Source organism: Pholcus phalangioides, unplaced genomic scaffold (genome assembly GCF_987345545.1).
Source record: "Pholcus phalangioides strain wild (caught in Gottingen) unplaced genomic scaffold, Ppha-v1.0 ptg000007l_1, whole genome shotgun sequence".
Classification (NCBI taxonomy): Eukaryota; Metazoa; Arthropoda; class Arachnida; order Araneae; family Pholcidae; genus Pholcus; species Pholcus phalangioides.
The window spans coordinates 30,401,822-30,512,939 of NW_028301600.1; the positions used below are offsets into that span (position 1 = coordinate 30,401,822).

General features: G+C 36.0%; 1 protein-coding gene across 1 annotated transcript; it reads right to left on the reverse strand.

Moving 5' to 3' along the window:
• Positions 1–5,252: 5,252 nt before the first annotated feature.
• On the reverse strand, positions 5,253–102,722 carry LOC149085160 (carbohydrate sulfotransferase 1-like). Its single transcript, XM_089233012.1, has 3 exons — positions 102,598–102,722; positions 8,728–8,876; positions 5,253–8,433 (listed from the first exon to the last, which is right to left on the reverse strand). The coding sequence occupies exons 1-3, from the start codon at positions 102,603–102,605 to the stop codon at positions 7,430–7,432; spliced, it is 1,161 nt and encodes a 386-aa protein (XP_089089138.1). The 5' UTR covers positions 102,606–102,722; the 3' UTR covers positions 5,253–7,429.
• Positions 102,723–111,118: the final 8,396 nt, after the last annotated feature.

Below are 111,118 nucleotides of genomic sequence, written 5' to 3' on the forward strand. Positions count from 1 at the left end.
CACATCGGACCATAACTTTTAGGGGGATATAAGCGATTTCAGAGAGAACATACAGTATTATAATGATGATCGAATACACACTATAAAAGTTCCGATCTATCTTTAAAAAAATAAAAATAACTCACACATTCTTTTGATCTGTAAATAAGTGCAATCCCTTCTGAAGACTTCCGAAGAAAAGAAATTACGACACAGCCCCCCACACCACCATTCCCTTCAGAAAATCCTGAGTACGCCTATGGATGTGTAGAATGGTATGCACAGCTGGTGCGAAAATGCCAAGGTCTTCCTCTATCAAACGCCTGTACATCAGTATACTTCATACGTCGGTGATGATATTTTTCAGTGACTTATGAAATGGGTCTACCTAGGCAGTCATCCCCAATTAATAAGTTTCCTCTCAAAAATTCTGAGAATGATGCCAATCTCAAATTTATAGCTAATGAGGAAAATAATTTTTAGGACATGAAAAATTTCTGCCATACAATGATATGCGTGCGCTCAATTCGCTTAAAAGGTTTAGAGCTCAAAACAGCACAATACTTCACTCATTCACCATGACATTCTTTTGTTTTAAAAATTTTACAGATAAAGAATGACTGCTAACAGCTGCAAACCACCTGGTTTTGATGATTCCGAGAACTTGAAGTTTCCATCAAAAAAAAAATTACCTTTTTTGGTCTAGTCAGGACCGTCTTAAGAGCATCATGGGCCTCCGGGCCAAGCGGTTTTTTCGAGGCCCTACTGGTAAACTCTAGAAAATGTCAACCAGATCTAACTTTTGTGAGGCCCCCGGGCCGGGCCCGGGTGGGCCCATGCGTTAAGACGGCACTGGGTGTAGTTGGGTTTCATTTCGTGTTGCAAATCTTTCTTAATGCCTTAACAAAAGAGATATTTTATAAAATTGGGAAACTTCATATTCTCTTGATGCAATATTTTCTATGGAATTTAATATTCAAAATCACTTAGATGTACACTATTCTAAACGATAAAAATATAACAAGCGACAAAATAAAAATCACTCAAAAATTGTGAAAAAAATTCTTTAATTCTGTTTCATTATTTTATTATACAGGCTGTTCATACACCCATATTAAAAAAAGATTTTCACTAAGATTCTTTAAGACAGATATTTGAGCATGAAAAAGGAATACTTTGTTTTCAGTATGCAATGCCAAGATTCAATCGATCACAGCAAAGCGAATTCCACAGATGCCGATTTTTAGTTTAAAGTTAATTAAGAAAATTGATTAAGAATTTTTCTTGAAGTTCTATGCGTTCTTATAGACTTTTTACGGTATTTCTAACGGTTATGATATGGGTTTTTGCCTCTTATTTCGGTGTTACTCCTGAGAAAATGTATTGATGGAATTTACATATAAGAGAATCTTCACTTGAATCAAAATACTAATTAGATGAAAAAATCCCGAATATACTTGGTTATCTTTGTTAGCAGTATCCAAGAGAGATTACACAAGGATGATTCTAAATTCATGAGATGAACTTTAAGAGGTGATATAACACTCCTAAACAAGCATTTTTGATCATAGAATGTGCGGTTGAATCGCAATAGCAAAATCGGTTGGGGGGGTTTTAGAGTGAACAACAGCATTTCACAAAAAGCAAATATCAGATTATTTTTACGATGGATTTGCTGCAATAAATGCAATCAACCATTCGGGGGTGCAGGCTATTTTAATGTGGTACACCTTCTCATGGTGCAATCTGGGTAACGCAAGTTCCACCACAAGTCATTATACCGTTTCATCATTGTTTGGTGTATCATGATTTTGATGGTCCTTGCAGCAATAAGAAACAAACTCTAAATACACCTTCGAATTGTTGATAGCATATATCACAGTAAATCCGTCGTAAAAATATGATATTTTTTTTTGGTGAAGTGTTCTTGTGAACTCTCTTAAAACACCCTCTACCGCCTTTGCTATTGCGATTCGACTGCACATTTTATGATTGAAAAAGTTTTTTTTTCGGTGTCTTATATCACCTCTTAAAAATCATCTCCTATGAATTTAAAATCACCCCGTATCTATCCTGTATATATCCAGTTCTTCTTTATCATGCACCACTCATCAGGGACGAATCTAGAGCTCCCTGTTGGGAGGGGTGATTTTTTTTTAAACACTGTGAATATGGTGACCATACGCCCCACATTGTTCCGTATATTCCGGGACATGCATAATTTTTTCTCTATTTCGACTTTTTTTGAAAAAAATACCCGGGTTTTTTCTATTTTTTGGTCAAAGTTTTCTTGAATTTGTTATTTAAATCAAGAACATTGATACAAATAATTTTCAACGGATTCATTGGATTCAATATTATCATATTCGCATTTCTTTTGGGGGGTGATCACCCCGATCGCCGCCCCCCCCCCATAGATCCGCTCCTGCCGTCATTATGTTTGTGATCGAAGAGGAACGTTCGTACAACGTGTTACGGTCTTTGGAATGAAATTCTGCGGTTTATAAGAAAATCGTCTGGGAAAAGTATTTTGAAAGCCTCAGAGAGAGACATCATTCTGATGCAAATTACAGTTTTGCGAACTGATGTGTTTTTACGCTTCTCGGCACTGCATACTTTGGAACATTGTTGGCAAAATAAAAAGAAAAAAAAATATTTTATGCAAAATATGGGTATGAAATCATAAGAAATTGTATGAACATGAGGGGAAGGGAAATATATAAATTATAACTGTAGGAAAATATATAAGACTGTCGCATCAGTTGACATAGAAAAAAAACACACATTTAAGTAATCACAATTACCTTGGCTCATAACAAAGAGCCGCATCGTTGCATGACTTCGCATTCACACAATATCACAATCGAAGAAAATGAAACGAAAGCACTTGGGTACAAAATTATATGTCTTACGAAAAGACAATCTATACGACATGTGGAGAATATACAGAGTGTGCGTATTGCATCAACCAATTGAATTGGAAACTGTCAGGATGCACGTTTGCATGCGCGGTATACTTATAACCATTGAGAGCTTGAAGTTGGGGGATTAGTTGGTGTGCCATTTTATAAAATTGGTATATATTGCCAATGAGAAACGTGTCTCGTTTCTGTGTCGGGCCCATCATCCCCCAAAAGGAATATAATTCCTCACATGCATATAGCATAATATACAAGGTGGTAGTGACTTGTTCTGCCAAACTAAAGGGGGTGATAGACCAGCCCAAGAGTGTGGAACATAAAATATCCTACCAACCTTGTCCTATCTCGAACTGTTCTCGAGTTACGGTGGATAATCTATTATGGAAAAAACGCGTCAAGTCTGAAAAAAATCCAAATTTTTGAAGTTTCTGAGAGACATACAAGAAAGAGTAGATCAATAATATTAAAAAGTTATCAACGAATATAAGGCAAATACACGAAAAATACAAAATTCCTAATGCATTTCGATGCACAATGGGTGTCGTCTTCAGAGGAAAAAATATTAAACCACCAATTCACTTGGGTTGCATACCAATCTTAAATCGCAATTGCTCAGAAGTACGTCATGGTCAGAAACCCATTGACAATCATTGCGTGTCAAAAGTCATTAGGAATTTTGTATTTTTCGTGTATTTGCCTTATTCGTTGATAACTCCTTAACTTACACGCAAACTAAGCACATATTTGGAAAGAACAGAAAAGTCCTATAAGGTGACACCAATTAATCGAAATATCTGTATTTCGATAGCGATCTACAAGCGCTGAAAGATTGGTGAAATTCAAAATCGAATCGTCGCCAAAATTTTTAATTGCCAATTCCGCTAACATCCTTCTAGCTACAATCCGTCGAATTTACAAAAAATTGTCCACTGCACTAGCTTTCGAATGAACTTACGATAAACCATATCGGTTTACTGGTTCAGAAAAAACGTAGCCTTTTGTTTGCAGTACATCATTCAAATCAGCGCTTGTCGAAGTAGACATTTGGCGACATTTTCACTTCGCCATTCTTTTAGCACTTGTAGATCGCCATTAAATCCAGATATCCTGATAAAGGTGGTGTCATCTTATAGGACTTTTTCTGCAGAATCAAATTTTCGCCAAAATCTGTAACCGCCAAATCCGAATTTTCGTCGAATATCTACTTCGACAAACGCTGATTTGATTGATGTACTGCAAACAAAAGGCTAAATTTCTCCTGAACCAGTAAACCGATATGGTTTATTGTAAGCTAATTCGAAAGCTAATGCAATGGACAAGTTTTTTGGTAAATTCGATGGATTGTAGCTAGAAGGGTGTTAGCGGAATTGGCGACTAAAAATTTTGGCGACAATTCGATTTTGAATTTCGCTAATCTTTTAGCGCTTGTAACTATTAAAACCGGTTGTTGCTATTAAAACCAGATATTATGATGAAGATGGTGTAGCCTTTATAGGATTTTTTTTGGGTGTTCCTTCTAACTATGCTTAGTTTGCGTGTAGATCTTTTATTAGAAACTTCACAAATTCGGGTTTTTCAGACTTGACTCTTTTTTTTTTTCATGATCGATTATCCACAAAAATTAGAAAACAGTTCGAGATAAGGCACGCTTGCTAGGATGCTTCATGTTTCACTTGGTCTCGTCTATCACCCCCTTTCCTTTGGCAGATTAGGTCACCCCGTTTTTCAAGCAATTGCATCTGCAGCGGTCTGTGGTCCATGTCATACTTATTGCTTAACTTCCAGCTGTCGATGGATGTACGTATATAACACGCACGCGCTTACTGATTGGATTGTGAATTCGAATTGATAGAAACATTACAATACTCACCACTCTGTATATCATGCAACAAATACAGGGTGATCAGCGAATAAGCCCTTATTTCAAAATTAAATATCTCTACAACAAAGATCAATAGAATTATGCGGTAAACGGTACGTTTATTAGCAAAACTGTAAGAATGTTGTACAGAAATTTCGAAAATTTAGGTTTTTTTTAATTTTTTAAAATATAAAAAAAAACAAAAAAAACTGGAGATTTTGGGGTTCCGAAAATCCTCATTTGTGTGAAGAGAAATCACTGCATTCGCCTAAAGTTACTGCATGGGCTGCGGTATGCGCCATGTGTGCTGACAAACTGTTCCAAAATTGTAACGTAAAGTTCAGTAGTGATCGTTTCTCGCACGAAGAAGGGGCCGATAATGCCTCTGGCGCATACCGCAGCCCATGCAGTAACTTTAGGCGAATGCAGTGGTTTCTCTTCACACAAATGAGGATTTTCGGAACCCCAAAATCTCCAGTTTTGTATTGTTTTTTTTAATTTTAAAAAATTAAAAAAAAAAACTAAATTTTCGAAATTTCTGTACAACATTCTTACAGTTTTGCTAATAAACGTACCGTTTACCGCATAATTCTATTGATCTTTGTTGTAGAGATATTTAATTTTGAAATAAGGGCTTATTCGCTGATCACCCTGTAGATACAGATTATGCACTGACTAAATAATGAATAATTAATCAAATCTAATCAAGTTCTTAATTTTTAGCATTTAAATACGAAAAAAAAAATATCTCTTCACTAAAATGACTAAATAAAAATTCAAACACTAACGTTGAAAAATAATTTTTTGGTAGAAAAAAAAGCTTTTTATATATTCTTCTCCACACCACATGCCACTGAAAAAGATAAGAATTTTCGGACACATACGCTTGCATACTTGATTGAAGTATTGCTTGTAAATTACTGCTGATGCAGATCTCAGGTGAGCAAAATGCACTTCGTTTACACCAGGGAGTGAAATATTTGGTTGAAAGGATCTAAAAAAAATTCAAATTTCATGTATCTCTCAATATGCTTTTGGTAAAATCCTACAGGTTTTTTTTAAACTAGTTTACTGCGCGTGTATATAAAGACTACCTAGAAGTAAATTTTGCAATATGTTACAATTTAAATTTGCAATATATATAGTCTAAAAGCTAAGGTTAAATTCTCAGTAATACAGCTTCAACGTCCATTTTAGGTCATAGTAATTACTAAGGGAATTCAATAAAATAGAGAGGCTGTTACACGCATGTACTATGTAGGGTAGTATTTTCGTTAGTGCGCTTATGGGAACGGCAATTGCCGTGTGATCTAAAAACATTCAGATATTGATATCTTGTGATTTATAAAGTAAAATTCGTTGCATGCGATCAGTAAACATTTATGTTCCATGAAATGAAAAAAAAAAGAGATTTAAAAGTGAGGAACGTATTATGAACATCCAAAAAAACTTATTTCGACAAATGATCTACATTTTATGGTAAAGTGTTTGCTCCTGTGCAAGCTAATATAGGCACTATGAGGTAGGACACGGAAACGGGCTCAGCTTTTCTCCATCACATTAATGCAGACAAGTAACATGAGATCACAAAACGATGCAGATTCCACATTCTTCCTTTCAAATCAGAGAATATGCGTGTGTGGAATCATTCGCTATCGATTTCAACAAATTCTGCTAAAATGCATAAATGAGTCAAAAGATAGATGATGAAAGTAGAAGGTTCTCATTTCCACTTAAATTTGTAGTAAATATTGGAACTGGTTTGACATTTGACTTCTAATAGCACCGGAAAGTCAATTTTAAAACGAAATGTATGAAAAAAGGATATTAAAATAGGAACACACAAAAATTATTCAGAATTATTATCGACAAAAAAAGGTATAGATGTCGATATTTTATGGGAACGTTCAACGAATTCGAGGAATAAGAACATATTATGGAGTGTGTTAATTTTTCTTAAATGGAATGAATAATGACTACATCAATATTTAATTGTCTCTAATATATATAACTCTCAATTATCAACGAAATATACACTAAAAATGATGACTATACCACACATCTTTACTCAGAAGTTAATGCCCACGAGTGAGAAAGAAAGCACCGAACATCATCATCGTCTCTGCTTCGAATAAAAATCGTTCATGAAAAAACAAGAGATTAACACAACTTTCAAATGAAGCAAACATATTATTCTGCTTTCTGTCTTGAACTCTTTGCGAATATTTGTTTGAGGAAGACAATGATACACACTGCACTGCTTTTTGTTTTTTTTTTAAGTTTAGCAATGCAATCTTAAAGCACTGACACACCTTCAATTTCGAAGGGTTGTAGAAAGCGGTACTTCACAGCGGAGTAGACATTTCGTTGGCTACTGAAGAAGTGCGCAGAAACATAGATCTCAAATACAGTTATGTGGTCCCTAAATTTTATTGAATGAAAAGCGGCTTTGTATATTTATTCTAATCCCCCATACAATTTTCTAAAGCTGTCCTTGATATTTACATGACTCTAGTGACTAATGAATTACCAGACGCAAAATTCAAGACAAAAATGTTTGCTTTCTCTCCACCTTTTCAAAACATATTAATTTGAGCATACCATTCATTATTATTGCCAGAAAAACAAACAGCAGTTGAAGAAGCTTCAAAATGTGTGGGCAAACACATCACATCGTTTCGCATGATTCTGGGGTGTCTTTTAAAACATCTTCCAGTTGTAAGCTAGTACTATTAATCACCCTTTTGTAACCTAACCTTGCTAGAACTGGATGGCAGTGCCGTTGAACATGTAAAACGTCTTTTAAATCCATGTGGCGACACCAATCAAGGGCTGCCTGCGTTGAATTTCGGACAGTTCTATAGGCAGGTTGGAGAAATGAGTTTGCATTTGTTGATGCAGTTCCTTGCGTGTGAGTCTCGAGGAACTGGGCAACTTCTTCTGGAATTAACCCTAAGCCTAGAAAATCGAAAAGTTTCTGTGTTATCTGTGGAGGATCGAGAGCTAGATCCTCATATCTCACAAGGATGTATTTCTCAGGGTGCCGCATGCGCAGTAAACAGGCGTTCTTCAAATCTTCGTCCACTAATCTACAGAATGAATCTGCGGATGAACAGGCTTTATACTTGCTACACCACATAGCAATATCTTTTTGCTGACGTGAGTGCATTGTCCCTCTGGGATCTCGCACTAAATGCACTATTTTCAAGTTGAGATCCTTATACTCTTCGAGAAGTTTAGCAGCTTCGGCTACAGTCATCCGAATCGTCTTGATAATTTGCACTGGGAAATTGCGGCAAGACGTCGCTAAGAAACACACATTGTAGCACAGAAGTCGATTGTGATCTTTATGAACACACGAATCCCAATATCGTTTGTTTCTTCGGAGAGTTAGAAAATTGCTGTGGAACCATGCCCACTCTGGGAAAGAACCCCAGTCACGGTAATCACAGGTTAAAAGATCGTGGATGAGTTTTCTGGCGGCAGGGAATTGATTCTTCGCTACCACGCTTCCGAAATAATGCAAGGGTTCGAAATGATAAAAAGCAGCGTGGTAGCTTTGCAATAAGTCACCAAGAAAGGATGAGCCACTTCTTGGGTATGATAACAGCAAAATATGTAGCTTCGTTTTTTTTCCAGTATCTACCCAAGATGTGAGATCGGACGGGCAAGCTGAAAAAGACAACAAAAGAATAATGTCGTTTATTAACAAAATTTAAGGAATTACGATAAAAATAATCGATTTCTAAAAGTGCTTGCAATATTATTTATTCAAAGGAATTCTCCCGTAAAATAAATCACATCATCAAGAACAGAGACTCCGATACGGCCGATGAAAGAAGCGAAATAAACTAATACGATTAACTGATCAAATTAAGGTTCAGGTAAAAAGATAGGATCGTGATAACGCGTTATGTGTTCAACTTTTTTTTCTCTTATATATTCTCTCTCGATATATTTACTTACACACAGGATTTGGAAACCTTTGTTGTCGACCGACATTAGTTGAGACATAACTAAGTGCGAAGACGGTGCAAAATCCAATTATTGCTGCTAGAAGCCTTGGAATAAGTCTTGACTGGCGATTGGCTTTATTCCTGAAAGCTTCATGCCACCTGGAAAAGAAAACACATACAAGTTATTTGGAGTTGGAGCCAATAAAAATATCTATTTCTGAATACAGAGAAATTCCTCGGGGTGATGGAAAAATGTACTGTCATGCAAATTATTTTGCTTGATTTATTAAATATCAATTCATTACAACTACATTTGATTTAAACGATATTCTCAAAAATTTGGTGAAATGATCGCAAATAAATGGAAAAGATTTAACAAAAAATAATGAGTTCTGTTGGATATATTGTTTCTTTGACAATACATATACGTTGGAATTTCTTTTCTCCGTTTGCTGACGTGAATCCCAATTACTGTCATGTAGCGATGATAGACAGGGAGGAACTGTCATATAATGATCCGGAGCGTTCCAAACTTTGAGCTTGCAGCATTCACAAGATATGCAAGTAACAATGAGAATTTTCTGAAACAAGAGAACAGTTTTTTCAAGGTTTCCGTAGTTTATGCCTTTGTTAGCTGCTATATTGTATGTTTGAGTTGTTTTTTTCCTTTCTTTTTATGGCCTCAAGACTATCAAAGTCATAAAAAATGCTGAATAAAGAAAGAGAAACTGTCATTGTGTTTACATGAACAAATAAAATTCTGAGCCAATGGATTTTTTTAAATAATTTCCCAAAAATTTGAAGAACCCTCGTGAGTTTACTGACTCGGTAACGCTCGAAAATTAACATAAATCTACATTTACACTTAATTTTAAGAATCTACTGAAATTTAATTCTTCCGATGACCAAGAACTTCAGCATTCAACTCTAAAGTCCCATTTTAAAGTCAGAAAAGAAGTCAGCAGTTTTCATGTGATTTCCTGTATTTATATCAATGATATGCAATACAAATTTGTATGACCTTTAAGAACAGAAAAATATTTTTGGAATCACATCAGGAATTCTCTACATATAGAGAAACGATGACACTCTCCGCTGTTCATACGAAGTACGAAAGCCTGGATAACGTCGTAAGAGCTATTAGCTGAACTAGGCTGTCCATGCACAGTCCCGTTCAGCATTCATACATATGCTCTAAGGAATGCAAATGTCTGGTCCTCTGTAGTTTAATGATTACAACACTCGTCCGGACAGTGAGAGATTGGTGGTTCGATTCCCCACAGAGGAATGCGAATTTTCTTTCCGAACTACATCTCGATCTCCGCTTGGTTATCCAGGCTTTCGTAATTCTCTAAATGTTGGAAAAACTTTTTCTTCAGCCAAACATGACCAGGAGAAGGACTCTTGCTGGTTTTGCGTTAACTGTTACAATCTGGCTAATCAGAAAAATAGATTGGTAGTCAGAAAAAGCTGTTGGGTGACATTGGCATACTCATTATTTAGCGCGTTAGAAAATGGACGGTCGCTATTTGACAAAGCTAACGTTAAAAAAAGCTTGATTTCTCCTACTCCTCGATACGGGATTCAGTGATATTGAAATTAGTTTCCTAGAAAAAACGTGACTACGCGATATATGAGAATTTCAACCAAAACGACGGAACAACCGAATAAAAAAATTGTTCTGTCCCGTAAAATACATGACATATGTTAACGCTATGGCCACTGTGATAAGTTGTTTCCTTGACACATCTCGTCCTGGATTTACGCTTGTAGGCAGGGCCGCAACTAGGGGGGAGGGGGAAGCAAGCGGGTATCGTGCCCCGTTCGCTGGAGCAGAGGGGGCCCAAACTTTATTCCCAAACCTCTGCAACCTCATGGCAAGGGGGCGCCAAAATGCGCACTTGCCTCGGTGACCAAGCATCCAGTTGCGGCCCTGCTTGTTGGGACCCTTTCACCCATACCGACGAATCTGTACGATTTTCCGTCGATTTTGTGACATGAGGTTGGTGAATAGACACTGGTTATTTGGTGACATTGGTGAAAGACTGATAGGCTGTCGTTGAATGGTGAAATCGATCTTTTATTTGCTTTCCAAATGCAACTTTCCTTCACGAATTGGCGCAACGACGATATATAAGCAGCGGGAACCCTTATCAGTTTCGTTAGAAGAACAAGTGAAATTGAAAGTTTTACTGCTTTTTTTTTTGTTTTCTCACTTTCATGTACCAAGAAGAAATTTTCCCGTTTGACAGGAATCAGTGATTGCGTTGCGTATTTTCAGTTCAAGTTGCAGATAATTCGTGATTTAGATTACCTAAAGCGCTGCAGAGAGGATGACATCCTGTCGTAAAAGAACTCAAGGCAGAGTTACGAACAATGACTTTTTTTCATCATAAAAACACACACTCCGGCTCATCTAGAATCATATAAGCTTCTATACGCGACAGAATAATTCGTCTGGTTTCGATTAAGTCTTCAATACTATACATCTCTTTGTATTATCATAGACGCACGAAATTAGCGTGTAAGGATACTGTTGTGAAATCTCTGATGAAGTGTCTGTTAACTCGTTACGCGTTCTGTGTGTTTTCTTTTCTTTTCTCTCAACAATGCATTTTAGTCATGTGGTCCTTTTCTCAGGAAGTGTCCATAAGAAATGGAAGTGAAAAAGAAGGAAAAGAATCGGCACAAAAACATAGCGAGAAAGAGAGAGAAAAAGACGCGTCAAGGACTAATGCCACGTAGGCATCCCTTTTCTCTAATGATGTAGTCAGTGGGCTCCGGTCGATTACGCTATTAATAAACCTCTTGCAGCTCACACATAGTAGAAAAAAAAAATGTAGTTATCCAATAAATGCAACTCCACCTCGACAAGAGTTTTTATTCTATACCCTCGGCTGCTCATTTCTAAAAACGGCATCTACAAAAGGCAGATAATTAGTAAAATGCTTCGTGGTTAAAGGCATGTCTAGCTTTTATTTTATTTTTTTTATTGGCTAAAGCCAAGTAAAGGATTCGGTTGAACGTGTCGACTAACACTAGAGTGTGTTATAAAGGTGGGGAAATAGAGAACGGGATTTGGCATGAGATGGGACGCATGTATCATTCACTGGGCTCTCGTGGGGATCATGTCAACGGAGCGCAACTCTTGTTTCGCTTCGGGAAAATCGTACTTCATTGAATTATTGAGAATAAAAATATATACTGAGAGAGAGAGAAAAAACTGAGCAATCATGTAAAAGGGAGAAGAAGCTTATCCGTCCCATCAACCACGTGTATCCGGCTGTATGATAATGTACATACAAAAGAAATCAAATTTTTACATGCATATGCTGAACATCTACTATCTATCAAACATAGGGTGACCACATGATCCGGGGGAATTCCCGTATTTCACATAATTTAGCCCCTCCCAACTTTTTTTTAAATGTTTTTTCCCCCCGAATTTTAAATTAAACGAAGCCAAATTGGAATTTTTATTCTCTATTGAAAAAACGAATTATATATAAATTTATCTTTCCAACTCATTAATTATATTACGATTATTATGGCTCTATATGTATCATCCCATATATTTATCATGTTAAATGTTTTATTTCGTAAGATTTATTTTAAGCCACTGCAATTTGCAGTAGTGCTTTATTTTACGCGATTTTGGTGATTTTTCGTAAATGTCAGCAATAATTGGTAACTTTGCTTACTTTTGGAGATGATTGGGGACTTCCCGTATTTTTCTGGTGGAAATACGGCCAGCTTGATCGAATAGCAATTTACGATTTTGTATTACGAAGAATTAATTCTTCGATCATTCCATCACGATTGAAGTACCTAATGCTTTCATGGGGAAAACACAGTCAAACTCGGTTACAACGATATCGTAGTTTCCGCGAAATTTCATCGTTATAACCGAGGTCGACGTTTTTGCAACCTTCTTTGAGAAATATAGCCAGATGCAATCAAATACTGTGTATATATATGAAGTTATTTCATTATGATTGGGGGGGGGGGGGTAAGTGACCATGTTTGATTGAGAAAAATAAGGAGAAATTGAGATCATTGATACGGGAAATATCGCCAATTCTTACCAGAAATGTCACCAGTTAACGGCGAAATTACGAAATATTGATTATAAATGAACCTTATTGGTAAATATGGTGTCCGATGAAATGCATATCAAGGGGGAAAAAATGAAACGTAGTGAATATGTGAGATGGATATTTATAGCCGTATCCATTGTTACACACAATTTAGAAATTTTGCAAATTACCTTTATTTCTGATTCTAGTACAGATTATGAATAAATGTAGTATCCCGAACTTTTTGTTCCATCGCTCCCTCCTTAAATTTTTTTTATCTCATCGCTCCCCCCAAACTAAATCTAACCCATAGGAATCTATACTAAACTCATAGCTTCTACCGCCCCCGGACCATTCCGTCATCCCCACGAAGCAATATTGCCTACTTTGGGAACACTTTCTTTCAAACCGAGCACACAAATCCGGTCTATCGCCACGGGTAGTTTATTACTGATTGAGTTGTGTCGGAAACTCAAGCGTGTAGGTAATAGTCTGAGTGCGCATCTAGTGTTGTGTTTCAATTTTCAGTGCTGCCATCTATATTTCAAATTGCGAGTGAAGTGTAGTGATTGAATATTTGTTTCGTTCTAGGCCTGATGCAGTCTGTGGAGAGACTTCAACGGGGAGATCCACTTGCATTCGCGCCCCGAAGTTGGGAACCACAGAAAACCAACTTCAACCGACAACCAACTATGTCGTAAATGGGGTTCGAACTTGGGTCTCCTGTACGTTCCGCTGAAAAAAATGAGACATTAATCTATTTGGAAACAAAAATTGGGGTAGACTGCGTCATAGACACAGCGACAAGTTCTGACGTAAATACGTTCTTTAATGACATAATTGAATTGGTATCATCAGATTTGTCTTTGGAATAGCTAACAGACGATACCAATGTCGTCTATATGCGTTGCGAACCTCTTTCGAGATATAACGTAAAACAATTTCGTTACGAACACGGGCCGCAAGCCTAGTGCCCAGACCGGAAGAAGTATTATAGGCGGAGTGATATCATTGGACTTGTCTTAAAAATCCCTATCAGACGACACCACTGGTTTTTATTTGCGTTGTGATCTTCTCGTGCTATACCGTAAAACAATTTCGTCATGAAAGCGGGCCGCAAGCCTGGTGCCCAGATCGGAAGATGTATCAAGCCTAGAGTAGTGTCATTGGATTTGTCTTAACGAGATCTCTACCCGCAGACATACAAAACACTAGTATATACTGAATACTTCTCGAGATATGAGCGTTTAAATTATTATGAAACTTTTTGAGAATGCATCCAGCATCATCAGATGATTTAAAAGACCTATTCACGGCAAAAACCAAAAAGCTGGCAAGGGAGAAATATGGGACAGTGCCGTGTATGTGTACGACTGATGTCAATGAGCAAGTCATCAAAGATTACAATCTTTTTTTCAACGTTAGGTATCAATAAAACGAAAGACAAGCATTGCCTCGATGTGATTCCTCCAATTCGAGGAATTTCTAGGGAAAAACACAATAAAAACGGGAAAAAACGACGAAAAATACGTCGTTACATCCGAAGTCCTTGCGTTTTCCTCGACGTTATAAACAAGGTTAATCAGAATCCTCCTATATAGGAATCAGCCCTGACAATTACTGACGTTATAACCGAGGTGCCGTTACAATTGAGATCGTCGTACCGAACGTACGTCAATAATACGTTCTTCATTCTTATGAAGATGATACCAAAATGACTTTTCTTTCTTTTCAAACGTTATCCAGATGCTTTCACTGGAACAGGTATCGTGGGGCCTATGCCGTTGGATGTTGGAACTGGAACAGCCCATGGCGATCGATCCCGGATCATCATCATCATCATCATCATCTCATCAGCAGCACATGCACACACACATAACTCCTGTTCGTTTCACCCCCCAATCCTTTCGTTCTTTACTACTCGTGATAGGGTCCATCCATTGGTAGCCAGAAAGCAACCGGGACAAATACAAGTGGAGTTTTGGCCGCTTTTGCTCCGCCTGGGAAAAAAAACACAGAATCTATAGGAAGCTCTTCTATCATTCATTCATCCTAGCGAAAGTGAAACAGAGAGAGAGAGAAAGAGTTTTCTTTATGATAAGAGAAGATTCTTCTCTCTCTCATGTGCCGAGAGCCATTGTTTGTGTATCGAAGGATAAAAGGTGAAGAGCGGAAGAAATAAAAAGGATACTGGCAAAAAAATAAAATAAAAGACATTTCTTATAAGAGAGAGAGAGGACGACGTAATTGTCCTCCTCGCGAACGGACGAAACTATCTTTTTTCCCTATTTCTACAAAAAAATATATAAAAGTGGATCAGTGTATATTCCATTGAAAGGGGAACTTTCTCATTTATTCTTGAGACTTGACTCGGAAGAAATTTCCTTTTTCTAGTGTCGAATAAAAAGCACACACACACACACAAGTGAACGTTGAAGAAAGTTTCACCTTGATGAGCTTTTCCTTTTTTTGTACAGTCTAACTCGGTTATAACGATGGATAGAGATATTGTGTCAATAAAATCGAGATCGAGATTTTTTTTTTAACATAAACGCTGGTTCTTCGTTGGTCCAAAACGATAAAACGTACTTTGATTACTGTAGAAAAAAAATTCGAAACTATTTTTTGCATTCCCCGGGGGTAGTAGATTCTAACATGATCGACACGTTTAAAAAGAAATACGATAAACATGTTGGGGTAAATCGAGAAGCTATCCGTACTTGGAATTAAAAAACCATAAGCATTCTTTATGGGCATTGTATAATATTTCATCGTGTATATATATTGTTTGTGATTGTGTTTTTAATTGGGTTGCTGTATTTTTGAAATATATGACATCCATATTTGTTTATGGGCATCCTTTTCTCAGCCACCTTGTTGGGCATTTTGCCTGTTGCGACCTTGTATTTTGCATTTTTTTTGCTAAGTAGCGGTACCAAGAAAAGCAACTGAGTGCATTGGGTAGTTCACGAATGGACGACTAGGCAGTAACAGCTGGAACAACATGGAGCCCGGGACGATTTTCACCAATTTTTCCCGTGAAAGTAGGGGGGGGGGCGCAAAAGATCCCAGCCTAGGGGCCCTGCTCTAGCATGCGGGGGCCATGAGTAACAGTGGTGGTTTTAAATGCTGTGGTTTTTTATTTTCATCTCTCAAAAACTTTCAACTGTTGGGGGTTGCAATCCAGCTTTGTCAAGTTAAGTAGGTACTCAATTAGAAACACAATTTAATGCTTTTAACTGTGGTATGATTAAAATTTCGTTTAATCTTTCATTTTTTATGAAAACATTAATTGAAAATTTAAGCTCTGGGGTAAAAAACTTCAAAAATGCACCCTACTTTGCCCAATGTTTTGATGGGCCAAAGTAGGCCATATTTCTGCAACCCTTGGTAATTTATATGCGAGTACATGTAAAAACATAATTATGCATTGAATAATTATGTTTATTTTCTAAGTATTTAAGTATTTATTTCCTGACTGAAAAAATGGCGTATACATACAAGTGTTGGCCTGGAAGTTGAAGTTATGCAGACTACAGCAATGACCACCCTCAAAACTATAAGGATGCAATTAGATCTGTTGAAATAAACCAAAGGCACAAAGCTGCAGATAACTTTAAAAAATACCTCGAAGCACCATTAAAAACAAACTTAAAAATGTATTTTCTAGCAAACCAGGTCATCCCAAGGTTTTTAGTGCCGAGGAAGAACTGACATTTGCTAGTTACGTTGACAAAATGTGTGACTATGCACTATGGGTTCCTAATAATCATGTTTTCTTAACTTTCCTCCGTTTTTCGAGATCGAATATCTTAGTGAAGATTGCGCTTAGAAACTTGGAATTTTTTATTGGCATCAGGAGAGACAGGGCAACAACTTTCTAATTGGGTTTTCGGGCACACGGGGAAATGTATGAGTTATTTTTTTCATTTTAATAACTATACAATTTCTTGAAACATGAATGAAATCTGAGTATTACACGTTATTTGGAAAATGTTTCTAATTGGAAGTATGCCTTTAGGATCAATGGGAAAGTAAAATGTCATACCTCCGGTTTGCTAAGCACCCCGTATATCGTCCCCCGCATGTCAATCACGAATGTTCTAATTTCTCTTTTTTTTTATCAGCTAGTTGGATACTTTATTTTGCTATGTAAAGTTGTGTCTGAAACGCGAATGTGCATTCCTATTGAAATACATGTTACAAAACATTTTAGGAAAATAACTTCCATAGAGTAACATGGGTAGAGAGCAAACATTCAAAAGTCATTTCCCACGTTCTTTTTTTCCAATGGACATTGCACATTCGTGCTTTTGGCACGAGGAAGACAATATATTTGAGAATGAAATTTGATTTTTCATACGTTTCTTGAGTTCTATAAGACATATTCACAAAAATATATATACGTACATGGTCATTTTCAGACGATTTCATCCTAAAGCCTGATCCACACCCGTAGCTCTATAAGCCGTTCAAATGCCAGCTTTTACGCGGCTTGTAATTTAGTAGTGCTTTGGAAACAGCTGTATATAAATAACGCAGAAATAAATAAATTTTGCACCGTCCTCAGGCGAGGTCTTCCTATACAGAGTTGTAGACCAGACTTCTTAAATCTGGATTGATTATAGAAACAAAAAGTGCTTTTTGGCTCTTAATTACAGTACTAGATTCTTATAAGCGGGATTTTAATTGGATTTCAGGAGTCCGTTTAAGCAAAAGCTTCAAGAGAAAATGAACAAACGTGTTAAGAATCTGAATTCCTTGAGAGATAATTGTAGATAAAAAAACGGATATGAATCCGCGTCTTTCTAGGAACACTGCCAATGTTTCTATGCAAAATGGATGGAATCTGTCGACGATTATGCGATAAATCCTGCATTTGTTATCATAGATATTATCATTAGGAAAGGCAGACAAATATTCCATCTTGTACTCAAATTCACACAATTTCTTGGAAATGCAGAAAAAAGTCTCGTAAATCCTAGTTGTAACAACTTAGTCTATAAAAGTGAGTTTGGTTAAAATTTTTGACATTGTTCTTCAGCGATGAATACGGAAAAAACAATACTTCATAAATATTTATTAATGATAAAGCCATTTCAACACTTACACGAAAATTGGCAGAAAGCCTAAACCAACAAAGTGAAGTAACACTTAATATTAATGACTCCAGTTGAAGAAGTTTGAGTCGAGCCTCACGCATAATGTCACCTTATTTTTGCAGCACCATGTGTGTGCTTGCTCCCCCATAAATTAATTCTGAAGCAAAAATCATGTACGGTGGAAATTTAATCCTGAATAAATCATCCTACGAGACTTGAATATACAGGATGGTTATAAATAAGCTGACGCTATTCAGACGCATGTAGCACCCATTCTGATAGAGGTATTTTGATGAAACTTGGTAATATAAACATATATATGAACCATGGAGGAAAAAGAATGAGATTCAATAAAAAAATAATTTCATATTTGACCACCAGGTGAAAAAGTGGTGCTTTTTTTATCGCAGCTATCCTTTTCCCATCGTCCAAATAACGTTTCTACCAAGTTTCAGGGAAGTACGTCCACCACAACGAGCGCTACATAGGTCGGAGTAGCTCCAATTCAATAAAAAGAAAATTGAACTTTTTTTTATTGAATCTTTCTTTTCCCCCATGATCCATATATTCAAAACCATGTTAACCGAGAACATAATTAATTAATAATTTAGATAATAATAATTAATTCGAATTTCCAATCAACTGCAGTAATCCGTCGAAAAGTTTTTGATGGTCTGTGCGACTTTGCTTTAATGCCAACGATATGGTGGGAAAATTGCGTGACTAATTTCACATTCCAGCAACGACGCCCATAAAACCAGGGCCATCTCAATAAATGGATTCATCCACTCATGACCCTGGGGGCCTCATGTCCATAGGAGCCTACATAACGAAATCTGGCACCATGTTTATGGTAAGAAAGTATGATGATATGTAAGCTGTTACCTCCAGCTTTCTACGGGGCCAGATGAAATCACTTTGCCCGGGGGCCCATGACTGCCCTGCATAGAACCCCCCCCCCTCCCATAAACCAAGACGGAAGTTCACTGAACCCTAACGTTCGGGTCCAGAGAGGGAACTTACGGAACAAATTTTTGCTCACTGTAAATTTACTCAAAAAAATCAATTACATAAATATAAAGAGTTTCTGTCCTTGATGAGGAGGGGAGGGGCTTTGAATATTACAGAGGACCATGAGGCGAAAATGCAGTCCAATGGGAGCCATGGACGAAAAAAAGTTTAAGAAATACTGCACTACAGTGGTCAGAGCCTGCAGGTAAAGGGTTGAAGAGGATTTGGTTGAGGCGAAAAATTCATGATATCCAAGCACTGCGTTATCAATTTGAATGAGTGTGCGCCGATATGTTATTCTTATTGAGACAAATTCAATGGTATTCATTAAAAATCGAAAAATGCTCAAAATGCAATCCTCACAAAGGATCAAAAAAATGCCCTAGTCGAGTCCAAACATTTTATTTTAGTTGCGTAATTATTTTAAATAGCTTGTGCCATTTTTGGTACAAATGCGATCCAGTTTCAAGAACGTTTCGCTTTTAAAAGACTTGAATCTGTTCACTTGATCGATGTGATTTCAGTAAATTCCAAATTCCCATAAGAAAAAAAGTTTTCTTCCAAAATTACGCCATTTTCTTATTCAAAATCTCATTTCACAATGTATAATCATGCGCAAACATTTAAATGATCGGATAATCTGCGTTAAAAGTACTAATTTTTTATTTACATTTAAACTAATATAAGACTTTTTTTCTTTTATTCCACTATATATAAACGTTGTGGAAACGTACAAGAACGAACAATGCCAAAAAAAAAAGAAGGATAACTGTAATAATGATAACGAGGGTCACTGAGGTCTAAAATTTCAAAAGCACTGCGTTATGCTTTGGTTACTGCAACAGGATGCTTGAGAGACCAACCATAACGGTGCTATTTTTTGGTAATTTGATCTTCCATTTTTGGTAGCACATAACTAATCCAACCATCAATTTTGATGAAATGAAGTAAAAAACAAAATGAAACGAGAGACAATACTCTCACTGAATAAAGGTGATCTTTTGCTATTTCGACCAAAATGATCGACAAAAAGTTACACGTAGAAATGAGAGAGAAAAAAAAGCACAGTACTATATTAATAAACTTAGAAGCAAAAAAATTAATAAAATGAAAGTATTATGTTAAACTCTATCAAATTTTTCTCTTTCCTTCGGAAAAACGTGGTTTCATATAGATTATAAGAAAATATACATTTTAAAATTTATCAAATTACGTTGATCGACATGCATTAGTTCCGCTGGTCCTGTGTATATTTGAATATACCTGGCAAAGAAATGGTAAAAAAATCCATTATACCTATTTCTTTTCTCATTTTCTTTTGAGATTTTCGAAAGTACATTTCTTTAGGCTCATTTCGATGCAAAACTCAGCTATGTGTGAAAGCAGTACTTTTTTTTATCTAAAAATAGATGATTCCTTGTTGGTGTCATTTTTTGAGAGCTGTTGAAATTTTACGTGTCCAGAGATTTATGAAATCGCACCAAATTGGCGTCAAATAAAATTCAAGGTAATTGGGTATTTTGCCTCCCTTGTATTTGTATTGTAATGTATATTAGTAATAACTATTTAGCTTTGCTAAGCAGGATTTTATCTGTTTATTAATAACATTAAAATCAAGGCAAACTGTGTTTATTTCACCCTTAACCATTTTAGCTAATGCTAAAAAAAATCTAACTCTAAAAAAAACTCTAATACTAAAAAATTCATTCCAGTTAATTAAATAGCTGTGCTGATAAATTCTTTCAATTAAAGATATGCTAACAGCACACATTTACATCCATCTTTTCTAAAAAAAATCGATTTGGTTTTTATGGGGACTGGTAGAGGTATCAAATAAATCTACTTCAGCGCCTCACGACACAGTGCGTGAAATTAGGAAGGCAGTCATGTGTCTCCAGTGGTGTAGATGGTAGCCTGCTTGCCCGGTATGCAAGAGGGCCTGGGTTCGAGTCCCAGCGGAGGCGTGATGACTTTTCTTTTCGAGCTCGCCTCGGCATAATATCCGGAAAATGACTGTTTCCTTCTATGATTCCGATTTAAAAAATGTTCAAAATGTGTTCAAAAATCACCCTGTACCAATTTTGAGAGTAGAACTACGGTGTGTCGCAAAATAAAGAATATATAAATATGTATACGGTCTCCTTGTTCTCTAACTTCCAATCAGAAAGTTGTTGCCCTGTCTTTCCTGATCCCAAAAAAAAAAAAAATCCAATGTTTTTAACTGCAATATTCACTGAGATATTTGAATTCAAAAAATAGGGGAAAAGTTGGAAAAGAACAATATTGTTACGATCTATAGACGATTGATGGTGCGATTTGTTCGATGGTTCTCAGAAATATCGAAATCTGTTGGTACCGGTTTTGGTTTAGCGGAAATAGGTGCGATTGGCGAAGAACTGGTGGAGGGTTAGACAGAAGCTTCTAGAAGGTTACGCCCATCCAGATAATGGCGCCACAAACCTGGTACTATGAAATAGAAATTTGTGGAATATTCTTTTTCTCGAAGCTTCGACCCGACCTATAAATAGATTTGAGATTATAGGGATTTTTGATGAAAAGTCAGTTATGATTGAACTTTACGAGAAAGTTGTTAGCTCTCTCTCTGATTAGCTTGTAAATACGTGTAAATTTCTGTTCTATAAATAAACCTGTGTTTATCCGTCGAACCGCTTCTCGTTTTGCAATCTTGAAGTCTTGTGAAAAATTATCCGGAACAATATAAATGTGGGAGGGAAGCATTGTGTGTTACTTTTTTTTGCTGTTCTTTCCCAAATTTTCTCAGAGATTTGTGAATTCAAATATCTCGGTGAATATAGCTGGTGAAAACATGGGTTTTTTTGTTGGGCTCAGAAAAGACAGGGCGTGACTTTCTAATTGGAAGTTAGAGGATAGAGAGACAGTGAAAATATTTAGATTTTTTTAATATTTTGCGACATACCGTATATTTCCACTGTGAAAACTGGTACAGGGTGATTTTTGAACATATTTTGAGCATTTTTTAAATCGGAATCATACCTCTACGACGAACGGTTCATGAGATAAAGGCCGCATTAGCACTTACAGGACACCCTGTATATGACAAACACAATGGTTGGAAAAAACCCATTATACTAGTGTTTCTCAATTTTTTTGGTATTTTACAAAGTACATCTCGTGTTATTTCAGTACAAAATACGGCTTATATAAGTACGGGGTGATTATAAAAAAACTATCCCGACATATGGGCCCCTAACTATCATACCATTCACAGAAACTGAATGAAATTTTGACATAAGGTATTTTGATGCATGCGCTCAAGAATGATATGAAACACAACAGTGCCACTCTAACAGTTACGGTTACAGTGAGAAAATTTCGAAAATATCAAATGGCAACACCAAGTTTTTTGTATTGGAATGCGATCTCCATACTGAAAAACACTAAATAGCGTTGGAATGGCACCTGTAGCACGAAAATCCCCGGAGCTAGGCAAGGAAAAAGTAAAAAGGTCTTTGCCGTGCACCAGAGCATTAATGTTCGTTTCATTCGTCACACCGTTTCTTCGGCTGAGATCCCAGCCTGATTAGTCCTCCACAAGGTCATGTTGAAAATTTGTGAAACACAATAAAAAGCTTTATTTTATGCTGCTTCTCTGTCCTTATTGGTTGTCCTCACTTTTAGCCTATCTACCGCCGGTGATTTTCATGCTACAGTTGCCGTTCGAACGCTATTTAGGGTTTTTCACAATGGAGATCACATTCCAATACAAAAAACTTGGTGTTGCCATTTGATATTTTCGAAATTTTCTCACTGTAACCGTAACTGTTAGAGTGACACTGTTGTTTTCCATATCATTCTTGAGCGCATACATCAAAATACCTTATGCCAAAATTTCATTCAGTTTCTGTGAATGGTATGATAGTTAGGGGCCCATATGTCGGGATAGTTTTTTTATAATCACCCTGTACAATACTTTTTATCTAATTTATCTAAGAAGAGTTGATTACTAGTCGTTGTCATTTTTCAGAGCCGCTGAAATTTTACGTTTTTAGAGATTTATAAAATCGCGCCAAATTGAGGGAATCGGAAATAAAATTCAAGGAAACAACTACTCAACTTTGCTGAGCAAGAGTTCCATTTCATAATTTTGCATTTATGAAAACTGAAATTCTTCACCATCTGTGATAGATAATAGTAAAATGAAGGCAAGCAGTATATTTCGCCCTTATTTAGCCATTTTAGTTAATTGAAAAACTCACTCTTATTAATTAAATTCCTGTGTTGATGCATTGTTTCAATTGACCATATGCAAACAGAGCACTAATGAACATTTATGTTTGCGAGAAAAAAAATTAATACGTTTTCATGGAAGGTGAACCATAATAGGGTCTTCAGCCTTCCATTCCAGACATTGCGTTCCAAATTATAACATTCCATGGAGTAGAATTTCTGCACCATGTGCAGCGTGAAAACGCTGATTGGTTAAAAACTTGAAATTCAGGTTCTTTGATCAAAGTTTTCACGCTGCACGCGCTGTAGAAACCTGCTTCTAGCAAAACCTGGCTTTAGTTTCCCTTTTGAGTAAAGTTTCCCCCCCCCCATGCATTAAAAACAAATGTGCTGCCATCTATTGGTGAAAAATATAATAATAAAGAAAATATAGATAATAAAGAAAATTGAGAGCATTGCACTATATTTAAAAAAAAATTCAAATTATTTCTTTGATAAAATCTCAAAATTTTCTACAACACTAAGAAATTTCCCACATTGGACAATTTTTCGCCTGACCACCAGTGTAATACCGGTCTAAGGCTGGTATTACACTGACCTTGACAAATGCAACCAATGAGCACATCGGTTACACTCGAGCGAATGCAACCGATAATCTCATTGGTTGCGTTTGTCAAGTCTTGTATAAAAGGACTTTCATAAAACTTTTATTGTGTGGCCCAACGAAATTTCCCTTTTCATAAAATTTTCCCCATACATTCAAAACACAATGCCATCTACTGATGAAAACATTTACCGAAGAATTTAAATAATGAGAAATAAAGTGAAACCTTTCTTTTGCGTACACCAACGGGACAAAAAATTTCGTCCCAAAACAGGGGTGACCGTTAATCAGGGGGTTGAAATGCATTCTTTTATTATACAAAGGGAAATTATTATTTGTCGTAAGAGATTGGTGTCCTTTAAGAGGAGTTATACTGTATACATATTATTTTTGCATTTCTCATTTGATTCAACTCTTAAAATTTTCCATAAACCCTAAATATGTTTCCCCTATTTTTTGGACTTTTTACGTGCCCGCGTCGGACATGTAGTATAAAAAAATACATGCCCGAGCGGAATTTTTAAGCAATAGATTTTTCCAGCCCTGTTTTCTATGTGAAGAACCTACTTTCTCAAGATGGGTCGGCGGGTCACGGCAAAAAGCTCCGAGGGCCATATTTGGCTCACGAGCTCATGAGTTGAAGACCCCCTACCATAGAGGGTTAGGGTAACGCCCGTTTACATGCTTTGAATATATATACATGTAAATTCTAGCACATGGCGGTATTCGGACCGTAGATAAACTCATGCTAAAGTCATGGACTTTTCACACGAGATCAAGAACATGTGGCACGCGAACCGAGTAACCAGACTCTCTTTGTCTCCCCTGCATATATATATATATATATATATATATATATATATATAGCAGCCATTACACATAACCACAGAAATGATACTCGAAATCCCCCTAGAATCGATCGTAACATTGAAGTTACAACCCGCAACTGCTGCATTCAGATTCAGGAGACAAGCCGCCATAATTCAGCATATGTAATGAAGTGAGAAACTCCCGAGTCACGTCACAGACTGTGCAACCAAAAACAGACCATTCAAATAATAAAATATACACGAACCCAGAAATAAAAAAAAAAATTAAGTACCTCGCTACAAGTATATTTACGAAAATTGCATAGTTGAAGGAAAAAAAAAAAATTGAAATATAAATTTCTTGGGGCTATTTGAAATGGATCAAAAACATACACGACACGAAATGTGAATACGATCCCGGAAGAAGTAAATACCACCGTAATGTAATTTATCAGCTTAACAATAACCACTTGATTCGGAAGTTTCCCGAGACGCTTCCTGGATAGGATAAATAGTTATTAAAAGATGGATAATTTGACACTAATATACAGCTTGTACTGTAAATCCTAATGTGGCCTTTATCTCATCGATCGTTCGTTGTAGAGGAATTTTTCTGAGCAGCGTTATCCGAAAATATAATTATGGAGAGTAATTTTTTCCAAAATTTTAAGGGGTATTTTTGTAAAAAGAGGGGTATTTATTTTTATCAGTGAGAAATCTAAGTGCAATATTCACTGAGATATTGGAATTCGAAAAAAAAAGCAGGAAATTCGGGAAAAAACATTCGTTAAATGCGGGTTGAACGGTTTTTCCGCATTTAGAGCTGATTTCTCCCAAATCTCCTCGGTTTTTCGAATTCGAATATCTCAGTGAATATTGCACTTAGAAATTTGGAATTTTTTTTTTGTTGGCCTCAGAAGAGACAGGGCAACAAAATTTACATTCGGTTTTTGAGCACACACGGGGACTGTATAAACACCTGAGATCTTTATTTTTTCATGTATATGGCCTCTCAAACAAATTTTGAGATTTTAAGTAACTGCACATGATTTGAAAACTTTTTGGAATTAAAATGTTTCGAAAGTTAACGGTTACAGAGATATCCGCTGTGCAAACAATTCAGCCTGTATAACTCGTAACTTCAACTGTTGTTGAAAGCATCTACAGCTGCGCTAAACGTGAAACGAAATGACAAAGTTACTTAACGTAAGAGATCCTTGGACATTCACGATGTTTGCTGAAGAATTTTTCTTGTTATCACGATGATTCAAGACAAGGGGATTATTCATGATCATAAGAGTGTTATAAATATTTTAGGATTATATTCGTCATATTTTACAATAATAAGATTTGAACGAAAATAAATACGTAATTATTTTATGTCAAATTTTATTCTCTACATGGAATGCATTAATATTTCATTATTTTGATATCCGAGATATAGAAATCGAATAAAGAATCTTCTATTCTTAATGCCTTTGATGCAGATGTATGGAAATAAATAACCTGCTGTTTAAACATGTTATGTCATGCAATGGCGTAAACACATTTCAGTCTCGTGGGCAACGCATTTAAAACGTGACGTTCCTCATGATGTGTAACGAATTTCAGGAAAAGCAATGATGTTTTTCTACACATGATTAGCCATTTTTGAACAATAATCGTCAAGGACGGGTGATTTTATTAATGAATAAACAATATATATGTTAAACCGTGACCACACTTGTGTCAAGGCTGGCCCAATGCGCCCCACGGGCAAGTAGTGGGTTTGCCCCACCATTGGCAATAGCCGTCAAATATTAATTAGAGGTTGGAAGGTATTGAAAGGCTGGTCGAGCACCTTTCAGCTTCCAACCCAAGTCAAAGGAGCATCCTTCTTTACCCATCTTCCAATCCGTCTGGCCACACATTCGACGGAGAACGCCAACAGTCACAACACGAAGAGTGTTATAGAAAAAACGGTTCTGTTGTTCTTGGCCGATATTCGCCAAGAAATATTGGGTCAAGCTGTGCTAATATGTAACCGGCCTATGCTGCTTTTTTGCATCAGGGAAAGGCAAATATTGGAAGCAAAATGAGCTCATGAAGAATTTCTAACGAATCGGTGCATGCCGGAATGTGTGTTCTGAGTGCATGTGTGGTAAAACGCATTTATGTTGTCTGAATTGCGACTTAACGCTTGTTGAGTTCGGGATTGCTTTAAAAATGTGTGGCGCAACAAGTCTCTGCAGCGGCTCCGGATGGTGTTTGCGCACCCATGTTTCTATGTGATTTTAGATTGTTATCGTATGCCTGAATCACCCTGTATACACGTTCAGTTAAAAAAGTTCAGAAGTAATTTTCCCTCTAACACACCAGCGTAGCCAGCTAGCGTTTATAAGTGTAGAAGTGTAGTTAGCATACATGATTATCGGTCGAATCGGGAAAATCACTGTTTTGTGACGCAGTAATACTTAAGATGATTATAAAAGATTTTCAAAAAAATCAATGGTGAATATTTGTTGAAAATTTAATTGATCTTCTATACCTGTAGCATAGCGTTGCTTGGGAAAGAAATAGAGGGGAGGGGGAAAGAATATATAGATTGAGGAAAAAAACGTGGTGGGAGACATTTCTCTCTCCAGTTTGTGCAAAATATACTAGCAAATCTTCTTGCGATGATATCCTAATACCGTTTTGGGGAAGTGGAAACGCGAGAGATAACGTAGGAGATAACATAAAAAAAACACACACATGGTTACGATTCGGACTTGTGATTTATAAATGTGCTATGGCGTTAATAGCTATCGCAATTATTCTATGTGTAGGGTACGTCCATTTCTGAAAAAGAGTGAAGCTCTCCTGTTATTTTAAAGTCAAACACGTGCATAATACCTTTGTATTTTCCTCAGTCATTGGAACCCCTTATTTTATGGCTTTACTTAAGGGCTTCCTTTTCCTTGCAGAATGATTGCGTAATGAATGCCCTTCAATACTTTTTGCCTTCTTTTCTCTGCATGTGATTTCTTTTTTTTGCTCATGAAATCCCTTTCCCCTTTTTTCGGGAAATACGATTTTCCTTTCCGAGATTCCCGAAGGCCTCAAAATGTCGGGAATTTGGAAACCCCTACTATTAACCATCATGCCCCAAAGGTCTTACCCCAAAGGTCATGCCAACTTGCCCCACATCTGTCGCAAGTTGACATAGTTCTGAACAAAATTGTTCAGAACAATGCCAACGAAATGAGCATACAATACAATTTAAGTTTTATTTTGATCATTAATTTGTAGCCAAGCAGTACCGCTATCCGCAGCATCAGTCACATATTACAGAAAAAAATAGAAAAATCACAAAAACAAAAAACTATGCCAACCCAGCGCTGGTCTCCCCAAATCAATTTGTTTCCCATCCCTTCGTTATATATTACGTTAGCAAATTCCATCATTTTCTGGTTCAGAACAGGACTTTTTTTGATAATATAGGCATTCATTATAATCTCTATAATTTAAGTCTCAATACTTTTATGACCCCCTTCGGTTATAGCAATAAAACTTGCATGCTAAAAATCGGAGGTAACGAATCTCAAAAATCCATTGGTATCCATCAGTATTTATGCTTCATTTTAGGAATGTTCCCCAGAAATTCTTTCTATACAGCATCATCTCAAAGATTCGTACCGGAATTCATTCGTTTCTCGATCAATGCCTCAGATTAAGACTCGGCTCAACTATTCTCTTTCTCCTCAGGGCTCACACGCAAACTAACCAATATTTTTCAGGACTTTTCCCACTCTCTGGATAGGGAAGAAACGATGCAGATGCCATTTTTCGTACGCCTCTCAACATCCCATCCAATCATAATTTATTGCTCAAGCGATGAAAATCTAATTATTAGACTATTAAAATAAGAACGAAAATAAGAATACATACATAAATTTTAATCTCTTCAAAGTATTAACTTGTAAAATTTAATTGAGAATGATGATAATTTGTGTAATCCTATTTCTTCATTTTTAAAAGATTTTCTTTTCTTCTACAGAGTTTATGTCTGAAATAGAAAATTGAATCCTACGTCGTTAGTTTCATAGACAAAAATAATTAATTATATTTTCTATGCATTTCCAAATAAAAGGCTTTTACTTTTGGTGAAAAAATAATCATGAATATTGGCTTCGAAGTTATTAAAGAGTTTTGATTCCGCTAATGAGCTTGTTTATTGTGAAATTGCAAGAGAATATTGTTTGCTTCCAACATTTTATTTCTACGTTATTTATGTGTTTCTCTACTCATTTAATTTATCCCCGAGAGGAATTAAATACTTTAAATATGCAGTGATACCTCGCTACAACAATACTCGATTTAACGATAAGTCTCTCTGCAGCGATATTTTTTCAAATGGTGTTTGGAATATTATTGGCATATATAGTCTAATGTAAAACTCTTTTTGGTATAAATATATTCTTTACTACAATAAATTCCTCTATAACGATTTCAATAATCAATTTGAATTTTTTTTTGCTAATAAATACTTATAAATACATTTTATAGTGGTACTAACAACGCCAATTCGGAAGAAATGCCAACTACAGCATAATTTTGGCGGCACGACTGATGATAATGTTACCTCTCGATATAACGATACAACGATCTACAACGATTTTTTTCTTGATCCGGAGAGTGTCGCTATATCGAGGTTTCACTGCATAAGAAACCTCACGTTGCATTCCGAGTACCAGTTTGTAAGTCGAATGGTTCGCAACTCGAAAGAGAGTGATTTTTGATATAGCCCGTAATATTTGTAATATTACTGATAAATTTCTTAATGCTCAAAAAGGACACGGCAGTTCCATAAAGTAAATTTAAACTATTATTGGAAAGATCAAACTGAAATTCACCAAGAACACCTAAATAAACTGAAGATCCAAAAAAACTGGTGCAGGCATGCGTATGCAAATAAAGAGATATGGAACCAATCAGAGTACGGCGCTGCGGTCGGCAACGCCTATATAACATAACAAGTGTCTGGCATAGTTGTTAGATCGGTTACTGCTGCTACAATGGCAGGTTATCGAGATTTAAGTGAGTTTGAACGTGGTGTTATAGTCGGCGCACGAGAGATGGGACATAGCATCTCCGAGGTAGCGATGAAATTTGGATTTTCACGTACGGCCATTTCACGAGTGTATCGGGAATCCGGTAAAAAATTAAATCTACGACATTGCTGCGGCCGGAAAAAGATCATGCAAGAACGGGACCAACGACGACTGACGGTAATCATTAAACGTGACAGACGTGCAACCCTTCCGCAAATTGCTGCAGATTTCAATGCTGGGCCATCAACAAGTGTCAGCGTGCGAATCATTCAACGAAACATCATCGATATGGGCTTTCGGAGCCGAAGGCCCACTCGTGTACCCTTGATGACTGCACGACACAAAGCTTTACGCCTCGCCTGGGCCCGACAACACCGACATTGGACTGTTGAGGACTGGAAACACGCTCCTGGTCTGACGAGTCTCGGTTCCAATTGCTTCGAGCTGATGGACGTGTACGGGTATGGAGACAACCTCATGGGCCCTACATGTCAACAGGGGACTGTTCAAGCTGGTGATGGTATGGGACCCCTGATACGTCTAGATACGACTCTGACAGGTGACAGGTACGTAAGCATCTTGTCTGATCACCTGCACCCATTCATGTCCATTGTGCATTCCGACGGACTTGGACAATTTCAGCAGGACAATGCGACACCCCACACGTCCAGAATTGCTACAAAGTGGCTCCAGGAACACTCTTCTGACTTTAGACATTTCCGCTGGCCACCGAAATCCCCAGACATGAACATTATTCAACATATCTGGGAAGCCTTGCAACGTGCTGTTCGGAAGAGATCTCCACCCCCTCTTACTCCTACGGATTTATGGACTGACCTGCAGGATCCATGGTGTCAATTACCTCCAGCACTACTTCAGACATTAGTTGAGTCCATGCCACGTCGTGTTGCGGCAATTCTGCGGGCTCGCGGGGGGCCCTACACGATTTTAGGCAGGTTCACCAGTTTTTTTGGCTCTTCAGTGTATTTCTGTTCGAAACTAAAAAATTCGGAAGTCAGTACGAGTTGTTGTTGTTTCAGGGAAAAATTACGCATAATAGTGTATTTACTTTAGAAGTGATAAGGATTTTTTTTTTCTCGAGAAAAAGCAGTAATAAAGTAAAAACAAAATACGTGCTTGGGATTAGATACTAAAATATTAGGAAACAAAAAAAATTTTGGTATAGCCTTTTTAAAACCTTTCGTCATAAACCTTGAATTACATGAGATTAGATATCATCGTTATATGCTCTCATATGTTAAGCTCTAAACACAGGAAAAAACAAATCTTGCCAACTTCCTGCCAAGTGCAAATGATTTAAAAGGCATTTCACTAAAATGTAAAAGGAGACAGAATAGCGTTAGAAATCTAGGACTAAATTTAGTGATTATTAAGATTGGGAACCCTTGTGATTGTTCGAGGACAAGGGCGTAGCGAGGGGGGGGGACTTGGGGTTCTGGTCCCCCCCCCCCCCGCCGAATTGTGAGAAAATGACCGAAAAAAGGGAAAAAGATGTCCAAATCTATTGTTTTATCACTTTGGTCCCCCCCCCCCCGAACGAAATTTCTGGCTACGCCCCTGCTTGGGGATACTATGCAACAGGGTTGCACAACCCTTTCAGTCCGAGTGCCAGATATGTGGTATTTTTGGGCAGAAACTTGCACAGTGAAACCTCGACACAACGATACTCAATATAATGATAAATCCCTCTACACACAACCATATTTTTTCGAATCTTGTTTGTTTGGAATTGCAAAGTTATAAATTGTTTCTACGTTGGAATTGAAAAAAAGTTTAATGTTAAACTCTTCTCGATACAACGACATCCTGTCTACGATAAATACCTCTATAACGACATTTTTGGGCATATTTTGAAACCGTTACAATGATATTCTTTATATTTCCTTTAAAATAATCTTCAATATATTTTTAACTTCTTCGTCGATGTCTGTTCTTTCTAGGGAGTTTAATAACATCGGTATTCGTGCACTATCTACCGTCCGAAAGAGTTAATGAAGTTGCCGCGAAGCTACTTTCTGTGTTGTACGCAAATTTGTTATGCGGGGAAACAACTTCACAGGGTGTAGCAACCAACTGAATTTTATTCATCAAATAACTAATGAATTAGAATGTTTTGCTGCGAACAAATGCTTAAAATGCATTTTATATTAGGGGTAGTAAAAACGCCAATTCAGAAGAGATTCCAACAGCATACATTTGGTGGGGACCTGATAAAAATGCTACCTCTCAATACAACGGTAACCCCCCCCCCTCTCTACAACGATATTTTTTCTTGATCCGCAGAGAATCGTTATATCGAGATTTCACCGTATATATAAAGCGTCCATATAACCCGTTTTTACGGGACATTTCCGTAATTTTGGTCATTCCAATCTTTTTATAAAATGTCCTGTTTTTTCCCTTATTCTCAGTAAGGCTGAGTTGAATTTTTTTGAAATCAAATATTAAAACTATTTTCATGACGTATTCATCAATCACGATAATTATGACTCTATGATAATTAACTATAATCAAATAAATGTATTCATCTGAAACATATACGTTTTTTTTAGTGAATTAGGCTACATGGCAGTACTTTGCAGTTCTCATAATTTCCCGCGATTGGCGATTTTCAAGCAGCAATTTTTTTCGGCTATAAATGACAGCTTTACTTGCTTTTAACAATTTTTTCAGCTTTAACTAGCAACTTTTTGCCTAGGTAACTTTTTTGACGATATTCCTTTTTGTGAAAGAAATATGGTCAACCCGTGTTGTGTGTATTGATACTTTTCTACCGGAACAACTTTCTCTGGCCGGATCTAACCCCTTGGAGAGCAACATTTCGCCAGTGGGCCAAAGTTGTTCCTCCGACTTCTTTCCCTCATTTATGCTGTTTCTGCCCAACTTTTCTCCGATTTTTTTATTTTAATAACTCAGCAAATATTGCACTAAAAAACATGGAACACTTTGTTGGTCTCAGGAGAGGCAGGGCAACAACTTTTTAATCGGAATTCAGAGGACATGAGGACCGTATAAAAATTTAGATTTTTTTATTATACGACATACTGTATTTTCCCTCTCAAAACTGATACGGAGTGGTTTATGAACAAGTTTTGAGCATTTTTTAAATCCCAACCGTACCTCTAAGCAGTGCAGCAGATCCACATACACGGTTTACAACGGTGAACTGATTGTGGATTAGGAGCGCAAGTTCTTATAACCGTCTCATTTGCATACTACCGAAGTTGCTCGTACCAGCGCCACCTATCGGCTATTTTTGAGGGTTTTTTTTCCTGTTTTAAAAAAATTCCCGTGACCTAGCGATGCTAACCCTGCAAACCGTTTTTTATTTCGGTTATTTTTCCAGTTTTTATTCATTTTTAAAGTTGCTCTACGGACTTTTTGCTCACCCTCTACTGCATCTAGTGGTAGTGAAAGATAATTTTTATGAATATTCTCAACTAACTTTTGAGGATACTTAAAAGAAACATTGATTGCTCAAATATTTCTTTTTCCAAAAAAAGTTTTCAGTTAATTAGTTGAATACTTTATATTTTCTTTTATAACTACAGTCAAACTCAGTTGTAACGAAACCTCGTCTATAACGTCAATAATTGGTGGTCCGGACTGATTCCCATAGAGAATAATATTAATGAACCTTGGCTATAACGTCGATGAAAAGCAATCACTTTTGATACAACAACAAATTTTTTCTCTTTCGTTTCCGTTTCAATGACAGTTACCCTAAGATAGCGCTGATCACATCCAGGGAATGCTCGTCTATTATTCTATTTATACCTAACGTCGAAAAAAAATGATTTATTGCATTTAAATGTTTGACGTTTCGATTTGTTCATTGACATCACCACTATACCAAACATTTCCGTATTTTGCCCTTCCCAACTTTGTCCTTAAAAAATGTCCCGTTTTTTCAACGAAATTCACTTTTATTTCTAATCTTTACTGGAATCATGAGTGAAGGAAGTTTGCATGATTTATAAGCATCACCGGAGATACCTACCCGTCCAAAGTGGAGCCGACTGAGCTAATGTATATGCGTATGTATGAATTGGCATCAACTTCATGTCCCCCCCCAGAAATCATCATCCTGCTTTCCCCCCCCCCACAGACTTTCGAGTCTACCCCGCCTATGTTTATAAGCTGTGTGATAATGAATATGACGATAAATATTCATCTCACACATATTTGCCGATCTCCCATTTTCTTCCAGTAGCATTGTTTTTCTTGCCAAAAGTTAATTATAAACAATATTTTGTAATTACGTCGCTATTTGGCTATATGTTTGGGGAGAATCGGTGACGTCGGGTATTAATATTATCTCGATTTCCCATATTTTTATCGATCGAATTGGTAGGCCTAATCATAAAGGAATAAAAATTTATGTAAAGTATTTGAGTACTTCTGATTATGTTTTTCGCCAATAAAGGGTCTGGAAAGACATCAACCTCGATTGTAACGGCACCTCGGTTATAACGACAAAATGTTGGAATCTGATGTCGTTATAACCGAGTTTGACTTTATTTATATTATTCAAATCTCTCGCATCGCTGCATGGCCGCTGTGGTGGTCGAGTGGTTATAGCGATTGACTCGCGATGCGAGGATCCGGGTTCGAACCCCACAGTGGTGGTCGGCTGAAGTTGGTTTTCTGTGGTTCCCAACTTCAAGGCGCAAATGCGAGCCGATCTCCCCGTTAAAAAGTCTCGCCACAGAGAGCAACAGTCCTACAACGGTAAATCATTCAATCATAACACTTCACTCATAGTTAGAAAAACTGGTGGCAGATGGCAGCACTACACATAACAAGCATTACAGAGAAACAAAAACTTCACGTCAGGTTTCACTACACGTACACGCACATTCCCGCATGTACCGATTCGTTGGGGGTTCCGCGGGGGGGGGGTGCATGTGTGGTGTAGAAGTAGTAGGTAGGGCCTCCAAAAATAACTCGGGGATCCATGATGTTCTTAAGTCAGCCACCTCGCTGGGCAATTTGCCTGTTGTGGCGTTGTATTTGTATATATTGCTTCCCACTATCTAAACTTTTCGAATGTCTCGAAACCATCAGAACCAACACGTAATAGCGAGAAATAATTTTATTGCATGTAATGAAAATCACTCTTGGAACAATACGTATATAACGAAAGTAATCAAATGCATTTTCCTGGAAATACGTAAATTTGGTATATTGCTTAAAGCGAAGGTTATCTACGTGATCTTGTTGACATGCGTTCAAGGAGTCGACAACGAGATTTGTGGTTATACTAAAATCACGTTCTCATTCATAAAAAAAAACACTTATTTTTACTGTTACGTCGTTTTATCATGCGATAAAGCAAAATTGTTTTTTTTTATTATGAATAATGGAAAAATATCAAAGACATTATTTAATATATCCTCACATAATCGTGCCATTCGATACAAAAGTCTGAGGAAAAAATGGAATTCTTTTCGAATATATAAATGCATCAGTAATTCAGAATCTAAGATAGTCCCACTTTTGAACGTGATATTTTTCTTCAAGGAGAGAGAAAAAATAAAGTATCTTCTCGATGTAAGAATCTCATAAGTTTAATGTACCGAAGAAAAGCATCTACGTATATATATATCCTAGCGAAGAAATTGAAAAGTAACTTGGAATTCACATGAATTCTTGAAAAAACGAAGAAGAAAAGATGGAGCCACGAAAGCTTTCATGTTAGTAACGTGTCTCTGTTATATATGGGATTAAGATTTTTATTTCTTTTTCTTTTATTTCAGGCAGACGTCCAGATGTAGTAGAGATAGATATACTAAAAATAAATAAAATAATAAAGATAAAATAATAATCCGGCTAAGAGAAGTGCGATCGATGGACAAGTGGATTGCTGGATTGGAAGAATTTTTCCGATGCCGCAATGATCATATGATTCAATAAGCAGACTCTTGCGTTGATGCTATAACAGAAACAAAAAAAACATTCACCGCGATACCATTAGTAAATAGAATCCCGTCTCTTCGTCCCTCGAATCAAGAACTTTTTACAATTGAACTGCCAGTGTACCTGAAAAAATAATACTCGTATTTGATATGTCTAGAAACAACGGACCAATTGGAGATGTCAAGAAGGGCAAGGATGAAATTCCGACAGCTGTATTGAATAGCTTTTATATGTTCTTCAAGCGTGTTGATTTGACGTTAATGCGTCTTTTAATTGGCAAGTATTGAAATATCCAGAGGAGAAAATTTTTGAGGGGTTATATCAAGCAAATGAAATACCCAGAATGCTATCACATGCCAAAAAAAATTGTCAATATTTAAAAAATATGAGATGTTGCACTTCAAACAACGCACTGTATTTACATGATTTACATAGATTTAAATAGTATAAAAATGTCATTTATTATTTTTCAACTTACTTTTCTATCATTGTTGAAGAATGAACAGCAATATGTCTCCTCTACACATGGTATTTCGCTCCATAATGCAAAAGTTGAATATATTTGCTTGGCTTGTCAAGAAATAGGAGACACGTTTACCTTTGAGCCATTGAGCTGATAATTATAGAAACTTCATGAACAGCTCACGAGTAAAAATCGAATGTTGAGGCGTTGCTTCAGAAAGTATTCATAATATATCAGTGTTTTTGATGTCTGCAGGTAGATCTGTTTGAGAAAAATCTAATGATACCTTTACGGTTTCAATACCTCTTTCGGTCTGCGCACCAGGCTTGCGGACCACATACGCAACGAAACTGTTTTTCAATATATCTCGGGAAGTTCACAACGCAAATAGACGACAATGATATCGTTTGATAGATATTCCAAAGACAAATCCGATGATATCCATGATATTCATTTCATTAAGTCAGTACCCACCACTGTGTCGGGTGGTCAACCCATCCATCCAAGACACTACTTAGATAACAGGTACAGCTAAACTAGACGGACTAAAATAGAGTACTATACGGACGACTCCAAGGTGGAGGGCTCAACAGGAGCGGCCTATATATGGACAGCACAACAGACCGTTCTCAAGACTTAGAAGTGCAAGCTGCGAGCAGAGAACGCTGTCTTCCAAGCGGAGTTACTAGCGTTGTATCATGCCCTTAAGGATGCAGCCACACTAAAAACTCCGACACATGTCAGGTCGGACAGTCTCTCAAGTCTGATGGTGATAAAGAACCCCTTGACTAAACACAGAACGGTCAGAAAGGCCAGAGAATTGTTCCACAGGCACCAGCACATTTGAGTGTCTTGGATCAAAGTGCATGCAGGCCTGAGGGGCAATGAAAAGGCCGACAGATGTGATAAGGAGGCGACAAGAGATAGAACGACTATAGACAAAGTACTTCTCTCCCACTCTGCAGCCAAAGCGACCCAATGGAGAGATATGATGCAAGAGTGGCAGTAATCATGGGACACCACCGACAAACCAGGGAGGTCAACACACGAGATACTACCACGGGTCAAATACAAGATGAATGAATAAAGAAGGGAGAGTGTCATGTTCGTTACAGGGCATGGCCCTTTTGCCGCCAACTTGCGAATGTTTAAGGTGGTACCGACAAACAGATGCGGATGCAGCCAGATAAGCACTGAAATGCACCATGCAACAGCCAGCTCCGTCTTAAGAGCATCATGGGCTTCCGGGCCAATTGATTTTTCTGAGGATCCCGTGAGGGATACTTACATGCTTACTCTCGAAAATTTCAACTACATCTTATTTTTGGGAGGCCCTCTTCTCTTGAGAAACCCGGGTCGTGCTCGGGTAGGCACATGCATCATGACGGCACCGGGCAACAGCCTGCCTGCACACGGCACACCTACATTTCAACGCACCAGAAGAGAGGTTGGCCACAGCCTGGACAAAGAATATTCTGGACAGACCTGAGCTAACGAGAAAAATGGCAGATCTTGTTGCATTCCTGGGGAACAACCCAGAAAAAGCCAGGTATATGGGTCCAGAGAGACTGGAAGTCGAGCAGACGCAACAAAAACCGTCACCACTAATGCGCTCGACGAGGCTATCCACCAGGCGCCGATTTACTGAGATATCTACCGCCGACATCTGCCGCCAGACCATCGAACCCGCAGCTGGAAACTCACGAGAATAGAAAATCTAGAAAATGGGAAAAGATGCAGAGGCCCACTAACTGCACCACAGGGAAAAGAAACACGGTGCCCACCAGTTAGCCCGATAAAATAGTTGACAAACCCACCCCCCCCCCCCCGACATAACAGCAAAAGATGCCGAGCCCATGATCCGCTTATACCACACGGCAAAAAGGGAAAAGAAAGTACACTAGCTGCGCAAACGCCCGAGTGGCGTGGTGGTAAGATGCTCATCTACTACCGTGACGATTGCCGTCTGGTCTACGGTTCGAACCCGGGGAAGAATATAGAAAGAAATATTCTCCCTAAAACGAGCTTGAGGTGACCACCGATAGAAGATGACACCTTCATTTCCAACCCAACTCGTCAAGGCAATAAATTGCGTATAGCGATATGGCAGGAGTTGGTGTGTGGCGAAGTACTAGCTTCAAAAGAAAAGAAGCCAAGAGCCCACAGCTAGCCCTTCATTATTATTTATTATCATTAGTTTCCCATTATTATTTTCTTTCTTTTTTTTCTTCTTCTTCCCTCGCTTACCCGGCTGGACAGCCAACTCCAGTGTTTCCGGCACAACCACGCCCTCCGGGGTGCAGAGCTTATATGGCTGGTGCGACAGAGCCTAGTCGTGCTCGGTTTATTTAGTTAGTGAACGAGTGTCGCAGTGGTAAGATGCTGTCTTCCCCTATGAAGGTTATCGTCAAGGTCCACGTGTTCAAGTCCGGGCGTAGAACGTCAGGAACAAGTTCTTTACATACTGAACCTGTGGCGACCACCGGTAGACGGCACCTTTATTTCCCACACAACTCCACTGGTTGGAAATTGCCGTGTGACGATATATGACCGGAGTTGGTGTGCGGTAAAGTAGGTTTATTAATTTTTGTTCAATACCTACCATGCGATTCAAGGCACAAAAAATGTATTGACGTCAAAACTGGCGGCCGTGTCTATGACAGAGGATACCCCCAATTTCTTCTTCTTTTTAAAAAATAATTTTCGATTACACAAAGTATGAGAGAGAAAAAACCGTTCTAGTGAATTTATTCAAACTAACGAAAATATGTAGTGCATTGTGTGGAAGAAATTGAGCTTAGGGGTCATTCAAGTATTACGTTAGCATCGATGGAGGGAGGGGGTTTCCGATTTGGTGACTTTTGATGACAGGGGGGGGGGGGTTGGATAACGCTTACGTCATCAACCACCCTTTATGAAAATATGAAATATTCTTAATGGCATCTTACTCGGTGCGCCAAAAACGAGAAAAATCTTTCGCTAGTTTCTGGGCACCCGAACTAACATTCACCCTATTGATAAATCCCTTACAGAGCCACTTCAGCGATCTCTAAAGGTTTCATGGATCCTTCAAATGCTCAGGAAATGTGTCCGGGCCGCTTAAGTGTTCTGGAACTGTGCAACGCATCACTTAAATAATCTACGAATGTTCTGCGGGTTACTTGATGTAGAACCGCACTGGGGGACCGCTTAAGTGCTCTAAAATTGGGCTACATGTCACTCAAGGGATCTCTGAATGTGCCACGGATCGTTTAAGTGTTCTGGAACTGTGTCGCGGGTTACTTAAAAGATTTTTGAATGTGGTACGGGCCACTTAAATGCTCTGGAATTGTGCCACGGGTCATTTGAGATGTAAATGTGCCGCTTAGTTCATTTTTACAAAATTGGGTTTGAGTGGGCAAGCCACATCAAATAACCTTCAGGGCCACATTTGGTGTGCGGGTCAAGGGTTTACCATATATGGCTTAAAGGGTGGGTCGCAATGAATTTCTTAAAGAGAAATTTTGAGTTCTTACCTTTCAAATAGCATTGAAATTAACAGAAATCGATTAGAACATATAAAGGTATTTTCTTTCGGAATTTTAATTTTTTTTAATGTTTTTTACATTAAAAAAATATTTTTTTTGTCTGTGGGGAGGTGCACGAGTCCCCTATGCCCCCTCCCACGTACGTTTCTGATCCCACCAATATGCGTTAGGAGGTGGGGGGGGCAGTGCTAACGGAGGGGGTCCAAACTGGCTAAATATTTGCTGACGTAATACTTCAACGGCCCCTTAGCAATCTATATGAGGCAGCCAGAATGTACTTATGTTTGTTAGAAGAAGTCTCCACAGGCTTCTAACTTCTAAAGGAGAAGAGAAATACTTAGGTGGATTTGTGTGCTGCAATGCCAAATTTCACAGAAGAATGTTTATGATATGCATGCGCGGTTAAGTAGTGGTACATAGTAGGGGAGACATACCTTGGCCCATTATTTTTCAAACTTTTTCTTCCTAGATCTCGATTTTATCATAAAATTTCGCTAAATTCATTTTTAGTATGTATATACTGTATGAAACATCATGTAAATTTCAAATTACCTTTCTTTTTTCCTGGAATCATAAAATATGGATTTTTGGAAAGACAAAAATTTTTCAAGGTACAACAAGGGGTCTTGTACCTTGAAGCATACACTGTTGTACCTTGAAATAGGGTAAAATTACAAAGACAAAAAATACAAATATTGCTGGAAAAATAATGAGTATTTTTTTAATATAAATCATATATTGAGATAAAAAATATCAAAATAATGGCACAAATATGATTATTAATATAAATGTTACCGCTAAAAAAAGCTCAAAAGCAGTTAATGTGTACATCACCTAGCTAATCTGTAGAATAACTGATTTCTGCACTTTAGCGGTAACATATATACGTAAAAGTAACAACAATGGAGGTGGGAACATATTTATTTTGATGAAATGCATAATTATTCTGCATTGTACTTGTAGAAAGGAAAATAAAATGTTTTCGAATCTTTGTCAGCTCTTTTGATGTTAGGTGATTGCATTAGATATCTAGAGATACAGCATCCGTGATATAAACATTTGCTATATCTAGCACTGATGAACAATAAAATATTTTGAGGAAACTGATACTTTCCGGATATTATGCTGAAGTGAACTTGGAAAGAAAAGTCACCGCGTCTCCGCCGGCACTCGAAACCAGGCCCTCTTGTATACCGGGAAAGCATGCTACCATCTACACCACTGGAGACATGCAACCCTGCCTTCTTTATTTACATAGAGTAAGCCGTCTTATCTCAATAAAATATTTTCTCACCCGTCCGCCTAAGGAAATTCATTTGGTAAAAGTTTTTGTTAGACGCATCCCTCACAGTAAACTTTATGTTTTTTCCAACAAATTTGACTGGAGGGAATAACCGAAGGTGAATGGAAGAGAAGAAATGGGTATAGCTGAATTTTTTATAGGAAAGAAGTATAGAACTATAAAATTTAAAATATATAAATTGTATTTAATGGCAAAAAAATAAAATATTAAAAATTAGTGTAAATTGAGCATTTCGATGTAAACTAGGAAAATTTCCAGTTTTATACTGTTCCGAGGTGCACCATGTTCCACCATTTGCGAAAAATATTAACAACTTTAATCGAAGTACTTGGTGGGATTGATCACTTAGCATGGTTCATCAGGTGGTGTGGCATAGATTATAATTACTAAGTATAATTCACCAAACCTGTACAATGTTGAGAAGAAACGCGGCAAAAAAAGCGCATAATTTTGTTACTAAAATGTGCCAATTGTAAAATCTCTATCAAGGTCACAGACAAAGAGCTGAACACACATTCAGTTGTAAGGTTACATATTTTTAATCTCTTGCACTCCAAAAACATTGGCTAAAAAATGCAATACCATTAAAACTATTTCGAATGTCTCAAGGTTTACGTATCTGGGCTTTTCAATGGTAAAATAAGAGGTTTTTGCGGAGACGAGATATCTCGTCAATGCCGCTTAAAGGGTAAATAAATTAATTCGAACGTTTTTCATCGTATCAATCCTTATATATGTATTCCTGAATTTATCACGCACGAAGACTTCTAAAAGTGGCGCTACGCCTATCTACTTAACCATCTCCAAAGAGTTTTATTTACTTAAGTGGTTTGAAATATCGAAGAAATTCATTCTTACAGACGTAAAATTAGTACTTACATGGTAAAATATGGACGTGTACGAGCTGTTGAAGTATACCAATCCCCATGAGTACAGAAACGTCAGTAAATATAAGCAATCGTTAAAAAAAAAAGCTTAACCGAGGCCTTTGCTTTTACCCATACTCTGTTCAATCGTTAATGAAAAAATATGATAAAAAAAGGAAATGTCCCAAGGACAAATCACGAGTGCGTTGAAAAGAGCTTTCGTAATGCATTTTTGATTCAATGTTCCCCTTCACGAAACAAAACTAACCGCCCTATCGTTTAACGTGTTTCATAAATATAATGGTCGTTTAAATAAGAAAAACCCCGGTTTAAACAGTCATTACAGAACAGCTGTCTAATCACAGTTAGTGAAATTACCTAGCTTTTGTATAAGACTGCGCTAGCGTGATTGTTACACGTACAAGCGACGCGATAATTGCTTATAAGCAGTTGTTCTCGCTTAGACAACACATTTCCTCAAAGCAACGTCGACGACGGTGCAAAAGAGATTCCATCTAGAATCCATCCATGTTAGCCAAAGACACTTGAAATTCGAATTTAATTAGCAAACTTTACTAGAAGTATTTCATCAGAAACTCGAGTGTGTTTGCTCAAATCTGCGAAAAGGTTTACTTATTCGTATTGGCAACACTGTCAAGAACCCTTCGAAGACGTACCGGGTACTATATTTATTAGAATAAAAACACGCGTTATCTTCATCTCATAACTCAATTTCTTACGGATTTAGATGTTCATTTTTTTAGTATATACTGTGTGTTAATAATACACTCTCTATTATACAGCGTGCCAAGAGGAAGTTTCTTAGCCCAGGCATTTTTTTCTCAATCGTTGGTCGTAGATAAGACCTTCCAATTGTAAAAATGTTTCAAATAGAGTGAATATTCATATTATAACACTTTAATGTAAACAAATCAATTTTTGAAAATATTACAAAATTTAACTCTTATTGGTTCTCCTAGTCCCTATATTCATAACCGGAAAAAATTCGTCTTTTCTGAAATATGTTTAAAAAAATTTTTTTTCAACAAAAATTCAAATTTCAACAATTCGACAAGAATTGTTATTGACCCAGATAATAAACTTTAAAGTTTGAGAGGTGATTCGGGGGTCGTTCCCAAATTGAACAGCAAAATGGGTGAATTTGTACTTGACCAAATAATGAGACATCGGTTTCTAAAAGGTTTATGTTGCTGATACATAGAGTGAGCATGACTGATATTCCACTGTTTTGAAGAAGAAAAAATATTATAATACAATTTGATAAATTACTTGCGTGAAAACACATAATTAATTAATTTTATTCGTTAATTTTCACTGACTAAATATGTGACAAAATTATTAGACCATGCAACAGAAAATCACAAATGAGTAACACTTAAAGGGGAAAAAAAAAATTAACCTCTAATAATTCCAATTTACATTTTTTACAACCACCCCCTCAATGACAGCTAAAAGGATGGCTTCCCAGCACCAAAAAATTGGAAAAAATATCAAACTTTGAATACAAATATTTCGCTCAATTTTCCGTACGGTGATGAAACTTAACTCTGTTTGCTATATTACTACAAACAGACAAACCATTTATAACATTATATAAACAGTTGCTTCATTTGAAACATTTTTGCAATCAGAATTTTTTGTCTATGACCATTGATTGATAAGAAAAAAGGGTAAGAACTTCCTACACAAGCTGTATAGTGTATTTTGATTGATACTGTATAATAACACTAGAGAAATTTCAGTCATATTTACAAAGAATAAAAATTGAGAAATATTCTATGAAAACGATACATTTTTATTTCCCTATACATTACCAAGATAAATTATTCTCAGAAGAATAATGGAATCTATAGAAATTCTCTTATAACTAAAGGAATCATGAACATTAAAAGGTGGGTATTTTTTCTATGTATTTTCTCTCGTCTCGACGGATATCTTGGAAGAAGTTTCAGGGTTTTCTTCATCGAGACAAATGAATAGAGATTACTTTCAGAGTTTTTATAGAAAAGAAAATAATAAAAGTAATACAAAACATTCTCCTTTTTCTATACTGATCACTTTCCCCTTTTAGATTTTTACAATGGAAGATTCAGTCTATAAGTTCAAGTAGACTCTGTGTCGCTAGTGACTTCGCAGCTGGGATTGACAGATGCTTTATTATGCTTAAGATCGATGACTGGTAGTTGTTGTTGTTGCCAAAAGTATCAAATGCGAGACCGAAATAAAAAAGGGAATAAAAAATATAAACATTTTAAAAAATCTTGTTATAAATTTCTCAACAAAATGATCGGGTAATTCATCTCCAGAACATTGTACGGTGCATGAAAAACAATGTTATTATATACGACTGGTACGAAATTCACTGTTTGTTTCCTGTCACGAAAGCTCAATTACCGACTTAGTATTATGTACTCATTGATTTATCGGTGAAAATTCTGTTGTTTATAAAATTATAAATACATTGTATTTCGTGATTTAATGACAAAAATATTCCTGGGACTTTATCTCAAATTGTATATCCGGGACTTCTTCTAGAAAGTTGTTTCTCTACCAAATTTGGATACACCGTTCAGGTGATTCAGGGGTACTCATGGCATGGTTCGTAAGCCAAATGTGGCCCTCGGAATTTTTTGCCGTGGCCTGCCAGCTATTTCGTAGTATTTGATATTGAAAGACGATAAAATTTAAAAATATTGTTAAAGCACGCTGCTTACTGAGAAATGTATTGTTGTATTTAGAACTGTGTGAGATTGTTTCCTGATTCACTGGTAAAAAAATGTGCATTTAATTCATTAAAAATGGTCGTCAAAAACAAATTCGGGTGACCGTAGCTTAAACACTTTTTGAAACAATTTATTTCGGGAGTGAAAATTCGGCATCCGAAAGGTAAATCAGAGAATTCCTGAAAAACGCCTCAATGAAAGAGAATTATCTTTATAACTATATTTTTTTTCAAAATATTTCTGAAATGATTTCGGAATCCTCGAAAGAAACAATTTCAGCATTTTTGAAAGGAATGTTTCAACTTTTAGAAACAATTACATAATACAGTAAATGTTAATTAGAATAATGCTGTCAAGAATAAAAAGTATTCAATTGGCACCCCCCTGTTTAGCTTGGAGAAAGTTGGCCCATCCGTTAAGAGGCCACTGTACATTCCATCAAGTCCAATCTGGATATCACCTTACAACTCTAAATATTACATCATGAGTCCATGACCGCGGATTTCGTGGAAAAATTTAACTTGGCCCGCAATGTGTGTGAAAGGTTGAAGACCCCTGGGTTAAGTACTTGCATAACTCACGGGGGTCATTTTTTTTAAACTAGGATTAGCTAGCTCGATGGTGGCCCAAAATTTTATGTCATTCAAATGGCTCACCAAATGTCCACGCCCTGAATGAGATTAACCCTTTCAGACCTTGCATACACAAATGTGCTAGCTGCTTTTTTCCCCTGTAGAATTTTTTTTTAACCTCAGGGAGTCAAGTCCTGACTTAAAGAATTGTATAAGTTTTGCTTTAGAAATATAATGATTATGAACTTGGGGGGCATTCATCAGAGGGCAGCACTCAGTTGAACTTTCAGGGTTTTCTTGTTTGAATTATTTGTGAATTATTTGTTTACAAAAAATATTGAAAATTTGAAGAAGATTTGTTGAGACATTTTTGTTTTTAACCACTTCACGTACAAGGTTTCGGAAAGAAATTTAGATTATTTCTATTTGATGAACCGGCGATAAATCTGTTAACCTGGTGCTAACCTAACAGCATGTTGTTAGAAAAAGAAAAAAAATATATTTTTTTAATTAAGAAGTATAATAGATAAAGTGGATAAAAGGGAGTTTTTTAGAGTCCTCTTTTCGCCCTCACCCTACGTTTTCTCTTTCGCTCTTACATGTATATAGTAGGAAGATACATCATATGTGTGGGAAAAAATTATTAACAGGAGTATAGAAAGAAAGGAGGAAAAGGAAGAGAAACTTCCGTAGGGATAGGGTGCAACTATAAAGCTTCGCGATGGTGAAGAGAGAGGAAAGAAAACTCAGAGAACTTGTTTGAATTTATTTCCCTGGTGTTCGGATGTAATATTACTCCCGTGATCGTAAAAAGGTTAATGTATTTTTGAGTATCCAAAATGCAAAAACATCTTGAAAATTCAAAAAAATAATGAGTATTCAGATCTGAAAGGGTTAAAACTAGGGCTGGGAATCGATTAAAATTTTTAACTGTTTAATCAAAATAATTTAATCGATTAATCGACCGGTTAATCGAATATTTTTTGCAATCATATAATACTAAGATGGTATAAAAATATACAGGGTGGGCAAAAAGTCCGTAGAAACTTTAAAAATTAATAAAACCCGGAAAAATAACCGAAATAAAAAACGGTTTGCACGGCCCAGCATCGCTAGGTCACGGGAATTTTTTTAAGACAGGAAAAAAATATCTTTAAAAAAAGCCGATAGGTGGCGCTGTTGCGAGCGACTTCAGTGGAAATATGCAAATGAGACGGTTATAAGAACTTGCGCTCCTAATCCACAATTAGTTCACCGTTGTAAACCATGTATGTGGATTTTCTGCACTCTACTGCTGCTGGATTTGTGACTCGCCTGCAATGTGTTATCCCTTGTGGTGGTGGTCATGTGGAACACATACTGCTGTAATAAACGATTTGGAGGCATTCTGTTCGTTATTTGCGTATCTTTTCTTTAACTTGTGTATGTCAGCACCACCTATTGGCTGTTTTTTGAGGGGTTTTTTTCCTGTCTTAAAAAAATTCCCGTGACCTAGTGATGCTAACCCTGCAAAACGTTTTTTATTTCGGTTATTTTTCCGGGGTTTTTATGAATTTTTAAAGTTTCTACGGACTTTTTGCCCACCCTATATTTTAGCGATATCACTCACCTATTCTGTACATGTAAAAAAATATAGGAATAGGTTAAGAGAAATTAAGGCAATTTAATATGCTGAACATAATTGCCAAAACCTCTGTAATTTCTTCATTTGGATCTTTTTTTTTTTCTAAAGAAATCGGCTATTTTTGGTTATTATTCACTGATTTCCAAACTACTTTCCATTATACTATTGCTTGCTTTCCTAGAAACTCCTCTCGAATGGTTCTAGTGAAGAGATGAGCTGATGCTTCCAAGAATACGGAAAATGTACCGTTCATAGTGGAAACGATAAATTTTGATTTTGTCTTCTAAATGCCCATCAAACTCAATTTGAAAAACTGAAATCATCAAGTTCCATTGAATCTAATTTCATCAAAATATTGATTTAAATATTTTAAATATGGTTACTTATCCAATACATGATTTATGACATCTAATCGGTTTTTTCAAAAAATCAAGTTAACTCACAAACTTTTAATAAAATTTTAATCGGATCGAGTCGATTAGCTCAACTAAAAGTTTTAACTGCAATTAACAATTGATCGATTAACCGACCCGATTAATCGATTAACCGACCCGATTAATCGATTAATCGGACCAGCCCTAGTTAAAACCCAGACACGCTTATCTGAACATTTGAGTATTAACCACCCAGATAACTGTGCTTCCGCATTCTGTTATGTAAACTATATATTTGCCATTTAACTGAGCATGGATGTTGGCAAAATTATAAGCTCTCACTTCATAAATCATGAATAGACGATTACGGACGCACATATTTGACCACCGTTGAATATGTTGTCTTTAGTAGCCAACGACGAAACGTTCACGACGAGAGAAGATTATATCGATACCAATCATATTTTGAAAGATTGTTCCTCTAAACATGTCTACGGCAAGGCCCCTTCATCAAAGAGAAAGTTGTTAGTACAGGATGCACAAACCATGAGTCAACAAATTTCGTAATAAATATCGTTTACGCAGTGCGAACATCATCGTTAATTCGGAGGGAGCGGGTTTTCTGCTTTATAATGAACCAAATTAGGGCCACCGATAATTTCATTTCTACTAATCTTTTCTACAGACTTCCTCCTACGAGATTACTTCCTGGTAGTGGTTAGAGGTTGCCAGTTTGTTTACATTATTTTCTGTGTGTTTTTGCTTCATTATCCATTCAACTCAACTATGAAATTGCACATCAAGTAAAAAAATGAAGAAAATAAACCGAAAAATACATACCTCGACACCATTTTCATTAAACAGTGTGTCTTTCAAGTCTTAAAAATTTGTGTATACATCGCACAGTATAATTAAAACAGGGTGATTCAGGGAAACATCGCCAAACTGAAAGAGCAATTTATTCATACAATAACAATCAAAAATCACATTGGAACATAGCTGTACAAACACCATCTGAGGCCGCTACAGGTCTATGTTGCTCCACAGACTTTTAAAGCAATCCTAAACTCAGCAAGCATGAAGTCGCAATGCCGACAACATAAATGCGTTTTACCACACATACACACATTCCGGTATGTGCTGATTCGTTAAAAATTCCACAGGAGAATATGTACGAGGTGCATGTACGGTTAAGTAATAGTAGCAAGTATGCAGTCCATGCGGAATTTATAACGAATCGGTCCATGCCAGAATGTGTGTTCTGAGTGTATGTGCGGTAAAACGTATTTATAGTGTCGGAATTGCGACTTCATGCTTGCTAAGTTCGGGATTGCTTTAAAAGTGTGTGACGCAGTAAGTCCCTGAAGCGGCTCCGGGTGGCGTTTGCGCACCTATGTGATTTTGGATTGTTACCGTATACCTGAATTGCCCTTTCAGTTTGTCGATGCTTTTCTAAATCACCCTGTACATAAGTACCCTGGAGGTTACGCGATAGGTGGGACCAACACTAAGCACGTAAGTCAAATTCTCGCAAGTCGGGGTGCAATTTTGTATACAAATACATTAAATAGTGGTTAATTGGAACAAATATTTCTGAAAACAAGTCTTCAAAAAAATCGCAATCACAAAATGTAGATTTAATTAAAAAATTCTCATTAATATTTTTAAATTGCTCAAAAAATATGAACAAAGTCAAACGTAGTGCAATATTTGGTGACACTTTGGTCCATCGAAAGAAAGGAGCTTCTTGTGTGTTAACGCAGGATAATTTTGTTATTAGTTTTTGTTTCTTTGTATAAAGTGAAGCGCCGAAATTGGTGTGATCACTAGTAGATGGTGCCTTCAATTCCAACCCAACTCGTTAACTGCAGCAAATTACACTATAGCGATATGGCCGAAGTTGGTGCTTGGTGACGCAGCTGTAATCCCGTAATGCTTGCGAAATCTGCTGAATTCAAGAACCAGGCATTTTTTACAGAAAATCGGGATAGCGTAAGTCGAAGTATGACTGTATTTTGAATTATTCAATCATGCGATAAAGTTTTATTGCTTTTACCAAATTGCTTTGCTATAAATATAAGTAGTCATTTTTATATATTTTATTTTTTTAATAAAATTTTGTTTTTGATTTTGGTCAATTTACAAACATCTAGAATTTATTTATATACACTGCTGGCCACCGTAAATGCAACACCCTGAAGGAAGCATGCAAATAATATGAAATTTACAACATGCATTAGCGGAGGTGAGATATGCAAATGATTAGAATTTCAGCGCAGACGCACATCACGCGCGCCTGTGGCGCCACTTCAAAGCGCTATTTAAGGCTTGGAGATTTCGACGATTTGAAGTACGGCAATTGTGTTTTTCTTGTGGTTTTTTTCAAAAAAAGATCAATTATGCCTCGTAGAAAACAGCGATCATCTTTTGATCAAGTATCCGAGTTCGACAGAGGAAGGATAGTGGCCTACCGAGATCGTGGATTATCTTTCAGGGAAATCGGTAGTCGTGTTGGACGAAACCAAACAACTGTAATGCGGATATGTGATCGTTGGATGCAGGAGGGTACGACGGACCGACGTGTCCGATCGCATCCACCTCAGTGCACCACTTCACGTGATGACAGGCGTATTGTGCGTATGGCAGTGACGGATCGCTCAGCCACATCACGAACCATAGCACAGCACATTCAGTTTGTACCGCATCATCCAGTGTCTGCGCGTACCATTCGACGCCGTTTACAGCAGAGTGGTCTGTCCGCAAGACGTCCATTGCTTCGTCTACCCTTGACGCAGAACCACAGACGTCTCCGCCGCCAATGGTGCGATGAAAGAAGGATGTGGACGGCACAATGGAATGAAATTGTCTTTACTGACGAGTCACGCTTCTGTCTGCAACACCACGATGGTCGGATTCGAATCTGGAGACACCGTGGAGAGAGGATGCTGAACAGCTGCGTTATGCACCGCCACACTGGTCCTGCACCGGGTATTATGGTATGGGGCGGTATTGGATATCACTCTCGCACTCCTCTAGTACGCATTGCCGGTACTTTAAAAAGCCAGCGCTACATCTCCGAGGTGTTGAAGCCAGTTGTCCTTCCTTACCTTCAGGGCTTGCCCACAGCCATAATTCAACAGGATAATGCGCGACCACACGTGGCACGCATTGTCCAAAGGTTCTTCGTCAATCGCCGGATTGAATTGCTTCCCTGGCCAGCTCGCTCTCCGGATCTTTCGCCGATAGAAAACATGTGGTCCATGGTTGCTCAACGATTGACCCAGATTACATCCCCAGCTGCCACACCAGATCAACTTTGGCAACGCTTGGAAACTGCTTGGTCTGCTGTACCCCAAGAACACATCCAAAGTCTCTTTGAATCAATGCCGAGGCGTGTGGCAGCGGTGATCTCAAACAATGGCGGCTACTCTGGCTACTGATTTTGGCAGGAACCACACTTCACAGAAGTCTATAAATTTAATCATTTGATGCTTGGTCAACATGTTATCTACAAAATAAATATTGTTGCGATATCTCTTGTCTTTCTTGGTGTTGCAATTTGGGTGGCCAGCAGTGTATTTTGAATATTAGATTATAATTAACATTATGGTTGATAATAGGATATTAAACATATACAGTCTGTTTCAAATTGTCTGTCCATTGACTATCTTTTCAACCGTTGACTTTAGAAGTATACTTCCAATTTGCGATATATATATATATATATATTCAAAAATCACTTAAAATGAGGGAAAGAACGACATTAAACTAACGGAAAAGCTCATTATGCTGTTCTTTTCCACCTCTTCCGCGATTTTTTGAATCCAAATATCTCAGCTAATGTTGCACTTATAAAACGTGAAATTGTTTTTGTCGCCCTCAGGAGTGACAGGGCAACAACTTTCTAATTGGGTTTTTAGGACTGGGTGTCTAAATAAAAAAGTTAATTTTCTTATATTTTTATGTATATACGACTCTTCAAATAAATTACGACATTTTAAGAAACCGCATGTCATTTAAGAACTCTTTTGTAATTGCAAGTCTGCTTCTAAAGTCAACGGTTGGAGAGATAGTCCTATGAACCAACAATTTGAAACATGTTGCATAATTAAAGATATCAAAAATCCAGTTTATAAAAATATCAAAGTAAATTGATTTGACATTTAAAAAATTCACTTACCGTGGATACAATTTATTTCGCTAATATTTCTTATATATTCGTCCTTACCTTTAGCGGAGTTTGAGAGTTAGCAATATTTTATGACGTAAACAGAGAGTATGTACAACCGTATACTAAAATGTACCAAATAACTTCGTGACCAATGTTTTTTTTTGGTGATTATTTAAACCAACATGAATATCTTACATATTTTTCTTTGAGAGATCCGGAAAAAGGCAGTCGATTCCTTTGCATCAAGAAAATATGTTTAAAATTTACTGGAATACCTTTTAAATATAGTCAGGGGATTTCACTAAAAGTGTCCGAACGAAATGAAAATTCTAAGTTTGGTTTTGAAATTTAGAAAGATGTGAAAAATTATCCGTATTGCGATAGTTGAACCTCCCAAAAAATATTATCATGCGAAATATAAAAGTTGAAATTTCTATACGGCCCCATTTAAAAAATGCAAACTGGTAAAATTTTTTTACCTTTTTCACTTTATAACGAAAGAAATTTACCCAGTAACAATGAAAATTCGCTGAAATATCAGTGATTGAAATTTATGTGATTTTTGCTATTTTAAGTCCTGAAATATTTTAGATCGTTATTTTAGTATGTAAAAAGACACAAAATTAAGGATTTCAATCACTAATATCTCAGTGAAAAATTATTCAGTTATTACGGGGTAAATTTCTTTCGATATAATAGAAAAACGCTCAAACTTTACTCATTAACATCCTTCATGAGGAGCTAAATAATAATTTTTGGGAGGTTCAGCCATCAGGGCAATATTCTCCTCTTTTTTTTTTTGCTAATATTTTCTCATATTTTACTTGAACGTGAAATTCAACCGTAAAGTTTCATACCTTTCGGACACTTTAGATGAGACCATGAACCACTGCATAGGTATAGAAAACTGTACTAAAATTCTAATCACTACTTTGAATAGATTATCATATGACAAGAAATTAGAGTTTGATGGTATATTAAATAGAATCCGCTATTACATGATTCATTAAATGGTATTCTAATCCAGCGTTTCTCAATCCATGGTCGTGGACCAGAGATGATCCGCGCGAAGATAGTTCAGGTGATCCGAAGGCAGACTGGATAATTTAATGAAAGAGTTAGACCTACACATTCAGGGTGACCATATTTCATCTAAAAATACGCAAAATTTTGATTCTGAATAAGGGAAATGGCTGACTATCACCAAAAAAAAAAAAAATGAAATTTTCGACCAAATTTGCAATTATTGCTAAAATCACTGAACGATGTGAGAATAAGGGTCTTTTTGAAATCACAGTAAACGAACATGTAGCGCATGGAAAAAAAGTGTATTTTTATGTTTCTAGGGTGTTAATTTGAACAAAACTACACGATTATTTAAACAAAAATATAGGGAACCGGGATCTTAGATACAGCAAAATACATTAAATTGGGATCTTAAATACAGCAAAATACATTAAATTGGGATCTTAAATACAGCAAAATACATTAAATTGATATCTTAAAGGCAATAAAATACGCGATATTGTAAATTGTCACCAGAATCGTTGCAATAAATCGACAAAATCACCGACTACTGCATAAAATTGCTGAAAAATCGACAGTGGTCTAAAAGTAAAAAGTTGTTAAAATCGAATTAAACTGAACGTTTAACATGACAGATAAGAGAGATGAATATTTATATTTATTGCCGTATCATGTGACATAAATTACTATATCATGTGACACGATTTACAATTTATGAAAATTATCCACATTCACAAATTTAATGAAGGTTACAAATTCAACTTAAAGCTTCGTTGAATAAAGTGGTACTACGGTCACAAATACAGGAATGTCTCGTAAATTACGGGTAATATGGCCACATCAATAGCACTTTTAGCTGGTGGTCCGTCGGATTATTTCAGCCATTTTACTGGTCTTTGTGTTCAGACAGGTTGAGAAACACTATTCTCTAATCTATTCGTTATGCATTTGTCAAAGAGAGTAACAACAAGAATAATAAAAAAAAAATGAGTTCAATGTCGCAGCGTCAAAACAAAGACGTAGACGACAAATTATCGTCTGGGTCCGTAGAAAGTTTAGAAAAAGCTGTTCCGTGTACTTACTTTTCAGCCCAGTAGTAAGCTGCCCTCTGTTACAAGCAATACCCTGTCGCTTCGACAACAAATACTCATTCACATACAACAAAAAAGTAATTTTCCAGAGGAGCACCGACGTGAACAAAAAAATAAGCTGTAGCCAAATAATAATAATACAACCTAATACTGTATTTATATGGCAGGCATGAAAATAACTAAATGTGAAGATGAAAAGAAAAATCATCATATATTTTATTTCCTTTTCCGGGAGATAGAACCGATTATAGCAGCACCAATCAAATAAATACGACAAAAAATAACCCACGGTATTGGTTGCTGCCAAAACGTGAAAATCAATATTTTCTAATTTTTTTTAATAAAAATTAAATGAAACCTTGGCCTATGGAAGAATTAACCCTGTATGGTCCCGTGTATATATAAATATACACCCAGTGGGCAAAAAATTAGGAACACCCTGCTACTCACCACTAATATCGCGTGGAACCTCCTCTAGCTTTGATGACAGCAGATATTCTTCTAGGCATGGACTCTACAAGTTGCTAAAACCGTCAAGGAGGAATATTAGACCATGTTAACGAAATGGCAGCTCTTAATTCTTTCAGATTTCGGAGCTTTCAAACTCGTTCCACAAATGCTCAATTGGGTTGAAATTGGTTGACTTAGGTGGCCATTGAAGCAATTGAAGCTCTGAATCATGTTCCTCAAACCAATCTGAGATAATTCCAGCTCCGTGGGAGGGTGCATTGTCCTGCTGGATATAACCATCATCACTAGGAAACATTATGTCCATAAACGGGTACGTGGTCAACAACGATGTGGAGGTAGGCGGTGGCATTGACGGATGTTACCAATAGAAATAAGGGACCAAGAATATACCAGGAAAATGCTCCTCAGACCGTTATTCCACCGCCACCCGCTTGAACAGTTGTCATGTGGCATGCCGGATCCATGCCTTTGTGCTACTTGCGCCAGTCACGAATCCTGCCATCAATATCATGGAGAGGAAATCTTGACTCGTCAGACCAGACAATGTTCTTCCATTCATCAAGTGTCCAATTTCGGCATTCTCTAGCCCGTTTTTTTCGGTTTTGCAGCGCAATCAAAGGGGACTCTTGTTAGTCTTTAAGTTTGAGTGGAGGGCGTTCCTAATTTTTTGGCCACTGATTATACCACTTACTTTTCTCAACTTTTTTGTTATTTTAGTGAGTACATCTTTTAATGTCATTTCAATACAAAATACGGCTGTGTAAGTACAATACTTTCATAAAAAAAAGTATTGTACTTACACAGCCGTATTTTGTGTTCTTGCCGGTGCCATTTTTCGAGAGCTGCTGAAATTTTACGCGTTCAAAGATTTATGAAATCGCACCAAATTGACGTTATTGAAAAAAAAATTTTGAGGTAAAAACTAACCAGCTTTGCTAAGCACGATTTTATCTGTTTATAAATACTGTAATATTAAAATCAGGGCAAACTGCTTATTTTACTCTTAATCATTTTATCTAATTATATAGAAAATCCACTCCAGTTAATTAAATTGATGTGCTTATGTATTGCTTCAATTGAAAATATGCTAACAACACCCATTTGCATTCGCATTTTCTAAAAAAAAATTTCAATACGTTTTCATGGGGGTGAAACCATACAGGGTTAAGGATACAACCATATTAGTCATAAAATTCTGAAATATTTCTCCATTTTCTTCCAGTTTAATTACTGTAGACGACAAATTATCGTCTGGATCCGTAGAAAGTTTAGAAAAAGCTATTCCCTGTACTTACCTTTCAGTCCGGTAGTAAGCAGTCCTCTGTTACAAGCTTACCCTGTCGCTTCGACAACAAATACTCATTCACACATCCAACAAAAAAATAATTCATTTAATTTCTCTGATCTATATAAACTGGAGATTGTTATTTAAATGTAATATATTTCATATACAACACTTTTATTTAAATTGATAATTTTTAATTCTGAATTTTTACCTAAATTAAGTCTCGTAATTGCCTGTGAAAAATGTAACGTTTCGGTTGTAATGATTCTACAGAAAGGTGAAATATGACATGTTTATTTACAGTTGCTTTATTTGATGTTGCATTCCTTAAAACACGGATAAAACTTGAGATATCGATAACAGCGATTGTGAAATAATGATTAGAAATAGATGATACTTTGAATAATGTGTCTAGACTTTTTTGACTAAGAATAATGTCAAGCAAAAAATACGTATTCTTTTTACGTAAACAGAAATGATTTTACGGATTTTTACACTTCTATAATATTTATATAGATATATTTTGATAATACATTTATTTAAAAATATTTTGATAATATATTTATTTAAAAATATTTGATAAAATATTTATCATTATTAATCATCATCTATTAATTTAACACACCTCAAAATAATACGCATGTCTGCGATGAAAAAGCTCTCTTAAAAATAATTAGTGTTTTTTATAATTTTTTGGATGCTAATTACTGGAAAAATAATTAAAAAATTCCATTACGTATAGTTTTTGAGATAAAGTGAAAATTAAATTTCAATGGTAAAATGCATAAGCAGCATACAAACCACATTGAAACTGTGCATTATAAACAAATATAGTAAATCATTTCCAAAAATATTCTAGTGACTTTTATGTGGTGATTTTTGAGCACTGATTCCGAATCTGTCATTGGTTTTGTCAGAAGTGGGCTCTACTTTTTGAGATAAAGTGAAAATCAAATTTCAATGGCAATACATAAGAAGCATACGAATCATATTGAAACTGCGTTATGATTAAATACAGTAAATCTTTGGCAAAGATAATTCAATGATTTTAGGCCTATCATTATAATGACAGAGCCTATAATATAAATGTGAAGTATGAGGTGATAAAATGAAAATAAAAATTCCAAAATATTTCGATTTGAGTAATTTTCCCCAAAATATGAAATCGTTTTGTGGGGGAAAAAAAACGTTATGTGATATAAAAAAAAAATGGATTGTGCATTTTTGGAATCATCATTAAAAATAATATAAAAATCAGTAATCAAAACTAAAAAAAAGCTTTCAAATAGTATTTTTTTTGTAAACCAATGATACTTATAAGTCAATCGTCATCATACAGTTTCCCTCGTCCTGTTCTAGTTTAATTTATTTCTCACAATCTCGAAACATGTTAATTTTTTTTTCAATTTCGTAAAAGCTCAATTCCATAATTTGGAAAAATTTATACAGTATATGAGATGTGTTTTATGTTGCACATCATATGTTGTAACCCTTTTCACCTTCAAATGCTCTATTGTTTGATAACTTCCATTTTTAATTCAACGCGTTTCTACTTTCCTAAACGTTACTGCATGTGGATAACGGTGATGACCCGGGCTATTATAACATTATTATTATAGTATTTTGTTCCTGATATTTTAAAATCTTTCAACGTTTATAATAACAGAAAGCACTTACGGACTTAAAAACGAAAGAACTGCTTTGAAAAAAAGGGAAAAAAAACTTTTTGAGAGGTACACGTCAAAAATACAAAATAATTGAATTTGTCTTGAATTATAGAGGGTGAAAACATGAACCCGTTTAACCTCAAATAACTCCTAAACCCCGTTGGCTATAGAAACATACTTTCAATTAGAAGAAGTATTTCAATAACGTATCCATCTTAGATGTGTCATTTATTCCAGTACGGGCCACATATGATACAAAATTTGACTTTTTTTTATACGGTCCCCCTGTCCTCTAACTTTCAGTTAGAAAATTATTACCCTGGCTCTCTTCTGGGAACTACAAAAAAAATTCCATATTTCTAAGTTGCTGAGATATTTGAATCGGAAAATCGCCGAAAATGAGTGAAAGAACAGCATACGAAGAATAGAATGAACTTATGCGGTTCCTTCACTCATTTTTAGTGATTTTGGAATTCAAATATCTCAGCAAATATTCTAGAAAGCGTTTTTTTTTTTTAATTTTTTTATTATAACTCAAATTGGAATTTTGTTATCCATGTCAAAATTATTCAGAAGTCGTATCTTGACTAGTTCTATAATTGCGTGTTAAAACTATTTTAGAAAAAGTACGTGGTTTTCTCAAATTGCAGTTCTTAAGTTCATCCGTAAGATTAAAAAAAAAAAAAAACTAACTGCACCAAAAATTCTGAAATTTCACAGAAATGTTTATTCAGCATGTGTTAGTAAAATGAATATCGAACTTGGATATCTGACCATTCATTAGAATTTTATAAAGTTTTAAAGTTTGAAAAAATATATAAATTTCAAAAATCTAAATTCAACATTTTTTAAAAATACTTCCTATTAATTAATTGCTAAATCCGAGATCCATTTTACTAACACATGTTGAGAATAAACATTTCTGCAAAATTTCATAATTTTTGGGGCAGCAATTTTTTTAATCTTACGGATGAGCTCAAAAACGGCAATCTGCGAAAATCGCGTTCAAAGTGTTTTCTTGTACTGTATATATTTACAATGAATGAATATATGTTTACACTATAATTCACATTAATTCTTCTTTTATTATGAAAGAACAAATTAACCGATTGACACGAAATTTTTAGTATTTCGTTTGCAATTGAATGAAATAGTTTTTGAAGTCAATTTTTGAAAGTTCGACTTCAAGGGTCGTGAAATATGGTCACCCCTTCCATATGGTCGCGTATCTGAAATGTTATGTATAGGAATATAATTTTAAGACATCTATTCGGTTTTTTAAACAAATCTAATTAATTCACAAATTTTAATCGAATTCACATTTGATTAGCTCAACTAAAATTTTTAACAATTTATCGATTAACCGATTAATCGATTAAATGAACCAGCCCTACTCACAAGTAATTTTAAAAGAATTTTTTTTATGTTAATACGGACTTGTGAATTTAATACATTAGCTTTTCTTATATCGCCCCCCTTATGCCAGAAACACGAATGTGTAAATTTTTGAAAATTAGGAATTAACGTTTGAATGTTTACCCATGATACTCTATAGATGTCATTTTCCTAACATGTTTTGTAACACGTGTTTCACACACAATCGGGGACACACATGCGCTCAGAATTTTTGGGGCAGCTGTTGCTTTTTAATCTTAAGGATGGGCTCAAAAACTGTAAGGAGAAAAACTGTTGAGAAAATCGCGTTCAAAATGTTTTTTCTTGTATACGTTTACACTATAATTCATTAACTTCTTTCTTTTATTATGAAAGAAAAAATTATGCGATTGACACGAAATTTTTTGTATTTTATTTGCAATTGAACGAAATATTTTTTGATGTCATTTTTGGAAATTCGACTTCAAGGGTTGCGACACCCCCTCAAATTTTCACCCTGTATAGAATAGTAATTTTCTGGTTATATAACAAAGGATGACAACGTGGGTCTTTGCACTGTTGATTCCGAATCAAACGGCAACACAAAAGAGCAAATCTTTGACCGTATTGCGTACAAAATAACAAAAAAGGAAGGTACATTTTCGTAATCCGGAAAAGCGATAAACGGGGACAGGTTTTCCTCCCGGAAAAAAAGCAATAAAAGACAAGAAGTACAAGACCAGAAAGCTAATTATCGTGGACGCTCTCATTGTTATAATTGGTCGACTCGTCCTCGATTTCCCGATGTCACATACCTTTTCTCACTTTCACTTCTCTCGCCGCGGTTATTTCTCCCATTCACACATAACCATTTATTTTTGTAACGGAATTAATTACTGTAACGTTTTTTATGTTTCCTGGTTCTCTCATTTTGCGTGGGTTAACACACAATAGAAATAATTATTTCGCTATACCTTAAGTTAGATTTTAACATCCACGGAAACGAATATCATCAATCGCTTTAAAATGTCAACATTTAATGAATAATTCGAACAAATTTAAGAAATAAACAAAAAAATAGTCACACTCGCTAGATACGTTTCTTTAGTTACTGGAACCGTAGGATGAGTTAATTAACTTAATTAGCATGAAAAGTATGGTAAATAATTAGATTTGAAGAGCTTAACATTTATATTGCGATTTTCATTTCTTAGCCTTGCCCTAGATTATTTGGTTTCTAACATCAGCCACCTCGTCGGGCATTTTGCCTGTTGTGGCGTTGTATTTGTATTTGTATTTTTCTGTGGATACATTCACGATTTTTAAAAAGGTAACGAATTAAAATTATTCGCGCAGCTGGAAAAACAGTCAAAAAAAGGGACCAAAAATGTTAATAATACGGGTCGTATGGTTATATTTTTTTTATGAAACACATTTCAAATTCATTTTTTGAATATTGGAATTTGAAGGAGTTAAGCTAAGGGTGCTCGACCTTTAGAAGAGTACGGACCACTTCATTGGTTTGAAAACGTGTAGCGGGCCACTTAATTAATCGATCTGGAACAGCGCCGCAGGTCACTTATGTGATCTATAAATGTGTCGTGGTCCACGTCACGGGCCACATCAGATGACTCCAAGGGCTACATTTGGCCGGTGGAACATGGATTGAGCATGTATAAGTTAAGCCGTTCATTTAGCGTTGGATGGTCATATTTGGAACGGACAGTCCGTGTTCTAAAAGTCCTGTCTATGTTTGTACCGGAATTTCATAGAATAAGCGGAATGTATGAAATTTTTGAAATATCACAGCAATTTTTCAATTTCGTATCAGAAGAGCAGCTTTAATTTAGTAAATTAAATTATGTATGCCAATCATCCTACTAATTATGCCGATACCTTTATTATTCAACGTCCCATTTCATGCCAAAGCAAAACAAAGAAAAATCATACTGATATTATTTATATATAGGTTGGTCACATACTTCTTATTTTTAGTCGCGAATCAGCAACTTTGGCTTGGTGGAATTTGGTTTTATTCGCGATAAATAAGAAGTAATTTAACCCCTTCGCACTGGCAAGAAATTCGGATGCTGTCTATTTGACGAAATCGGCAATACATATACCTTGTCCTAACCTAACCACACGTTAGAAAAAGGGAAGAAAAAAAACAAATGAAAGAGTAATACAGTCTAATAGATAAGATGATAAGACTTTTAGGGGTACACACAAAGCTAGATTTCTTTTCACCCTCGCCCTACCTGTTCTCTTTCACTTTTATAAGAAAGATACATCATACGTGAGGAAAAAAATCACTATCAGGGGCCCTACCATCCTTCTATGCTTATAAAAAGATATCCGAGAGAAACTAACGTCTAGCGCTCGCGATTACTATAGGTGTCCATTTTGAGAGCGCATGCGCATTAGAGACAAATAGATATTCTTGAGTAGATGGTAGGACAACAGCTTACAACCAAAAGGTTCATGGTTCGAATCCCACCCGAAACTCTATTCCCTCCCCCCCTCTTACTTTACTTCTTCGGATGATTCTTTGGGTTTTGCTCCAAATACACGGAGGGAAAACGATTCTTGTTCAAGAATTAGAGGGAACCACTGACTGATATTCGGATTACGGTATTTTACATACACCCTGTATATGTACTGTATATTTTACACTCGCGATGGCATTGCGTTTGTTAAAAATTCTTTTTTTTTATTTATTTTTGAGAAAAACAATTACAATACGATCACAAAACCTCAGATACTTTCACTTTACTATGCGAAAAGTAATAAAACGAGTGTGGGGCGCCTGGCTGATACGCCATCCCCGCAGCAAGCGTCTCGTGACCCCACACACCTCCGGGAATGTCGGGACGTTTAATAACAGCTTTGAGTGCAAGTGAAAAAATAAAAAATAAATATAATCATTCAAAACATTGAAGACGTAAGGTAAAACAATAGCGTTACGGGCGGGATTCGAACCATGAACCCCCCCCCCTTTCGGTCGCTTTTGATTCTGCTGCTGCGTCGTACCACCTGCTCAACAATTGCTGTTGACCGTTTGTAATCAAATATATCAACTCTCGAACATTTATTTGTCTAATGTACATGCGCTCTTAGAATGGCCACCTATAGTAATTGCGAACGCTAGACGTTTCTCTCAGATTATTTTTTAGAAGGATGGGGAGATGGTTAGGCCCTAGGATATACAAAAAAACCAAAAAGAAAAAAAAATTGTAAGGTTGCAACAAAGTTCGGGAAGATCAGGAGAGAGAAAAGAAAACAGTGTGAACTTGTTTGAATTCATTCACAGGCGTTTGGACGCAATATTACGTCCTTGATCGTAAAGTGGTTAACGCGAATCGGAGATAAGTGCAGCTGATTATGCTACTTTCGACTTTATGTAATATGGTCAGCCATTGGTGTCTATAATTTTTGGATTTAAAATTTAGTAACTTCAGTAATATATACAGGGTGCATAGCAAACAGCACGCAAGGCATTTTATTGGGGAACCGTTCATTCTAGAGGCATACTTCCAGTTAGAAAAAGTATCCAAATAAAATGTAGAACTCAAGTACGTCATTCATGTTACAAGGGGTAGTATAGTTATTAAAATATAAACATTAATTTTTTATACGGATACCCTGTGCTCAAAAACCCAATTAGAAAGTTGTTACTCTGTTTCTCCTGATGCTAACGAAAAAAAATCAATATTCACTGAGATATCTGCATTTAAAACAACACAGAAAAAAAGCAGCATAAATGAGGGTAAAAAGTGTTTTCGGTTAGTTTTTGCCCCCCTTTTCAATATTTTTACGATTTCAAATATGTCTGTGAGTATTGCACTTAGAAATGTGAAATTTTTTCGTTGGCATCAGGAGAACAACTTTTTAATTGGGTTTTTGAGCACAGGGTGTCTGTATAAGAAGCTAATTTTTCTACTTCAGTAACTATACAACTCCTGCAACATGAATGACGTATCTGACACGTTATTTCTAAGATCAGCGGTTCGCCAGTAAAATGTGGTGCATACTGTTTGCTATGCACCCTGTATATGCACTGTATATTTTTCAAATTTTTATCCAGGATGTTTCGTGTTCAATGATATATAGGGTGAAAAAAAGACGCTTTTTCAGCTGGAAACTTCAACAAAAGTGAGGGAAAATATTGGAATCATTGAATGAAAGATTCATATGATTACGTTTTCAGCAGTCTCAATCGATGTCGTTCGTGATTACTAGCAGAAAAGATTCTTTTCACAGACACCATAAAAGATATATAAATATACATGCGTGTATTTATTGTGTATTCTGTATATATGATTCGCATTTGAACTACACAAAAGAGTTCTCGTGAAGTATTGAGATATCCTTTCGTCGTTTTTTGCGCAAAGTGGTCTGGACAGATAGTTCTCGAATATAGATAAAGAGCATGATGCCAAGTTCTCACATGTATTCAAAAGCGACGAAAATTACTGGGTTGGTTTAACCCAACGGGGAAAAAAAAAGTGGATCTACTATTCAAACGAGTTGCCACACTTCATCTTATCGACTCAACAAAACCCATTAAAAAGATTGGAAGACGCTGATGGGTTTTTCTTTGTAATGTTTCTCATTTTTATGACGTCGATAAAGGGTGAAAAAAATTCTGGGGGGCAGCACGTCATTTTTTAAGTGAGGTAAAAAAGCTTATGTTTAAGTATGACTAGATTATCGGCAATGCAAATGTACAAGGAAACAAACACCGACCTCTTCAGCACATTATGAATGAAAATAAAGCAAACGAACCCATAAAAAAAATATGCTAAATATTACTTGACACGAAAAAATGTATTGAATGCTTGATCGTGCATCTATATAAGTATATAAGTTTGGGGGAAATAAAACAAATATTAAAGGGTTATGGTATTCTACAAGGTAATTACTTTCAAACAAAACTCAATATCTCTCGTTTTCCATTACCTTGTTTGTGCTCTTGAAGAATCAATTTTGAATGTTTGATGAGATCCGAAATTTTGCTATTTGTTTGAAATGGTGACCAAGCTTTGGATGAGTATCGAATTTTATCTCTAACTAGCTGTTACCCGCGGCTTCGCTCACATGGATTTGCTAATCTTAAAATTGCTCGGCGTTGATTCCTCCAAATAACATTTGAAGCCCTCGTGACCCCCCTCGGGGGTTGAATTTCAAGAAATCCCATCTTAGTGAGTCTTCATATTATAAAATACGTATAATACTGATCAAATTTCATATTTATAGCTTCACCGTTTTAGGCTCAGCGATAATTGCCCCATATAACCTTTGTGAGGTTATTTTAGTTGCCACGGCGACCTTTCGCCTAAGAATTGCCCAGCCCTAAACTAAACTATTCGCCGCAGATGAACCATAAATTGAGAAAGGGAGCCGCGGGTGACACCACTGGTTTAACTCACATATATATATCTGTTAAATTATTGAGAACAATTATTTATTTTTATTTGTGCCCTGTTGTAAAATTAAAACAGAATTTGCATTGGCATATAGGCGAAAGAGGTATAAATGTAATGAGTGAGATTGCTTCTTCGCAATCAGAAAAATCTGAAACATTCTCTCGAATAATTTTGATATTATTAATGCTTATTAACTGTTCCGAAAAATGAATGATGAAAAACAAAAACACGTCAATTCTGTGGTAAAAATGTCTCATGAGAATTCAAGAAGCCGACTGGCTTTGTCGAATAGTAAATTATCCCTTTCAAGTAAGATATCAAGCTCGTTCTTCCGAGAAATATCCATTTCCAGATGAGAAGTTATATACATATATATTTCACTCTGATGCAGACTTAAGTATTGAATTACTGCATTCTCTCTCTCTCGCTATATAACATGATGTCACGATCGCACGTGTATAACGAGTTATTATTAGAAATTTTCGAGTCTTCATGATGAAGTTGTATTTCTCAACAATGATCAATGTAAGACAGATGGACGTTCTCAAAGTTCCAGCTGTTTTGGGTCGATATTGTCTGTCTATTTTTATTTTCTATTTTTATAATAAAAGGGTTTTTAGACTTGTTCCTTACGTCCGTGTTTTCTCTGACGAGTTAGATCGGTTTTCCTAAAAAAAAAAAAAAAATCTAACATGAAACGAAGAAGATAACATCGAAAGGGGAAACTGATGTGTTTTTTTGTCCAACCGATGGCCTCGGCGATTGCAATGACTAGCTGCTACAGAAGACTGGGGTCCTCTCTTAATACGATTGTCGTAATGGTAGGGCATCGGGGATATTCGTTTGATCACGGAAACTTACGTGCGAATAAAAAAATAGTAGTCCGTGTAGTTACTTTCATTACAAAAAAGAATGCTGGATGTTGGTCAGTTTTCTCCTCCCATGTAATGGCCATTACGTGACCCTGATATTGCGGTTACGCAGTCACATAAGGAAAGGATTGGTAACGGGAGAAAAAAAAGTAGATAAGAGAACCCCCCCAGTGACTGCAAGAAATATGTTATGCAAACACAGACGCAAGATTAAGTAGACGAAAAAAATTTTAAAATATGACAAACCCTTATTACAGTGTTTTTATACTTTGTTTTCTTGGAACTTAGCCATAAATACCGAAGGGCATGTCGCAATCTCTGAACGCACGAATTTTAAATCGAATGAGTATACAGTACTCGTAGATACAATATGGAAACGTTGTGTTTCTCTATATACTGTACATATTCTAGTAACTAAAGTTACAATATATCGATAAAATCTCACGATGTAAAAGAACCTGCATTTTCAATGGATTTAAGAAACAATATTTTTGTTCTTGGAGGGGCAAATCAAACCAGTTTTGCTCAGACTATTTGATAAAATATAAAATTAGAATGAGGAAAAATTATTTCTAATCCACCATAACGCAAAATATAAATTTCAAAAATTTCCGTTAAAAATTTATATTTTTTTTTTTGTTTATTACGACATGAAAATTTTGGAACCTCAAATAGAATTTTTCTTAAAATGAGTCCAATTTCGATTATCTGTAATCATGCGTCAAGCATGATAGCACAGATATAGATTATAACTTATTAATAACATGTACGACTTATACAGGCTGTCCCAAATTGTTTGCACAGTGGGTATCACTGCAACCGTTGACTTTCAAAAAACATAATTTCAATTACAAAAAATTTTAAAATGACGTGCAATTACTTAAAAATCTCAAAATTTGTTTGAACGAAAAAACGTGACCTCTTTTCAACAAAGAATGATAATATAGCCAACATGAAGAAAAATAATACTTGCAAAATAGAACCTAGGACCGCATTTACTGTAGTAACTGAAAAATGCAAAGTTATATATGCCCACGTTAGACTTAACCCTCCAACAGAAATCACCAAACTCCCTCAAAATGCCATATTTTTAATGAAGTAGACCACCTTCTCAGCAGGTTTTTCAGCAGGTGCAAATAAAGGGGTAGAGGGAAATGTTCCATTGAGAAATCAACTTTTTAAAGTACCTGGATTTGTCAATGCTTAAATAACAAACTTTTAAGGAGGCGAGATATTTCGTCAATGCCGCTTAAAGACGCAACTAATTTATGAGTTGCACGATTTGATTCGAATCAGACAAAGAATCAAAATTGCATCCTGGGACGACGTTGTGCTGCTTACAGTTTCAAATGAAAGACTGTCGAACCCTTTCATAGATGTCTGGAGATTTTCCATCTCTTCATCCTTGAGACTACGGGTTAAGTAATTTAGTAGTTAAGTAAATTTCCAGTCGTCAAGTGCTTTAGAATGTATGCCAACGTTAAGGCCCGTTTATACGAGTTTAGTTGGTAAGTATTACAGTAATTTGGTGGTTAGGTACAGGGCCGGTTCTGGACATTTTTCAAGTATAAACGAATGATATTTTTTGGTGATAAAAAATCCCCCCCTCCCCTTCGATTGGTGGCCTAAAGAATCGGCCCCTTTCAGTTGGTGCCTTCTGCGGCCGCGTAGTTCGCAGGATTCAAGATCCAGCCCTGGTTACTCTCTCTCTCTCTCTCTCATCCATAGACCGGATTCTATTCTACTTAGAGTGTTTGGTTCTCTCTATATATATACAAATACAACGCCACAACAGGACAGGCAAACTGCCCAACGAGGCGGCTGACTTAAGAACATCATGGATCCCCGAGCCCCTACCTACTACTGCTACACCACACATGCACCCCCCCCCCCGCGGAACCCCCCAACGAATCGGTAAATGCGGGAATGTGCGTGTACGTGTAGTGCAACCTGACGTATAGTTTGTTTCTGTGTAATGCTTGTTATGTGTAGTGCTGTCATCTGCCCCCAGTTTTACTAACTATGAGTGAAGTGTTATGGTTGAATGATTTACCGTTGTAGGACTGTTGCTCTCTGTGGCGAGACTTTTTAACGGGGAGATCGGCTCGCATTTGCGCCTTGAAGTTGGGAACCACAGAAAACCAACTTCAGCCGACCACCACTGTGGGGTTCGAACCCGGATCCTCGCATCACGAGTCCGGCACTATAACCACTCGACCACCACAGCGGCCACAATATATAAATTAAGGGCCAGTTGACTAGGAACCGTAAAGCACAATTCAATTTTTTCTAGTAAAATTGCTTTTCGTTTTTAGCTAAGGACTAAAAAAATTTAAAGACTATATTATCGTCAACGACGAAGGGGTGGCACACCCTCATTAATTTTGTGTTATTAATCTCGCCTACAGAAACAGTGTTTCTCGTACCAAGATGTTTCAGAAGAACCACGATATTCTTTTTATTTTCTGTGCTTCATAGACGAACACCATTGGATTAAGTTCCGTTTAGCATGAGAGAGAACATTCAATTCAGACAATTTTTTGATACTATAAGTTGAAACGTAGGTTTCATTGCACAATTATTGTTCGTGTTGATGTGTACATCAGTCTTATTTTGGTTGAAAATGTTCACGTTAGCTCTGTATGCCATATCGGTACCATCATTCCTACATTTAATCAGCGTAAAACTGTCTCTATTACGAAAAGAATCGCCTCGGACTAATCTAATTACTCCATGCCAACAATACAGAAATAAACGACGGAGTTTCTATTCCCAACCAAAAAGCATAAAACCGATGCTCCTAATCTCTAGACGATCATAATTAACATCATGGTACCGTTCTTCAGATGATTTCACGAAATATATATCTATTAAAACCTAGGTCTGTCGAAATTGTACACACACAGTGCATGAGATCGTAAGATCTTTTATTGCAGTAAAATCGATTATTTCTTTTATTGAGTTGAACGATAAGTTTGAAATAAAAAATATTGAAAGTTGTTATGGCCTAAATCGAGTAAAAAATCTCAAGAGTATCGTTAAAAGGAAATTCGGGACTTACAAAAAAAAAGGGTAAAAAAAATCACCCTGTGCAATTTAGCTCAAGCTTTAGCAGGAAACAGTAAAGACGTCTGGTGCATCGATTCATCGATCGAAGTTCCTAAATGTTTGATAGCATTTTTAATCGCTACATTCCGACGTCTGGAAACTCTTCTGGTACGACGTGTTTCGAACAAAAAACAACAGATTTTATATCTTTTTTTATTGATTTTTAGCAGGATTAAAAATTTAAAGATCAGAAATGTTTCTTCAAATATGTCGCAAGATTTCATCGATTCCATGTCTTTTATCTCGACCCGTTTATGACATGAGTTTATTTCCCAGCGAAAATACCTTGGTAAAAAACTTTAACATGATTATATCTTTGTTTTACACGACATAACGTTTTATTTTTATAGGATTACTAGACGTCTGTATTTAATCCATGTCCGTACCCGGTCCGTATCCCGGCCGAGCCCACCTACGCACTTTTTTGACATCACTATTGTTTGGCACGGAACAATTCTAGGTTGTGGTGTCGCAGGAAATTCTTCTCTAATAAGGGGTGTGAATAAAAAGAATAACTTGCCACACCCGGGGGTTGTGAATTGTAACTCTATTGACACGTTTAAAGAGAAACACGATAAACATATCGGCATAAATTGAGAAGCTATCCGTACTTAGAAAGACAACCACGATTTTTTTTATGGGCAGTTATTACATTAAAATATAATACACTGTCCATAATTATTGGTTTTTTATTGCTCTTATTGGGTTGCTGTATTTTTGGTATAGTTTATGGGCATATAGTTATATAAAGTTTTTATGGACATCTTTTTTTAGCCACCTCATTTCACACTGCCTGTTGTGGCCTTTGTACTTGTATATTTATACCGTACTTCCGTAAAATAAGCGAAATGTCAGTAATTTTCGAAGCATCACATACATCAATCGATTTCAAATAAAAAAGTACAGTCAACCCTCGGTTTACCAAAAACAAAAATTGATTCGGTTTACGAACTTATCTTGACTTACGAACATGCAAGCCGGAAAAAATTAGACTGAATCCTAAGGAACAATAGAGAAATTTAGATTTCTGTAGCCACATATGGTGGTTTTTTCCCCAAGTTCCTTTCCCCAAATACGACTCCTCTTATGCAGCTTATGGATTGAAATGTCTCATTTCAAACTTTAAAAATTTGAGTAAGTTTGCATTAAAAAAATTTTTCAGAGATGTTTTGCAGCGATCTCTGATAAAGAATTAATACTCACTGACTTGTGGAAACATCATTTTAGTGGCCTATATTGCTCATAGTGCTTATTGATAAAGCTTAGCAGCAAGTGACTTACAGAACCATGAATTTGGTTTGGAAGGCATTGTGACCAGATTGCTTTGATTAGAAATTTCGAGGGCTTTGACATTGAGATTAATAGATGAAATCAATCACACTAAACATGGGTTCGGTTCGGTTCTGCTCTGGTACAGGATATAAACCCGTTATCTGTTAAGGTTGAAATTGATCAGTATCGGTATGATAATTTCATTTTGTTTTACGTCAGGCATTTGAGCGTAAAGCAATGTTGTAAAAATTCACACTAGAAATTTTTCGGGTGCCAGGAACGAATTTATCCATTTTACATTGATTCCTATAGGAAAAATATTTCGGTTTGCGAACACTGTGGTTTACGAACGAATTAAGTTCGTAAACCGAGGGCTGAATGTACTTCAAAATAACATGTAAATTGTAGCATTGTATGACACAAAACGAAGTAAGGATATTCTGTGTGGCATTCACAATACCTAGATTAGCCATTAGTCTCATTTTAGGTCAAGAATTAATGACTTTTTTACCTGCTTTGCGTAATCTGCTTTTATAATTATGTTCAGACCACATGAGTATGTTCAGATCTGCAACCTTAAACACTCCACTCGGGATATCAGACTACTCTGTTACCAAACTTATATCTCCCTCGTTCTTTCTTACGCCGCTGAAATCTGGGACCCCCTCACCTCCAGTAATATAGACGAACTCAAATCAATCCAAAATGAATCCACCCGATTTGCTCACGACTGCTGGTCATCTTTCGTTTTCGTGTCCGAACTCAAAAACGAACTTCATCTCCGCCCTCTCTCTACTCTTCGTCTCATTTCTCGCTGTGCCACCTGCAAAGATTGATCCGGCTTACGTTCTTGATAGTCTTTCGTGCCACTTAATGATAATTAGCTGGATGTCCCGCTTTTAGCATTGAAGGAATGTGGTGAGTTGTTTGTGGACAAGATAATGCCATCTTATACAATATAATGTTGCAAAACTAATTTAGAGAGAGATTATGCGGTATTTAGATATATCAAATTTGAATTAAGGTATTCGACTACATTTAGAACAAAATATCGATTTTCATTTTTTATGAAAGCCCCCATTTCTTGTGATTAAAACACAGGCCTTGTTTTGCTTATATGACGCTTAGAACCGGAGTTAGGCCCACTTTAGTGTTGCGATGTGTATCAAATATATAATTTGTGAATAAAAAACTTAAACGTTGTTTTATGAAGAATGCTATTTTCGACATTTTACTCAAGTTTGAAACATGATTTCCGAAAATCTATTGATTGCATCATTACCAAAAATTTAATATGATATTTTTGATATTCTGTCATATATTGTCAAGGTCATGAATCAAAATATGAAGTTTATTATGTGTATTCGTCTAATTACAGTGATACATGATATATAAAATGATATTTCACAGCATTCACACATACATTAACAGGGTCAGTCCAAAGGTAACATAGGTAGTCTAAAATTTACTATTGTTTTCACCATTTCGGGACACTTTCTATCAAATAATGTTATTAAAGTTCAGTTTTATACCATTTTATAAAAAAAGTGCTCTCGACTGTAGTCGGATACCTTAAAAATTGATAAAATATATCCCGTCGGCGATCCATGTGCTGTTATTCACTTACCCCGGCATAAGCTACTCTCGTTAGAAATTCCCTTGGAATAAGAACGAGGCTCTTGCTAGGTTCACTGTTCGCTGTTAAACGCATCCCAAAAATTTTCTCCAGACCCACGTTCATTTCTCTATGCATCTTACCTGATTTACAATGGAGCAATTTTCTTCTAATTTAGTGCTTACTATATTTGTAAATTTGGCTGACAAATGTGCTGTGAGAAATAGTAGACCAAAAAAAGAACAAAGCTTTTTGGACACTGGAGCTTCATGACTTGATTAATGAAACGTCTCACGATACCGCGTTCAAAACATGATTACCAAGCATGTTAAAAAACAGACATTGTGTGACGGAATTTGAAATGAAGCCAAAACTTCTGGGGCACGAACAATGACAGTGCAATTTATTTACCATGTTCTTGCGAGTATGAGGGAAAAAAATTAAAAAAAAAAGAACATCCACCACACTTTTAAAACCTAAAAGGATTGAAAATTGCACAAACGATGATTTTTAGACTCGCTATAAGAATGAATATCATTATTATTATTTTTTACCTGAAAAAAAACTCATTTTATGTCTCAAATAAAAATCTGTAATCCAATGGTGAATAACATCGTTATAAGAACTGGGTAAATTTATCAATTTATCATGCAGTATATACCTACATTACCACAGATAATTTTTTATGGTAAAAGCGGTTCTTTGTCCTGATAGATCCAAGGTGTTAGAAGATTGAATTGAAGCTTTTCAAAAGAATTTTTTGTCTAAGCGAATAAAATTAAAGTTGTTACAGGAAAAAATTAATAAAAAGCGAATAAAATTAAAGTTGTTGCAGATTGTTACAATCTTCATTAAAATATGGAATAACAACTAGGGGATGCGATTATAAAACCAACCTACTTCCTATCATAACCTCTCAAAATAGATTTCTTAAACTTTTAAATCATTCGGTTTTGATTTCTGGTGCTACCGTCAAACACGTCTTGGGTTTACTACACTTGGTTGTCTACAAATCGATATTGACACTTTATAAAAATAAGAATTTATGCTCTCCTAAAAAATTCATTTCTCTGAGGAGACCTGGTGAAATATTTGAAATCCCTTTACATAGAAAAGAGATATTTAAAAAACACTTTGTCTATTTAGATCCCAAAATTTACAATTCCTTGCAATTCGAATTAACACAAATATAGCTTCATATTCTAAATTTAAAAAGGAATTATTTAGTTGCATTGCTGCTATCACTAACATTGAAGACTATTTTTAAATTTATATCACGGGACTATGCGAATACGGTACTTGAATTAAAATTGCCTCTTTATATTATGACTATTATTAACTAGTGCATTATATATGACTGTGAAAATTGCTTCGACTATGATCATTGATTTCATTGATTGGTTGTCAGTACGGGTATAATTATCCCTTGATAACTCATATATATATATATATCGATACACTTACATATGTTTAGATATATCGCATTATACATTATATTGTATTATGTTTTTTCGAATTTGAATGTGAATTTGAATGAATTTGATTGAATAAAGGTAATTTAATAATTTAAAAAGAAATTTAAAAAAAAACGGAAATAAGGACGTGTTGTGTTTTTTAGATTGAGAAAAGTGACATATTAAAAGGAATGTTTGATATGCTAGAACTGGAAGTCGAATTTTGGTGAACGCATTTAGTGACTTGAATAAATCAAAGTCGAATGTGTGCAAAATAATGCAAATCGATAGATACTTCGTGAATATTTAAATAAAACCGTATGAAAATCTATCACCACAACGGTTTCGATACTGAAAGTTGAATTTACATCCAAAACTACATCAGAGAGTTCTAGACAAAGATAAATGCATTCAGTTCAGTTGATTATTACCTTCAGTGTCTCGTTGAATATTAAATTCAAAATTATGATTTTTTTTTCTTTTGTTAACGATTTAGCAGAGCAGTATTTACATTTCACTAATTGTAAGTTTTTGCACACAGGGTTAGCATAATATATATATAAAGCAAGTTTTTATATTTTTTTATGTATGCAATCCCTCAAAAAATTTATAACATTTTAAGTAACCGCACGTCATTTGAAAACACTTTGTAGTTTGAAGTATTTTTCTAAAGTCAACTGTGTTGCAAAGAAAGTACGCTGGACAAGCAATTTTGGACAGACATATGGGCATCTTGTTAGAGGGCGTCACTTTCTTTCTTCCTTTCAAAGCGAGTACAACTCCGGTCTATCGCCATGGGCAATTAAAAATTTACACTAGGGCTCGTCCGGGAGGGCGTCACTGCTGAAACTTATCGATTGAAACAACTCTGTGACTCACATCGGGTAAATACGGACATGCCGTTTGCAACACTAGATTGACTTAAACGAGTGTCATCAGGTCGTTTTGGTCTGAACCAGTTGAGATCAAGCACAAAAATTCTTGCAGTATAATTTTTTAAACCAAAGTGACATGCGTACTTCTAGTTGCGCATTACATCATAGCATGAAAAAATGCATTAGAAAGATTCTTGGCTTGGCCATTAAAGTAATTTAATTTAGTAATAAGTTACGTTTATAGGATACCGAGGATTCTATTTCGATTTTAATTATTATACAGAAGGTAGTTTTCTCCATTCGAAGTAAAGACTCGGCTATACGAACTCCACGTTTGCTTAGCGAAGAAATGGAGAAACCTTTCTAATAAAGCTATTGATTTACGCCAATGAAACATGATCTCACAGGAATCGTAAGGAAAGTAAATGAGAAAGCAATTACCAGGAGAGGACGCAATACGATCCTAAAGTGCAATATAATCGGAGTTTGTACTTAGGGCTTCGTCGTACCAGGAAAAATGCATATACCCATTTTCTAGAAACCAATACGTAAGAAAAATTAACCGAATTATCCTTTATATTGAGAATGATTATATTAAGTGCATTCTATCTAAGGTTTCGAGAGATTATTGATGAGTAAGTTCTTTAGATCAACGTTGCAGGTTATCAAATAAGTGTTTCTGATTTTTTCCAATTGATATAAATTTTGCTCATAGTACCACTTCTTATACAAATTATTATTTTCATGAGATATTCATTTCTAAGAATTAAGTTAAGGGATTTTTTAAATGAATAAAATATTCCAAATACTAATTATTTTTCCGTCACTTTCAGTATGGGAAACATATACCATGTACATTCCTAAATCCAATACCATCAATTAATCATATTTGAATTTCGAGAATCTTATAGTTATCATTTGAAAATATATTGGGATAATCCTTTACGTGTCAACCATTCAATTGATAGTAATGAAGCGATTCACACTCCGAAAACTACGATGTTTCATTCACTATCAGTGAAACGGACAAATTGGATCGAAATATCTTCTGGCTTCTGCGGTATTACGAAAGGAAAATTCATTAGGCGTCATCAGCACACGGTACGCGACAAACAGCATCGGTAATTTCCTGACCCGGGAAAATACGTGACATTTTCTAATTAGCCACGGCTGTTGCAAGTTTACCTATATGTAGTTCGAGGGGTAATTTGAATTTTATATCGCATGTACTAGAGTGTAGAAATGGCACACAACACTCTCGTACCATATTCCAGCGAGAACTACACACGTGATAAGAAATCAAAGGCTTACTTGATTGCGCTCTGGGAGATATTTCGTAGGGCACATAGGGAATTCATGAATGCATTAGAGAGAAAGAGCTATATATATATATATATATATATACATTAATGTGTGTGTGTATATATATATATATATTTTAGTTACATTAGTATTATGAAATGGGCTTTTCTACTCTGTATGCAAACACTATTTGTTCAGCCCATTAATTCGGACATTTAACTATTTAAGTGCGTCTACTATACTGCTGTTAGCTGTTGGACTCATTGCGAGCTCTAAAATGTTCGTTATACCTCCATCCGCATATATGATCAATAGAAATATATGTAGACTAAAGATTGCGTATAATCAAGCCATCCTATAAATCATACGTTTCCAACTAGGGTTTCACGAGAGTTTTTCTAGGCTTCCGCAGTCTCGAAGTCTGAATTTTCTCATTGATTTTGCAATAAAACGCCTATTATTGGAAAAATATTCATATTTCTTTGAATTTCATGGAAGTCTAGTAACCATCAAAATTGTTGTGTGAACTACCACGTTCACGTTGGGAATAACAGCTTGGCTTGAGAAAGAATTCCATCAAATGGACCTTTACTCCAAAAACATCAAAAAAGAACTCCCCCCTTGGGGGTTGCCATACAACAAACTCGAAACTCTTAGAGATAAACAGCTTTGAGACTTTAAATAGATTTTAAATACGTAATAGACCAGAGGTGCAAACGGGGAGCCCTAATTTCGCCCCCTCACGAGGGAACAAAAATTGAAAATATTAAAAGAAAATATCTTTATATATATATATATATATATATATATATATATATATATATATATATATATATATATATATATATATATATATATATATATATATATATATATGTACATTTTTAAGCGATTTCTTACAATATCAAATGCTATTTTTAAAAGTTAGTGAATCAAAATTCCTCTCGAAGAGATTACCTATGATCTCAATTTTTCCAATCCACCAGTCCTCCCTACCTGAAAGTAGGTTCTGCGTACGCCCTTGAGGCGAACGAATTTCAATCATGAAATTATATAGCACCTTGTAAAATAGTTGATTATGTACATGTGCACTGAGTATATTGGTTTGCATCAAGTTGTATGGCAGTGACACTTATTTGAACATGGCAGTGTCCGAAGAACTTACTCAGCATGTAATGTTTTACGAGTTCCTTCACGGATATTCAGTGACTGTAATGGCACAAAGTTCAATATGGTGTATCGGCATGGGACACTTGATGTACGCAGATGTCAAAGATGGTTCGTAAAATTTCGCTATGCGAGACTCCTTAATATTAAGCCATCCTATAAGTGATGTTTCTTTGCATGATCCGAGAAAGGATTTCATCTGTCGGACGAATTGAAAACTTTCTCCGAGGTCGAGATTCTAGTCTAGGCCCGTAACTAGGCTGCGGCAACCGGGGCACTGCTTCAGGGCCCTGAGCCGAAAATGAAGCCCCACAAAAATGTACACTTATTTTGCATAATAATAATCCTTTCAAGAGGGGGGGGGGGCCTCGAAAGGCGCGCTACAGCTCTGTTCTAGTCCATTGTGTATCCGTATATGGAATGATATTGGTCTGTAGCAAGATGTGTGGCAGTAACGTTCTTGAACATGGTAGTTTATTTAGAGCATGTGCGGCTTACTGTGCTTCAGTTACCGTAGCGGCGCAAGACATCAATGTCCCGTATCGGCATGAGAACGAGACTTATTTATTCATTTATTTATTCGATGCTGCTTGACCGAGGCCTATACAAGAGAATGCAGCGGTGAAATTTGACAGAGGTGACGGTGTATGTTACAAAGAAAATTGAAAACTACTGTACAATCAGTAATGTTTGTTGGGGAGTTGTTCCAATCGGTAATTGGTCTAGGAAAGAAACTAAATTTGAAACAGTCTGTTGATGCAAAGATGGGTTTCGATTTTTGGGAATAGTTAGTGAAGGTTGGGCTAGAGAGTATGGGAAGTGTTGATATGAAAAAAAGCCATGGAGGATTTTGAAAAAGGGAGTTAATCGAGAAATATGTCTATGAGTGGAAAGCGGTTGGATATTGAATTGGCGCTCAAGTCCAGTAATGGAGCAACGAGGAAGAGACCAGTGCTTTAAAATGAAGCGGGTGGATTCTAACTTGTCTATATTGGAGAGCATATGGGGGTCCCAGATTTCACAAGCATAGTACTGGAAGGATATATGTTCGAAGAAAGAGATGTCGGAGGTGACAGGTGGAGTTTTTAAGGTCTCAGCGAAGAAAAAAGAGGTTTGGGAGGCACTTATGAAAGATGTAATCGACATGAAGGTTCCAACAGAGGTCAACAGAAATTACTACACCAGATATTTATAATAATAAACCTCTGTGGTTATGGAATTATTGATAGAGTAAGAAACTTCAAAAGGAAGTATTTTGGGAGTAATTTTCTCATAAAAACTGTTTTTGAGGACTTCGGGGGCGATTGCCAGGACGAACACCATTCGGATATAATGTTGAAGAGAGTCTTGGTCAGATTCATTGTGTACTATTTGGTAAATGAAAATCGTCTGCAAAGACTCTTATATGCATTGGAGGAGATAGACTTGAGAGTCCGGGGGGGGGGGGCACGGTCATTATTGCTAGTGGGGGGTCACAATGATGATGATGATGTCAATTCATATATACATTAGATCAGTCGACTCCACCTTTGACGCTGTGCCCACGCCCTCCCCCGTATCTCCGCCCATGCTTATATGGCAATTGATGGAATTGGGTAGATCGTTTATACGAATTGAAAATAATATTGGCAAGAGGACTGAACACTGGGGCAGAAGCAGAAGAACACTGGCCTTTGAAGCAGACAAACTGATAGCGGTAAGTGAGGGAGGCTTTCACCCATTTAAGCAGTTGAACACATAGTTACCACATGGGCACCTGATGTATATAAATGTCAAAGACAGTTATCAAAATTTCGGTCTAAAAGCACTCAGTGATAAACCAATACAAGGTAATTCATCAAGCTTTACAACAATTTTCTGAGAATAATTGGAAGCTGGATAGTTTAACTTACTGTGGCTTATCAGTAAAACAGTGTATCGTAATGAAATTTTGCAAACTATCTTTGAGATCTACGTACAATGATGATACGTACGTTTGTGGGGATTATTATAATTTTTGTAAAAAGCATGTTTTGGCCCGATGAGCCAATTTTGCCTGTATAATCGAGCGAGTAGTTTCTTCTTGTTACAGCCACGAGGCTGAGTCGTCCCCAGTCAGTTCGCTCTGGATTTTCGACATGTATAGTTAGTTCTCAATTTTCTCTGTGTATGTTTCTTTTCCTTAATAATTGTGATGTCGTGATTAATTACGGATTAAAATGTTTAATACGTTCGCGAGTCGTTCATCTCTTTTTTCCACATCATCGGCAATATTGCCACATTGGTGACCCGAAATCCTGTAACATCGCTGCCTTCACGATAACTCAACATCGCATGGACGACGATATTCATCCTGACTATGGTGCTGCCTGATTATCACCGATGCTGATTCTTCACGCCTACACATTCACCGGATGAACGACGCTTCGCTGGGGGATTTCAACGCTCAAGTTTGCCGTTTCTAAGGGGTGAGTTGCTTGTTTCTTATTTTGTTGGCCGCCGCTAAATTTATTTTTCGTCATGCCAACCGAAACTTCAACCACAGCGATTACGCCTCAATCTCAACTCGCTAGAGTCGCATTTCGTGCACCCCCTCTTTGGAAAAATAACGCCGAACTATGGTTCATTCAGGTTGAATCCCAATTTCAAGTTACTGGTATAACTAATGACCAAACTAAATTCCACAACGTTGTCGCCGTGCTCGATAATGATGTACTGCTTTCTGTTAGCGATATAGTACGCAACCCCCCCAGCGAAGGTGCCTACGACGCAATTAAAAACCGTATAATCGCCCAGTACGCAGAATCTGAAAATGCGCGATTACGTTCGCTTCTCCAAGACTTACAATTGGGTGATAAGAAACCTTCTCAGCTGTTACGACAGATGAAAGATTTAGCACAAGACCATGTCTCTGACGATGTGTTGAGATCATTGTTTTTACAACGACTCCCAGTAAACATGCAGCAAATATTATCGGTCAGCAAAGATCAACTGACAGAGTTGGCCTTGGTTGCAGACAAAATCGCCGAAGTTACCGACATTTCACCGGTTATCGCGGCTACCTCTACAGACACGATCATTCAAACTTTTGAAAAAAAATTAGAAGCTCTCAGCGAGCAAATTGAGCTTTTGTCGCGGGGGCGTTCCCCGACAAGACATTTTCAGAGCCGAAATCGTTCGAATTCGAGAACTAGAAATTGTTCTAAAAATCGTGTTTCCTCCGAAAATCATTGTTGGTATCACAGACGTTTCGCCGAGAAAGCTCGCAAATGCATCAGCCCCTGTAATTTTTCGGGAAACGAGCGAGCTCATCAGAACTAGCGGCATCTGATGTTAGCCGACTTAACTGCCGCTTATTCATTCCAGATCGCAACACTGGGTTGCGTTTTCTGATCGATTCAGGCGCGGCATGTTCCGTCTTTCCCGTGAATCACATACGTGATCGCAAACCAGTTGTTGACGAAAACTTCATTTTATACGCTGCCAATGGAACCGCTATTAAAACATATGGCAATAAACATTTAGTGCTCGACTTGGGTTTACGCAGAGACTTTCCTTGGTCATTTGTCATCGCCAATGTCTCCGGCCCTATCTTGGGAGCTGATTTTATGCAGCGATTCGAGTTGTTGGTTGATATCAAGAACCGTCGACTCATTGATCAATTGACATCTCTTAACGCACGAGGTAATGTTTTGCCCGGTCAGCCTCCTGGTTTGAAGACCATTTTTGGTACTTCCCAGTACCATCAGCTACTGTCCGAATTCCCAAACATTACGCCCTCAATCAAGTTCCTATTGATCATTCAACAACACACTGTATTCTCACTGATGGTCAACCTGTAGCTTCAAAAGCCAGACGTCTTAGCCCAGATAAGTTAGACGCGGTACGACAGGAATTTCAGATGCTCTTGGCTCAGGGTATAGTTCGTCCGTCCTCAAGTCCTTGGGCGAGTCCCATTCACCTCGTTCCGAAGAAAGATGGATCCTGGCGTGTCTGTGGAGACTTTCGTAGGCTCAACGCCGTTACAATCCCGGACCGATACCCACTGCCACACATCCAAGATTTTGGCATGGAGTTGAATGGTAAAAATTTTTTCTCCAAATTAGATCTCGTGAGAGCTTACAACCAAATTCCAGTTAACGAGAAAGATATACAAAAAACAGCTGTCATAACTCCGATAGGACTTTTTGAATACACTCGCATGACTTTCGGTTTGCGAAATGCAGGCCAGACGTTCCAGCGATTCATTGACGAAGTCGTTCGTGGTCTCAATTGCTATGTATACCTCGACGACATTTTAGTGGCTAGTGAAGACGAAACCACGCATCTGCAGGACTTACGCAAAATTTTTGAACGTCTCAATAAATATCGCGTTGTCCTCAATGTCAAGAAATGTGTATTTGGCCAAACCGAATTGCCCTTCCTTGGGTACCTCATATCTTCGAGGGGTATATCGCCATTACCCGAAAAGGTCAGTGCTATCGCCGAGTACCCGAAGCCTACCACGGTGTATGATTTGAGACGCTTCTTAGCTCTCATAAATTTTTACCATAGGTTCCTGGACAAAGCAGCCGAAAAACAGGCTGCACTCCATGACCTGGTGAAAAGTAAAAAGAAGAAAGACAAAACCCTTATTGCTTGGACCCCTGCAACTGAGAAAACTTTCCAGACTTGCAAGGACATGATCGCTAATGCTGCCATGTTGGCTTATCCTAAACAAGACGCTGAATTGATTCTCATGACCGACGCCTCAGACACAAGTCTCGGAGCCGTTCTGAATCAAAAACATTTAACTACAGTTGAGCCCATTGCTTTCTTTTCCCGCAAGCTCACTGCAACGGAAAAGAACTACAGTGTCTACGATCGCGAGTTACTGGGAATTTATTCTGCTATTCGGCACTTCCGTCATTTCTTGGAGGGTAGGCAGTTCACCATTCTTTGTGACCATAAGCCTCTCACCTATGCCTTCTGCCAGAAGACAGACAAGTGTTCTCCCAGGCAGCTACGACAACTCGAATTCATATCTCAGTTTTCTACCAACATACAGCATGTTCCAGGCGGGCAAAATCCTATCGCCGATGCTTTTTCACGTATGGCAGGCATAGAACTGCCAGTCAATATTGACTATCAACTCATGGCACAGGAACAGCAACGCGATGAAAGTTTGCATTCCTGTAAGCTTGACAATTCCGGATTGGACTTGAAACCATTTTCTGTTTCTTCCGATGGTCCCGATCTTCAATGTGACGTCTCAACAGGTGCTATTCGACCTCTTGTACCTGAAAGCTTACGAAAAGCAGTTTTTGACTCTATGCACTCGCTGTCACATCCAAGTGGACGTGCTACAGCAAAGCTGGTAAAAAGCAGATTCATATGGCCATCTCTGGAAAAAGACTGCATGCATTTTGCTAAATGTTGCATTACCTGCCAAAAGAGCAAGGTCAGCAGACATGTCAAGTCACCGCTTGGACAGTTCGCATTACCCAAATCTCGGTTTAGGAACGTCCATATTGACATCGTTGGCCCTCTACCACCCTCGCAAGGCTATACCTACTGTCTCACATGCGTTGACAGATTTACTCGGTGGCCCGAAGTGTTTCCTATGGTTAATCAAACTGCTGAATCTGTTTCTGAAGTTTTCTTTGCAGGATGGATTTCAAGGTTTGGTGTCCCAGAGGTTGTTACGACTGACCGTGGTGCACAATTCGAATCTGCGCTGTTCCATTCTTTCACTCGTCTACTGGGTACAGAGAGAACAAGAACCACGGCATACCATCCAGCTGCTAACGGGATGGTCGAGAGATTCCATAGACAGCTAAAAGCTTCCATCATGTGTCTCCAGTCCAACAGCTGGACGAAAGCATTGCCATCCGTCTTGCTGGGGATCCGTTGCAGCCTCAAGGAAGATGTTGGCGCTAGTCCCGCAGAACTTGTCTATGGTGAGACGCTGCGTTTGCCAGGTGAGTATTTTCATTCTTGCAGGATCTCCCCACGAGCTGACCAATTCTTGGTTCATCTCCGAGAGCGCATGCAGAACCTGAAACCTGTTCCGGCGAGTCATCATGGTCAGCACGACATCTTCGTCCATAAGACTTTGCCGACAGCTACCCACGTCTTCGTCCGAGTGGATGGAGTTCGACGACCGCTTCAGGCACCATACAACGGACCCTACAAGATTCTCGCACGAACTGACAAGTTCTACACCTTGGACGTCAATGGCAAGTCTCAAACGGTGTCGATAGACCGTCTCAAGCCGTCCTTCTTCCTCAATACTCCACAAGAACTTACAAGAGAAGCAAACTGTTCCGAATCGAACAAGACAAAAACTGATCCTCCACGAACTGTCACAACTCGTTCTGGACGAACTGTAAGGTTTCGAATTCCTCCAGTCTGACCGACTTACGGTCTCAGGGGGGGAGTACTGTGGGGATTATTATAATTTTTGTAAAAAGCATGTTTTGGCCCGATGAGCCAATTTTGCCTGTATAATCGAGCGAGTAGTTTCTTCTTGTTACAGCCACGAGGCTGAGTCGTCCCCAGTCAGTTCGCTCTGGATTTTCGACATGTATAGTTAGTTCTCAATTTTCTCTGTGTATGTTTCTTTTCCTTAATAATTGTGATGTCGTGATTAATTACGGATTAAAATGTTTAATACGTTCGCGAGTCGTTCATCTCTTTTTTCCACATCATCGGCAATATTGCCACACGTTGATGTCTTGCACCGCTACGGTCATTGAAGCGCTGCATGCCGCATAAGTTCTCAAGAAACTACCATACTCAAAAACATTGCTGTCGCACATCTTGCTGCAGACGGATATCATTCCATGTATACAATGGACTAGAATCTTGACCTTGAAGAAAGCTTTAAATTCGTCCGTTAGAAGGAATCCTTTCTCGGATCCTCCAAAACACAGTTTGTATAGGATGACTCGATATTAAGGCGTCTCGCACAGGACGAAGTCACTTCGTTTTATAATTTCTAGTTGTAAATGTACTTTACATCCCAAATATATATAGATATCAAAATTTGTGTCACCTGCTTTCTTTGTCAGAACATAAAGAATGAAATTACGAATAACGTTCGACATACGAAAGTATAATTTTTGTTGTATAAAAGAATGAGAGGGACGCATCTCTCTTTTTCATTTCAATTCAGTTTGAGCTTCATTTTCATAATGCAGTACCTCAAATTAAAATCGTCACGGTGGGTAATAAGGGAATAGAAAAAGGAAAAATGACTTAGACTTGGCTGTTTTCCAGAGATCTCTGGCAAAAGCAATTCGTGACAACATCAGGCGATTTCTTCTCTAGTTCTTCTTCATTCTTCTTTTCTCAACCAATTGCATTCAAAGTACGTGGTACGTTTATACATAAGGCATTTCACTTTATTTCCTCATATATAATTTTTTTCTCTCTCTCTCTCTCTCTCTCTCACTCCTTTTGATCGTCTCTCAACAAAAGATGTCTGACTTTTGGGTGCGCGACCTCATCATTTATAATATGCGCGTTTTTAATTTTTCTTAACGTATTATTTACGAATAAAGCGACAAAGAACCGTTTATACAAGAAAAAAATGACTATCAACTGGGAGGTTTCCGTAATTGATAGATTGCGTGTATAAAACGTGATATGTCAAAACCTAATGGAAAAACAAAAACTAGTGTCGTATGAGTTCATTTCTATAGAAAAAGCGTGAAGTGATGTCACTTACAGTAAATAGAAAAGTCACTAAAATCTTTGTTCATTGCTTATACATATAAGTGTCTTTATCCATGTCAATTATCTATTCATTATTCATGATAATCCTACAGTGTTACATAATTTTATTCCATTATCGGCGCCTGATATCCACTTGATAGGATCTCTAAATCATCTGGTGATAAAAAAAGTTGAATATGAAACACAATCCTGTGTTTTTATTTGATACTATTCAATTTACCATCAAAATTACTTCTTATTTCTAAAATTTTAAAATTAATTCGTGTGATAACGCTTTCTCACATGCAATATGCTATCATTTCACAACTTAAGAAAACTCATTCATCTTTCCGTAATGAACGAAAGATTTAATATAGGAAAACTAAACCGTAAAATCGAACGAACAAAATCTGCATTTAACAATAAATAAACTTTCGTGTTGCGTAGGGGTTTTCCTTTCTACCGAGTTTTAAAATTATATTTTTCAATTTGACTGTTGGCTTAGCACTTCATCAACTAAAGCAACGCCTTGTACTAGTATCATGTTTTGTTTATCTAACAGGCTTCTGTGATATAGGTTTTCTCTTTCTAATCAAATATTAATTTCGTCGCTTTACCTGCTCGTCTCTTTCCCTCTCTCTCTCTCCGAGTTGTGAAACCTTGAACAAAAAAGTAAGATATTTAAATTAATTTTCTCAACAACGTTTCTCCCAGTTTAATATTTTCCGGAGAAACTAAAAGAATTTTTGTTCAAAAAGGAGATTTAAAAAAAAAAAAAAAACATTAGAGAATTATTTAATAGGATGAATTTTTTTAGTCTTGGTGAATGACACTTCCATTCATTTTTTAAAAATATTACATTATTACCATAAATCTATGAAACAAGAAAAAAATATAGTTCAGTCAAATACTAATGACCTCTAAATGACGTTACCGTAACAGAAAACACAAGGAAAAAAAACTAAACGCTCCGAAAAATGATTAGAAATCCCAGAGAGGCCGCCATCAATAGATTCTTACGATGTCATGGTAATTGGAGATCTTGTCGACAGTGGCTGCCGTTTTAGTTAATGAGTTTTATTTATTTTTTTAGTTGTTTTCTTTTATCTTTCGAGCTCTCTCGTACCAACGTTTCCGGTGAAAATGTCGCCCGAAAATACCGCTACCGCAAAAGAGTTTCTATCTACAAACTAAAAATTGTTTTGTCTGGTTCCTTAATTACGGCAACATTTCTATAAGAGAACTAACCTTTCCTATCGCAAATAAAGGCACCTTAACGTTTTGTTTGCATTCACTTTGCATCGAAATCGGATCAGAATGTCTATAGAAATAACGAAGGTCCTCTTTCTATTAACTAAACAGTTTCCTCTGTTGTTTTTCTTTCTTCATTTTTAATTTGATCCTCCATTCTATTACAACGAACTTAATCTAATTTAAACACCACAAAAAGTTTCATGATATTGAAAGTTGAGTGGAATGAAATTCAGTTTGCAGAATGAATATGCATATCAATTTCCACAAATCAAGTGACTTTTATTTTTCTGCTCCTAGAATTTGAATGTTTCTGTTTAATTGGCTGATATGTGTCGAAGCATTGAACGCATTGAAAGCATTTAGTAATGCAGTCTAATGGTCTTTATACTCAGTGGTAATGCTCTATATGAACAACATGTGTTGAGAACAGACTAGCAAATCTGGCAACAAGTGCTTTTAAGTGTATAACTGCAAAATTTATCCTCAACCTCAAACTTTGCTCATGTTGTTCCTCTGCATCAGTCATTAATAGACTTTGCACAAAATGTTTGTGACAGTCTCGCACTATATAAAAAATTGGCAGAAGAATTATGAGGTGTGAACCAAAATTATGAAACTGTTCGAGTGAAAAAACAATAAAGAGTAAAGACCCAGAAATACTATAATGTTCAAATATACAAATACAAATACAACGCCACAACAGACAAAATGCCCAACGAGGTGGCTGATAAAAAGATGCCCATAAAAATATGGATGTCAATATGTTTTCATGTGTCACTAATATTTTATGCGATTCTTCAATTTCCTATCTTTCTGACCATAAAATGAATTTTGAAACAGAACAGTACAACAGTAACAAGAAAGTTTGAACGTTTATTCAACATAGGAATTCTTAAATCTACAAAAAGATTCTTCATGTTTGCAAAAATGTTCTGTATTTTAAACACTTTTATACAGAAATAATCTCAAAAAGTTTTATCCTTCGTTCAGGTTGATGACACAATTTTCTGACTGTTAAATAAGGCTAAAAGAGTTGAGAAGAGACATTTCCAAATGTTGAGACATAGCGTTAAGAATTTTTTTAACATCGCCTCCACATTGAACTTTTCTGGAGGCACACACATTCTCACCTCCACATTCTACTTCTCCTTATTAAAAAGGATAAAATCATCAGTCCACACAAATCTTGTACAAGAAAAATGTTATATATTATTTAGCTTTATTGTGCATTGAAGCTGAGACAACTCAAAAATTTTCTTTATATATTATAAATGTTTCCGGTAATATGGGTGCGAAAAAAAAATATTTTTGGGTATTTAATGAAGAATATATATTAAATATCTCTCTTCATTCAGAATTTATTGTACACTTTTGTATTGTCTTCACAAAGAGCATGCATTTTCTGACGTACATGCATCTTTGACCACAGTAGAGTGGGGGGAGAGGCTATACCTACATTGCCCAGGATCCAATCAAGTGAAAGTTGGGCCCATTTTGGTGCCCTGATGCAGAAATGTAATTCAAAGATTGTTCAGACATAATGGATTCGTGGACTATGGATAGTGTAAAGAGAGAAAAATAGTATTCGGTAACTGAAATAATTACACAGTACAATGAACCTTTACTAGGATGGTTAGGAAAAACATGCCGAAAAATCGCGTTTTCCTTTTCTCGCGAAAATGATGAAACCTCAAGATCTGCATTTGCATTTCTCATTCGAGAGATCTTATCTATGTATTTATAAAATATTCATCTTATCACCAATAATAATCAATGCTTACACCGGAAGCTATCTACAGGATTGGCATGAAAATTGTCAGATCTCTGATAAAGCGTTTCTTTTGACACGTAGCAAAAACTAAACTGAAAACACATTTCGTATATGAATTGAATCCTAATAGGAGTTGCACTTGCAACAGAACATGATGCGAACATGTCGTTGATCATTCGTTGACTGCGTAGATGACGGGTCTTGATACATTACTTTTATATATCAGTTTTCACAAAAAGAACTGCATCGTAATTTGATTATTTCCATCTCGGGACTTTCCACGGTGTAGGACAACTTTGATGGATTATGTGTAACATCAATTCGAGATTTTGTTTCTCAGACTTCCTACACACTATTCAAATTATGTGTGAAAAAAAAATTTACATTATGTCTTTTTGTGAGCGTTTTGTAAATTTTGATTCCTTCTAGCATCTCGAATGAAAAATACAAGATACGAGGGTAACTTGCTTATTAGATCCATTTAAATGCACTAATAAACCGTGACTTGTAATTTACAGCCGATTTGGATCGGCTTGACAAAAAACATCATTCTAGCCAGGATTCGAATACTATTCCCCTGCTAATCACTTGGCTGTTAGACAGAGATGATTTACAAGACTTACATACAAGTTTCAATAATGCTTGCTTGTGTGTGTGGTAAGACTTCGATTAAAACGTAATAATTAACGTGCATTACTATTTAACAGTCTCGCGTAAAATGGCTCTTACTTTGAACAAAATGATATCATTTTTCAGGTTTGAGTAACCTGGTAGATCAGGGATTTTCAACCCATGGCCCGAAGGCCAAAGTGGCCCTCCGAAGTTTTTGCAGTGGCCCGCCGACCATTTTGAGAAAATAGCTACTTAACATAAAAAAAACCAATTAAATTACAAAAAAATCATCAGTGCTGGTCACTGAAATCTGTACCGCTGTAATTTAGAACTATGAGATACTTTGCAATTCAATACTAATGCTGTGTATTTGATACATTAGAAGGGCCGTCGATCGTAACGAATTCGGAAACTCGGAGCAAAAACTTTTTGAGACATGATTTCGTATGCAGTATTTCGAGAGGCAAAATTCGACAGTTATACACAATTACAGAATTTACAGAAATGCTGAAAAACACTTCAATGAAAGAAATAATTTTTGAATTATTGAGGAAAAAAACCATTCCATAATTTATGAAAATTTATAATTAATGATGAAATAGTTACAGAATTACTGAAGAAATAATAACTACTAATAGAAATAATTTCAGAATTATTGAGAGTAATTTCAGATGTTAGAAGTAATAATTCATAAAAAAATTAAGAATTGGTGAAAGAAGTAATTTCATAATTGAAGAGATAAGTTTTTCCTTCCTTAAAAAATTAACATCTCAAATGATAAATATCTTCACAACATCCAGTCTTCCGTATATCTTGTAATTTCATAATTAATGAAAAATTAAGATTCATGAAAAAATAATTTCAGAATTATCGGGAAAAATTCCAAAATTAATAAAAAATTGAAATCGGTGAAAAAATTAAAAAAATTCTAGTTAAATGAGAGAAATTTTTAAAGTAAGTTTTTTTTAAAGTACAGATTTTTTAAAGTATTCAATAATTTGGGGAACCCTGTTTATATATATTAACGGGGAATGCCATGATATGGCATGGTGGCTCACGGGTTTAATGGGAAATTTTTATTTGGTCCGCAATACCTGAAATGTTGAAGACCCCTGTAGCAGATGAATGGGTGATGTCTCTCTTCTTATTGTCAAAAACTGCAGATATCATACATTAAGCCGGTTAATAGCGTGAGAGCAGCAATTCTAGAAGCTAGCAACAATATGAAACTCTTGTCACAATTGGATTTATCGTAAATAAATTATATTTCAGAAAAGAATTATTTGAAGTAATGTTTTATCACACAAAGGGGATTCATAATGAACTACTATACAGTTTCCATATATGCTGCATAACAGTGATAAGACACAGACTACAACTGCGATCCATTAGGTAGATGTACTCATCAAGTTTGTGTACCGTTACTGAGGGAAAAGTCATAGGTAATAGGGCATGTGTCACGTGACTAGTCAGACTGAATAGCTGCATCTGTAGTAGAGGGAATATTTGCGTTCTTGAATTCAGCAAAACAGAATGCATAACTGTTGTGCAACTATGTTTTCAATCCAGTTGAAGATTTAAGTTGCCAGTGAAGTCCTGCAACTGTGTCATCAACCGGAAACTTATAAAATATCCAGAAAAAAATCGTCCTATAACAGTTTCTCAAGCTATGTGAGGGAGTCTTGCAAAACCGTCACTGGAGGCTCTTTTCTGGATATGTGGTGTCTCTGGTTGATGACACAGTTGCAGGACGTCATTGGCAACTTACAAAGAAAGGGAAATCGCAGTTGCGGTCGGTTTCTTGAATTGTTACTGTTTTACAGCCTCTGGAAACTGTATAATTCTATATGAATCACCTTGTACTCCTATATACCTATATACAAGTATACTTACTGTATACAAGTTGTATATATTTGCACATCAAATAATAAATTATATTAAAATTATTTGACTTAATATTTTTCATTATTATTTATTTGAAAAAAGCGTTATTTGAAGCCGCTATCTGACATCTTAGAAGTTAACAACCCTAGTACGATTACATAACAACACTATATAGCAAGTACATTGCAGCGAGGTATCTTTGAGACCACCGACGAATAACTCCATATCGTGGATAAAATTTCACATATTCATCTGTATCAAATAGAAATACTTTCGTTTATATAAACACAGACTTTTCTCACTGAAGTTCAGCAAAACTAATTTAATGCTTTTGCGTTTCTCAAATGATAAGTTCAAAAAGGGAAGTTTGGTAATGAGTAATAGTTTCACCGCGGGTGGTTCCTCGAAAATTCTCATCAGTTTTCATACTCACGGCTGTTTGTTCAGAGCCCAAACTTTCTTACATCATATCTTCACAAACATCCATTTCTTGACGTTGCCGAGAGCGCATTTTCCAAATGACGTTTGTTTAACTGGACTTGAAATCAAAATATTTTCCACATTCAAAACGAAACATTAAGAGGCTTTTAGTTACTATTTTCAGACAGAAAGTAAACCAGGTGCTTGTGTGCGTTTTTATTTTTTTCAAAAAAGAAATCAAAAAGGGTTACTTTTCTTCAAAACTCCTTAATCAGACTGTTTTTCATTTTTTATAATATACAGTTATTATTTGTAGTATGTTATTTACTTGATATTTTTCAAGAAATGGTTCTATTCTTTTAGTCTTTCATGGAAATGAGAATGCCGTCTTATTTTTGGAAATTGATTTCGAATAAAAATGTTCTATTTTTTTTTATGGTTTCCGATTTTATGACTATCTTCTACCTGATATTCGATTTCTTACGTGTGAAATTGGCGCATGCGTGTTGTTTGTCTCATTTTTCTGTATCTAAGTAATCAAAATCTAAAACTTTAATATCTACTTATTCTTTTCTTTCTGTCTTTTTCCTTTCAAATTTGTATGTACTATTGATCTTATATATGCTGAATTATGTTAAACTTTCTCTCTTCCGAAATTTCTGGTCGAATCTAATCATTTTCTTATAACTTCAAAATCCATTTCTTTGAATATCGTAGATGAACAAATCGATCTATTTGAGGCGTCCAACTACATTTCTATGGTAACAATCGAGCTATAAAAAAAAAGAGAGCTTTCTGATTTCCAATCATTTATTCAACTAGTTTCGTAAGAGAATAAAATAATGATTTTAAAGGAAAAATAAGTCTTAATTTATGTCTTGAAAATTCGATGCACGCAACGTGTGTGAAATGCAATTTCATGCTGACAAGGCACTTATATATAAATTTTATAATCCTCATCATGCTAATATTTCCGTGAATTATCGGGTTGAAGTGAACTTCTAATTACTTGAGCTATAGAATATGAGCCTTTACCATGAGTGATGGTCTTTTTTTCCCGGTAATTAGAAATGACGCTTCATGAATATAGCTATTACGCTTAAATATTTTCATGAGAAAAGCGTGGTCAAACTTAAAAGTATTGGAAATATTGGAAAGAGACTCTTCTTATTCTTTATGAAACTGATTCTATGGAATGACCCATAGTTCGTGCAAGAGAACCATTCAGTACGTAACAATCTTCAAGGTACAGAAGTACGAGCAATTAATTAGCATATAAATTAGGTTGTTATTGATCATCTGTAAACTATAATTCCAGAGTCAAATTAATATTTCATATATTACATGCATATAGAGTGCGGTGAACGTTCCATTTCAAATTGATATCAAGCAAGTTTGTAGCTCACGCAAGCTCTTGGCATAACTTAATTACGAGATTATTAAACCGATTCCAAGGTATATATTGGTTGCGTGAGCCAATAAAAATGCATTGATTCATATTTATACGGCAAAACAAATCCATATTTAAAGAGGTATAAATCTAAGGGATAACGCGAGATTAGAGTCGCAAAATGCGATTACTGTTGTAATCATAGTAATATAAGAAATTAAAATCATCCTAAGCCGCAGGGTGAATTAAATTTTCATACAAGATGATTTTTTGTTCCATTGTCACAGAATGTCAATTTGAATCGAAGTTTTAGTTGGATAATTGAATATTAATACTTCAACGTTTATTTGATCAGTACATTATTATTTTTGTAATATTTGTATTCCATAAAGTCAATACCATTTGTTTTATTATCGTCAACTGAATCAATAAGTAAGTAAACTCCGTTTACGCTACCGTTATTTTATTGCTTCGCTACAAATAATTCTTATAAGTTAGTCAAGGTTAGAGCATTCAGATAGACATACAGTAACAATCAATGGAAAAATACGATGCGCCTCGCATTTACGGTTGTTAATCAAAGGACTGGACATTATACACAGATTGAAATGATCAATAGACGTAAATAATTTTCACGTGATGCTATGCCAAATGCTGTTTAATTTTCATTTTTAATTAAATCCAACAGCTATATACATTACAATTTGTACCTGCCGTATTGGCACAAATCCCAATAATCCAGACGTTACCACATTGCATAGAAAAAAAATTTATATTTTACCCGTAAAACAGAGAGAGAAAGAGCGAAAGTTTTTCGGTCTATTCGGTCTATAGCATGACTAGCAGCGACGATGCATGAAATTGGCGTGACTTCATTTTACTAGATAGTATTTCACATGGTTTACCTTGAAATTTGTTTCTACGCCACTGCGCGCATTGTTGCGATTCCCTTTATTTATTTAATTTTTTTTACTTTATCGTGTAGTCAACAAAGTAGTGACAATGGAGAAAAAATCATTACATTATCGAATTGTGTTGAGCTAACGGTCTATGTTCAGTCAATAAGTTCTTTGATTTACTTCGTCCCCGTTGTTTAAAACTAGTCTAAACTGATGTTTGGGGAAAATATTCTATTAATATATATATGTATATTTAATTTTACTTTAAAGTCGAATAGCAAATGCGTTCTCGACAATGATTTCAAATGTGGAAGGCTGTGGGCGTCTCTCGGATTAGGGTTATCTTAACCTCTATGAAACATAAGAATACCAAATTACTGGAGGTATGACGCGGTAGTTAATTTCACTATCTTGCTCAGTTTTTTATGCATCTCAAGATTTGAGTGTTAACCTACGTAGTTGCGATAGAGAATTATAGTAGGGATGCTTTGATGAGCGTCGATTACTTAAATGACTTCAACACAGGGAGAAGTTACATAGCTAAGAGCAGTTACATAGCTTCTGAAATAGTATAGGGTCATCGAGATGGAATTTTTCTAACTCAGAGGATCGTAGAGACTGTTTTACTGGTCCAAATGACAAAAAATGCTGACACAAATACTTCAGGTATTAATTAATTTAATAAAAAAAAGTTACAAAAAAATTCGTCGATAGCTGGAGCTAACGTTCATAAACCCATTCTACATATGCTTGATATGTTCCTCTCAGACATATAATGCTATATGTATGTGTGTTTTTGCAGGTCTATACCGTATCACGTCACATCTGGAAGACAGCATTTGTCGGCATTTTTTAGGGATTGATACAAAATTGCTTCGTTCAATTGTGTAAAATACGGTTTTTTGAATGTGAAACGTAGATGTCAACCAAGAGGGGCATATTCATCATTCGTGGAAGGATTTGTTGAGCAGCGGGTGCCACCTATAAGAGAATTTATGTATTAATTATTATATATGTATTTAATTAATGGTGAGTGCATTATCTGAGGTATCCGAATTGTGTGTGATTTGGTCAAGTAGAACGCCCTCTCATTCCTCTGAGATGAAATTCAATTTTCATATAACACCGTATATAATAACGCTTTTAATAAAAATTAGGCTCATAATTTTCCATAAAACCAACCAATGTCCCCCCTATGAGCTGCGCACGGTAAAAACGTTTCCGTGCTCGCAAAATTAGCATATACACCATTGTTGTATGTGGGTTGATGCCACACCGAGACTGAAAAATCAGATCAACGAACGAAAAATAAAAATTAAAGGGACGCAGTGTGTGGAATCAATCCATGTTAGAAACTTTGATGCAGCTTTTACTTAACGGTTTTTTTGGCATCTGAAATAGAAAAAATAGCTACTGAGCACAGATGACATTCGATTTGTAACTTTAAGAAAACTGTGGGGTTCTAAGAATAGAAAAATATTATAATCTTCAAAAATACGAAAAACTTTGAAGAATTCCCCCCCCCCCCCCAGTGTTGTTAATCAACACCAGTTAGAATACTCAGATTTCGTATTAACTAATACTAGGTTCGGAATCGAGAGACAGATCAGTCACAGCTCCATGTGCAATGGTCGAGCACGTATAACATATTATCCGATATTAAGATATATATATATATCTTAATATCGGATAATATGTTATACGTGCTCGTATTATATATATATGTATATATATATATATATATATATATAAGTAAGTATCATCAAGCATTTTCAGTCCTTTGCTGGATGTAGGTTTCCATCTCCACTAAATTTTTGTCATTTTTCTCTGCCTGATGCTTTTTTCATGCATTTAATACAAGCAAGCTTTCGGATCTCATCCCGAAGTTCTGATTGGTAAAAAACCAGAAGTTCAAGTTTTTTAACCAATCCGTAACGGTGTAGATTCGCAGAATTGAAAGCCATCATGCACTATGTTTGTACTTTCATGTCGCTTTTTTAGACCGATTATTTAGCTGATATCTTCCTCGTTGGTTAGTGCTGGTTCAAGGAGGCCAATCCTCGTCCGTTCAACATGTGCAAGACACGGTCACTTACGGACTGCACCATGAGAATTTGCGGATTAGATCAGGGTATGAACATAGCGTACGCTGGTTTCTGATTCTGCCGGTCGGTGCCATAACGGAATGGTTAAAAACCTGAATTTTGAATTTTTCAACCAATCCGTAAGGGCACCGACTCGCAGAATCGGAAATCAGCGTGCACTATGCTGGTATCCTTAAGGTCTTTGTACTTTCATGTCGCTTTTTTAGACCGATTATTTAGCTGATATCTTCCTCGTTGGTTAGTGCTGGTTCAAGGAGGCCAATCCTCGTCCGTTCAACATGTGCAAGACACGGTCACTTACGGACTGCACCATGAGAATTTGCGGATTAGATCAGGGTATGAACATAGCGTACGCTGGTTTCTGATTCTGCCGGTCGGTGCCATAACGGAATGGTTAAAAACCTGAATTTTGAATTTTTCAACCAATCCGTAAGGGCACCGACTCGCAGAATCGGAAATCAGCGTGCACTATGCTGGTATCCTTAAGGTCAAATCCGCGCATTCTCATGGTACAGTCTGTAATTCACCGTGTCTTGCACATGTTGAACGGACGAGGATTGGCCTCCTTCAACCAGCACTAGCCAACGAGGAAGATATCAGCCGAAAAAACGCTCTAAAAAAGTTCTATATTCACTATGTTCTTTTCCTTAATCTCCATTCCGAGCCGATTCATTCAAGTCTTCAAAACAAGGCAATTAAACAAGGCTACACAGTAATTAATAATGTACCAGACTATCGTATTTACTCGAATCTAACACGCACTTTATTCTACGACAGTGAAAATTCATATTTTTATTATTATTGTCACCCATTCTTTTATCTCAATCCTATAAACATGTACGATTTTTTTTGGAGGTAGAAACGTGTACGTCATATATATGTATATGTGTTACTGCACTAATTATATCTAGTGATACAACATGTGATTTCATAACAGAGTATGTCGTAGAACAGGGGTGCTCAATCTTTTGGAGAATGTAGGTCACTTGATTTGTTTGAAAACTTGTCTCGAGGACCACTCCAATTATTCAGTGACCGGTCATGGGCCACTTGAATGGTTTGGTAATCTTACGTAGGTTATGTGGTTTGATATGAACGGCTGTGAGCTGCAGTCAAAGAAAAAATGTTTAATTGAATTTTTTTTTTTTTTTTTTTGCATCTTGTACTTGTATAGTGAAAATTTTAAAAATAAAACCAGAGTAAATTTTTTGCGTGGGACCTATCTGCGCTGGATCTTAATGCAATTATTACCATAGGCCCGTTGGCATGCATAGTGGAAGCCATAATGAAAGAACCCATTGCTTGATAGCCACTATTTTATCACCACACGAAAAAATATATGCACCAAACAATTCTTAGGGTGAACAAGCATTCATTTCATTTTCACAAAATTAGGTTTGTGATTGCAGGCCGCATGAAAGGACTCCAAGGGTTAAATTTTTCACGCGAACCGTGGATTGAGCATGTATTATGGAGTATGACAGTTTCTTGGCACACACGCATTTTGGGTGTGAGGTTAGCGTACTAGACTCTAACTTAAGTCTGAACTCGAATTGGAATATAAATATTTTCGTATATATAACCGCTGGAAGACATCTTTAATTGGGCGCTAGTAAGTCCAACGTCTTGCAGGCATCACTCCGATCCTTCGGGCAAACTGATTTTATTGAAGTCCCCCACCTGATTAGAAATACCTGCTACAGCCAATTTACAGGCTTAATTTCGGAAATCTTAGCCAGATCTCATTTTCATGAGGGCTCCCCCCAGGCCATTTCCAGGTGCACCAATGCTTTCCAACCACTGTTTCCTACACTTGTTTTCCCCGTGGACTCCTTTGGACCATATTTTCTTCTCGAGACAGACTCTCTTATCCAGGCCTCCCTCCCCACCCACGCTTTCTACTTATTGAATTGAATTTAGTCAACACTGATACTGACGTGTACCTGTTTGATCTTTGGAGCCGTTCTGTTTCAGACTATTCTGGAGAGCCTCGGAAACATGTTGACTAGGGCAAGGGAGCCGCGGGAGACAAACGTTTGAGAACCGCTGACTTAAGTAATCTCTGGAAACGTGCCACGGACCACTGAAGTGCGCTGGAAGTGTGCCATGGGTCACTCAAGTGATCTATAAATATGTCATGGATCACGTAAGAGATCCGTAAATGTGTCGTGGATCCCTCTTAAGTGATATGGAGCTGTACCGCGGGTCACGTACCAGATGTGTTCATGTGCCATTTAGTTCATTTTTACAAAATGAGGTTATGCCATAGATGACTCCGAGAGCCACATAGGGCCATGGATTGAGCATGAAAAATATAGAATATGCCAGGACCACAATAGGGCCGTATGATTCCAGGTTCTTAGAGAGAGAGAGAACCACTAGTTTAGACAAACCTGAGTAGTTCCTCTACTCTATAACCATCCCATTATAATCATTTATATAACAGAATTTACTCAACGATTTTTTTTTGTCGTATAACACGATGAGAATTCGCGTGAAAGAATTTGAATTCTTGCGAAGAACATTTTCCTCACAAGAATTCAAATCACAAACCACAAACAGAAAAAAAAAAAAAGACATCATATATGAATGCTAATTTTTTTTCCTTCAGCATTATATGATGTTTCGACAATGGAAGTAACCATGCGGAGAATGAAATTTCGACGTCAATTCACGCTATTATAAAACGATGAAAATATAAAATACAATATGCTATAGATATGCGCGTCGTCGAATCTTCTTTGGCACCAGCAAGCAAATGAACTTTGCGGTAGAATAAATAAAGGAAATTCTCGAAAAATTTAAATATATATATATATATATATATATATATGCTTTCACTTTTATTTTTATATTCAAAAGCTTCCAAAAAAAAAAACAACTAGGGAATTTATTTGGACTCGGTGTCGTACATTTCTGGAAAAAAAAAATAAGAAAAAATGTTTGCTTTAAAAGAATTCCCTAACGGTGACTACTAAAGCAAAAGTCTGCTGAAGCTTTCTATGGAACACATTTTCTTGTTAGATATTCTTACTCTTTCCTTTTTATGCTTCAAGTGTAGAACGATTTTTCTTATGTTTTGTGGGGAATTCTATTGATTTTTCACCGCACGTGCTTTGCTTTAGTCTGGATGAAGACTGCGAGAGCATCTTTTTTTTCATTTCGAAGGGGCCGTTCTCTCTCTCTCTCTCTTTTTCTCTGTTAAATTTTCCTTGTTGTGTATTAGAAAACATCCACACGCTCAAACTAACGAAAAATAATTAAGTTTTTTATTTAAGGGTACCCTACTACGTTAAAAACATCATTTTAGAAGAAAATGTGGATTTTTAATTAATATATTATTTATGAAAGCACTGTTTCTTGAGTCCAACACAGGCCTTGTTTTGTTTATGTGACGTTTAGAATCGAAGTCACGCCCACTTTAGAGTTGTGTTTTACATTAAGTAATCTGTGAATAAAAATTTTAAATGTGTTTTACGAAGATTGCTATTTTTGACATTTTACTTGAGTTCGAAACATGATTTCTAAAAGTCTACCGATTGTATCATCACAAAATTTTGATATGATATTTTCCCATATATTGTTAAGATTATGAAATAAAAACACTGTGGTCTATCATATTTATTTGTCTAATTAAAATGTTTTATACACGATATGTGTAAAATGAAATTTCAAAAAGTTCATACACATCAAAAAATTTAGTAATAACTTATGAGAATAATATACAATTCTTTAAGTTTCGATTCATACCCTGCATCATTACTAGCTGAATGTACTGTAAAAATAATGAAATATTTTATTTACAGAGTTTTTTTTTTGCAATCGTGTTTCGAATATTATATGAGTTCCGCTTAAAATTTGACATAAAAATGATTTTTCATTGAAAATAACATAGGTAGTCTAAAATTTATTATTTTTTACACCATTTTGAGGCACTTTCTATAAAAAAATGTTTTCTAAGTTCACTCCAGCACCGTTTTATAGAGAAATTCTAAAAAAGGTAGTCGGATATCTTAATGTTTCAAAATTCCGGAAATGTTGAGACGAACACTAAAAATTATATATAGAAGGCATTGTTTAAGTGGTCTCATATCTTTTAACATGATCATAAAGCCTCAAAAACTATGTTCTGGTTGAAATATTATTAAAAATACCATTTAACCATTGATTTATTCCAAACTTGGTACATATATTTTCAATTGTATGCGCTATATGTTATACCAGCACAATGTTTTATGTATCTGTGTAATACTTATATTTTTCAAAATTTTCGATCATGAAAAAATGTATTGTTAACACCTTGCGCTCCTGATAAAATAGCATGAATGTGTAATCGAATAAAATTTTATTCAAATTGAAGAAAACTGTTCAGTTTATCGAATAAGGTAAAATGTAGAAATTTCATTGACTCAACAATCTTATTTAAAATTAAATTTTTTAACAAACCAAATATTTATGGATGGAACTAAATTTTTTTGCATCATTTGATGAGCTAGCTATAGTTTACTTCATTTTGAACCTTCAATTACATTGATGTCATACTATTTTATATTTTGCGCAAAGTGTAAATGCATTTTTATACAAATACAAAAAGTGCAGAAAAAAGTTGCCCATAAAAAATACTGATGTCAATTATATCAAAATACAGCAACCCAAAATAATGGCAATTGGCAGGGAAAAAAACGAATAATCATGGTAAAATATAATACACTGCCCATAAAAAATTGTATAGTTATCTTATTCCAAGTATTGATAGCTTCTCTCAATTTATCCTAATATCCTTGTTAAAGTTTGAAAATTTGAAGGAAAAAAAATGAGTATTTCGCAGATATGTAAAACGTAGTGTGGGTATAGCATTGTAACATCTTATCGTCCCCTCATGCCAGAAGCATGAATGTGCAAATTTCCAAAACGTGGGAAATGGCGTTTGAATGTTTACTCTGCCCATGTTACTTTATGCGTGTCATTTCCCTAAAAGGCTTTGTAACGCATTTCAGTAGCGGTTAAAGTTAAACATTCGCGTTCCTGACATAATTTAGATAGCAAAATAAGGGATCCAACCAGCTGATAAACCCAAAAAAAGTGAAAATTTGCAGATTTATGCTTCTGGCATGAGGGGGACGACATACAATTGAAAATATTTTTCCCAAATTTGAAATTAAACAATGGTTGACTAATATTTAATGACATTTCTACTAGAGCATAGTTTTAAAGCTATTCGACCACGTTAAAGGGTATGAGAACTCTTAACAGAATCTTGGAATTTCTCGATTAGTGAATATTTTACATATTTTACGAAATTTACCATAAAATCAAGTGGTTTTGTCTTTGAAGTTCGCGCTTTAGGATTCTTTTCTCCCATTCCTTGATATATGATTTGGAAATATTAAAATTAGCTTTCCCTCCAAAAAAACATGATAGCACATTTACCAAAACGACGAGATAGCTGGATATTATGGGGAAACAGTTGTTTTGTCAAGTAAAATACGGAACGAATGCCAAGTGGTGGATAGAAAATATGACCACGGGGCTTGGCATGAATAGAATACCATAATATGAAAGTGTCTTAACCCTTTCCACGTCATAGCAGAAATCACTAAACCCCCCTGTAAGATGTCATCTCATTTTTTAATGAGGTAGTTTTTTTTTCCGATTTTCAGCAGTTGCAAAGTAAGGGGCATCGAGAAAAGTGTTTCATTGAAAAATTAACTCCACAAAATATCGGGGCTTGTTAGTGTTAAAATAAGAAGCTTTTAAGGAGGTGGAGATTAGCCGTTGAGAGGGTTAATATGATATTGGCTGACCACGTAGGATTATATGAGACCAGAAGAGGGGGGGGGGGGAAAGGCATTATTTGTGTCGTGCAATCTATGATATACTGCTACAAGGAATTTCACTCTTCAATATCAATGAAGAATGGCATTTCTCAAATGTAGGAATCCAAAAGTACCTTTCTCAAGTCCTGAATAGTTGCGGGTTCTGTTCTGCGGGCAGCTTTATCTGTTTGAAAAAGATTTGGATGGATATTATGCTGATATTCTGTAGCATTTCGTAAACTCGATTTTTTTTTTCCAACCTTGAATTTGCAGGCTTTCGTTTTCAAGCATTCGGGGTGCATTTATTTATCGTGAGACAAAAATTAAAAATACATACAGGGTGTCCACTCTCTTCGTTGTATAATAGCTATTTCCTGAACCATTGGTTTTAAAGGCAACTTTCAATTAGAAAAAATGTTTCAAATGATGTCGCACACCATTTCAAATGCCGTTCAAATGAAAAAATTATGAATAAAAAAGTTGCAAAATTTAAATTTTTATACGGTTCCTTCCCTCATCCTCTAACTTATAATTAGAAAGTTGTTGCCCTGTCTCTCAAACAGTTCAGGGTAACAAAAAATCCATGTTTCTAAGTGCAATATTCGCTGAGATATTTAAATTCAAAATCAGGGAAAAAGGGAGAAAGAGCAGCGTAAACTAAGAACAACGCTCCTTTCCCTCATTTATGCTCTTCTTTCCCAACTTTTATCCGCTATTTGAATTCAAATATCTTGGTGAATACTGCAGTTAGACACTTGGAAAAACGTTGTTGGCCTAAGGAGAGGCAGGGCGACAAAATTTTATAATTAAAAGTTAGAAGACGGGGGGACCGTATAAAATGTAAAATTTTATAAATTTTTTATTGATAATTTTTTTTTTTCATTTGAACGGCGTTTAAGATGATGGGTGACATTATTTGAAACATTTTTTCTAATTGAAATTGGCTCTAAAACCAACGGTTCAGGAAATAGCCATTAGACAACGATAAGAGTGCACATCCTGCATATTTTATGTATTAGCACACATGATACTGCTGCTAAATGCTAAAACACTTGTCTTTTTGGGAAAATTGCAATCAAACTTTGCAGTTAGTCATTCCTACATGCCGTATTAAATTAAAACAATTACGTTACTTTACTTCGATACCGACGGTTTCATAAAATGGTGAATGAACTTTCGTAAGTATAATTACGTAAGGATTGTTCGTTTAATTAACATTATTTTTTTCTAGACTGTGGTACTACCGTTGAACTTTGGGTATGAAATTGTTATCAGAGTCTGCAAAAATGACAGATCCCATAAAAACTTTGGTATTTCATTTCGTAAATTATTCAAAGCGTTCATCTTTAACAACTTTTCTAGCTTATACTGTAGCTTCTCAAGAATCCGCATACTGTTTCTTGCATATAGTATTCTGATCGACTAAACAATTCTTATTTGATTATCACTTAATAATCATCTCAATAATATTCTAGCGACTATGCTTGAATTTGAGGAATGCGCTTTTTTTTTTTACAGAAAATCGCTTATTACTAACTCCGAGTTCACGTAAGTTGGTGTATTACAGTATTAAGAGCTAGACCCAACATGACCAATGCGTTATTTGATTATGTACATTCCGTTATTTCAATCTGTCAGTTATCGTGATCATTTCCTACGTGACTTTCGATTGCTCGGGGCATGGAACAACCGGGCAATTTGACATAACAGTAATCACCGTTCATATAATCAATTTGTATCTACGTCCTCTTCCCCCCACCCCCACCTTTAACTCACGTGATTCGAATATGTTCGTTTTCCAATACTCAGTAATTTACTGTATTTCGATATAATAGAAAGATAACACGAAAGTGTGGCTTTTAGATATTATTTCGGTACGTTCTGAACATGCCTCAAAATCAATTTTCAGGGATTAATCGAAAGTTTTTAATCACAAGTCATCGCGGAATAAACTCGAGATGGAGAAAGCATTTTTTTTTTTTGAATTACGAAACTATTTCGTGTTGCCTACGTCTCTTCAAGGTATCTTATCTAAGAAGTCATCTCCTACTCCATCACGCTCAAATTTACGAGCAATTGGTAGCAAATCAGTGTGTGTGAACTGAAAATGGGTTTATGTGATTGTTATCTCGCAGCGGGAACAGATGCAAACTTTATCTGGATCTAGAAGACAAAAAAAAATGTTAACCTTGGGAATTTGAATGAAGACTCTCTGGGCAAAGTGTAAGTTTGTTTGATGGAGACGGAGATTTGCATTTGCCCGTTACCTTTTATATTTCCGTTTCTACGCTTTCGAAAAAAAAAATTCATCGTCTATTTTGTTAAAACAAGTGGCAACACTGTCATTCAAAGTTGTCCACACTGAAGGAACGCGTGACGCGTCTCTTTATTTATTTGTTTTTATTTTATGTGTATGCGCTTGTGCCTCATTCTCTCTCCATGTATAATTCTTCTCCTCTCACTCTCTTTGCTATTTTCAGATACCACTGAATGAACTGTTGTTTGATGTCGACACGTTCTAGTATGAACCTGAACTATAGCTTAACGGAAGCCAGCTGGAAAATAAAAATTTCAAAAACAAAATAATAGTAATAATATAAAGGACAACTGTATTGTCTCAACTGGTGAATCGGGCTTCCGAGACAAATGTAATCCTTCTCTACGTCTTAAGAAAACTTATTTTTTTCCCGTCTCGTATACGTAGTAGAAACTAAACACACAAAATAACACTGGTAAAATGAAATATCCATTGGCAAACTCACTAACGTCAGAGTATCTGATTATTCTGTAATGAATATGACGACATTACATGCTACATTACCTAGAGGGTGATTAGCACAGATTTTTTGTGCATAGCGATGCTTTGTTCTTGTCCCCTTCTAGAAATGTGATAATGTGATAACACCGGACTAAATTTAGCAACGATATAACGTGATTTCAAACCATTATCAAAGTGAGAAAAATATATAGAGAAGTTTATTTAAAAACGTGTAAATTTCCTCTAGCACTGTATGTATTTTTATAAATATCATTTTGAATATTAACTTTAAACTTTTTTCTAACAAATTGTGCTATTCTAAAACATGAAAAAAAGTGTTTTATTCGCGACGAATAAAAACACTTTTACTTTAAAATAAAATAATAATGAATAAAACAGTTTATTCATTTTCATGAATAAACACTTCACCTGCTACATAAAGCGTTAGTATAAAGAAAAGTTTAAAATGCAACGGTAAAAAAAAATTCAATTTTTGTTGTAATGCCAATAAATCTTGCATATTTTCCATACAACGGAAATCGAAACTAATCTCTCCGTTGATACAGCTCTTGGTTGAATATCGAATATGTAGTAGTGTTCACTTCTTAATTTCTAAAATTAATTGAAATTTGTATTTTAAAAAAAAATTAAATTTTTTTATATCATAGAGTGTTTGATGGATAAAAATCTCTTCTAGTCCGGCCTCGCATAGTGTATCTATAATTTTTATTGGATCGGGAATAGAGGTATTTTTCGTGATGGATGGAGGAATAGAGCATGAGGATGAGAGAGAATTGAAAGATGAAAATATTTGTGACTTACCCGGCCATGCTTTCTAGTGTCGTGTAGGACGCCGGCAGTGGTCAGTCAGTGACTGACTGTGTTCGTGTGGATCGGTGTGCGCCGAACAAGCAGCGCGCTCGCTCTTTCCTCCCAATTCCTAGAGTGTTTTTGCTTTGAACGCGGTGGCGCTTTCTGCCACCCATCACCTGCCGCAATCCCCACTTTATTTTCTTCTAACCTCAATTCCGTCTATACACCGATTGCATAACGCATCTCCAACTTGGCGATCAATGCTCGTCTTGGCGAGTAATGCTCATCCATCCCAACTAAAGATCATTCTGTTTGCATTCTTAAAAACCTCTAAAACTACATTTCGATGGTTTCTTCATTGCTACTGCGACTCTTGTCGTCTTATCTCTTTTTCTTCTTGTTCTTGGCATTGTCCCACATTTTACAGTTAGAACTAGTTAAGGCAACTTTTTCGAAAGAAAGTAAAAAGAAAAACTTATCTTTTCTTATTTTTTCTTGACTGAGGAAGAAGCCTTTATCGTAGACGTAACGACAGCTTTGAACGCGTTCTAAACAGTCGGCTTTAATAGGATTGCTTTCAATTTATAGCTTTCGAAGGACGGAGACATTGTTAGCTTGCTAGTAACTGGAAAAATTTGTTTGCGGTCGGTTCACCGCCAATTTTCACGTTTATAAGGAATTTATGATTATATTTGCACTTTCTTAGAAAGAGTCGCTTTAGAAAATATCATAAACTTTAGTTTTGATTTTATACGTATGGCTATTTCAGTGTTGTATTTAATAAATGCAAACTATAAAATACAATATAAAAATACAAAAGATATTACAATTATTTAAGAAAATAATTCGATCTCTAACTGTGGCAATTACTCAATTCCGTTATTCGATCTTTACCGGCAACTAAACATACGCCCGTTGCTGTATTTATACTTTTGTAAAGCGATTCTCCTACTTACTAAAAAACAACTTACTCTCTTTCCCCTAATTTATCAAGGACACATCAAATAGATACAATAACATTCTAAATATTCCCTTATATTAAAACAGTGGAGAAACACCATTTTACATATCCTTATTCTGAAATTTTATAACAAACTACCACATGATATTATTTGTTCTCCTTCCATACCGATATTGAAAGAACGATTGAAAAATTATCTTTTCTCAGTAGCTAACATCAATTATCATTTCCAAAAAAACAAAAACAGAGCTCTATCATGGTCCTAAATTCAATTTTATAAATGCTGACAATAAAAGTACACTTCCTACTGTTTGCCCCCAACTGTCCATGTCACTAGCCAATTCTCGCATCATAAATTCTAGTATTTCGTATACTTCACTCATTTATGTATATGTGAGTATGTATTTAAAATGCTATTTAGTTGTGTGCTATCAACATTGTGCATCTGATTGGAAATTTGCTCATTGCATAGATGCAGAATTAAGTTCGATGTATTTTTTTCCATTCATAGTTTTTTTTGGTTCTACCCAAGGAATTGTATAGCAATTATTCACTGAATACTTCGAGTTCATCAGTATAAAATCCCCGGCGATCTCTTGATGAATTTTTTTTCCCGTTATCGTGTAACATTTCACTATGATTAATAAACTTTTTAAAAAAAAATTTTTTAATAAAAATAGAAAATATCTGCAATTGGCAGGAAAAAAAACAATCGAGTTTTTACTATTCAAATATGCTTCTGAATTTTCAGTTTCCAATAAAGGTTAAAAATTGATAATACCAAAAACTCTCAAAAATATGCAGGTATTGGATATTTCCGATTTACTCGCAGCGAAAATTGGTTCGACAAGTCCTATGACTAAAATTTTTTGACTGTACAATAGGTGTAATTAAGAATTGAGAAAAAAGATATTTCTATCAGTGGACATATACAATATGGGATTATATAAATACCATCATACATGATTGTACCGTTTAAAATCTGGATAAGATGAAGCATCTGTATATATTTATAATAACACAATTGCATAGCTTTTTATTTGAATTATTTCTCTCTATCTGGACCTTGTTGCATCACGAAAGATCTTCAAAGTATTAATGCCCGTGTTTTTTTTGAAGACATCAATGTCATTTTCCGATTCTTTCTACCACAAGAATTGTCAACCATTTTCATGAATGTCTTCGCCAGAAATTATTCACTTAATCATCGCTTCAGTACTATCATTCAATGCATTTGGCGTCTTTTGCTTCCAAGCAAAGTTCAGCTGAGTTCGAAATGTGGACAAAAGCATTAACATGTTTGATTATTCAGTCTGCTGAAGTTATAAAAGAAGCAACCGGAAATAAATTGTCTACCAATATATAAACTTGATGAATCGTGTATTTCAGTCTATTCATGTATCTATGAAACTAATGGAATGTCACTTACAGCCGGTGGTTCAAGTAATCACAGAACCAACTCCGATTTAGCGTTTTGAAAAAAAAAATACATATTTCTTTCTTGAAAAAAATTATTTGAATTACTTTTGTGTACGAAAAAGTTTTTAATCTAGTTAATAGCTGTACCTCAGAACCATACTATCGTATGTCCATTTTACAGTATGAAGTGAAAACAATAATTTTTCTCATTACGTGCATTGCGATATACTATAGTCTGACTTTGGCTACTTCATTTAAAAAATTTTAGATAAATTTACGATACTATGTCCCTAAACTGCAAAATGAGAACTACAAGAATACAGTAATATCTCAAAATTGACAAAAATGGACTTACAATAGTATTATTCTGAGGCATAGATATATTATAGTGAATTGATCTATAAGCAAAATCACTTTCCTGTGACTATATTTAGTATTCTTCACTGTGTAAATAGTTAAAAAATTACTAACAAACTATTTTAAATATCTTTTGATAGTATCGGAAAATAAACTAAAAGTTTTGAACTTTTTCTAATATTTTTTATTATTAATTAAAAATCATTCAGGCTATGTCAGCTTCTGGGCTGTTGTTGCATCGTTTTATCGGCATAAAGATTAAAGCTTATCGGTTTCTGACAAATCGGTTTCAAAGTGCCGCTATTCCTCTGAGAAAAATAAATGTGAAACTTTTGTCAATATTAACAAGCAAGAAAGCACCCTTCTATGTAATAAAGTAAAAATAAATTATTGAAATAAGGGTTTTACAAAAAAAAACGAATATTTTCCTGAAAATTAGGAGGAAATAATATCTCGATACCGTAGTTGTGGCATAATACAGTATATAGAGATTGGTATTAATGGAGTTCTACCTTGTGTGTGGAAGCTTTGTCAAATTATTTATGAGAACATAAATATATTTGGACTGATCGAGAATATTTTCTTCTATCGACTATAGTCCAATAATCACGAAACAATCTTCTGAGGATCAAAAAAAAAAATGTATTCGAAACTTTAACTTGCGCCGTTTAACACATTTCTTTGCACTATAAGCTGTGTACTGCCGTGAAAACAATCCTCATATTCATAGCGTTACTTATGCGATGATTACAATCGATATCAACCGATATTATCGATGGAAATATTGGAAAATTCTAAAAATGCATATGTTACGGTAAATTTAATAAATTGGTTATTATACATAATAGCCAGTTATTATGTATACTTACCAATCGTCTTGGTAAGTTCGATGAATTTATCACTTTTATTGGCGAATATGCATAATACCCAAGCGTCGTTGGTAAACTTGATTAATACTAAAAACATTATTACTTTTACCAGCGATTATGCATAATCGCAAGTGCCGTTGGTAAATTTGATAAACACTTGAAATTTATCGCTTTTGTCTGTGATTATGCATAATACCCTATTGTAATTAGTGAATTTGATAAATATGAACAAAATTCCAAAGGAGTCTAGTATGTGTATGTACGTACCCCGATATAATGATAGCATATCTTATGATCGTACCCCGATATAATAATAATGTATGAATTATCATATATAGTATATCATATTGTACGATTCATCATGTTTACCAATGACGCGATGATTGGGTATTATGTATAATCGCTGATACAAGTGACAATTTTGTCAGTACTTATTAAATTTACCAACGACACTTGGATACTATGCATAATCGCCGGTAAAAGTGATAAACTTAGGGACATTTATCAAACTTACCGAAATGCTTGGTGATTATACATAATAATGGGTTAATATGTATGATAACTGGATTTATCACATTTACCGTTACATATATATGTATTGTACGAACTATTGTTTCGTAATCCGTAAATTTTGTTCCTTGCCACGTACAAATTTACCTTGTACAAATTGTATTCAAAGATTGAAATCATCCATTCGTGCGTCGAACTTGCCATAACGGTGCTCTTCTTTTGGTGATGGGTAAAGGCAGTGCTCGCGATTAGAAAAAGGTTGAAGACCTCTGGTCTAGAACAAGGGTGCTCAACCTTTAGGAGAATGCGAGCCAATTTTTTGATTCGGAAACATGTCGTGGGCCACTTAAGTAATCTGCTAATGTGCCACGGATTACTTAAGTGCGCTGGAATCGTGCCACGGATCACTTAAGTGCTCTAGAATTGTGCCACGGATCACTTAAATGCTCTGGAATTGTGCCACGGGTCACATAAATGATCTGAGAATGTGCCGTGTGTAACTTAAGCCATGTGGAAATGTGCCGTGGGCCACTTGTGCGACCCAGAACTCTGCCACGGGGAACTTGATTGTTGTGAAACTGCACCGTGGGCAGCTTAAGTGCTCTGGAACTATGCCACACGTCACTTAAGTGATCTGTAAATATTTCGGCAATATATGGTCTAGAAATTAAGAAAAGAGAAGAGGGCAGAAATTGGAGAGAAACAGCAAGAAATCATAAGTACAGAAAAAGAAAAGGGGACAGAATTTCAGAAAGGGCTAGAAGAGAAACTTAGAAAGGGAAAGGAACTTAGCTAAAATTCAGAAAAAGGTAAGAACGGGGGACAGGAAATCACAGAAAAGCGCAGAAGAGGCAGAATTTCAGAAAAAGGCTACAACGGAATGGATACAGAAAAACAGAAATGCGTAGGAGGGTGCAGAGAAACACGGAGGGCATTTTTTGGAATCCTCGCATCATATTGCCACGTTTTCATTTATCAGATACCAAAATGATGGGTACGATACATGAAATACAGGATGATTATAATTAAAGGTCTCGTACTCTAAAAAAATATTTTTTTTCTGAAAAACTATTCATCCGAACACAGCCAAATTTTCAGGATATCTTAATGAGACCATGGAAGAAAGATTTATGCAATAAAAAATAGTTCGGTTTTTGACCACCAGATGAAAAAGTGGCGCTTTTTTATTGCATTTTACTTTTTTCCATGGTCTATATAGCGTATATACCAAGTTTCAATGGAATACGTTCACCAGAACGCGTGCTATATAGGTCTGAGTAGTGTCAGTATACCGACAGGCGCTGCATAGGTCTAAGCAGTGTCAGTATACTGAAACTACTCAGACCTCTGTTGCGTCCGTTCTTGTGGACACATTCCATTGAAACTTGAAACTTGGTATATACGCTTTGTGAACCATGGGGAAAATTAAAATGAAATAAAAAAAGCGCCACTTTTCACCTGGTGGTCAAACATTTGAACTATTTGTTTTTATTGCATATATCTCTCCCCCATTGTCTCATTAAAATATCCTGAAAATTTGGCTGTATTCGGATGAGTAGTTTTCAGAAAAACTATTCAGAGTACGGGAACTTTAATTATAATCATCCTGTATATCTCAAGACGATAGATTAGAGGCATAATCGAAACCACAAGAGAGAATGTCCCCTTGCCTCTCTTTCAGAAAAGGCAGGGAAGGTCAATTGCCCCTTTTATCCCAGCGTGATGGGTATCATTACAATGATACCTCGACTAACGAAGATAATTCGTTCCGGAATGATGTTCGTTAACCGAAACATTACCGTTAGTCGAAACGTGATTTCCCATAGGTTTCTATGAAAAATCGTTTGGTTCGTTCCAAATTCTGCCCAAAATTTAAGGATACTTTTTTTTAAACACCAAGAAACGCTATAAAAAATATAAAAACTGACGGAAGGCTAAAATGAACAGTTTCAAAATTGGATAAATGAGAATAATTTACATTAAGATGAGAAACTGAATAACTTTTTATTTTTCACCATGTAGCATAACTAACACCAGCTTTAACCCCCCCCCCCCCCAAGCCCAAAGGAGATTTGAATGAATCCCATCTCGTAGGTCGGAGGAGATTTAAATGGAATCGCCGGTTTCCGCAAATGTTTAGCGAAAAAATTATAACTTTTAAACTAATCATTTAATTAATTTGAAATTTTTTATTTTTATAAAAACACTTTTTATAGAAGCACTTAAGCTTCCCACGGTGCAGTTTCACATCACTCAAGTTCCCCGTGGCAGAGTTCTAGGTCACATAGGTGGCCCACGGCGCATTCTCAGATCATTTATGTGACCCGTGGCATAATTCCAGAGCATTTAAGTGATCCGTGACACAATTCCAGCGCACTTAAGTGATCCGTGGCACAATTCCAGAGCATTTAAGTGATCCGTGGCACAATTCCAGCGCACTTAAGTGATCCGTGGCACAATTCCAGCGCACTTAAGTGGCCCACGACATGTTTTCGAATCATTAAACTGGCCCGCATTCTCCTAAAGGTTGAGCACCCTTGACCAGAGGTATTCAACCTTTTTCTAATCGCAAATTCCAACTTTTATAAAATAACTATATATCTACAATATTATACTGGGTGATTCAAAACTCAACGTACAAACTTTTAGGGGAGGTAGAAAACACAACAAATAAAATCACATGGGAATGTATGACCGGAAACCCCGACCTGATCAGCTGGAGGATAAACGAAGATGCAGAAATGACAAGCCAATAATGGGCGGAAAAACTCTTTTTTAGCGATACTTCACACGAGGACAGTACGTGTGCACGTTAAGTTTCCCAACTAGTGATCAAAGGTCTTACCATCCATAGTTATGCACAAAAAAAAATTGTGACTGTTGTTTTTTTTTGTGATTCTGTTTGATGTTTTTGTGTTTTCTACCTCATCTAAAAGTTTGTATGTTGAGTTTTGAATCACCCTGTGCAGTACCACTTGTATTACCTAAAAAGTTATATGATATTTTCTTTGTGGTAAATTGTTTTTTTTGTCTTTTACCACTGCTAAAAATCGAATTTCTTCTTCTTCTTTATTTATACAAGGCCATCATCTGTATAAAATGAAAAAACACCAAAATATGCTAGGACATAATACGATGAATTCAGTAGATAGATTAAGATTCTAGACTACATAGCGTGACCTTAGCTTGGGAAATTTGACAAATCAGCATACAACAGAAAAAAAAAAAAAACAAGCAACAAATGACAGATTGCAAAAAAATCTGATTTGTATCAGCCTCCTGGATGCAACAAAGAACTACCAACTTAGTTATATGGGGCATTTTAACTCAACGGGGCTAAAACATGCTCATTATAATAATATTTACACAGGGCGTTTTATCTCAACGGGCTAAAACATGCTCTTCACAATAACATCGTGTTAAACAATAAACGTTCATCACTCAAAATATAATATAATAAATGAAAATAGTATAATAGTTATGATTGTACGGAGCCACATTATCCCTCTTTCGAATGACACCAAAGATACAAAGATCGTGAAATAATATGATGGATTAAAAAATTAGGATATGCAGTTTGCCGCCGTCGCCGCGTAGTGAATGCGTACTGGGTACATAAAAAGACACCAAGAGGTTAATGTAATAAAGCTGGTGTGTGTGTGTTAACACAACCCATCCATTTGGGATTTAATCAGCTAATTTCTGTTTCTGATGCATGCAGATGGAAAAAATAAGCTATCGGAATATCCAGACTGTTCAATGTGATGCTTAGAGTCTTGCACTGAAAGAACGCATGCTCTGAAAACATAAGCTCCCTTTTTTCAATTTATTTTTCGATTAGCTAAATCGTTCATTTTACATGAAATTATTCAAAAACTTTCAGAAAGAGAAGTGAAGGTACATCTGGAAAAAGATTCTGAAGAGATATGAGTTAATCGGGCTCGAGTGACAGTAATTCTGATGATCAAGGACCAGATATTGTTGACCTAAAAAATCTTACAAAATGGCTTAAAAACTCAAAAAAATGCCTTAAATTTTTTTTTTAAATCCCCTTTAAAACTAAAAAAAGTAAATGCTATTAAAATAACAAAATAAATTTCTTTGAAAATCGATTGTGTTCTAAAACGAAAAACAAAATTGTTTTTTCATTGCTAAATTGAAAAACGCGTGAAAATTTATTCTCAACATTATATTTCATCAAAAACTGCTAATGGAATTTGTTGAATAAACAATTTCTAATTTATAAATGAATTAAGGGAATCCAAAAAAACAAAATAAAAATTTCTGCAAGTAAAATTTTATACCGAAATGAATTTATCTCAGCATCAACAGATGTTGTTGGAGATAATTGAAAAAAAAAACAATTGATCTTCCAAAGTGAATTCCTCTTCAATTTCAAAATTTTTAGACATTC

Bases quoted from the DNA above. Each gene is read 5' to 3' on its own strand.
- LOC149085160 (XM_089233012.1), bottom strand. The intron at 8,434-8,727 runs GTAAGTAAATAT...TGTCTTTTTCAG, and splicing joins AAGGTTTCCAAATCCTGTGT to CTTGCCCGTCCGATCTCACA.